At 31.3% G+C, this 144179-nt stretch overlaps 2 long non-coding RNA genes across 5 annotated transcripts; both read left to right on the top strand.

Moving 5' to 3' along the window:
- Nucleotides 1-45499: 45499 nt before the first annotated feature.
- LOC127705165 (uncharacterized) lies at nt 45500-47413 on the top strand. Its single transcript, XR_007983734.1, has 2 exons — nt 45500-46211; nt 47039-47413. It is a non-coding gene; the product is annotated as an uncharacterized LOC127705165 (long non-coding RNA).
- Nucleotides 47414-60237: 12824 nt separating this feature from the next.
- LOC127706938 (uncharacterized) lies at nt 60238-123699 on the top strand. Of its 4 annotated transcripts, none has more exons than XR_007984661.1 (9): nt 60238-60427; nt 76757-76931; nt 79248-79459; nt 81468-81577; nt 114088-115521; nt 116250-116351; nt 118672-118769; nt 120307-120926; nt 123270-123699. It is a non-coding gene; the product is annotated as an uncharacterized LOC127706938 (long non-coding RNA). The 4 variants fall into 4 exon arrangements; XR_007984659.1 differs by having other exon boundaries at nt 120307-121201; XR_007984662.1 differs by lacking the exon at nt 123270-123699 and adding an exon at nt 121477-121934.
- The last annotated feature ends 20480 nt before the right edge of the window (nt 123700-144179 follow it).

The raw sequence follows: 144179 nt of genomic DNA, 5'->3' as shown, positions 1-144179 counted from the left end.
TTGGCACTTAACATGCTTAAGTACTTAAGTACTTAAGTCTTAAAGAAATTTTTACAATTTTGACTAGTTTGTGTTCGAGTTTCATCTGTGAATAACAAAGCTAAATCATTTCAACTAAAATCTGTGTTCTGGTTTCTGAACATATTAGACCTCAATCTAAATTTACTATTTTAAAAAAGATTAAAAGTAAACCGGAAAAAATCAAGTATTTGATGATTTCAAACTGCTATGTTTATACCTGTACATGTCCTAAATACTTGTTCATTTTAAATTTATAAATATTTCATAAACTATGGTTCCAACTATTATTTTTGGACCCTTTTATTAATCCTCCATATGTTTTGGTTTTTATAGATTATTTTTTTCCACGCGGTTTCGATCTTTCCTCGTGAAAGTAAATCCGGAAAAAGAGTTTCGAACACAAAAGATTTACTTAGTTGCCATCATTGGTTCGTGGACTATAAGTCCCGTGGGGGGGGGGGGGGGGGGGGGGTGGGAGGATGGTGGGGGGTATGTTTAGCTTAGTAGTCAGTGTGTTGGTACTTACATCACTCATAACATATATTTCTTAAATTGCAAGTTTATAAATTATGAAATTATCAAGAACTTAGGCTAAAACTCCCACAGACAAAGTTGACCTCAGATGAATTTGGGTATGAATTTTGGTCCCTTTTGGTTATATTGTTTTTTACATGTTTCTGGTCTTATACATTCTTAGCTATCATGTTTTGGTTAAGAGTGTTTCAGATGGATGTCCACCATAGATCCTCTAAAGACAAAAAACAATTTGTGAAAATGTTATACACATTTTTTGCAGCAGCTAATAACAATTTCTCTAATCAAACTACTTCACAGTTTATGACAAAACTCAGTAAAGACCCATATAAATTCGATTTAATTGATAAATTCAACAACACTTACCGTTATCATGATAATATTTTTTCCGTTAAATAATCAAGAACTCTCTAAATATACTTCCGAAGTTTACCCAAAGGAACTAACTTTAAATAAACTAAATATTGCAACAATAACTATCCTTTTCTAGATTTAGATTTTAAATCTCGTTTGTAGACGGTGATGTTCCTTTTGCACAGTCTTATGGTGTTAATGCATCACAACTCGTTCGCTATGACCGTGTTTGTAGTAACGTTTTGGATTTCAACGAGTGAAATTTAGATACGATCCAGGTAAACTTATCAAACCTTTAAATAAACTTATTCTAAAAGGTTACCAAATTTACACTGTAATTATTTCTTTGAATATTGCTTTTTATTGATTTCGTTATCAGTAAATTAAAACCATACTAAATATTATTGTTATACGCATGTGATCATTCACGGTACTACATATATAATCTGTCGATACCTATATTTTGGCATTGCACAAGGTCATGTTTTTCTCTGACTGTTAATGACGTCTTTACACTAAATCCAATGGATGTACTGATTGATATTTTAGTCTCAGATACATGAATTTTTATTGGTTGTTATTGGCTTTGAACTAGCTATCAGTAACTGCCGAGTACTCTCAGATCTTTACTTAGTGTATGTTTGTTGTGGAATGTATAGATACGCTGCCACGTCCGGTTTGTGTTTTCTTTAGATGTTTTTGCTTTGCATCAATCTGACAAGTTAAGCTTTTTCAACTTATTTTGATAGTTTTTTCTTATGTTGTACTGTAATACTACTGTTCCATGTTATAATGAGGGTTTTGCACAAGCAAACTAATTTAACCCCGTCATATATAATATGTGCCTGTTCCAAGTCAGGAGACTGTAGTTCAGTGGTTGTCGTTGGTTCATGTCTGCCGTATTTATTTTTCGTAAATTGTTTTGTTATAAATTGTACCATTAGTTTTCTCAATTCAATAATTTAATATTTTCATGTTTGGGCCTTCTCAGTCGACTATACTGAAGGCCATACGGTTGCCTATATTTGCTTTCATCCACTTCCACTTCATTAGAACTTTGGTGGGTAGTTGTCTCATTGGCAATCATTCCACATCTCCTTATTTTTATATACATCGACCTTCGCCATTAATTCCTCCTGTTTACTGAAATACCTTTACGTTATAGTATTCAAATGTATTCTAGTATTGAGCAATGCTTTTGTAATTTTGTTTCTTATTTGTTATGTTGTTTTCAATTTTGTAATTTGAGGAGGAGGTTGGTAATTAAATATTGCCTATCTATCTCTTTTCCCGTCTATCATACATTTGCTATGTTTTTATTTGTGGACGTATGACATACTGAAGTTCAAAGTTTGTAACGTCTCCGTCGTATATAAGGCAAATTCCGTAACCGATTAACGGTCTACGGTGTGTCTATCTTGTTAGACAAGGCAAACTTAAGGTTTCATAAGCCCTTTTAATTTTCAGTATATTGCTATCCAAATATGAACATATACAAGATAAACATTACCAGTACACCAAAACCAATCAAAATCATTTTGTGGAAAGGAAAAAACCTTCGATAGCATCCCAATAAAATTCAACTCTGTAACAAAAACTGTAATAATCTGATAAAAAAAATATATTCATCAAAACAATTTCCAATGTTGTTACAATTACTGGATATATTTATGAGTCTTGTTTGTTTCCGAAAATGATAGATGGAAATATTTTGCTAATCGAAAATTCGTTTTTCGCATAAAAATGCGCCCTTAAAATTCAACCATAGGTCATGCCATTTATAACCATCCATCTTTTTCATACCAATGACTTCTGTCTGACCTGGGTTACCAGTTGATTCAGGTTGTGTTGGATGCCAATTGAAGTAATTAATGATTGATCCATCATTGTATCGCCAATGTACTTCTGATAGGTTATGTGATCCTTGAAAAATTATCCAATCGGTAACATCAAGATAATCTACAAAAAAATGGACAAAGAAGGTAAAATAGATACACGCACGTGCTCAATGTATTTAACATGTTAAATGAGAAATGTAAACGTCATACAATGAGACAGAGGGTACTTTGATACTGAAATATTAAAAGCGACAATAACAAAGCTGAAGTCATCAAGTTTGTTCATGGAATTTTTTTTCGAAGTCTTCAATCTTTGTCGAAATCAAGGAATACATCAAGATAGAAGCCTATCATCCACTTTCTGTAGCACCCCTGATCTCAAGTTCACCGGAATCCATGAGATACACGTAGGCAATGACATGTTAGTTACAGAGTTACAGCAGATCATACCTATATTTGAAATTCTAGAAGTACGTTCTTCAAACGCTTCGGGTAAAAAGTACGCCGTTGTAAAATTCGAAAATATTCATATTTTTAGCTGACAGTCAACGTCATGATTTGTTTAGGCTGTTCCAATCCTACTCCCTCGTCGTATGTTTTTTATAAATGATTTATCTCACGTCAGATGGTGTAAATGACGTCACTGAACGATGACGTTAAAATGTAAGGATTTTACGGGAAAATGCACAAATAGAAAACTGAGAGTCCTCAGAACGTGAAAACATAAACAAACGATGGTAAAAAATGGTATAGTATCCATAAATCCATAAACTCTTGAATAAAAGTAAGATAGTCAATTAGATTCACCCAAATGTGATTAAGAAGTTATTGTACAAATGTTGTATATCGTTTAAGAATGTCATTTAGTCTATTTTTTACATCGTTTACGTAAATATTGATAGTGTGCTCAATTTTGGGAACAGCAAACATTTCCCTTCACATAGAGCGCTTCGATCCAAAAGAATTGCTGTCTTTGTCCTATTAGAATAGACATAATTCATCAGGGCTTAAATTTATATTTCTTTTACCACGGGTTGCACGATTCATTTGATACACATTAATTGCTCTATGTGCCCTTAATGAAAGATATTTACCAAGATATGTAACAATAAAAAGCTGCTTCTCTTCAGAATCTATGATCATCAGTTCCGCTCCTTCGAGATCACATCTTGAATTATAGTCTGCATACTGCAATGAAGTATCTTTACCATGAATCTTATAACAACTTTTAATCATTTCGCTATAGACGTAACCACGTCTTTTTGGACATCGACCTGCAATACAATGCATGAATTTGTCATTAAATTGGTAGAAATTAGTTCTTCAGCCAACATTTAAAAGTTATTTATGAATATAAATCCAAGTTTAACATAAAGCTTGCATCAAAAGTTTGAAACAAAAAAACAAATATATTGCGATGTGTCACTCAGTCAATCAACTTATATTCCCGAGTAATTTGTTTTCCTAACTAATGCGAGTATAAAGAAAACATAACTATAAATACATGTACAATATAGTCGTAAATATGTCAAACTTATATCGTCTCTTATTTGAATACACAAAGTTAGAAAATCATATATATATATAAGTCGTATAAAAGGGCTAAATACGATTAAAATTATCCACAAAAATAAGTTGGTTTATACCACATGTACCACATCTCCATTCAGTAAGCCAGACATCTCATTGGTTAATTTTATAACATTCGGGATTCGAATAAGTTTAATCTGGACGTGATATAATTGTATAATATTTGCTTTTTACCACATGTTTATCATTAATATTGATTAATTTGATAACTCTTTTTTTCAGTCCGTGGAATAACAATACATAGAAAACTGCATTTACATCTGTTTATCCTATTACAGCTAGTTTCTAAATCATTGACCCCCACCCTCTCCACCCCCTGCAAAACTAACATTATTGAACTAAATTAAACCGTTTAAAAGACTTGTAGTTGCTAGCAGATACTGATAGTAACATGAAAAGTAAAACAAAAACAAAAATACCGAACTCCAAGGGAAATTCAAAATGGAAAGTCCTTTTCAAAGCGCTAATGCACTATTATTTGTACATTCAATGTTATCCTTTAAACGTTTGTCTGTCTGTATAATTGATATAATTTAATCATCTAGCTAAAATGAAAACAAAAATAATCATTCAGACATTCAGAGTATGATGTTTTTAACAACTAACCACTTAGAATAACAAAAAAGCGCCAAAGTAGTTAAAAAACAATATAGCTGCATACTAAACCGGATTCCACTTTATATTGATCTATCTAAAAAGAATCAATAATAAAAACTTAAAGGATGTGTGCTACTTTGTTTCTAAATAACAAACTTTAAAAACAAGTGTTATAAATTGACGGTAATAAATAAAAGAACTGAAAAACACAGAATAAAATAAAAGGTTTGTGTCCAGGGATTTTTAGATGTAATCCATTGCAAAATTTGCTGGAAAGGTAGGTCCGTAGACTTTTCATACGTATAACATTGGTACCTTATTTCTGTTAAAAACTATGAAAATAAAACGAGGATTGTATAAGATGTTGAAAAGTAGCGGTTAGCGGGCATAATTTTTAAGGCACTATATGCATAAAATTGGAGGATTCCGAATATCTAACAAAAATTCAAACACAAATTAAGCACAACATTTCCAGTTATAATACGGATTACATGTAATGCTGAAATATAATATGCCAAGAAAGCAGTAAACTGTAATATAACAAAAATACCGAACTCCAAGAAAATTTCAAAACGGAAAGTTCTTTTTCAAATGGCAAAATCAAAAGCTCAAACACATCAAACGAATGAAATGAGATACTTTCAGAGAACAAATCGACCTAATCGTTGTACCTGTAATCACAGAGCTCGTTTAAAGTAACACAATTGATAAATTTAAACTTCCGTATGTGGACGGAACGCGCGTCTGTCTGGTGTAATAGAGATTTCCAATAGAATAACATACGTACGTAACTCGACGCACGGACCTAATGGGACTGGTAATTAGCAACCATTGAATTTGGTTAAATACGTCGCTCAAGTTTAAACCAAGTACTCCAAGACTAGTTAAACCATACACTGGAATTTTTTTCCATATCAAATAACTTTAACGGGATATAAAATGGAAGAAATCATGTATTTTTTTTTATATATAACGTGGTTCTCTAGATTCCCGCCTGAATTTTCTCTGACATAAGATCACGTATATACACGTATCCATTACCTATTATACGATACAATCTTTGATTTGAACCAGCCGAGTATCGAACCTAGGACCCCCGCACCCGATGCGAGCAAGCAACTATAGAACCACAGAGGCGGCTATGAATATTGAAGATACGCATACATTTACTTGTGTGCCTCCTGACATTATCACATTTCCATGTGCAGAAAACCGTTTAATTCAGGTAAAACCATTATTTGGTATCTGTAATTCTAAAAGTTTTTAAATTGGAACGGGACTGATGAACGAACGGACAAACAGACAAGACAATATAATAACCCCTTGCTATCATAAAAGAGAGGCAAAGGATACAAAAGGGACATTCAAACTCATAAGTCGAAAATAAACTGACAAAGCAATGGCTAAAAAAATAAAAGACAAACAAACGCCATGGCTAAAAAAAAATAAAAGACAAACAGACAAACAACAGTGCACAAAACACAACATAGAACAGCAAAGGCTGAGCAACACGAAATCCACCAAAAACTGTGGTTGATATCAGATGCTCCGGAAGTGTAAGAAGATCCTGCTCCAAATAAGTTGGTAATAAAAATAAAAGAATCCTATTCAAAAAAACTACAATAAAAAAATTCCATACATGTGTATGTCCGTTTTTCAGACGTTTTTGTTTAAATTGCAATCCAAACATTTCACAAAAACAACTTGTGAGCAATGACGTTAAATTATACCTATGCATTTAAAAAAAAATAAGTGTAATCATGTTTTTCTTGAAGATCGATTTCAATAATTTTCATATTCCATTTTATTAAATTCTACGAGAGATGACAAAGTGCACTGTTATCTGTATGTTTCAGTCGGACAAAAGTAAAAGTGAACGACATATATGTGAAGAAATTTTTCCTTAGCATGAGAATCGATATGATGATTTTTTGCAATATTCCAAAGATGACACTAAACAAAAATGTATACTAGTTCAGCGAAAACGGACGTCACACTAAACTCCGTAACATATAAATGAACCAAGGTTTAAAACACATACAAGACTAACAAAAGCCAGATGCTCCTTACTTAGGACAGGCGCAAAAACGCAGCGGCGTTAAACATGTTTTGTGAGATCTCAACATTCCCCTATACCTCTAGTTGATGTAGAATAAACGAACACACAGCAATAGGCACAACCATTCATACTCAGTTTAAAAGAAGTCCGAGTGCGATGTTAGAATAGGTAACAGAATAAACTTAGCAAAATGACAATGATCAACATAATTTAACAAAGGACTACTAGCAGTTACTGACATGCCAGATCCAGACCTAAATTAAACTGATTGAAAGATTATGTCTTCATCATGTGAAAATCAAGCACAATCCTCCCCCTCCCCCGCTTTTAGGGGTTTAGTATCATACCATCATGAAATATACGAGAAGAACATACCCCGAATCATGCCAACAACTGGGTTCAGAATAAATGTGTTAATTCCTATGCAAAGACCCTATGAGTGAATCAATATTAATTTCAAAAAGTACAATCTTTAATGACCGGACAACAGTACCGTAACTATATCATGTATATTCATTTTGAATAAGTCTATTTAAAGGTTTGGTTAGCTTTAGAGGTGAATGACAACATTTTCACGCATGTCAGTTTTCTTGTTCTATAGGACATTTAATTCGAGAAGACAAAACAACACATCGGGAATTAACACCATTGATTTAAAAAATATACTTGATTTAAGGATGTTCGTTACTCTTGTTTTTGACTCTTTGTGTGATATTTGGAATCCTCTAATTCTATCCCATGTAGTGCTAGTAAAAACTGTGTCCGCTAACCCCTACTTTTCTTTTCATAATTTCATAACATGTAGTTTAAAACTCCGTTTTTGAAAATCTTATGTAATCCTTGTTATTTTTTCATTGTTTTTGAAAGAAAAAAGGTGTTTATGTTAAATGTATGAAAAATCTAGAGAGAATCATTTCCCGTCAAATTTTCGAATGATTATATAGCAGAAACAAAGACACGGACCTATCATTTCTTTCTAATTTTTGAATTCCTTTATTTATATTCTATCAAATTATAATAGTCTTTTAAAAGGCTTGTTATTTTTAAACAGAGAAGCAAACATCCATAAGCATACTTTGTGGAAGGAAAAACATGTTATTATTACATTGTGTGCCAGAGAAGATGGAATACAAAATTAAAAAAAAAAATACTAGATCGATTTAAGACGATAATCTTAAAGAATAACACTGAATCTAGGACATTTCGAAGGTTTTTCTTACAACGATATAAACACATACGATACTTGCATAGCTATAGTAAGAATATTGTAATTTTACTTATGATTTATTTCTTGTTTTTGAACAAAAGTATAGAAAAGTTTAAAAACAAATCTGAAAACATATATATTATCATTATTGATATTGCTCTTATTATTACAAGTAACTTTTTATGCTTTGGATTTTATTGTTTAGGTACACAAATGTGCCAAAATGTCAAACTCCAATAAATCGAAACAATATAACTATCAAAAGGTCCAAAAATCATTATTATCATTTCAAAGTTTGCTCTTAGCATTACTAGTCGGTTTTTATGCTTGGGAAATTATTGTTCAGGAGCAAACATTTGCAAAAACATCAAACATGAATAAATCTAAACAATATAACATCAGTTACAAAAAAACAAAAAACGCACAAAGTATTATCATATTTGTAACATAGCCTCTTACTGTCTAAAATTAAGTGATATTTCCATCCATCACTGTGGTATCCTTTGACATCCTTCATACCATTTATATATCCTGCACTTAAACCGATACACTCACTGGATGCAATTGAATGTGAAACTGACATGCATTCTGTCATTTGATTACATTGCAAAACACATTCTAAAATGCTCCCTTTAATTTGGAATATCACCGACTCATTGAAGTAAATGTTATTTAGTTCGGATGAATTCTCGATAAATCCAACTTTTGTTTTACACACAACTAATTGATAGGATATAAAAATATATACGATTTCATGTAAAAACGCCATATTATATTGAAATATGATATGTTTAGTCACAATTATTGAATAAGTACAGCTCAATGAACTGCCAATGCATAAGCGATTGCTATTTATCCTAAGTGAGTTATACATACACATATAATATCGACATTGTTTCACAACATCCAATTATATCTGTGCTATACTTTACATTTTGAATAATTCATTAGCAAAACGGTTAGCAGAAACATATATTATAACATGTATAATAACAATATATATCTTTTTATTTATATGCTTAAATTGCAGTTTTAGTTGTCTAAGAGTAATATAATAAATAACTATTGTTCAATCCATTTTATTGAGTGTCTGTTTCTGAGTATCAATTAAATAAATTACTTTTAATTAGTAAGAAAATATTGTGAGGCCTTTTTTTCGAAAATTTAATCCTTTAAAAAGGATGCTAAACACGCTTTCTTGCTAAAAAAGGTGATATATTCTTCTTGTCTGGAACTTAAAATATTTACCATGACATTTGACTGTTAAAATCAACTTTACTTCAAAATCTGTTCTTTTAAATGTTTATCAGTGCATGCACAGCTAGAAACACACAAAAAGAATAGGTTCACCGTTTAAATTGCTGTTCTTTATCTCAAAGTCACAGTGAGGCCTTCAAAACGGAGCAAAAAAAAAAAAAAAAAAAAACCTCAACCAACTTCAAGTTTAAGACGGTCCCTAGCACCGGCTTGAGCGATAGTATTTTGTAAGTATGCTTCGTCTAACAGGATAACAATAGCTTGACTAATATATAAATGATTGAACATATAACACATAATGGAAAGCCTAAAGAAATATGTTATTGTACGTTAAAATTTTACTAATTCTTTCAAATTAAAAAAAAGATCTCATGATGATTTTTCTAATGTATACATATTCAATTAAAAACTAATTTGATAAACCTTTCGGACTTTTTGGTCCTGAATGTTCTTTTAAAAGTTCGTTCCTTATTTGGCCTTTTTAACTTTTCTGTGTCGAGCTTCACTGGCTATTTTTTCAAAGACAAAATGCATCATGCTCAGAAAAAGACACCCTAACTACTTTAAACGTTAAAACTTTATCATCCAGAACTATCGTTTTTTTAATACAATTTGTCAATGTATTGATAATCTGCTATTAATCTGTGAGTTAGTATGCAGTACAAAATGGAGTTCATATTAAAGGCGGCATTTAAGGATGATTGCTCCTCTATTTCAAAATAAAAAGCTTTGTAAAAGATTGTTATAATTGATAAAAAACGGAACTTAAAAAGTAGAAAAAAATGACGTGTCCGTGCGCTTGAGTGTGAGATATAATCAATTGAAAATTTGGCGGGAAAGGAATGTCACTAGTTTCTTCAAACATTTTGTCATTGTCATCTTTTTTCTTTTAAAAACTATGAAAAAGTAACTAGGATTTTATAAGATTTTAAAAATACATGTAATACAATTATGGAAAGAAAAACCGGGGTTGGTGGGCAAAATATTTTTTGGTAATACATAGATGAAACTAGAGGATTCTGAATATCTGAACAAAAGTCATAAACAAATTAAGAGTAGCAAACATCCTTGATCAATATAAATCCATTTTGTAACATAACATAAAATTGTTTGCGCTTTCACAGACAAATATTGTACAATGGTCATGTGCCTATGTATCACATTATAGCATTGAAATATAATGTATTTAAATTGCCGATGTATAATCAGAGGTTAAAGGAAATTAATTTTGGGTTGAAAGATTGCAACACTTTAACATGTTAAATGACTTGAATTACAGATTTAAAGCTATTCACATGATGACATGTTTACATTTGCAAAATTAAACCATTTGTAGTCTATTATTGATAAAAGTATATAATGACAAATTTCAAATAGAGTTATATCATTGCCGGATTATGGTGACATTGCGATTTGTTGATGGCATGAATTCCATGTAATGCCATTAGTTTTGTTCAATAATTATTTTAGTCATGTTCGGTAAATTTTCAATAGAATATTGCTTGAAAAAATTTTAAGAGCATTTCTCGCAAGCTTTTAATGAGAAACAGTCCTTAAAAGCATGGAATTTAAATATCACTTAATCGTCCAACCAAAGAAGATTGAGTGTTTTGATTGAGAACCGAACAGTCCAGTGGCACATTATGTTGCCAGGTGGAACGTGATCAAAGTATTAAGATAATGTTGGACAAATGGGACCAATGAAAGTGTGAATATATCTATAGTTAATGTTGACACAAATAAACTGACGCTGTAGATACCAAAGCAATGAATATTACAGCTGATTTCGATTCGTTTGATGTGTTTGAGCTTTTTATTTTGCCATTTAATGGAGGACTTTCGATTTTGAATTACCCTTGGAGTTCGGAATTTTTGTTATTATAATTTTGATATTTATTGTCATTTGTACATGATGGTTGCTAAAAGTAGTGCATTAACTGTTTAATCTTCCGAACCAACTCAGTGTAATGATGATTTTGGTGAGGTTAGTGTTGCTAAGTGTTTAGTTTCTATACAATGTTGGTCTTTATTCTTCGACTTTTTTCAATTGAAATTGTTTTTGTCTGTATTTTCCTTTTCTGGGTGGTTTATATTACCAGATGGTGTGCAATTTATGATAAATGATTATTTCGTCAATTTACCTTTGCGACATGAATATACACAATATAACCAAAAGAAAAAAGAAAAAAAAAACCAGAATTTAAAATTAAAAAGGTGATAAAATTTAAGCTCTCTCTATGCTGTATTAGCAGTAACTACAACATAATTTAAAATGAAGCTTTAAGTTCAGAAAATATAATTTATGTAGTATAAATGCAGTCAAACATGTGTTAAGCAGTTACTCTTCGGAAGTACCAAAAGTGACCGCTCAAGAGAGGTGTATTGAGGTTCAACAAAAAATTGTGATTCCGAGATTCCTATGGTCGGGATCGAGGCATATAGATTCCACCACTACAACAAGTGTGTTACGATATTTCTCCACTCGAGACAGTTAAATTTTAATATTTAAAGCGCAAGGCTTGCCCAGCTTTTTAAATAATTAAAATTTAACTGCTGAGAGTGGAGAAATATCGTTTTACACGAGTTACAGTTGTGGAATCTGTTTCTCTAATGATGTTTATCCTTCCTTTTCAAAGATTGCAGAAAGTTGTATTCTTTATATGTGACGTCATCAGGCATGGTCGCCTTTTTTCATGACGTCACAATAGGAAATGCAGTAGAAACCAAGAAAATTTGACGTCATAATTAAATTTTGACCAATCATTTGCCGAGAACAGATATTTCACTAGTGAGGAGAAATATTTTTCTCCTACCGATCAAGAAATGTGAAAATAGCACAAAAATTAGAGAAAAATTGTTTTTGTCTTTTTAATCGATAGAGTTATGGTTCTTGCGTCATTGAAATATAAAATGGCGGATTCCAGCGCTGTGAACGTGAAGAAAACATTCAAAATATATCAATATTCGTGGAGAAATAAGTCGGTGATACAGTTGTCAATGGAAACGGAAAGGAGTGAAACACCAGGAATTCACAAATTCACATGCTGAATCTCGGTTGCAAACGGGTTCCGATTTTCATTATGACTACGATATTGAGCACATTTTATTTTCGTCATGATTATTTTGGTAGAGAAAAACAATAAAATGACCGTTGTTAAAACTAAAATGAAGATTTAAGTTCAGAAAATATAATTTATGTAGTATAAGTGCAGTCAAACATGTGTTAAGCAGTTACTCTTCGGAAGTACCAAAAGTGACCGCTCAAGAGAGGTGTCTTGAGGTTCAACAAAACATTGTGATTCTGAGATTCCTATGGTCGGGATCGAGGCATATAGATTCCACCACTACAACAAGTGTGTTACGATATTTCTCCACTCGAGACAGTTAAATTTTAATATTTAAAGCGCAAGGCTTGCCCAGCTTTTTAAATAATTAAAATTTAACTGCTGAGAGTGGAGAAATATCGTTTTACACGAGTTATAGTGGTGGAATCTGTTTCTCTAATGATGTTTATCCTTCCTTTTCAAAGATTGCAGAAAGTTGTATTCTTTATATGTGACGTCATCAGGCATGGTCGCCTTTTTTCATGACGTCACAATAGGAAATGCAGTAGAAACCAAGAAAATTTGACGTCATAATTAAATTTTGACCAATCATTTGCCGAGAACAGATATTTCACTAGTGAGGAGAAATATTTTTCTCCTACCGATCAAGAAATGTGAAAATAGCACAAAAATTAGAGAAAAATTGTTTTTGTCTTTTTAATCGATAGAGTTATGGTTCTTGCGTCATTGAAATATAAAATGGCGGATTCCAGCGCTGTGAACGTGAAGAAAACATTCAAAATATATCAATATTCGTGGAGAAATAAGTCGGTGATACAGTTGTCAATGGAAACGAAAAGGAGTGAAACACCAGGAATTCACAAATTCACCTGCTGAATATCGGTTGCAAACGGGTTCCGATTTTCATTATGACTACGATATTGAGCACATTTTATTTTCGTCATGATTATTTTGGTAGAGAAAAACAATAAAATGACCGTTGTTAAAACTAAAATGAAGATTTCGTACAAAAAATAGGTGACCGCTGACCGCGTTAGACAGGTGATCGCTGATTTGAGTTAAATTTAATTGAGAAAACGTTTGTGAGGGTCTGAAAGTGACCATTAAAGGCAGGTTTGAGTGTATTATATGTATAATTGCAAAATACCATTAAATCAATAGATTAAAGACGTCAGCACAAAATGGAAAACAAAGTACAATCTTCTTAAAGATTGCATAGAGGAAGACAATTTTCCCACAAAAATATAATAAGTACATGTGTTCTCAAACCAATGTTGGATTACACTTACATTTAGTTGCAAATGTCGAGCAAAATAACTGAGAACAATTATTATAGAAATGTTTTTTTTACAACCGGTTCTTGATTGTGAAACTCAATACTTGAACAAGTTAAGAATGTAAAGATGAGTGTATTAATTTCACAATTGACTGTTTCACTCTCTACTGAAACACCAGTCACTGTGCAAGTTACATATAACGTATGCATACAGTATATGTGTATTGGACATATAATCAATGTAAGCAATGTACTTCGAATCAGATTTATCATAATTTTTTAATTAACATTCTGCTTTTAAAAAAGCAATAAAATGGACTTCATCTTTGTTTTAATTTACCTTGGAGTAAGGTATTTTTATTAATAATTTTTCATTACTTAAAACCTATGTTGAAAAGTTACGTGCCATGTTATATCTCCTTGTATATCTCCTCATAGTGCATGTACAGCTAGATACAAGGTCAATGTATGTAATGCAGCAACCGAAATAAGAATATAGAACGGAATGTATGCATATCTGCGGAATCATTGGGTTTTGGCTACTTTCAGTAACTGCGAAAAACCTTTAATGAAGTAATGTTAATAAATGGTTTACTGGTATTTGAGGATTTGACCGTTGGTGAATCAACTCGCTACATGTAACTACATAGTTTCGCTGCATTAGCTCTTTAGATGCCAGTATAGCTGTTATTTTTTTATTTAATCGATTATGTCCTATTCCTGATTTTGATTTTTTTTACGAAGTAAAAATTCGCATGGCGAGTGATGTATGCAGAGCAGGTAATGATTTCTCTGTCGTCTTTCCCGGTCTCTTTCCTTTACAAGTTCATGCGATTTCCTCAGTTTGCGTTTATTATCTTGATTTGTCTCATCTTAAAGGATCTACGGGATATGAACACTGGTAAACCACTGTCGCCTGAATTTACTATAATATAACATTATGGTTTGTTCTAACCGCAGGCATATATAGCCTAAACGGTTTTTTGAATGACTGTTTTTGTTTTTATTGCTTTTCAACTTCGTATATGTTTTGCCTTCTCACTTTTTTATTCGACAACCACTGAAGAATGTCATGTGATCGAAAATTGTATTTGCCGAATCCAATTATATGACTGATATTTTTCATGAGTTTTTACACTTATTACATTATTTTACAATCCTGTAATGGACATGAGAGGATGCAATGCAATATGAATACACGGAGCTGGGAATACGCTAATGATATATGAACCTAGCAATAAAAATTACAAAACGACATATAGAAAACAGCATACAAGGTTCAATAAAACTATAGAGGTGTTTATACAGTATGTCAAGAAAAAATCAAAGTCTACAGATATTTAGAATAAATCAATATGACAATCTGCTCTGACATAACCTCCAAATTTCAAAATAAATAACGAAAACTATTTTGATATGACATACCAAAATTACTGACGAGGTTCCTGAGAGGCAACTGAAATCATGGCGAGATGGAACAAAATTGTTTAGATTTCCTTTTTATTTTCAATCATTAAATATATTCATTCACGAAAAAGGTCAAGTGATTGGGAAACATTAGTTGAAATCTAAACTTTCTTTCAAGTTGCAATACAATAATATGGTTATCTAAAGTCAGTATCAAAGTCAGTGGTTGTTTTAGGTGTCTTTTTTTAAAGATTTGAATAAGTTTGTGTTAATGCCAGGTGTTGCTTTGTGTAAAAAAGGATATGTGATATAATCGTCGATGAGACAACTATATATCCATAAAAACAACATGACGTCAGTGTAATCAACTAAAAGTCAGCGTATAAACTTTAAATTAAGCAAAACTTATACCATATAGATAGTCATAAAAGGCCACAACATGACATAATGCAAAACAGTTCAAACGAGTGAAAGTTGCGCGTTCAAAAACATGTCGTACCACGTTAAATTCTACACGTGCCGGCACCAAGTGAAAAGCTTGTAATTCTTTTTTGGCTGTTGATTGATATCCATCATATTTGTTTTTCGTCTATTGTTTTGAACATACATTTGGCCGTTTGATTTTTGTTTGAAGTGTTTAAAATTTGTTTTTCCGGGGTCTCTCATAGCTTACTATACTGAATACGGTATAAATTAAGTTTATTGTAAAAGGCCAAACTGTGATAGGTATTTGCTTACATCTGCTTAATTAAGTCTCTGGTGGATAGTTGTCGCATTGAAAATCACAATTTCTATTCATATAAACAGAATAGCATAAAACATAACTATAAAAATCAGTTGGTAATTGATTAACTCAACCTATTGGTAAGAAGCACATGCTAAGATAGAAATACAAGAACACCAAATAACGATCAAAAAGGACTCGCAGTAACTATATAGATATAAGAAGATGTGGTATGAGTGCCAATGAGACAACTCTCAATCCAAGTCACAATTTATAAAAGTAAAACCATTAGAAGTCAAAGTACGGTCTTCAACACGGAGCCTTGGCTCACAAAGCACAGCAAGCTATAAAGGGCCCCAAAAATTAATAGTGTAAAACCATTCAAACGGGAAAAACCAACGATCTAATCTATATAAAAAACGAGAAACGAGAAACACATAAGAACCACATCAACAAACGACAACTACTGAACATATACACTATTTCATAGCCAAATCACAAAAACAAATATGCATTGTCTTCCAGACTCGATTGTGTCTGTTTGATCTATTTATGACTTTCATTGACATAGAGGTGATTTCGATTGCGCCATTCCGTGGCAGTCTGTTTTTCATTGGTGGATGTAAATATAGTGCTCGGAGAAAACCACCGATCTTCGGCGGAAAAACTGACAATTCTAGTCAATTAGGTAGCAATACACAGTTAAGAAATAAACTTAAAATTGACAATCATAATTTTTAACCACCCTCTTTCCCTTGCTTTCTAACAAATAAGGCTTAATACTTGTGTTATTTATGTTCATATGTATGGGAACAGCATCTTCCATAGGGAGTTCTACACGTTAAAATGGTGAAATATAATCTCTTTTTGGTGTAACCATGGCAAAAATCTGCATTTATGTGATGCAAAATATTGCAAAAACGGGGTTAAAATGTCAGAAAAGTCCCCAAAATTTTGTCCATAGAAGAAACTCGATGTGTTAGCCTTAAAGTGATACCTTTCTGAAACCATTGGCATTTATCTATCAAGAGGTCCAAATATATATACATTTCACCTAAAAATAAAACACTACAATAATTTCTGGACGGGCAGTACGGATGTGAAAATACAGACTGTCAAACAGAAAAAATGGCCAAAAAAACATGCGAAAAACAATCTTGATATTCATATAAACCAACTTTGAATGCTATATTATTCTTCAGCTATTTAAAAATCAGTGTTATTGCACAAAACTTTCATATTTTAAAAAAATTCACTATGGCCAAAATGCGAAAATAAATTCCTAACTGTGTATTGCTACCTTACGATTGGCTGACAGGTGCTGGATTCAAACTCAAACAACATCAGTGTTGACAGGCTAGTGATACAAGAGTTCGAATATGCTCTCAAAAATTTTGATAACTGGAACATTGTTAAAGATTTTTGTATTCTAGAAATAAAACCAGATCTACTTATTTCATAATGAAGCATTTTCTTTGTGTTTGTCTTTTGTCTAATTTCTCATGTACAAGTACTCATGTTGCAGTGAAGTATTAAGGGCCTGATGGTTTATTTCCGTTCTTCGTGATCGGCGCTTTTTCGCTATCGTAATCCGTTTTTCCACAGATTTTTTTTTTATATTTTCGTGATCCGTGATCATGGAAATTTATTTTCTGTGAATCGTGATCAACAAAAAAGTCAACTCCTGAATCGTGATGAGACCCCCCCCCCCCCCCCCCCCCCATCAGGCCCCTCAAGTATATACGTGTACTCAATGTACTTTTTTTCTCATTTTATTCATGTTAAAATCCTACACGCATTCGACTAAATAAAATACACTTTCGTTTCTTTTTTTCTTATCGAAGTTACTATGAGGCCCTTAACATATGTTAAATGTATATGCTTTTATCATTTAAGGGATATTGCTGGCATGTTAACAACGTTACAAACATCCTCGTGTATAACATAGTTATTTAACGCAAAATAAATAGTTAAGATACCGGGAGCAATCTCTTGAATAAAGGATCTCTTTTGTTTACTTTGTTTACTTATTGTACACTACCAATAATTTTATCACACTTTTATTGTACTTTTCTATCCTCTTGTAAATTAGTACTGAACGGCTACATGATAAAATTGTAACGTTTTATCTTTGGTAAATTCAGTACTTCGTCATCATCTTTTGAATTTCGCAAAATCGCAAAATTAGATGAATGAAGTCACGTCTATTATTTTTTTCATACATTAATTTAATTTATTGTATATTGAATGTTTATGTGTTGATGGTAGGTAAAGTAAGCTTTAATAGTCAAATCACAAGAGTACTCGAGGAGGAAATGAAAATTCCAAAAATGTCAGAGGTATGATAAATGCAGATTGTGTGTGTGAATTTTTTTGCCTAGAAAAAGAACAGAATTCGAGGTGACAATATCGTACCATAACAGTTGTATTTGTGTAGTATAATTATAATATTGGACACACTGACATTTTACGGCAAAAAGTTTAAAAATTGTTTGTTTTTCGTTTATTTATTTTTTATTATAAATTGGACGTTGGTTTCCCTTTTTTAATTATTACAAATTCTGGTATATCGGATTATTTTATGGTTTGCCATACGATATTGGTTTTGCTTATTGTTTAAGGTCAAGCAATTAAATAAAGTTACTTACATCCTCATCGTATGGTGTCTGGTATTTGGTTTCCGCATTAGCAACCATATCCAATCTCTTTATTTTTATATTAAAAGAAGTGATATACAGAATTTCGTTACCAGAATATACGATTCCGTTGTCATTTGTGATATTTGATTTGATTAGTAATTTTTTTTAAATTTCGTCTCTCCTTTACTATAATGTAGCATCTTTAAAACATTATAAGTACGAATGTCAGGAGACATTGACATATTTTCCATTTCGTTCTGATTGATCAACTAGCATCGAGATATTTCAAGATTAAGCAACACAGATTATACATTGTATGTCTTTCTGGTCTTTTTAAAAAAAAAACTACAAAAACCACACTGAACGCACAGGAAATCACGTATGTAAGGTTTAATTTATGAACACATTTCATTGCATTTGTATCAGAAAAAGAAAAAAGATGTTATATCTACCATAAATTTATTATTTTGATATTTTGTTTTTGTTCAATTTGAAATTTCTCTTTCCCTGAAATTAGGATACGATACCTTTTCAACCCACTGTAACACATTTGATCTACGACATACTTTGCTATCTAAGGTCACTTTTTGGTCATATAGGTCCTCCAGTTTTTTATACCATCTTGGCTGGAGATGTGTTGGCATGAACATTGCTGCTGGAATTAATCCTTAAGAATGAACTTATACATTCAAGTACATTCAAGGCCATACGCTTCACAGAAAGTCATATAGTAAATAATCATGTCACTGTCACAGTTGATCTAAAGGTATCCTCTGAACATTTGAAGGTCCCCATTATGTATTGGTTACCTAAACTACACAAAAAACCCGTAAAGTATCGTTTCATCTCGGACTTTACTAAGTGTTCTACTACTAATCTTTCTGTGCTTTTAACGAGTTCCTTAACTTCTATCAAATAACTCATCATTAATGTTTGTAATAAAACATATGAAAATAGTGGAATTAACCATTTTTGATGTGTACAAAATTCTTTGGATGTTTATACATATATTATGTGCTTTTGATGGTCCTTTTGATTCGGTTGTCAATTTTGACTTTTCCACTTTTTATACTACACGTCTACACTACATGGAGCTTCAATGCAACGATTTCGCAATATAGACTTTAAAGTCATACAAGAACAACAATGCCAAGTTGTAAAATTACTCTTGAACAATGACGCCAGAGTTAACGCAACCGACAAATACAATCGATCGCCATTATTCCTTGCATGCCAGAAAGGTTACTATGAACTCGTACAAGTTATCTTGCAGCATGTTGCTGACCCTAACACTGTCGATTCATTTCAAAGATCTCCTCACTTTGTTGCATCGCAGAATGAGCACATACATATTGTTGATTTGTTATTGAATAATGGTTTTAATAGATACCTTATGCCCACATGGAAATACCAACTCCAGAGAAATCTCATTGCATTCAGTTAATGTATTTGTATTATTGTTATAGTCGTATTGTGCCTTGCATATGCCATTTTTAGTTAACTTAAAATATATATTTATACTATGTTGATATTTCAATAGATCGTTGTCAAATCCTATCCCAGCACCCCAACTCCCTAGATCACAAGTTGTTTCGGACATCTATTTAGACCAATTAGAATAATATTTATTGACCATGGCCATGTACATTGTCAGGAGCCCAAACCATTGCATGGTAACACTTAATCTTAAAAATACTTTAATTTTTATAAGGGGCTCTAATATTTCAATAAATCGTTGTCAAATCCTATCTCAGCAACCTAATTCCATAGATCACAAGGTGTTTCGGACAACTATTTAGACCAATAAGAATATGGATCACATGCAAGTTCTAACTAAACGAGATACCACAATGTTCGCTGTTACCTACAGGTGTCATACCACCAATTCACCCGGCACTCCAATTTAGAACGTATGTAAAAGTAACCCTACTACAAATATAGTGCTTTTGATGTAATTGTTTATTTAAACTAACCATCAAATTTGCAGAAATAAAACTTTTGGTGAAAGAAAAATATGTTTACAACATTTTGAGTGTATATAATGAATTTGTGTAGTTCTGCTCGATTAATTTGACGTTTGTTAAAAAGTTGGAAAGGACGTGTTGTTAGCATATTCAAGAAGTTGTTTTGCGTTAGATTTCCCTCCCACTCCCCTTTTCAGTAGTAGCTATGTACGCTTGATACTTATGGAATTATATTACATGTTGACATTGATACATATAATATGATCTTTATTGTTCTGTTGAATTGTTTAATTATATAGAATTTATGCGAGCTTTGTAACGAAAGCGCAAGCCATTTTCTTGTTTGTTGCTTATTTTAGTTAGATATAAAATATTTATTTTAGTTCGAATGAAATGAGGTAGAAAATAATCAAAGTGTAACAATACGATTTCATTTGATAGTAACAATATCGCTAATGTCTACCTTTTGTTATATATGAGAAAATAAAACCTTTTTTAACACACATGTACATATTGATTTTTTTCCAGTTTTTATTACATATAAAATGTTCCTTAACTTGATGAAATATCATGCTAAACTTTATGTTTTTTTCAAGCAACAGTCCTTCAATTATGTATTCCTTAATTGTTTTAAACTATTTGTCTCTATCATTTTCAAATTTTGTGCATTCTTTACATCTAAGCACCCCATTATTCTCTATTCTTTATTTGTGTGGCCTAACTTCTCTTTTGCTTGCTAACTCATGTTCGCGCTTTCGGAGACTTTGTGTATTGGAATTGTCATGACGCCTGCATCATTTGTCCTGTTCACATTTTATTTCCTGCCAAGTCCACTTACAAATATTTTCATGAACCCCCGTATTGTGTCTCTATTTCACAGTAAAATGTAGATTGACGGGCAATGTATGACAGCGTTTTGGCCGGATATAATCTATATTCTGTTGTTATAAACTAGTAGCGTTATTCTACAACGCATCGACCTTGATCGATACCTAGCAAAACATTACAATTTAAATGGTGTTATGGGCTTTCTGGCATTGCAGTGAAGTGAGAGTTTTTGTTCCGTGTGAAAGGTCTCACTGCAATATTGAGATGAAGAAGAGCTATAAAAGCGATACTCCTTTGTTTTTGTATAATGAGTGCGAAGCGTTTTCATAAAATGAAATGAAACACCATATCTTTTATATTATAACTACAGGAATATATGATTGTGTGAGATCCAAAAGGGTCACATTACAGAACATACAAGAGATTCGAAAGATAAAAAAGGGGAATTCAAACTCAAGTAAGTAAAAAAAAAAATAAAAAAACTGACAACGCCATGGAAAAAAAGAAAAAGACCACAACACTACATCAGTACACGAAACACAACATAGAAAACTAAAGACTGAGCAAAATATTTGCTTTTTCTACACTTGTATCTGTAACTGTTTCTGCACACCAGTAATATCGAATGAAAAAATATGATATCTATAAGAAATGAAATTGGCTACCGTTTTTTAAATAATTTTGAAAATTTGATTCATTTTCGAACAGAAACATCAAGGACTTAGCCGATTCGTCTAGCATTTCAACAAACATCATGGTTTTCGAAAGTTATCACTCCAAATCTAGCAAGTGGACTTCAAATACAAGAATCGTTTGTGAAATCGTTTTAAAATATTTTGCTATTTCATCATATACTTTGTCTTCATTCCGTATGGATCTGCAGGATCTAAAATAATACAAAACACTATAGAAAGTACAGTTCTGGATTGAACTTTTTTTTGATTCATCACTTTTCGAGATTGTACTATATATATAGGCAAAGGAAAACTATTTACTATTTTCATATTAACAGTTTTTGACTCTGGAGTTTATAATTTTTAGACAGGATACCTACGCACACTTTGATAGGACACCCTGGTACTCGGTCAAGTAAGAACAACTTGAAGAATCACTCTTTTAATATATAAAATTGAGATGGACTTAGACTTGTGCTGATATAGACCCCTCTACCAAGAAATTTGTTTTGCATGCACGCGTATAAAAACAGCGGTTTTTATCCAACGTAATCATAGGTTTGAACGTTGTTTTCAATTTAGACATATTGTTTATATGTTTTCGTTTGGGCTTGTATTATATTTGCCTTCGGGTTTATATGATCTGTTCATCCTATTTCGACTCTTCAAAATTCAAGAGTCTATTCTAAATTGAGGTAAATTATATGGCCTGCCAAATACCGATTCGATTCCTAATATTACCGAAGAGACATTAATTGTCGAAATCCGGATATGATGTACCTATTTTTGCACCTTTTGTTTGCGGTATACCATCTTTTCCGCTAGTTTATTGTTTTCTGTTTGGTATTAAATTATAAGTTAAGATCCATTTTGCTACATCTGGTGATCTGTTTATTTAGCAATCGCCAATGGCAGTCAGCTGGATTTGAGAACATCCGTTTTTCGACCTGATAGTCAAATGCGTTTTGTCAAAATATACTTTTTAACATTTTTGGTCTTTTGGAAAATGTTGTTTGTGCTGTATTTAGACCCCTCTACCAAGAAATTTGTTTTGTATGCACGCGTATAACAAAATGCGGTTTTTATCCAACGCAATCATAGGTTTGAGCGTTGTTTTCAAAATATAATAGACAAAAAGGAGCCGTGGTATGATTCCCAATATGACAACTATCCACTACAGACTAAATGAAGAGAATATAGTCAACTATAAATTATCATACGGCTGTCAACAATGAGCAAAACCTATACCGTAAAGTAAGCTATAAAAGGCTCCGGCAAGTCAAAATGCGAAACAATTCAAACGTGAAAACAACGACCTGTCTTACACTGAACCGCTGAAACATTAAATGATATTCAAATATGGCAAACGCAACACACGTTTTTGGTAAGACATCTGGTGAAGGATATGTTCTTCGGTGAGGTGGTTTAGTCATTTATAAATGTTGTTTGATAAATCACAAGATACGACAGATTTACTAGCCCTTCAGTAGCACATGAATTCATCCTCGTTTTTTAGTGTGTGTTGCCCAATTCTAAGTTTGATCGTAATGTCATGTTAATATTGTTGTTTGTCTTTTCTTCATATTTGTTTTTAGCCATAGTGTTGTGTTTTTACTTATGATTTTCGATTGCCCTCTTGGTTTCTGATTTTCGATTGCTCTATTGGTTTCTGATTTTCGATTGCTCTCTTGGTTTCTGCTCTCTTTTTTGCACAGTTATGCGATTTTGCTTTTGTGCAAAACCATCGCTGGCCTCGGCGCAATAGTAGAATTTTCTATTACCAGTATCTGACAAGCCAATAAATGTTGAACATTCACTGATTGACAATAATGTATAAGGTGGTCCAATGTCTAGATACAAAAATTTTGTTCAGTATTTTGCCAGGAAATTCTAAACTTCAAGCAATTTTATTTGCATATCATGATGTTATGATTAACTGCAAACGTTAAACCTTACTTGAATTCATACATCGTTAATGAAATGACAAAAGCAATACTTCTATTTAAACAAATTCTGTGTATGCAAAGGGAGATAACTTGTTTATCGAATATAAGACACATTATAAAAATGTAATAAAAATATCCAGGCTCTTTTACAAAGCGGCACAACCCAAAACGATCACAATGACATTTATGAATTTAAATGAAAAAAAAAATATGTTGTATAAAAATAATGAAAGGAACATTTCGGAGGTTCTGTTTGGAGGTCCTTTTTTCTTTATCAGTAATATTTTAGACAATTTTTTCCTATTATTTATTTCCCCAATTATTCTCTTTTTTTGCTTTTTAACAGCCAATTATTCTGTAATCTTTTTTTTTTACCTACTTTTCTTTATTCTTTGCCCTTTTTGTTCTTTATTTTTGCCTTTTACCCCTTTCATACCCTCATTTCTATCATAAATTTAATTACATAAATTTTAATGTAAAATCTGTTTCAGCCACTTGATTAAATGTACAAAACTACCGCCAATTAAATCGCCACAAGTTACTGAAATTATTATTATCGGTTTTTCGTAATCATAATTTGAACAAAAATAGTATGCTAGCATTTTTAGAAAGGATATATTAAGGTTTATACTTAATAAATTTTTTTTTAAAACTATGTATTGCATCTAAATGTCCAGTTCATAAACTTATTTAAATGTTCAGACAAAGTTGCAATTTCCTTAGCCAACCTGAACTTAGATGGCTTTGACATTTCTGTGAAAGTCTTTTTGGTTTTCATTTTCTTAAACGTTTTGTTTTGCGGCTTCCATTTTTTTTTGTCTCGAGCGTTGCTATTGAAGTTCATTATAGACACGGGTTGTGTTCACAAAAATAACATCACATTTTTTTTATATTAATAAAATACATGAAATAATAATAATACTTGGAAGATAATTTCTACTCAAATCATTTTAAAAACATCAAATTAATCCTTCGTGTACGCATACGTTACTCATAAATCAAATTCAAGATGATCTAGAACTGGGACTGAATTTACCTTCTATATAATAATAAGGAGATGTGGTATGATTGTCAATGAGACAACTATCCACCCAAGTTTAAATGAAGTGGATGTAAGGAAAAATATGCCAGATATAAAGGACTGAATAGGAAAATGATTGCAGTCTTGAATGGTATTTGAAATTATGTTTCTTTTCGATTAATATAATCAATTCTTAATCACAAATGTTTTTATTTGTAAAAAATAATGCTTAAGTCTTTACGCAATACACCTTTGTCGTGTGATTATGCAAAATGCAAATTTTACATTTAACGAGTTACCATGGCAACAAAACATGACGAATATGTATATTTTGTAATATTACTTGATTCTCCTAGCTATACATCAACGTTTAAGTATCTAGAAGATGGGAAAAGTATTTTCGAACCAAAGAAACAACATTTTTTTGTAGGTGAGATTATGTCGATAGCTATGATAAAGGTTCTCTAAAATTTGTTTGTTCTTTCTTTGATGCGCCCGATATTTTCACAATAAAAATAACGATGGAAAACTGCATAAATTTTGCTTAATTTGTTACGCCCTAACATCCGATGTAATTCCTTTATAATGCATGATGTTATACATTTCAAAACATTATGTGTAAATCAGAAATATTCCTCAAACAAGTCTGTTTCTTTTGCCAAAACGAGGCCATAATGCCCTGAATCCCTTTAATTTCATAACTGGTGGTATTTGTGACGCAATTGGAATCTACTATTAGATGAGTTTACTGCCAATGGGTATATTATAAAAGTCATGAGAGTTGACAATGGCTGCAACATATACGACATGTAAGAGTATACTTTAATTACAAATTAAAATTAATTTTCTCTGGTAGGAAACAAACTGGAATCTTGCAATACCTGTATTAAAAAAACAGAAACAAAAATCAGTTGTTTGTGGTTTCCATTCGTGTTATTCCGTGTTACTCTCATGATACAGGGCTACAATAAATAAAAACTCATATTATTAATACAATACATTTACCTTAATGTTTTAATTGAAAAAAAAAATGTCCATTACGTATCTGATATTTCTATTTCAAAAATCAGATCTTTATCAGATAAAGAACCAGCAGATCGTTAAAAACGTAACTATTCATTTTCGTTTTCTGTGTATGGAATTGAAAAAAAAATTGACATTTTCTAAGCTGTGGGACATTTTTTTTGTTATATTTTTATGAATATTTGAATATTTTTGTCTGGTTCTTTTTTGGAGGAATGCATTTTGGCCAACCGAGAATTCTTAACCTAAATATTCAATTGAAAATACTATGAGAGTAAATCAAAACCAGAGTTAAAAAAAATGCAATACTATTATCAAAAGATACACGACGAAACGATAAACAACAATCCTCATATAAGAATATGAGAATAAAGAGTTGCTTTTCTATTAACTAATTCGATACCTACATATTTCTCTCTTGGTAAAATATTAAAGATCTCAGAACCTTATATTCCGTTTTCCAAAATTAAGAAAAATATGAGTAATTTCAGTTCAAAATTCAAAACACGACGTTTGCTAGGGTCCTGTTTAACTGAAGTATTTATTCGTGTCAGAAACATCGTAATTCCAAGTGATTTGTTATCAATATTTTGACATAATTTCCTTGTTTTATTTGCACATGAAATTTTAATAATCGTAATTTAAATCATACGTCGTACAAGTTTTCGGACTATACTCATAATTTAACAGGACGTTTTAATGCTTTGTCGTGATAAGGATCGTTTCACTTTGAAAATAAAACAAATAACATGACATAAAATAACAAATATTTCATTTACTGATAATATCCTTTTTGTAAAAACGCACAGTATCATAAAGTGTTTCATACTAAACACTTAAAACAAACATTTTCAAACGGTGTAGATCTAAAAATACCAGCAAGGAAACGTGTGTGTTATTTATTGTCACACTCTATGATAAATTTCGAATTCCGTGTTTAAAAAACCCCCAAAAAAACCTGATACATCAAAGGTTAAATCAGGAAACGAAAAGTGATTTCAGCCGGTTTTATAGTCAGTGTCAAATAAATAAAACGATAGGGGTAAACGTTATTGCAACAAACGACAAAAAAATAAAACCTAGGAGCCATAATTTTCGGGTATATTTTTCAAGCAGTGTGAGAGCAGTTACTAGACGTGTAAAATAACTGTTCACGATTAACCACATCGTACACTTTTCAAACTTTTTCGTTGCGGTTGATTACTATATCAAACGGAATAAAACGTTAATAGATACACTTTTAATAAATCTAAACTATTAACATGATATGTTCAATCTGGAGAAATTATGCGCATTATTTTTTTTTTTAGTTTTCATTGGATATTATTATTAACTTTTCGTATCTTGGCACTAGAATCCTTCATTTATAATCATTGGTCTTTTTAAATTCTATTTGCTGAATTTTTAATTACCATAAATTTATAAATGAATATTTAATGAATTTAAACTATTAAGTAAACATGATATGTCCAAACTAAAGAAAAAGTGTTAACCATTTTATTGGGCGTCTTACTTTTCGTATCTTGCCATTAGAAGCCTTCATTTGTTGTCATTGGTCTTTTTGATCTTGAATTTCCACAAAACTGTTATCAGTGTTAATTTTCATCTTTTTTGCATGCTTGCATTTGTTCAAGCACATTGCAATTTAACAAGATATGGGTATAAAGACTCCAAGGGGTCAATCAAAAGCCATCATTTATACAAACAACAAGAACATACCATTCGATTTAATGATATAGTTTTCATATAATTAAAAGTAATAAATTATTATTTATAATCTTTTACCGATGAGCAGTGAAAATGAAATAAACAAATTAAAATAAATGTAAAAGCAACTGTCAAGAATTGCATATTTGTATTTAATAATGGTACTAGATTGTTGATGTATTTCACAAACACTAATCAACAGCCAGAAGTAGTGTTCATTAAAATATAGTTTCGAGTACCTATGTTTTTTTTGAAAATCATTTTTTCCCCTTATGCCAATAAATCAGTATAATAAATTTTTCAAGAAGGAATGCGAGAAAGATTGCTTTGAATATTTCTATAATCAAGATTTTGTGCATAAATCATTCCGAAGACTTCATGATTGCACATAATACGATTGCACCTTATCCATGTATGTAAGGTTGTTTTTACATCTTGTTTAAATGAAAAAAATAGAGAAAAACTAAATAAATATATGTACATTTGACAAATAGTGTCATTTAGTGGGTGAGTGCACTGTATAAATGAAAATTGAAAAATGCTGTCTAAAAATCTTTGCATTGTAAAGCACCACTTTTTGAAAACGTATACACTTTGGATAGCTAAACAATGTCACTGATGATTATCAGTATGGTGGAATTAATTTAAGACAAAGATTTTTACTGTTGTTTAGTGCTATGTTCTGTCCTAGGTTGACAATGCTGTCCGGTTCTATAAGTTCTTTGAAGGCTGTTTGAAGGTTTTGATTTCTTATATTTATTTAGACATTATTTGGCAAAATACGCATCTGTGCAGTAACATTGATATATTTTAATGATTCTGGTGCTTTTATGATTCAACTATATTTATTTTAATGTATATATTGGGATTCAATGAATATTTGATATTTTAACATCGAATTTGATTTAAAATGGTCCTTCTTCCCTTTCTTTCTTTTTGCACGTACTTAAAAGTGTCGTCAATAATAACAGGACATTGTCATGTCAAAACAATAAAGCTACACATATTTATTGTATCACAAAACTTCATTTAAATTCATGCTACATGTATAAACGTTAACACTGTAATGATATTTGAATATTTGTTATCTTTAAGCGGTTGAGTTTTCTTGGAAAAAACATTTCATATCCCTCATTGAACTATCGCATATAGAGAACCATGGACGTACGAGTGTGGTTCAGCATATGTTTAATACCTTATCATATGCTAGATGCGGCATGTAAGTTATTTACTATATATGTATATAAAGAAAACATAATGAATATTGTGTATTGTAATACAAATTTTACATCCTAACATTTCGTCGTGTGAAATTTATAATGTGTTAACATTTCGTATTATATTTGTATAGGGAGATAGACCATAACACTTGGATCTCAAATATATAGCTATTTCAATTTTTATCAGAAGTGGACATATACCACTATAAGATTCACACGACGAACATTTGTTGCCAATATCAATTGGTGTATCACACTAGTGCCTACGTTTCTCAACTGGCTTATTTTAACTGTCAAGAATTGATATGTATTGACGGATCTGATATTTTTTTCATTTTGAGTTCACTCGATCCCAATGTTCGTCTAACTGTTCCTGGAAATTGAATGTTTCAAATGATATTGTATATCTTTAAATGATAAAAAGGCAGGATACGGTGTATAAATTATTTACACAAAATCACTGCGTGCACATGAAAACACCATAGGCAAAGAAACTGATCTTTACTGTTCTTCAGTTCAAAGTCGCAGTAATGCTTTCAAACATCAAATCTCTCAACTCACTGCAAGTTAAAGACGGCCCATAGCGCCTGCTGGGTGTGACCATGGCACAAATGAGCATTGAAGAACACAATGTTTACATTGATCATGTGGTTCTGTTCTTCATTCGTTCTTCTTTTAAAATTTCTTTTTTGACAAAACTAATAATTGATATTTTTAAATATTTACCAATGTAAACTGATACCTTCTCTCCTTATATATGATTTATTGTTTGTCAGGAAGAAAGCGAAACAAATGATTCAACAGACTTTTTACATTATTTGTATGTTATTTTCTTCTAATATGTTTTCTTTTTTGTTACCTGAACGATAGTATTTATAGCACCCGCAGATAAATGCATACATGCGGTTACTTGAACAGAGAAAAATACATATTGTCATGATAGTTTTAGCCAATTATAACGCTTAATTGTGTGAATGAAAATTCATGTTTTGAAGTATTCAATGTTTGCTATGTCTACTCTAAATGAAATGAAACAGATATGTATATTGACGGACTTGTGTCATTCATCGTTGAATTGACTTGTTCTTATTTCAATAAACCAAAATGGACATTTGATATGTGTTCAGATAAATTTTCTCGTTTGCTTCGGAAGTAAGCACATGTAAATCACATAAAAAATAATTCTATATTTAGCATTTCAACTGATTTCTGTAAACTGTTGAATTGTTTTGCATTTTGTCTTTTCGGGGTATTTTATAGGTTACTTGTTCGATGCTTACATCCACGCCATTTGTTATCTGGTAGATAGTAGTTTTATTGACTGTTCTACCTTACCTCCCTATGTGTATTGTATATTTCTTGAATACAATTCACTATAAAAGAATACAGTGATGCAAAGTGTCAAGATTGGTAATGTAAGGGTCCAAAGTGATACCAATGCATAATTTGTGCACTTAAAAAGATTCATTATTTGCTGATTTAGTATTATTTACGTCCATTGAGGATACAAACAGCAACATTATACAGCCATTTAAATTAACCCCAGCGAGGTTATAAGCCAAGTGAAAACTCATCAAAGATACCAGGCTTATAATTTGGTACGTCAGACGCTCGTTTTATCCATATTAGACTCATCAGTAGTGAAACTCAAATCGAAATATAGTTTGATGGCCAAATCATATATCAAGTTGCAGAACACTAATAACCCAAAATTGCTAAATATTTTGCCAACTACGGCTTTACAGGTAATCTATTCTGCGGTGGAAAATGCGTATTATTTCGAACAATTAAGTGTTTGTTAACAGTAGTTACAATTGATTAAACAACTATGACTATACGAATGATATTTCATGTCAAAACAGAAGTGCTGACTATTTGGCTGGTAAAACGCTCTCTCAACCAGCAGTTGCATCGACCCAGTAGTTTAAAAAAACTAATCAAAAATACCAGGTTTATAATTAAACATAAGAGTGTCGTAAGACTCATAAAACAAGTTTTCATAAAATAAAAATATGTATTTGTTAATGTCGAACTTAACAAAGACCAGTACCTCGCACATGCTGCATTACGCAAAACCAAATATCAAGGCAGGTGGAGAAATCTTTCCCTTCGATTAGGTCAAGGAGATTCCGTTTCCAACCGCACTACTAAAATAACTTCAGTCTTAATCGCCCATTTTAATCTTGCCAATTCATTGTACATGTTGTAGTCTTTTAGTATAAACTTTTTTCATTTTTTGTTTGATGGCGTTGGTATAAATTTCAAGCCTTTCGGCTACAGGATATATTCCTGATTTAATGATTGGCGTTTTGATAGATTACCTAAATTTTTTTTTGCATGTGTAGCTCTTTGCTGTATATAATATTCTTTCCGTTCTTTTCAATCGTAGAATTTTAATGTTGGCTTTTAAGCATTACTATTAAAACGACGTGCCATTTTTTAGTTCACATTTGATGATTCTCTTTGCTACTTCCTATTGTTGAGCACACCTTTGGTAATAGTACTGAATTTACTGCAGTGAATATGTTACCAAACCGACTGAAGAACTGAACTTGTTTTACACATATATTGCTCAGGCTTTTAAGAGCTGCTCACATCAAAATTGTAGTTTAAGTTCAAAATCGATTTACCGTTGCCAAATTCTCAGACCTATTGAGAATCAATGCTGTATAGTTATCTCAAAATAATTTTGGAGCGCTTGCAAAAAAGTGACTGCATACTAATGATTGATTAGATAACTAAACGCCTGCTGTCAGGCAGTACGAATTGAGAAATACATATATATATTGTGTTAAATAAATACCAAAATTTAGACCTACAGAATAAAACATTAACATACACTAATTGATTGTGAAGCGTTTGATTTGGAACATATAAGTTAACATAATGCTAATTCCGGTCAAAGGAATGAGTCAGACACAGCTGTGAAACAAATTGATCCACAGTCCGCCTTTAAAAATATCAACCTACACATTTCAATTCAATAAAAACAATCACTCAATTGAAGTTAAGAACAAATGGCTTAAAATTATACCAGTGTGTTTAGTGATCAACACGAACAAGGTGAGAAGTAACCTAAAAGTTACGCTCCAAAAATATGCAAGGAATTCTAATAAATTTATACACCACAACGACAAACCTTTAAAACTTACAGATATGAGAGGATGCTATTTTTAACTTAGGACCTTATTAGGAGCAAAGGTGCACACGTTCCTTTATAAATGAATCTAATTCAAGTTTTTATACAGACCGCTATACTTTAAAAAAGTTATTAAAAAAGCCTTGTCTAAATAACTATAATGTAGTAAGCTAAAAGATATCTTGTCAAACTTGCTTGTACTAAACGCATGTATTTCAGTTGAGCATACACGTGTTTCTATTTATGTTAACAAATACATTTGAGTGTGTGTCTTTATTGTGGGCATCTATTGGTGTTTATACTAAATAAACAGGTTTGTGTCTTAAATATAAGATATTTCGGATTGGTCAATATTTGTTGCAATGCGTAAATATATTGAGTATGACATTTGATATGTAAATAGCACAGGATTTTGTAAAGGGTGAACAGTTTTCTTGTTAAAGTAAGTGATGGAATATTGTCATTCGAAGCTTGAATATAGTGCAGTTAAGTTTAGATGAAGGGATTCATGCACATGCTGGCGAGTTATTTCTATGATTGTTGTTTTCATTTTTTTAATCAAATAAGTAAACAAACCAGATGGCCATCCAACATGGCGGCCAGATGATATAATTCCACCTCAAATTATTTCCTGTTGAAAACTATCTATACCATGAAACAAAACGGTTGATAGTAAATCTGACAAAGGCGCCTGCAAAAAAGTTATGATACAGAAAATAAAAACATAATGCTGTACCTGTATACACTTTCCCGATAAAGTACAAATTGAGTAAAATATACATACAAGGGTGAAATAATGCAAACAACGCTGTAAAAACCTCTTCCGTCCGAATCTTATTGTTTTATAGTCAATATAAAAAGCAACAGACATATGATAAATGTTTGCACTGTTAAACCGTACTGTGCAATGTACACATGATCATTTCAGTCTAAAATTCAAAACCTGAACTATCTTTTAAGTTTAAAAAGCAAATAATTTATCATTGTGTCTGTGGTAAATGCAAATCATTATGCTATAGTGCTCACAAACACGGTAGAATTTCTGATCCGTAAAAATAACAAAAATATATATGTGTTTTACTAGGGTGAATCTAGATATTTTTTTTCGTTCAACACAATCCATACAAATTTAGTTTTAATACAATTAAAATGGTTTCCTAAACATTCATCACAATTCAGTTTTAAAGGGGATATCCACCACTTTGAAAATACATTTGGCCCGTTTAATTTTCATATAATTTTGACAAAATATTTACTTTGACCTGTTGACAAAAATGTAAAAAAATCAAGAAATGTGAACCATATAATTTACAGGAATAATTTCATTGGATATAGAGCAGTTTGAAAAACACTAATTTTGATCATTGAGAAGCCTGAATACCTTTACTAATAGTATGTGATTAAAACGTTCAGCTGATTTTTAAAGAGTTAAATCCCTTAGGTGTTCTGTTACCCCCTCCTCTTAAGTTCAATAAAAGAGCACAACAACAACAAATTCATTGGAAAAAATATACATGATATATTTGTGGTATCATATTCTCCCTATATGTATTTACAAAAGAGGGACGAAAGATACCAGAGGGACAGTCAAACTCATAGATCGAAAACAAACTGACAACGTCATGGCCAAAAATAAAAAGACAAACAGACAAATAATAGTACAGATGACACAACATAGAAAACTAAAGCAACACGAACCCCACCAAAAACTGAGGGTGATCTCAGGTGCTCCGGAAGGGTAAGCAGATCCTGTTCCACATGTGGCACCCGTCGAGTTGCTTATGTTATTACAAATCCGGTAAATAGTCTAATTCGGTAAGTCACATTCGTGAAAAAGGAAGGGTATTGTAGTTACGACATAAGGAACATATCCGATATCATCTGTGAAACGGTTATTCCATAACGGTCAACCAACTCGTGATGGCGTCCGTAAAATTTACGAAGGAATGACTTCAACTTCACCATTTGGAACTCTTGGTTTAATAGCTTCCTTGTGAGCAGCAATTCTCTATCAAGGAAATCATGATAGGAAACACAAGCCCGGGAATATCGTATCAATTGGGAGATATATACTCCGTATGCAGGCGCTGCTGGAATGATGCTACATAGAAATGGAAAGTTCACAATTGGGAAGCTGAAATCATCTCTTTTGTCGTAAAATTTTGTTTTCAACCGACCCTCATTGTCAATTTCTAGATGTAAGTCAAGATATGAGGCAGACTTAACTGTATCTGTAGTATCCTTTATCTCTAGTTCGATGGGATAGATTCGTTCAACATAATCACCAAATTTTGTATTATTTAGTGAGAGAACATCATCTATATAGCGGAACGTAGAGTTAAAGGATATTGCTAACTTCTTATCTCTCTTCCTAAGAAGCTCCTGTATGAAGTCAGCCTCATAATAATAAAGAAACAAGTCGGCAAGAAGAGGGGCACAATTGGTTCCCATTGGAATTCCGACAGTCTGTTGAAAAACACGTCCTCCAAACGTAACAAATATGTTGTCAATCAAGAAATCAAGCATCTTGATAATGTCAGTTTCAGAGAATTTTTTGTTTGAATCAGAGTGATTCTTTACAAAGTAGGATTTATCCCTCCCCAAGACAAGATACTTGTATCTACGTTCGGAATTCTTTTTAATGAAACAAAGTAATACCAACTCTTTCAATTTGTCTTTTAGTTTGGAATGGGGAATACTTGTGTAAAGTGTAGAAAAGTCAAATTTTTTAATACTATTGCAAGATGAGAGAGTCTTAGATTGTATGTACTCTAAAAGATCTTTGGAATTTTTTAGTATCCACAGTTGATTCACGCCACCTCTAGAATAGGCAGTTTCACAATAACTTTGGAGCCCGGCTTTGATTGCTGATAAAATAGATGTTAATAATTTAGAAAGAGGTTTCGTGGAGCACTTGGAAGACCCAGCAATATACCGTTGTTTGTAAGGACACTTATGTAGTTTAGGTATCAAATACAGTGATGGAAGATCCAGTTCTTCGTCTTTGGTTGAAATTCCAAAGGAACATAGAACAGACCTATGATTATCTAGGATTTCCTCTTTGGTAAGTGTCGTTAGGGTATATGTTGAGTTTCCAAGTGAATTGTCAATACCAAATTCATTTATCAAGCAGTTTATGTAATGATATTTACACACAAAAACGATGTTGTTTGGGGCTTTATCTGCGGGGACAGCAACATATTTGTCATGGAGGTAGGACAAGTTTTTTGCAACATTTGGGTCTTTAAAAATTGATGTAGCGTGAGTATTGATATGCCCATTTAGTTTCTTAATTCGGATTTGTATCAACGACCTCACAGCCTTAATCCATTCGGAAAGAGTATCTACGTCTTCTTTCTCGCGTTTAGCCCATTGCCTGGCATAATCCTCGACTGAATCCATCAGTATTTTGAAGTTGTATTTCCAATTGTAGATTTAGGCTCACGATATTTCGGACCTTTGGATAACAAATTTCGCAGGGAAGTGTTATCGACAATGTTGAGGTCTCCGGTAATAACGTGGCCAGCCGGATTATATGTGAATTTGGAACTAGCACAGGTGCAATCAGGAGGTTTAGACTTGAAGTCGTCAATGTTGAGATCCTGCAAAACGTGTTTGTAATTGAAAATTTTAGTTGCAATTGGTTTGGTATAGGTATAAGAAATTATTGGTAAAGACTGATCTTTAAAATAAGGAGGTATTTTCGACTGAACTAATTTATGATGAAGGATATTGCCTAAGTTGACGCCATCAAGACCTTTGTTGGCAAAGGAAAGTTTAAGAAAAGATCTTTTCTCTTTTTCATCTTTTCCAATGCGAACTGGTTTGAAAAGTCTGTGACTTGCTCTATCAGAAATAATAGCTGTAAGTTTGTATTGGTTTGAATGAGGGTTTGTAACAGTGGTTTCCAAACATAAATTGAACAGAGAATGAAGTTTTGAAAGGGGTAATGAATACAGTTTCGTGCGAATGTGATGAATACCAAACGGCTTTTGTATAAATGGCAGCAAGTCATTAATAGAGACATCATGCAAAGTAGGTGATGTATAATGACGATGACCATGACTGCGTCTACGTCGAGGAGTAGAGTTGAAAATATTCATCACATTCACCGAGCTACAGGAAGGACTAGATAGAAGAAGTTATTGGCATGCGAGCATGTAATGCATCATAAACGATTTACCAAGTGACTTTGAATTGAGCAATCAAATAAAGGTGCAAAACAATTTATTTTGCCAATACTGACTTGTTGTTAAGAATCTAACTAAAAGTACATACATTAATGAAATAAAGGAGATTTTCCGAATTGGTGAATTTATATATGTGTAATTTGTGTTAGATTCTAAACAGTTTTGTGAATACTCGTAAATAACAAGAAATTAGATAGAATACTGTTTTCGTGAACATTTGCACAGTTATCTTGATAACTGGTATTAAAAGATAAAGAAATACGACAAGCTAATGATATTAATATATTTTCATTGAATTGCCAAGTCTTTAGAGCTAATAAAAAGAATAAACTTTTAAAATCTATTTTGAATCACAAACACTGTAATAGTTTTACATACAAGAAACACATTTTATCAAATATATATAAAACTCTTCATTGGAGGAATTTGGGGGATCCTTTTCATCACATTATGGATACATCAAAAGCAAAAGAAGCCTTAAAATGAAATGGGTTTTAAAATGATTGAAATTATACTCTTTATATGTCTAATGTTTCAATGTTTATTTGCGGTACTACTCCATTTACTTTTTGTTTTATCCAATACAGTTTTCAAAAGAATTATATATTGTACCATTTTTCCGTCAAATTTTCATTTTTTATTTACATGTAAGTAAACAATATTGAATGTTTGTGTATTGCTTTGTTTATTCTATGCCTCCGTGTTATTTCCAAAAAAATATATACCAAAGATAAAGATAACTTTAGATGACACTTTTAAATAATATGACGTACTTCAGGTTACTTTGTTGTGTCCATGATCAATTAATATTATTTTTGAACAACACGTAAACCGCCAAGCTCTAATAAATTTTAAACTATGTTCATCCATTCAGGAAATTGTTTTTTAAATTGCTAATGCATATACATCTGCCATCAGGATTAAACTTCTGGCATTTAAACTATTGCACTGATTGCATGGATATGAATTTCACTTTGAAAGACTATTGGGATATTTGACAACCAAAGTTATTTTGTTTTTTTTTTATTTGAATAGCAGTTAGGATAATCGTTTGATTAATGTTTTTCAGCTGTCAGTGGAAAAGTTCTGTTTGCAAATACCCATTCAATTGTGGAAGTGGATGTTAATACACAAAATGTGGCTGTACTTGTTGGGCATGGAGAAAGCAATGGAGTGTATTCTTTGGACTACGATTACCAAAACAGATACGTTCATTTTTTAAGACATGATTTAAGGGACATTGTGCGGTACGTCTATATTTGTACGTTGATAGGATCCATAACAGAGTTATCAAGAATTCAATAAGATAAAATTGCAGGTTCCTCGTGACACCATGAACATGATAAATAAAAAAAATGTCCAAACACGAAAATTGTAAAAACAACGAAATTTGGTTCTTTTTGAATACTTCAAGATTGCAACCATGCTTTAGTCAACTTAAACTCGATATGAAAAATTAGAAATATATTCGAAATCCGACGGTTATGAGTGGTCGATTCGATCGTGTATTTTTGTACTGTAGCAAATTCACTTCTGTTAAAATACAGTGTAATTGAAATACAGAACATGTGTACACGCATCGCTTACAAGGATCTGACAACGTACCAACATATTTTCTGTTCTGGTTTTAATTACTGAAGACACTGAAACTTCAGTCTTCAATTTTTTTGTATCATTTCGACAAAACAAAATGATCTCTAAAGTTCTTCAAAACAGAAAGTCGAATGTAGGGTTGTCAGATCGAAAGCGTAGACACCGAATCTGTATTTAAACAAATTGTATTAGATATCATGGTAAATAAACTTTTTCAATGTTTTTAATTTACAGTTACTTTAAAACTATAGCGTAGCTGTGAATAATTAAGTCCATTGATTAAAGCGCAAAATGTATTAATGGAAATTGACTTGAAAGTATTTCATATACGGAGCGAAAATATTGCAATTCACGTTTAAAAGAAAACAATAAAAAAATAATATTTGCATATCTGCAAATTAAATTTCGTTTGACATCATTGTTTTCTAAATTGATTATCATATCTGTATGTTTATGATGTTTTCACCACACTTGTTATCCATGTCATTAAAAATTGTAAGTAAGAATATTGTAACCTTTTCGCGATTTTATTTTTGGTTAAAATCAGAAATGCTGATAACTGCATTATTTAAAATTTTCTATTTTCTGTGAAGCAATTGCTGTTAGTGTATTATCCAATTTTCACTTTCTAGAAAATGAAATGAAAATTGTTCCACTAGAAAGGATGTTTTTTGTTATACTTCAATTTTCAAAAAATTAAATCTCAAAATTTTCCACTGTGGAGCATATTCTATATCTAGACGACGAACGCCAAGATATGTCAATACCCCACATGGTCATACGAAACCGATGGTCTGTTTTGACATTTTCACGTACTCTTCATTGGGTAATAAAACCACAAATTCATGGCTTCATAGCTTTTTATGTTTAATCTGGTAATTTAAAGCGTTCATGGCCATTTGGTCCTAAATTTAGAAAAAGTGACAATCATTGTATTATTTATATTAGAAAATGTTTTTTTTGCATATGGCAACCATAGCTCTTTGTTTCAATTACCTTCAGTTATGTTCTGATTCTGGCGTACAATGACAGGTACTTCTGATTTAGAAACAGACAAATATGTCCTTCTTTATCAATCTCATACATCTTTGTTGTTAGCTACAAAACATGTATCAGTGGTACATATTTTAGCTTTCAATCATTACCTACATATGCTACATATTTTGAAGTTACAGGTATGGGTAGGAATTAATTTGTTTGAAATATGTATATCTTTCATCTATTCAAGGCCGTGCCCTAATAAATGATTATTTCCATTGATATTTAGTCGAATTCATCCTTTGAAAATGACAAATTCATGCAAATGGAAGGCACATTCTGTTCATATCAATATGATGACTCAACTGACGGGGCTGACAAATTCGCATAAAACAATTCAACTGATTATAAATAATGATGATCATTTGATTATATGTACTTCTGTAACAGTTATGCATGTTATTTGAAGAACTTTAATATTCATTAAATAAAACCAATAGAACATATTTAAGAAGTTATTTATGTGAGACTTACGTCACTGATCAATAAAATATAATAATTAAACAAAGGAAAATGATAGTAAAGTCGCATACAAAACGCCATTACTCGAAGAAAAACAGATAATACCATGGTCAGAAAGTACTAAAATACTACACAGAAACTACCATTTTGTTACAGGTATCCCAACAAATCCTGAGAGGAACCCGGGTCCTCTGGAATGGTAAACTATTCCGTGTGACTCATGGCAAGCACCAAGCTAATTGGAAAATATCGTAATTATCTCTTACAGAGATATTCAATAACAGTGAACAATATCTTAACGCCTTCCCTTAAACATTTGAATGGATGACTTCAAAGATATTAGTTGACAGTTGCAAAGAAAATGAACTAAACAGTCTTTACTGTAAAATCCAACATATGGCAAGCAAACATCCTACAAAGGTCTACACAGATAAATATACCCATATAAGTCATCAACACATATTAAAAATGTTCTTTCTACAATTGTTTACAGCATTTACCACGTGCAAAGTGGAGCATTTTCTTTTTTTTTCTATTCGAAAAAATGACAATTTCAAAATCATTCCCAGCGAAACATTTTTTATCTTCTGTATAACTAGAATATTGCAGAATGCTCCAATATTGATTATTTTCAATTTTCAATTTTACTTCCAATTTAAAACAAAACCGGTTTAGAACATGTTTTTATTTTCAATGTTCATGGTCAACATGAAAAATGTTATCAGGGTACCATATTTTTAATAACCCCATTTTAGTGGGATAGATTTTTTTTATGAACACAAAAAAGTCATTTAAATATGTTTTCATCAATTTATTTTAATTTGATTAATTAATATCGTAAAAAAAAAAATCCCAAAAAGCATTACTGTATTTTCTTTTTAATACTTACTATATCAAGGTTCTACATTTCATTGAGATGTGATTCTCTGTATTTTCAAAGCATTTTACAATTTCCATTTATAAAAACCACTGGACAAATATTTGGCGTACTGTCATTTTTTTGCTGAAAATTAAAAGGTTTATTTTCTTTCAAAACTGGGGGTCATATTTAACTTTTTTACTCTATTAAGAGTAAATTTTAAATTCATCATTTTGTAAAGGGTTAGATGTGTCTTGATTTTGTGATATTAATAATAATCTGGTGGGGTATGATGTCATAAACTCCAAAAAAATAATAAAAAAAAAACATAGTCAGTGTAATACAGTTACTTTTCATTTCTTTTCTAGATTTCCATATCCCTCACATAGCAGAACATTAGAACAGGTTGTGAATACATCTTCCTCTCCATTAGGTGTCGCTGTTGATTTCGCCAATGATCATGTCTACAGGCTTGAGATAATAGTGGTAACATGCTTTCAAGATGCAAATCAGACGGAACAAACGTAGTTTTATTTAATAGTTCAAGTGACAATTTTATGATACGACTTGATGTTTCAAACAGGTATTATATATTAATATATTTGTAATTTTGTATTATGTAAATTTCCATTAGAGGTTTATCGTCACTGAAAGGGACTTGTCATTTGCAAACATGACTAGAGCATACGATTTAATAATAATTGCTTTCTCTTCTAGATCACTTGAGTTCAACCCGTTTTTAACTGGATGCATTTTCTAAATGTATAGCTTTTGTGGAGTGCATAATGGTCCGTTGTCTGTTTTTTTGTGCAATGTACTTTTGGACTTGGTGTTTGCCTGTTTTCTTTTGGGTTTTTGACTGATTCATTGGTTTTTTGTTTGTACCGAACAATTTGAGTATAGGATTATGATACAGCAATGTTAATTGTATTGACACAACTAGAGATTGCGTTCATTTTAATTGACAGTTTTTGTAATCATCAGAAATTTGACTTTAAAATCTTACTGTGAGTGGCATGCAATATTTAACTTGTTTTTACAAATACATTTATTTCGTATTGGATTCAAAGCTCACAGCCATATATTATATTATTCATTCAGCGAAAAGACCAATACCATACAACATTCGATATGATACATAATACTGTAATTGACACTTTTCATCATGTCCGTTTTATGGATGGAATTTACTGGGTTTAACTTTGTTTAACAGTTATCCAATACTATATTCGCTATGGGAAAATCAGAGGATTTATACAAAAAAAGTCGGTCGCACCGAACGTTTGAAAGAAAAAAACAAAAGAAAATTTCAATATTTTTACACATTTGTCCCCACCATTTCAGCTATGTCAAGGCAAGACTCCGTTGATGTACGGAATCGGAAGTTTTTCATTTTTCATGTAAATGCATGCTAATTTAAAAGACGATTTTTAACGGCAAAACATTATTCTAAGATACATACTTAAACATCATCAATTGACTTTGAATAATACTCTTTTTATTTTTATAACTATTTGTCACATCACTTTATCCGTAGACAAAATAGTGATTAACCAATTAGTGCTGAGAAGGTATTAATATTCGGAATTTGCCCGTCAACGGCAACAAATACATTTTGAAATATAATTATTTTCCGGCACGCAATAGCTGCAAAGGCTAGATGTTACTTTGTTTTTTTTTTTAATTCTTAGAAATTGTTTGTTTTATTTTAAGGCTGTGTTGATTGCGTTTTGTTCATTTAAGTTCAAATAATTGTTTATCAGTTGTAAGTTATTTTAAAAGATTTACATCCGACAAAATGCAAAGATGACTTTACGCAGATGTCCAATTTGAAACTTAGTACCTTTATTTTAAAGACGCGGCAACCCAGTTTAATCATAGAAAGTGGGTTTTGGTCAGAGATAAACAGAAGTGAAACCGCTGTTTCATTTAGTGTTTGGTTTTGGTATGCACTTGATAGATGTAAAGATGAAATTTACTAAACATCGATTAGTGAAGTTTGTTTATTCAATGACGGTATGTTGTACCGACATAATCGATGCTCTTCACATTTATACTTTATTTTGCCTTTTTAAGTTTTTAATTCGATCGTCACTGATGTGTCCTTTGTAGACGAAACGCGCGTCTGGCGAACAAAATGTAAAATGTTAAATGCAGATTTGTTCTGAATAAAAAGTACACATATCACTGTTTTAATATGAAGTGGAAATGGTTCAATAGAATTGTATCTAGAAGTTTCCGTAGTCTCTACTGGAAAATTTTAAACATTTTTCTTCCAATAATTATATGGAGAGAGGCAAAAGATACCAAAAGGATATTCAAATTAAAAAGTCGAAAACAAACTGTCAATGCCATGACAGAAAAAACGAAGCACGACGAAAAAACAACAGTACACAAAACACAATATAGAAATCAAAAGAACGAGCAAAACAAACCTTACTTTAAACCTGGGGTGGTGTCAGGTGCTCCATAAGGATAAACAGATAATGTTCCATAAGGGTAAACAGATCCTGCTCCACATCTGTCATCCGTTGTGTTCCTCCTGTAAATACAAACCCGGTGATATACCTTATTCGGATGGTCACATTCGAGGAAAAGAGGACGGGTTTGCGCTTACGACAATTGGAACATATCCGTCATCATCTGTGAAACATATATTCAATAACGGTCAACCAACTCGTGATGGCGTCCGTAAAATTTTGGAAGTGATTTCAACTTTACCACTTATAACTCTTAGTTCAATACCTTCCTTGTAAGCAGCAACCCTCTATCAAGAAAATAATTATAGCATGGATAGGAAATGAAAACTCTGGAATATCGTATGCACTGGGATTATATATACTCTATTTGCCTGCGCTGCCGGAATGTTGCTACATTGAAATGGAAAGTTCACAGTTGGGAAGCTAAAATCATCTCGTTGTCATACATTTTTGTTCTCAACAGATGCTCACTGTTAATTTCTAGATGTAAATCAAGATATGAGGAAATGCAGAAAAAGACTTCAGTCTCTTTTTTCTCGCTTTTTTACCAAGATATTGTCAATAATATATCAAGGCAAATGTTGGATCCAGCCGTTTAAGTTTTAAATATACCGATACAAACACGTTCAGTTATTATGGTTTAATAGTAAAGAAGGACAGGCCTATTTGCACATTTTTGGAAATTTATTCGGTCCAAAAATTAAGACAAAATTCATAGGAACCTAGATTAAGAACATATAGTAACCTTTTTCAATATATAGATAATATTTAAAATTGCATTATGCTGCCTGTATAAGTTTCGTTAAACACGTTAAGCAATATTTGGTTGTGAAATTTGAAAAATATAAACCACATGTTAGTATTTCCATAAAGGTAACAGTAGTATACCGCTTCAATTGATTGTGATATTTGTTCTAGCTGCTCCGTGCTTAAATCTACGTTTGAATGATTTTTGGATTGGTGTTTAACGTTTCACGCTGATGTGACATTAAGCCGCAATAAATAAATAAATAAACAAATTAACAAATAATCAAACAAACAAATGAATAAATAAATAAATAGATAAATAAATAAATAAATAAATAGATGAATAAATAAATAAATATATAAATACATACATACATACATACATGAATCCAAATAGGTACAGAATGTAACAAGAGTGAATATAACAATATATTATTAAACTGAACACTATACACCCATATATTGTTCATTTATGAATACATTATAAATATTTAAGCAACTGGTTTAATATATTTTAGACCTGACTGAACAAAGACTGTATTGGATGAATTACGATAGTGACATAAAATCTGTTAATGTGGATGGTTCTGATGTTAAAACAATCATTTCAACCAATTCGGCTTCTTATTCCTACTTGGCTATAGGTGTATTGGGTAGTTACATTTACTATGCTGATAATAACAATCAGTTAGTTATGATCAATAAAACACAAGGATCCACACCGACTGGTATATATAACGGTACCAGCCGCATTGATAGCATTTATGCATTTGATTCATTAGGTAGGTAAATAACCTTGAAATAAGCCTTACAATATTAAAAGTTGACACACGCTTGCCTTTTGAGTCAACACTTATTGATGATGTCATACTTGAAAAAAAAACAAACATATAAAAGTGGCAATCGATTTCAACAACGCAAACTAAAACATGAAGTCCAAAGACATGCTAAAAAGAAAATAAAAAAATTAAACAACAGTAAAAGAAAAAAAAAACATTAAGCAAAACAAATAGAAATTTGTTTTAACATTGTGTTCTTACAAAAGTAGATGCATGTGTACATGAATAGGACAACGATGTTAAATTTAAGGTACCTTATGTTTTAGTCGGTAGGAAACATGATTGATATATTAGTTCCGAAAAGATTAGTATTTGGGATTAAAGGCTATTGCAGCCACAAAAAAATGCACGACAGACCTAATTGAACGAATTACCAATCGCAAGATCGTTGTGAGGTTTCATATGTGCATTGAATTTATTAGACTGTGGAATAGAAAATTAGAATGATGTAAAATTATCTAACTTTTGTATTTATATGTTGTTATATGTTGTTTTTATAGTTTAAGCTTTGCTATGTTTATTTTTAACTTGTGTATTGTGAATTGCTTGTTGCTTTGTTATTGTATTCAATATTATCAAGAGGTGTTCATTTATATTACTGCATTTGCTTATGAACTATCGACTTTACCTTCTCTAGCTATTGATAAAATAGCGGCTTCATATTTTTTTTACACGAAAACGGCACTGAAAACTTAGTTCTACATGCTGTAAGTAATATCACATGTCTTTTAATTCTGGTCATTTTACTTTTATCTAGTCCTTTTTGCCACTTCTTTTTAAATATAATATAATTATGATTCAAAATCAAATTCAAATTTTTTTTTCCATATTTGCTGAACATATATTGAATTATTGCTTTAGAAGTATGTTCTGCTCAAAGTTGGTACTAACGAGAGTCCAAGCCAAAACAAATGAAAAAAAATAAAGAAAAAATAATTAGGTTAGATCAGTAATGGTTTTCATTTTATTTTAACGTATCTCACCGATGTATGAATGGATAGACCTCAATACAGGAAGGACTTGAGAAGAAGATGCATAGATTTGGAAGTAAACAACAGAAATAAAAATGGGCAAATTGCGACCAATGATTGTACGCCGATCAATAATGCTGAAGTAATATTGAATTACTTTAACCGCATCCTACCTGCTTTAGCAAACAATACTATATTAATTGTATACATGTACTTTTATCCATACAGCAAGTAGAATAAATATTCAGGAAAGAAATAACTTATGTAATAACCAATGAAATGAATTGTAAAATATAAATACATAATGGCGCATATAGAAGTTGACAGACGAAGATACTTGCACAAATAAACAGAGGCATGTACACGCATATATATACTTGAAGAAATAACGCTTTGTGAAAGACATCACATAGTCATCATCTAGATTGAAGTCAAGATAGCCGGAAGTAGTTATAATGGCATATAAAGCGCTGCCTACACCGTAGACCTTTTAGCAAAATGCGGCAATCGACATTAGTGACGGAAAAATACGTTATTTAAAAAAGCATCGATATTAGTACGTTTAATCAATTTTCAAAGCAAGCATGTCAAAGACCTACAATATAAATACAGGAAATGTGGTATACTTGCCAATGAGAAGACCAAATGCAAGGTCTTTTAGAATTTCTAATCTTTATTGCTATATTTAAAGTAATTGATTCATGCACTATACCGTTATTCAACCATTGCGTTTGATATCCATTAAATAATTAGCAATCCATCAAATCACATTAAAACAAAACTAAATTTTCTATTTATGTTTCTGCATTGACGTTCTGTGCAAGTATTTTCAGGATAATACATCACAATGGTGTCACTATATCCATTGTTGTTTATAATCTAGACTTTGCATCATAGCTTCCGACATGGGATTGTGGGACTTTGGGATTCAATATACCCGGGGTAAGTTCGTATACTAGTAGTTTGCCTTTAATGACGATCGATTTGTATAGTCTTTCATTTTGATTTATGGCATAGAGTAGCATAGACTGATGTTTATTGTAAAGTTTATAAGTCAACTGATTAAAATTAGATTTGATGCATTTCATATATTTATGTAAACAATTAAAAAATGCATCGAAATGGGCATATTGATTAAAATGACACAACAAAGACTTATTTAACAAATAGTTTTAACCTAATAACACTCTAATTGACATTCAAAGTGATATCGCAGTATTATTTTTTTGACATAAAGTTATTCATTTTGATCTTTGATGAACACCATTTTAACACGAATTATTGATTGGTTTTTGGGTGTCTTTAACTTTTTACTTTAATGAGTTTGAGCATGGATGAACAGACATTTATTGTTGAAATGCGCATTTGGTATTTGGTGAGGACAAACAGGTATCGTTAATGTTACTAGAATTGTCTCGCTTTGATTAAAGCATGTATTGAATTCCATTTGATTTTTTTTTCTTTTAAAAGTAGATAACTGAAAAACAGGACACCTAAGATATGGTTTATGTCGGATCGTTAATTTATTCAAAGCTTGGAAAATCTTCAAACACCTAAAAAACGTCTATTAGATTTTTTAACATCTATAGAACAATACATTTTCAGAAATTTGTAAAATTCTGACGAAATTACTAAAATTAAAGTATGAAAAGCAACGCTCTAAAACTTTAAGATAGCTAAAGAGAGGATTAGAGGCTCTCCTCTTGAACATAATATACCTGTGTCAATGCTTTTCTGTATACATGTTATAGGTTTGTTTATATTTTCAGATGTACAAACTGTCACATTAGATGGCATAATGCTGATAGTCACACAATATAAAGTAGAGGATAAAAAGACAAACGCAAGGGAATAAAACGTTGCAGTCTGAATCTAGTAGCCTAGACTTGGAAGTGAACAACCTTACTAGAGGACAGTTTCAAGTGTAAATTCAAACAATGATGCGTCGTTTATAAAAGTAAAGAAGAATAGTTGATGTTTAAAAAAAGATGACTAAAATGTTTCAAACTATGTGTATTGATGCTTCATTCAATTTGTGGTTAGTGTATATATAATGATTTAATATCCCTGTTATTTATACTGACAGACGCAAACTTTCAATAATGAGCAAGGCAGAGATATAAAATAAAAGAAATATTAATGCAGTCTCAGATGCTTTATGTAACAAAAAAGTTATTTCGAAGATGTGCGTTAGTTCGTTTAAATTACTCCTAATTTTTCCACGCAGATGTATAGCAATCTGTAGTACCAAAAACATCAGTTCCAACAAATGTTATTCTCAATAAGGGCCAACTTCCTATATTATACAATATAATGCAATTTTTTTAAAAATCCATCAGTGTTCCACAACAACCTCAAATACATTTACCTCTTTGATTCATATGCAGTATATATGCCGTCTCTATTAAATTCAGCTGATTGTATCGCTTCGTTGTCAGGTTATTCTTCAATCAACGAAAATCAAATACAACATTAGTTATACCTGTCCGCCTTTTTATTTCAATACACACAAGCAGACGACGTATATCATAGCAAAACAGACGAAAACTTATATAAGGACAAGTCGAAGCCAACCACGACATCGTCATTAATTTCATAAACTAATATTTTGATAAATACAACAACCTATTGATATTAGATAAAACTTACTATTGATAATGCATAAAACTTTTTTTTTTTAAATTGAAAAAACTATGTATTGGTATAATAAAACTTGCATACCAACTTTACAATGTATTTTGTTTCTGTATTTGCTGACCAGCTAAAAAGAACATGTTAGCCGATTATTTATGTTTGCAAATTTTTATTTGGATTTGTCACATACAACTATGATATATCCTTGCCAGTATATCCGTTGTCTTCGTCATCTCCATGATCTTGGGCAGTTGAAGTCATGTACCTCTATCATAGGTTGCACTTCTGTAAATATAGACAATGCAATCCCCTATAGGAACTCCCTTTGCGTCTAAAGCTGTGCCACTTTTACTATGAAATTTTGTAAACAAATTATATCCTAGAACGGAAAGTTGATATGCACTACTTTTTTTATTCAAAGGTCAAAACAAAGGGCTGTGCGGCATATTTTCAACATTTATATGCCCCGAACTTGTAAGAGTTTGGAGATATATAATATTCATAGATATTTTATTTTGTTTACGTACTTGTTCCCAGATATGATCTCTATGTTTCATCCCATAGAAAAATAACTTGGAAATGTTACCAGTATAAAAACAGATGGTAGCGGCGACAATTGAATTCTGAGGGACACCCAAAGTGGAGGTAGGGATAGTACAGAATTTTAGTATAAGTTTAAACTCCAAAAGAGGCGTGGCTTGTGAAACAGCTTTATTTACAAAGTGAAACCTAAAATTATTCTGTATTAAGCTGAGCATTCATTTTGAAAACATTTCAGTTACACTTTTTCATGTTTGTTGTTAATGGTGGTGCAACTTTTTTAGTTCACTTACATTTTGATGGAATACAAACTGTTGATGATGATTCATAAACCTTTAAGGGGCGATCTTTCCTTTGTTGTTGTCTTAGCGGTAGTATTCAAGTAAAAGCCGTTCCAATTTTACCTATCTTCTCTCACTAAATAATTCGAATCTGGTGACTATGTTGAACGCATCTATCCCATCGAACTTCAGATAAATGATACAGTTAAGTCAGCCCCATATTTTGACTTATCTCTATACATTGCCTATGATGGTCGGTTGAAAACTATATAGTAACGATAAAATAAATGACAATAATGGATGGCTTCTTAACGTCCAGTGGCAAATTACATGCATATTCAGGATGGGAGCATATCAAATTGTATGAATATTCACATTGATATGTACTATACCGACGCCTTGAACAGGATTTGTAATGTATAAGGTCACAAGGTAACAGTTTGCAAGAAGACAGGTCACCCTTTCCGGACACCATTTCTGTCTTCGGGCCGACAAGTATTTGCTCTCAGTCTTAAATGTTGCGCGTTTAGCAAATACCAAAGTTAACGTCTTTGTTAGAACCAGTCGGAATTCGAATCAACGACCTTCCGATGAAATGGCTTGACTCGATCAAAAGACATATTAACACAAACAAGTAAAAACACACTGAACGAACAAATTTGATCCATGACAATATAAAAAAACATAAATGAAATTAGAGGGTGTAAAACAATGTCAAACCAAAACAAAAAAAAAAATTGTACAAAATGGAGTACAGAACTGAAAATTTATTGTCATACTAAAAACTTATTGCATGATTTCCAATACCCGAATCAACACAATTGTTTACTTTTTTTTTTTTTTTTAAATAATCCGGCAAATTAATATGATACAATTTGGCTTATTTTAATCTTGGTATTTCAGTCTTATAAGTGGAGGAAAGGAGTATTTCTGTCTAAAACCTTTCTAAGACTACACTATAGATGGACATTTTACAATTACTTTAAATACATAGAATGATTTAAAAAGCTATTTACCTATATAGATATGTTTTTCTTTCAGAACGATAGATAATTCTTGTGTAGGATCAAACTACTACAGTTTGTTAAAACAAAATTTGTTAGTAATCGCGTGTTATGTCAATCTGGAATTTTTTTATACTATTTTCTATCTTAAATAGTCAAAGGAGTTATGCGGAAACAATCCATCACTCCATTTTTTAAAAAGAAATACTGGTACCAGAATACGGATTTGAGAACAATTATATGAGATAAATTATATGATATTATATATAATATATTATTCTTATTAAAACAACTGTATTGCCAGGCTAAAAGGATTACACAATTATTCCGAATACTTTACTTTAACATTATTGAAAAAAATTATTTGTTTTTCGCCGGAAAGATATCACCAAACCAGACAAATAGTTATCAAAGGTACCAGGCTTATAACTTGATAGACAAAAATTTAACACGTCATGTTATAAAGCTAATACTAGCATTGACAGGATGACGTGTAATTGACAATTACGAAGTACAACACATTTTATTGTTTTGGCAAACTTGAAATACAATCAACGGTTGTTTAAATGACTTGCTTATCCAATATCTAAATTATTTGTCTGCATCTGCATATGTTGAGGTACAATTGGTATAGTTTAATGTACCCGATGATAGTCGTCCTTCCTTCTATTTCATTTTGCACATACTTAAACAAACTGTCATAAATGATATATCAGAACAATAAAGCGTTACACATATTGATTGAATCATTAAATTTGATTTAAATGTGTGATTTAAAGTTTAATATTAAAAAATACAGTGATTGATCACTACGCAAAGGGTATCTAAATAATATTGTTCCCACGATCTGTTGCACATTTCTTTGTCAGCAGTTAGACAGGTCAAGATCGCTACATGTCCTGACGTCAGTATAAATTTGCATAGTGATTCCACAAGTAGAATGTAAACATGGCCTTGAAAAACTGACTAATCGACTCAATGGAATCTAATGAAAGTCTAATGAAAAATAATAGGCATTTGTGGTCTTTTTTCAGATATGAAATTTTCTTTAAACGTGAAAAGATGTTTTTCAAGTGTATGAAAAAAAGTATATAGAAGTTTCAAAGGAAAATATTAAAAAAAAAATAAACACGATCTTTTTTTCTTTGTGTCTAGTTAAAATTTCACAAAACGCCGTTGTTTATATTAAATTTATAAGTATGATAAGTCATATGAAATAGTTCTGGAGGGAAAACAAATTGAAATTATTGCACCAAAAATACTATATGACATACATTTCTACATTTCAACCCATTTTCGTCTATGTGTCTATATGTCTAGTCATAATGTCACATGATGCTTTTTTTGCTCGTTTCGACGTTACGTTATGTATAAATTGACATGTGATGCCTATCGTCTTAAATATTTCCCTACATATTTGATGCAAAACCAGGACATTTGAGATTTTTTTCTTGGAAATAACTTCTGAACAGATTTTTATCGAACATAATAAAAATCAATAACTGTATCTGTTTACTTGATCACAGTTGAGATTAAATTTACTTTAATTGTCAGTTTGCAAATTCGATTGAATTTTATTCGTTGTTGTAAATTTTGAATTTGCTTTCAACAGTTGATACTTAACCTTAAATACAGGTGACGGAATTAACTAATAAAAGTGTTATCCAGAAACTATTAAAAGCAGATCAAAGAAAAACAGCAGAAACAGTAGTTTGAAAAAAAAATAACTGCTGTAATCAAAGAGAGAAAGAGAAATGATATTTGCTCGAAAGTGATACTATATTAATGAATATTATTTCTCCGCTTCAATTTAACTGCACTATAAGACATATGTGCCGCTTGTGCATTTCGGTTCTTTACGTAGCAATTCAAGCAAACCGTTCATATACATTATGCTGTTTTGATTGAGCCTTTTAAAACCAAAAACGTTTTGCTCATTATTAACACTTTCCAATACATGAAAAAGTAGACATAAAAAGATGTGGTATGTAAGTTAGTAAGTAGATCATTTACTATAGTGACATGTGTACATTAGCATAAATAATATAACATATTAATAATACAATGATTATTTTAAATTACACCCTGCCCGTTGGACCTATAAGTGACTTTAAACTTAATGTTCATATTTTCAATAAGCAAAATTAATGTGAAATTGTTACTTGTAAAGAAGTTCTTTCCTTTTACAGAAAAATAAATTCAAATATTTGGCTGTTTGTCTTTGATGAAATGTCATCAAATTAGCAAATGTACTATCATTAATGGAATTACTGTCAATATTCACTGATTCAAATAGCATTATCTCAAATTATTGTAAGCTTCACAATATAGTAAGAAATGTTTCTCATCTTCGACAGTTCTGTCGTCGTACAAGATGCAGAAGCGTTCATCAGGAGCTTCGTGTTTAAACCGTCCGGTTTCAATATGCAAAGGTAGTATACCACAGCGAAATTGTGCCATAACTGATCGTTCTTGTTTCTTGATGTTCATTTCGACATAAAGTTCAATTTCGTACTTATTTTTAATCATAGTATAAGTTCTTATTTTTGGGAGAGTGGTGATTTTACCAGTCCAATCGTTTTCACAGTATTTCATAATTTTCGTTTTAAAAAGTTCAATGTTGCATACATTTACATTTTCATAGCAACTGTCCATGTCCACTTTGTGAAAAATGTCCTTCATCTGAGAGCTCCACTTACCAGATTTCGTATAGTTCCAAAGAAATACCTTTTTCGTAAGCCTATCATAGTCCATTTTGACAAGGCGATTCCATCTTCTTACCATAGAAATCCACCGTCTTAAAGTAGGTTGTAACCATCCTACTTCACTGTTCAGAGAGACAACTGGTGCAAATCTGTGTAATCCCAAAAAGTATCTAACAGCAAGGTCTTGTACAGCTTCAATAGGAATTTATGTATTAAATCCCAAAACACCTTCACAATAATCAATGACTGGTACGACACACGACTCGAAAAGGATTTCAAATGTTTTAAATCAAACGTCCTTTAAATGGTGAAATTTTGATATCATCCCTCCTTATGCCCGTCTTCCAGATTTAGCTAATGTTTCGTTGGCAACACTTAAATCCATTTTATCACGGAAAATAACGCCAAGTTCTTTATACTGACTTACATATTGTAAACTGTTAGGTCCGATCTTAAACTCAAAGTTGCTTTGTGGGACACGCTGTTTTCTAAATGCATGACATTTGGTTTTTAACAATTAACGCTAAGTCTCCAGCGTTGGCACCAACTGCACAACACATCTAAGCAACGCTGCTTATCAGCTTCGGCCTCTGTTAGAATAACAATGTCGTCTGCGTATAAAAGAAGGTTGATTTTTGTCATTGTCACAAGGTATTCCAGTATCTAGATTTTTAATTTCAGAAACCAGATCGTTGACAAATAAAGCAAACAAAGTAGGCGGACACCATTTGAACTCTGGAACCAATTTTTACGATGATCATTTACACAGACGCATGATTCTGTGTAAATATATAAGCTAGAAATAGCATAATACATGTTTCCGTCAATTCCGTTTAACTGTAGTTTGTATTGTAATAAATTTCTATCTACATAATCGAAGGCTTTTTTGCAGATCCACAAAGGTAGCAAATATTGATTTCCAGTTTTGAATAATGCAATTTACAGAAAACACATGATCCTCACAGGACCTATTTTTTTCTAAAACCGTTTTGTTCATCACAAATTAATCTGCTATCTTCTAAATACTATTACTGTTACGTAGAACTGTAACATTTTGCAATTACCGAGAGAAAACTGATCCCTCTATAATTCAATTGAATTAGCGGGTATGAGTGCCACTATGACAACTCTCCATCCAATTCACAATGTATCAAAAGTAAACAACTAGGTCAAAGTACCAGAAGTGCATACATAAACATGTATGTTGCACCGATAAAAGAATGAAAAAAAAACCAAAATCAAAGAACCGTAAAAAAGGCACGTATTCATTTAGGCAAAGAGCAACTTACTGAGAAACAAAAAAAAAAATCATTTTGTAATCAAATCCACTTTCAGAGGCGTAAGAGTGAACTGAAAAGTACGAAGGAGGAGGGGCAAGCTATAAATATTGTTCTGGAAATCGAAACGGTTGACGAAAATCAGAATAATGACGCTGATATCGAAATTTCAATTTATGAACTAGTGTCTAAATGCATCATATTTGCTGTCCTTTGTGACAATGATGAGTGTACAGATGGGTGCAGTCCTAACCTGTACAGCAAGTGAACTTGATAACCAGTCATTTGGACTGGTCAAAGTTAACCTGTGACAGGATTTAGGACTGCTCTGACCAGTCCTAGGACCACAATCTAGTTAACTTGAAAAGCGGACTTGGTCCTAGGACTGTTTTTATGTCTGCCGAAAATGTTAACTAGGAAACAGGTCCGCTATTGATATAAGTTAACTTCGAAACCAGTTCTGTCATAAGTTAACACAAGTTAACTTTGATTTTGACAACTCCGATCGAACCAGACCTGATCTCAAGTTAACTTTTGGCCTGGTCTGCTCAACACTAAGTTTACTTGTAACCAGGACCGCTCTACATCGATTTTTTTTAATATCTTTTATTGTCTTTGTTTCTTGGTATAAACATAAAAAAATAAAGTCAATTTAATACTTCCGTGATATAAACATGATTAAATACATGTAGCTCCGTGTTGAAGTGATCTATTTGTAAATAAAGTACGCATAAAACTTTGCTTGTTTATATACAAATTTATCCGTGATCTGCCTTTCTATATATTAAAAAAACGATAATGGTTACAATGCTAACGAGCTGAATATATATTCCAATACATATCAAATTCTTTAAATCGTATTAACCATATTTGCACTTTATACTGTAAATCTATATAGCCGTAAAGTAAATCAGAAATATTTTTATGTCGGGATAGAATATATAATACAAATGACAGCAATATTGGAACACAATCACTACAAAATTTTACCCGCATTTCTGTCCGCATAATTTAGAGTGCAAGCATGTCCTCTTTTTAATCAAAATATTGTCTCGCAACAAAATTTCAGTAGTTTTGATACCTCAGGCTGACTCCTATACCAAATTATTTGACCGTAACAACCAAAACTGACCATATTTGCACTTTATTTTGTAAATCTATATAGCCATATAGTAAATCAGCAACTATTTTTATGTCAGGATTTAATGTATAATACAAATGACAGCAATATTGGAACATAATGTGAATACAAAATTTTGTCCGTATAAATCTAGATTGCCAGCATGTCCTCTTTTTAATCAAAATATTGTCTCGCAACAAAATTTCAGTACTTTTGATTCCTCAGGCTGACTCCTATACCAAATAAGTTGACCGTAACAAACAAAACTGACCATATTTGCACTTTTGTTTGTAAATCTATAGCCGCATAGTAAATCAGCAACTATTTTTATGTCAGGATTTAATGTATAATACAAATGACAGCAATATTGGAACACAACAGCTACAAATTTTTGTCCGCATAAATTTAGAGTGCCAGCATGTCCTCCTTTTGTTCAATATATTGATACATAACAAAATTTCAGTAGTATTGATACCCCAGGCTGACTCCTCTAACTAAATTATTTGACCGTATCAACCAAAACTGACCATACTTGCACTTTATTTTGTAAATCTATATAGCCACATAGTAAATCAGCAACTATTTTTATGTCAGGATTTAATGTATAATACAAATGACAGCAATATTGGAACACACCAACAACAAAATTTTGTCCGCATAAATTTAGAGTGCCAACATGTCCTCCTTTTTGTTCAATATACATAATATATTGATACATAACTAAATTTTAGTAGTTTTGATACCCCAGGCTGACTCCTCTAACAACATTATTTGACCGTATCAACCAAAACTGACCATATTTGCACTTTATTCTGTAAATCTATATAGCCACATAGTAAATCAGCAACTATTTTTATGTCAGGATTTAATGTATAATACAAATGACAGCAATATTGGAACATAATGTGAATACAAAATTTTGTCCGTATGAATCTAGATTGCAAGCATGTCCTCTTTTAATCAAAATATTGTCTCGCAACAAAATTTCAGTAGCTTTGATACCTCAGGCTGACTCCTATACCAAATTATTTGACCGTAACAACCAAAACTGACCATATTTGCACTTTATTTTGTAAATCTATATAGCCGCATAGTAAATCAGCAACTATTTTTATGTCAGGATTTAATGTATAATACAAATGACAGCAATATTGGAACACAACAACTACAAATGTTTGTCCTCATACATTTAGAGTGCCAGCATGTCCTCCTTTTGTTCAATATATTGATACGTAACAAAATTTCAGTAGTATTGATACCCCAGGCTGACTCCTCTAACAAAATTATTTGACCGTATCAACCAAAACTGACCATATTTGCACTTTATTTTGTAAATCTATATAGCCACATAGTAAATCAGCAACTATTTTTATGTCAGGATTTAATGTATAATACAAATGACAGCAATATTGGAACACAACAACTACAAAATTTTGTCCGCATAAATTTAGAGTGCCAACATGTCCTCCTTTTGTTCAATATACATGATATATTGATACATAACTAAATTTCAGTAGTTTTGATACCCCAGGCTGACTTGTATAGCAAAATTATTTGACCGCTTTAATCAAAACTGGCCATATTTGCACTTTATTTTGTAAATCTATATAGCCGCATAGTAAATCAGCAACTATTTTTATGTCAGGATTTAATGTATAATACAAATGACAGCAATATTGGAACATAATGTGAATACAAAATTTTGTCCGTATCAATCTAGATTGCAAGCATGTCCTCTTTTTAATCAAAATATTGTCTCGCAACAAAATTTCAGTAGTTTTGATACCTCAGGCTGACTCCTATACCAAATTATTTGACCGTAACAACCAAAACTGACCATATTTGCACTTTATTTTGTAAATCTATATAGCCGCATAGTAAATCAGCAACTATTTTTATGTCAGGATTTAATGTATAATACAAATGACAGCAATATTGGAACACAACAACTACAAATTTTTGTCCGCATACATTTAGAGTGCCAGCATGTCCTCCTTTTGTTCAATATATTGATACGTAACAAAATTTCAGTAGTATTGATACCCCAGGCTGACTCCTCTAACAAAATTATTTGACCGTATCAACCAAAACTGACCATATTCGCACTTTATTTTGTAAATCTATATAGCCACATAGTAAATCAGCAACTATTTTTATGTCAGGATTTAATGTATAATAAAATTACAGCAATATTGGAACATAATGTGAATACAAAATTTTGACCGTATAAATTTAGAGTGCCAGCATGTCCTCCTTTTGTTCAATATATTGATACGTAACAAAATTTCAGTAGTTTTGATACCCCAGGCTGACTCCTATAACAAAAATATTTGACCGTATCAACCAAAATGACCATATTTGCACTTTATTTTGTAAATCTATATAGCCACATAGTAAATCAGCAACTATTTTTATGTCAGGATTTAATGTATAATACAAATGACAGCAATATTGGAACATAATGTGAATACAAAATTTTGTCCGTATAAATTTAGAGTGCCAGCATGTCCTCCTTTTGTTCAAAATATTGATATGTAACAAAATTTCAGTAGTTTTGATACCCCAGGCTGACTCCTATAACAAAATTATTTGACTGTATCAACCAAAACTGACCATATTTGCACTTTATTTTGTAAATCTATATAGCCACATAGTAAATCAGCAACTATTTTTATGTCAGGATTTAATGTATAATACAAATGACAGCAATATTGGAACACAACAACTACAAATTTTTGTCCGCATAAATTTAGAGTGCCAGCATGTCCTCCTTTACTTCAATATATTGATAGGTAACAAAATTTCAGTAGTTTTGATACCCCAGGCTGACTCCTCGTACAAAATTATTTGACCGTATCAACCAAATCTGACCATGTTTGCACTTTATTTTTTAAATCTATATAGCCGCATAGTTAATCAGCAACTAGTTTTATGTCAGGATTTAATGTACAATACAAATGACAGCAATATTGGAACACAACAACTACAAATTTTTGTCCGCATAAAGTTAGAGTGTCAGCATGTCCTCCTTTTGCTCAATATATTGATATGTAACAAAATTTCAGTACTTTTGATACCTCAGGCTGACTGGTATAGCAAAATGTTATGACCGTATCAACTAAAACTGACCATATTTTCACTTTAGTATGTAAATCTATATGGCTGCATTATATTTAATCAGAAGGTTTTTTTATGTCAGGATGTATTGTATTATAATACAAATGACAGCAATATTTGAAAACAATGGATGCAATATCTTTTCCGCATCAATTTAGATTGTCAGCATTTCATCTCTGTATTAATGATATTAGACCATCACTAAAGTTAGTAGTTCAGGATGGTGTGTATAACAGAACTATCTGACTGCATCATCCAACACTGACATGTCTGATTTCATTTTTACTTTATAATGAAAAGTATAAAAAGTTCTCTTCTGGGAATAGTATACTGTTGGTACATTATGTCGGTTGATTGATTTTGTTTGTAGCTAAACCTCAAGTGGCAACTATTTCATTCATGTGCACAACGAGTATTTTTTGTTTGGAAGTCCCATATCATCATTTTTAATCCGTAAAGACAAATCTGACGAAATTGACGAGATTGTTCATAATTATTCAACACCTTATGTATCCGGACACTGTACAATTTTCGTTAGAATATTTTGTCGAAAACAGAATCGTAAATCCAAGGCAAACAAGGTGAATTACGATGAAATATCCATGTAATGCATAAAGTTTAGTTTAGGAAGAGACTGTAAAAATTGGTGAACGAAGCAACGTCGACAATGATGTTGTTATCCCATGACATAAAAATATTGTTCCGATGAGTTGGATAACCTTTCTATCCGCCTTCTGATTAAATAAAAACTTTCCTTTCTTTAATGATAGCTGTATGTGATCACAAGTGTGTAATTTTATAGCCATTGTTTAATGTATATAAGAATACATGAAATGAAAAAAAAGATTTTTTTTTAATGTGTATAATAATCGATAGTGTCTAACAAGTAAAGAAATTTGCTATACAGGGAAAAAAGAACGATGCGATTATTGTTTACATATTAAGAGCTCAGGTCTGATATCAAAAGTCATAAACACGGTAATCTGTCATAAGCAGACCTGTTCCCAGGTCTGGTCAATAGCAGACTTGTCCACAGGTCTGGTCAGGAGCAGACCTGTCCACAGGTCTGGTCTGGAGCAGACCTGTCCACAGGTCTGGTCTGGGGCAGACCTGTCCTCAGGACTGGTCAAAAGCAGACTTGTCCACAGGTCTGGTCTGGAGCAGACCTGTCAATAGGTCTGCAGCAGTCCTAAAAAGCAGACCGTAGGTCTGGTCTACCAACGACAAAGTTAACTTGCTTGTCTGCTTAAAATTTCCCAAGTTAACTTGAAAAGCAGTCAAGAAGTCTGCTCAAAGTTAACTTTTGTACAGGTTAGGACCGCACCCATCTGTAGTTACTACTTATTAAGAGCTCAAACTGAATGTTATTAGTTAAAGCTTTGTGAAACAAAAAGTTGGGGAGTGTTATATCAACCTTGAACTAAAGTTATCGAGGGAAAGTATGTAATGCAAGGTTAAAATCCACTATATTTTAAATTGATGGAAAGAAAGTATGTCCTCGTTCCTTTAAATGCATGCTTATATTTTTGTACGTAATGGTGAAGTTAAACTTTCTGAAGATATTCACTTAAATATACTTTAATATGTTGAAATGAGTACGTATATGTTTTATAGATCACTTGAATAAAAATTCAAAATGTTCGAATTATGTAAAATTTCAAACATGGATTAAATAATACATGTGTCTCTTCGAGATATTATATATCTGACAAAAATAACACATATATGTCTTTCTAGGCCTAATAAATAGTTAAAAATAGTTGCTTAGCAATTAAAACAACCACAATGGCACAGCACTTTAAACATTATCTTATGTGCACGAAATACAAGAAGTACGAAGTAATGTATACAATGCATGGAAAAAAGTCAGTTCAGTATACCTCTTTTTAACTAATCTTTGACTGTCCGAATGAGAGTGCTTCATACGGGTAATTGTTCTTCTTGTATAGAAGAATATCTGAAATCTTCGATTAATCATCAATAATATTAATGGATATATTTTGGATTAATCAAACACTCGTTTCTTCGCATACAAACACCTATTCGTTTACCTGAGCATGGAATAAATACTTGATATCACGGACTATATAAATGATACCAAAGATGAAAAACTAAGCGACATTGTTTATTCCGCAATGCATGCAAAGATGTGTTTTTCAGCAAATAACACGTATTTTCGATTATATACACAAAGTGGTCCTTCATGCATTAACACTGATTAAGTGGATTGTTTAAAAACTCAGGTAAAAAAAATAACGTCGTACATAAATACACAATTATATAAGCGATGACATAAGTAGACTTATTTAAACATATCCATATAAGGTAGTGTTCCCGACCTATCTAAAAATTGGTTTTCCACAAAAGGTGTCATATTTTTCTACTTTCTACTTTAACTTACAACTTAAAGAAGATAATCATGGACGTTCTACTGAGGTTCAGCATATGTTTAATGTTTTATCATTTACCAGCTGTGGAATGTAAGTATTTATAAACATATATTAACACAATTGCGATGGTAAACTGCTGAAATTTGTATCTTAATATATGTTATATAAACAATAATATAACAGATAGCGTGTATACATTTTTGCATGTTTATTTTTCTTATGATATGTTTTTTTTTCTCCTCGAAAAATTGATTTAGTTTCATGCGCTTTACTTTTAACAAATGAGTCGTTTCAGAAATGAGAGAAAAAAACATTCCATACATCTTCTTTAGCGTTCCTGATAATGAGAGAGAGAGTAACTCTTTGATTAACTATTTATTGAACTAATGGCACGCTAAACGTGAACATGTGCATGTATCTTATTAGCAGCAATTTTTTTGTTAAAAGAACAACAGTTTGAATATTTCTGATCCAGATTGTACAGGAGAGTGGAAGGTCCAACCTCAGTGTATACTTCTTTACAATACTTTAAATAGTCAAACCCATATTTTCTATTATCCAATCACCACCGTCAATGCACATGCATATGATCATTATGCAGGACGGACTGAACCTTAAACTATATTGGTTAATTGCGGCTCTATCAAATTTGAAAACAAATGGCACCCTCTATGCTTCCCAATGAAACCACTATTGGCTATCAAAAACTAAAGAGTGTATGTCGGTTTGTCATCATAATACAACTATTATTTTGCTTTACATAAATATAGAAATAAGGATTATTAATAACGGCCTAATTTATAACAAAACAATTTACGAAAGACATGAACCAACGACAACCTCTGAACTACAGGCCTCAGACTTTGGACAGGCACATAACGATTGTGGCGAGGTTCGACAGGTTTGTGAACGCACAACCCTCCCCTTACCTGGGACAGTGGTGTAACAGTACAACATAAGAACAAACTATAAACATCGGTTGAAAAAGGCTGAACTCATCAGAGTGGACGTGGACGGGTACTTATACATCCCAAAAAACAAAATGAAACAAAGTGCAGATCTGAGAGTACTAGCAGTATTTGACAGCTAGTTCAAAGCCAATAATGACTAATGAAAAAAATCATGTATCTAAGACTAAAATATTAATCAGTACACATCCAATGAATTTAGTGTCATTAACAGTCAGAGATAAAACATGACCTTGCGCAATGCCAAACTGTAAGTATCGACAGATTGTAGTACCGTTAATGTACATATGTGTAATGTTTAGTATGGTTTCAATTTACTCATAACAAAATCATTTTATATACCAACAAAAGCAATATTAAAAAATTCAATTACAATATTTAATAGGTAACCTTTTAGAATAAGTTTATTAAAGGATTTATAAGTTGACCTAGATCGTATCTTAATTTTCGGGCTCGGTTTACAACATCACCATAAACTTTAGGTTGTGCTATTCAATTTGAAATACTTTAGCTAAACTTGTACACCAAGTCTTTGTATCTATAAAATAATTTAGTAAAGGTTTCAAGTAATTTGTGGTAACGAAATCCCTGACTTAAAAATTGACTAGTAATACATAGATTACACATATTTAAAATCCAAAACGTCTCTACAGACACGAGCACTACATATAAGACGAGTAGTATATTTTTGCTACCAAGCAGACAATTATTGAGACAGATAAAGTATTTTTATATCATGCTCTGGCATATCTATATATCTGATGATCAGATGCATATATCACAATCCAATCACAAAAAAGGGAACTACGATGCATAAACTATGACAGCATAGCTGTTTTGTAGTTGTAACACATTATTCATTTTTTGATACTGTTATTTTTTGCATTTATATGCTTTGATTAATTTACAGTTAGACTGTTAGTGTCTAGTACGTAGAACCTGAAAAACACATTTAATTGGAAGTTCAATGATTCATACAAATTGGCTGCTGAAAATGTTGGTTTTGTTGAAATGACAGTTGCTAAAGATGCTCAAGCTAAGCCTTTACTTGGTCTTTTTACTCAATATGTTCTTTTCCGAACGTTGCTGTGTCAAGGTTCCTTTACCCAAATATGTTTCTGTAGACAAGAAAATAATGTCAACAGGATAATCTCATTAAATGTCAATTTGAATACTTAAACGATTTAAAAACACTGGTGATTGCATTTTAAAGCCTTGCAATATAGAAGTTTAATTGTTACTGTTCAGTAGCCATCATAATCATTATCCATTTTATAGATTCTTTGTGATGGCAGAATGTTAATTCTGTTAACTTATTCAACGATGAAATCGGGGGAACTAGAGCGCATACGCACCCTTTTGATTGGGAAATTCTACCTTTTAAGCATACAACTTTTTTTAAACCCCAGCAGAATAATTTGAATAGATATTAATCTACATGGTATACCTTTGCTAGCTTCATGATGATTGACCTCTGTATGCAGGCATGATTTGAGTTCATTGCTGTAGATTGTTACTTGTCCTTCAAACAACGATAGACACCAGTGGAAAGCAAATTATGATTTTTTTTAATCACTGATGTAGGTTGTTAGCAAGGACGATTCTAATTGATCGATATACATTCTCTGAAAGGTTACAAAAATGAAATTATCATACTGTAGGGGTCAGACGAGTAAGCGAGTAATGATAGTTTTGAATTTTAATCAGATTGCATGTTTCACAGTTTTAATTATTGTTGTTCTGCTTTTTCTTTAATGATGAGTAAAGAGATATATTTTTGGATTCACTGGAAATATGATATCATAACATCGAATTCCATGTGAAAGGGTCATCTTTCCTTTCCGTTTGAAATAAAATAAAATGTAGTAAATGATAACAGGACATTATTTCAAAACAATATTACGCAAATAATACACATTTGTATTGTATCATTCAATTTCATTTAAATTGATGATATTAAGTTTCATATAAAAAAGGTATTCAAATGGTATTGTTTACACGGTATGTTGAAATTTCCTCCGTCAGCAGTTACAATCCATTTAAAAACTGGTACAAAAGGTGTCCTATTCAACTATTTTTTACGTTAAATTAAAACTGAAGAAAAGAATCAAGGACGTTACGATGTGGTTCTGCGTACGTTTAAAACGCTATCACTTTTCAGTGGCGGAATGCAAGTTTATTTTAAAATATAAGATACTGTGCACTTTTTATCGTAATTCCAACTTGATAACTAAGCTCTTTTTTGGCATTATTGATGTTAAAGCTTAAAGTTAAATTAACTGTTCGCACTAGTGTCGCTACTTTTCAGGTGCCTAAATATGTTTGTAATGTCACAAATTCAATATGGTCAACAGTTAACATTTTCATAGTATTCATCCTTCGTTCTGTTGTTTTTTTTTTGTAGGTTTTTTTTTTGCGAAAGACACTTGCTGTCAGATACTTAATGAGATTTTTTTGTTATCGAATTGTCATATCGTCGGCGAGGTTTTCAAGCATGCATGAGATGTATACATATCCACAAAGCTCTGTTTGACTCGATAAAATTGAAAATGGAAATGTGGAATGTGTCAAAGAGACAACAACCCGACCATAAAGCAGACAACAGCCGAAGGCCACCAATGGGTCTTCAATGCAGCGAGAAACTCCCGCACCCGGAGGCACCCTTCAGCTGGCCCCTAAACAAATATGTGTACCAGTTAAGTGATAATGGACGTCATACTTAACTCCAAATTATACACAAGAAACTAAAATTAAAAATGATACAAGACCAACAAAGGCCAGAGGCTCCTGACTTAGGACAGGCGCAAAAATGCGGCGGGGTTAAACATGTTTTGTGAGATCTCAACCCTCCCCCTATACCTCTAGCCAATGTAGAAAAAAACAAACGCACAACAGTACGCAGAGTAAAACTCAGTTTAAAAGACGTCTGAGTCCGATGTTAGAATAGGAAACAAAAGAAAATAAACAAAATGACAATAATACATAAATAACAACAGACTACTAGCAGTTACTGACATGCCAGTTCCAGACCTCAATAAAACTGATTGAAAGAATATGTCTTCATCATATGAATATCAGACACAATCTCTCCTGTTAGGGGTTTAGTATTATACCATCATAACATATATGAGAAGAACATAACCCGTGTCATGCCAACAACTGGTTTTAGAATAAATATGTTTAATTCCGATGCAAAGACCCTATAAGTGAATCAATATTAAAGCCAAAATATGCAATCTTTAATGACCTGACAACAGTATCGTAACTATTTCCCGTCTTAATAAGTCTGTTTAAAGGTTTTGTTAGCTTTTGAGGTGAATACCGACATTTTTGTGCTTTGTAAAGAATATTACCATAAAAGAGTGGATGTGAAATACCCGAACGTATAAGATGTCTGCATGTTGCGTTATATTTACGAATGATGTCCTTATACCGATGATAAAATTTAGTAAATGTTTTGACTAGTTTATGATATCGAAAACCCTGGTGTAATAATTTTTCAGTAATATATAAATTTCTCTCGCTAAAATCGAATACGTTGTTACATACACGAGGGAATCGTACAAGTTGAGATATATAAACACCATAAGATGGTGACAAGGGAACGTCACCATCTAAAAATGGATAATTAACGATAGGAAATGAAAAATAATATCTTTTATCATAAATTTGTGTATTAAGCTTCCCGTTAATGTTATAGATATCAAGATCGAGGAAAGGACAGTGGTCATTGTTAGTATTAGCTTTATTTAAAGTAAGTTCAACAGGATAAATTTCTTTAGTATACATACTGAAGTCGTCATTATTGAGAGCCAATATATTATCCAAATATCTAAAAGGATTGTAAAATTTTTGTATCAGATGTTCTTTCGATGGGTCTTTGCTGATTTTAGTCATAAATTGTAACTCATATCAATACAAAAACAGGTCCGCAATAAGTGGTGCACAGTTAGTCCCAATTGAAATTCCGAAAACTTGACGATATACGGAATCTCAAAAGCGAACACAAATGTTATCAAGTAAAAATTCAAGGGCAGATATTGTATCAAAGCATGTCCAATTGACATAGTTTTTTTTGTTTGTTGCTACTAAAAAATGACCTAAAAGAGTTCAAACATATGTATTGGCATTCCGACTTTTTAAATGCCCATTTAATTAGGTGTGTGATTTTTTTCTTAATACGAATATGAGGCAAAGTGGTATATAGGGTAGAAAAATCAAAACTTTGAACAGATTCAAAATCACCAATATATGCATGCAATTTATCAAGAACTTCCAACGAGTTTTTGACACTCCAAAAGTAGTTAATTCCACTATTTTCAAAGGCCTTATTTGAACAATTTATTATCAGGTTTTTGATTGTACCAAGTGTACTAGTAAGTAGAATAGACAATTTAGTAGTGGAACAATGACTTGAAGACGACATAAATCTATATTTGTAAGGTGATTTGTGTAGCTTCGGAAGCCAGTACATAGTTGGGACTTTCATTGTATTTGGTTCTGCTTGTAAAGAAGTAGCTAATAGTTTATGTTTGTTACAGATATCGCTTTCTGAAAATGAAGTCAGTTGGAATGTTGGTGAATTCGTGATTTCCTTTTGCAGAACATCAATGTAAAATTTACGTCAAACTATAATGATATTATTAGCAGCTTTATCAGCCGGGACAAAAACAAATTCCTTTGCTAGTTCTTTTAGTTTATGTATGATACGAGAAATAGGATTTGTATGGTTGTTGTTAAGAGTAAAATGTTCTTTAAAATGTTATATACGTATATCAATTATCTTCATTACTGAATTAAAAAAAGAGTCCATAGATTTTTTGTCAGCTTTTTCCCGTTTTATCCATTTCAAACAGTAAGCACAAAGTGAGTCGTGGATGATATTGCGACACTCATTCCAATTAATAATTGACGGGGGATGATATTTAGGTCCTTTACTGAGGAATGATTTTAACTCTCGGTCGCGAACGATGTTAAGGTCTCCTGTTATAACATGGGAAATTGGGCCATAAGTGTACTCGGAATTACTACAATTACATGACGTAGGTATATTTTCACTGATATTTACATCTTTACAGACTTGGCTACAATTAAACACAAATTTTCGGGTAGATTTTTTGTAAATATAACAAATAAGAGGGAGTTCAGTATTATCAAAATATCCAGGAATTTGTTCTTTAACAGATGGTCGTTAAAAATACCGGCAATATTTACAAAATCTAAACCTTTATTGACATATTTTATTTTAATAAAATGTTTTTTATGATCTTCAGGGCGATCAATTTTTGGAAACAGTTTAGAATAACAATATGCAATTATAATTTGAACGATTTCATACTTAAGACTGCAATATGAAATTATGTTGCAATCCTCTAAAATTTAATTTAATTTATTTATAGATAAAAAACAGAGCTTGGTTAATAGATTATGTCTGCCGTTATTTTTTGAAATAGAAATTAGGTCCGAAATATTTGTATGGTTGGTCCGAAATTTTCTTTGATTTCGATTTTTTCTACGCCCATGAGAACGGTTTTTATGAACAGTTTTAGAAACTTTATCCAAAATGTTAACAGAATCGGTTCTTGATATATTACCAATTCCCATGATATTATCATTATGACTGAGAGGGTAGACTGTCCGTAATTTTTTAATCCAATTTATTTCAATTATTTTCCGTGATCGTACAAACATTGAATGATATTCACCAGGCTGCTTTTTTACTTATTCTAAAGGTTGAACTGTTAAATATTTAATAGGATGATTGTGCTTTTTAAAATGTCGATAAATGATACTTTTGAATTTATTGGGTCTTTTAAAACGATGCAGGTTTTCTTGCGTGCCTTTAGATAAATATCGTCCAGTTTCACCTATGTACTGAATACCGCATCCCGGTTTGTTTCATGTGAGTAAATAAATAATACTGTTTGTTTTTCAAGTTATATCAGTTTCAAAATTTAAAGAAAATGTGCGACCATTAAACGTAGACCTTGCCGTATTGTTGGTGGAAAGGAGAGACGGGGACATGTAAGTCATTTGTTGGCATGACACTTATCGATAGAAGGGTAACCACGAGTGTTATTGTTAAAAATGTTAGCGATGGTAGAGTTTTAGATAAGCGATTTTGAAGATTGAGACGTGTAGATACCCTTTGAACAAGTTAAGTATTTATTCTTTCATTTCTAAGCTTCATATTTTTTTTGTTATGTGGATTATATTAGAAAGGAGCAAAGAATATGAACCAGCACACAATCAATTGAATTATGTGATTATGATAAAACTGTTCGGCTGAAGACGTCAAACACTATCCATCATAAACTACCCGAAAAATAAAATAAAAGATAGGGTATATCAGGGTAGCGACTGACGTCTGACTAAATAGAAGAATGGGGCTTAATGTGAAATACTACTTTTTGATAAATATTCATAAAGTAATGAACATAGAGAAGTTCTCGCTCGGACACACACTCCATAATCTAGTATATTATAAGAGCATAAACCTGAAGCACGGGGAGGCACTCTACTGTCTCCACACGGCACTAAAGACAACTCTGTAAAAAATAAAATTGAGAATGGAAATGGGGAATGTGTCAAAGAGACAACAACCCGACCATAGAGCAGACAACAGCCGAAGGCCACCAATGGGTCTTCAATGCAGCGAGAAAATCCCACACCCGGAGGCGTCCTTCAGCTGGCCCCTAAACAAATATGTATACTAGTTCAGTGATAGTGGACATCATACTAAACTCCAAATTATACACAAGAAACTAAAATTAAAAATGATACAAGAATAACAAAGGCCAGAGGCTCCTGACTTGGGACAGGCGCAAAAATGCGGCGGGGTTAAACATGTTTTTTGAGATCTCAACCCTCCCCCTATACCTCTAGCCAACGTAGAAAAAACAAACGCACAACAGTACGCACAATAAAACTCAGTTTCAGAGAAGTCCGAGTCCGATGTCAGAATAGGAAACAAAAGAAAATAAACAAATTGACAATAATACATAAATAACAACAGACTACTAGCAGTTACTGACATGCCAGCTCCAGACCTCAATTAAACTGATTGATAGATTATGTCTTCATCATATGAATATAAAAAATATATGCCAATAATTGTCTTTTTATATTATTTTACTGCGAAGATAACCTGGCCAAATTTATATTGGTGTTTAAAAAGGAGAGGGAATCAATGATTAAAGAGATAGTGTGCATACATTTTTATATATTTTATTTTTCTTATATAATGTTTACTTTTGTTACTCGGAAAATGACGCTGATACATTTAGCACTTCTTAATACTTGTGTACAAGTACATGCAGCTACTTGATATCGAAAAAAAACATTGTCATCTTAATAAAAAAACATTTGAACTGCACTCGCTGTTTTTAAAAGAGGATTGCATTAATTATAGTTAGGCGGCAAAATGGTCCTGTCTTAAGAATCTATGTTGCTTATATTTGTTTAATAATTTATCTGTTTCTTTAAGCGGCGAAATGATGACATTGAGGTTATTTAGTTTGAGAACTAGCAGCTATCACTCGTCATGACAACGGGACTCTTACAACATAATCAAATCTGATATTTACATTTGTATTATGGGTCCTGTTTATCTAAGCGCTCTTAGGACCATATGCATGACATATCCTAAGATCATCATAGGACGTAAATTTGTCCTTAGTGCGTTTATCAAACATGTCGTAACCTCGAAAAAGTCGTAAGAATCGTCCTATTTTAGGACACCTAAATATGAAATCTTGTCATTTTAATGTTATTTTTAACAATGCCATAAAAGCGGGAGGTTTGGCTAGCCACAAAACAAGGTCCAACCCACCATTTTTTTCTTAAAATGTACTGTACCAAGTCAGGAAAATGGCCATTGTTATATTATAGTTCGTTTCTCTGTGTGTTGCATTTTAGTGTTGATGTGTCGTTGTTCTCCTCTTATATTTGATGTGTTTCCCTCAGTTTTTAGTTAGTAACCCGGATTTGTTTTTTTCTCAACCGATTTATGAATTTCGAATAGCAGTATACTACTGTTGCCTTTTTTTAAGGTGGTCTTAGGATGGTCCTAACTTTAGGCTTTCTATTATGATGATTAATTTGTAAATAAATACGATTACCAACTATTTATGGTACCCCCTTTTTCTAAATATTTTTCTATTTTCACTTATTTAATGTGTTCTTGCTCTTATCCAAAATATATTAAAAAAAAAATCAGTAGCATATATATATGACAACCCTCTATTCATATTTTCCACGTGGAAAAATAGGAATAGAAGGGCATCGTATATATATATAAAACACATAAAATAAATGTACATAAGTTAAAATATCAAAGAAAATTTACTTTGAAAAAAAAAATCAGAAAAAAGGGTCCATTACCTAAGCGCGTGTGATCAGTAATTAAATGATTTATGTATTCCTTATTTTTATGAAAGATGCACGGGATTTGCCTTGAACCCTATAAGGTATAAAACCGTGACACTTCGAATTAAACTCACTCAAAAATATATAATGATTGTTTCCGAATGTCTTTTATTAGTTTTCTGTGTAATCATGGCAATGGCTGTTTAGAAACAATTTTTTACAATTATTATATAAAACGTTGATACATTTTGTTGCGTTTTTGTTTTTGTTTCATTAAGTTTAAATGCACCATTATTTAGATAAATATTAATATTTTTCTTTATGATAATACTTATAATATTTTAAATTTTAAATCTTGTAATTATATACTACTGGTGAAATTCAATGCATCATTAAACATTCAAAGTTTTTAAATTCCTATTTTTTTTACGCTACAACTTAGGACAGCGGTTAATACATCCTAGCTAATATAGTCCTAAGATAGCTTCGGTATGAGATATGTCATAAGTTAGTCCTAACATTATCCTAATTTATTCCTAAGAGAGGCTTTAGGACAAATCCTAGACCAGCTTCAATAAACAGGCCCCTGGTTCACACTCTAAACTCATTTACAACAGTCAAATTTCAAATTACATAATTTCTCTCAGTTGTTTACCTAATATTCTGCTATATTCATTGAACAATAAAGCAATACCTGACAACAATGTAAGCACCATATATGATCAGGCATGTGTATGTTATTTTTGCTTAATTCGTTTACATTTCACCATGAATTAAGTATTAAAAATAGAATTACATTCGAAAACGTATGTACACGGAGATGTTAAATACTTATAATAAATGAAGGACTTTTTTTGTTTAAAATCATTTACTGTTATATTATAGCAACTCTGCTCGTAATTTATTTATTTCCTGATTTATCCGTAAATATGAATCTAAAATTAATTTATTGGAAAACACTTTCCAAATGACAATATTTTTTTCGGAGCCAAATACTTAACTCTTACATCAACATTGTCCTGCTATTTACATTGTATTAAATGTTTTTATTTCTTGATAGAAACAATACAGATCAAATGCAGTTATAACTAATAATGTAAGCATACGACTTTGCTTGTTATACAAATATCTCCGTGATCTGCCTTTTTATCAATCAAAAACGATATAGCTTACACTAATAACGTGAATTGAATATTCATTTAAAAACAAATGTCAAGTTCTTCAAGTCGTTTATACTGTATATTTAATGTTTAACTAAATGTAGCAATAATCTTGAAAAACTTGGTTATCAGATAAAATTAATTAACAATAGCAATAGCGCAAAGTACATATATGGCATAAAAATGATCATGGCTAATGAAAGCAATATTAGTGTACAGTTAATAATATTTATCAGGTTAATGGTCGGCAAAAATTCAGAGTGCCTACTTTAATAATGTTTCTTTTTTTTCCTCAATTAAGAGTGCCAGCATGTCCTTTTGAATTTTTTATATATCAGTCATTTTTTTTTTAAATCAGTACGGATTGTAATATATAAATGACAGTAACATTGGAACACAATTACTACAAAAATGTAACCGCATCAATTTAGAGTGCCAGGATGTCCTCTTTTTATTCAAAGTATGAACTTGTCACAAACAAATAGCAGTTTTGATATCTCAGGCTGGCTCGTATTACAAAAATATTTGACAGCATCAACCAGAACTGACCTTATTTGCACTTCATTATGTAAATTTATATAACCGCATAATACATCAGTAAATGTGTTTTATTAGACTGTTGGTTTTCCCGTTTGAATGGTCTCACACTAGTAATTTTTGGGGCCCTTTACAGCTTGCTGTTCGGTGTAAGCCAAGGCTCCGTGTTGAAGACCGTACTTTGAACTATAATTGTTTACTTTTATAAATTTTGACTTGGATGGAGAGTTGTCTCATTGGCACTCATACCACATCTTCTTATATCTATTTATGTCAGGATAGATTATATAATACAATTGACAGCAATATTGGAACACAATGACTACAACATTGTACTTGCATTAATTTAGAATGCAAGCATGTCCTATTGTTTTCAAAATATTGACTCGTTAAAAAAAACAGTAGTTTTGATATCTCAGGCTGGCTCGTATAACAAAAATATTTGACCGCGTCAACCAAAACCTACCATATTTGAACTTTGTTATGTAAATTTATATGGCCGCATTATAAATCAGTACGGATCGTATAATATAAATGACAGCAATATTAAAACACAATTACTGCAAAAACTTAATCGCATCATTTTAGAGTGCCAGTATATCCTTTTTTTTATTCAAAATAAGAACTCGTCACAAAAATTAGCAGTTTTGATATCTGAGGCTGGCTCGTTTAACAACAATATTTGACAGCATCAACCAAACTGACCTTATTTGCACTCATTATGTAAATTTATATAGCCGCATTACACACCAGTAAATGAATTTTATGTCAGGATGGATTGTATAATACAATTGACTGCAATATTGGAACACAATGACTACAAAATTTTGTCTGCATCAATTTAGAAGGCAATCATGTCCTATTGTTTTCAAAATATTGACTCTTTGAAAACATAGTAGTAGTTTTGATATATCAGGCTAGCTTGTATAACAAAATGATTTGATCGCGTCATCCAAAACTTACAATATTTGAACTTTACTATGCAAATGTATATAACTGCATTATAAATAAGTATTTTTTGTTTAAATCAGTACGGATAGTATTATATAAATGACAGCAATACACAACGACTACACAATGTTGTCTGTATCAATTTAGAATGTCAGCATGTTCTATTGTTTACAAAATATTGACTCGTTTAAAAAAATCAGTAGTTTTGAAATCTCAGGCTGGCTCGTATAACAAAAATATTAGACTGCGTCAACCAAAACTTATATTTGAACATTATCATGTAAATGTTTATTGCCGCATAATAGATCAGCATTTATTTTTTATGTCAGGATAGATTGTATGATACAAATCACAGCAATATTGGAACACAATGACTTCAAAATGTTTTCCCTTTCAATTTAAAATAAAAGCATGTCCTCTTTTTATTTGAAATATTAACTCGTCACAAAAATTAGTACTTTTAAAATGTCAGACTGGCTCGTATGGTATAAAAATTTGACCGCATCAAACAACCAACACTAACCATAGTTGTTCTTTATAATAAAAAGTAAGACACGAATAAGGTGGTATCATTTATAATCATGGTACTCATGATCATTTGCACTTCATTATGAAAATGTCGCATCATAAATCGTAAATTTGTTAACTCAGGATGGATTGTATTAAATAAATGACAGCATTATTTGTACACAATGACAACAAAATAGTGTCCGCATCAATTAAGAGTGCCAGCATTTCCTTTGTGCATTCATAATATTGAACCTTCACTTCAGTAGTTAGTTTTCATTTTTCACCGCATTTGACCGCATCATACAACACTGACATGTATTTGTACTAAATAATGAAAAGTATGAGAAGTATCATCTATGAAAAGTATACTGACTGACTGTTAGTATATAATGTCGGTTAATTGATTTGCTGTGTGTAGCTACACTTCCAGGGACAATTATTTTACTCATGTTCAGAACGAGTTATTTTTTCGGACGTTCCAGATATCATTTATAATCGGTATAGATTAATTTGCACATTATTATTATGACAATCCAGCCAAATGGAGAACAAAAAGTAAAAGGGCACAGGACTCAGGGTTACCACATTCCATTGTGAAAAAAAAAAGACAACGCATAAAATACACTTCACACTCCTATAGATTTTTTTATGTTATCAAGTATTCGTCCGAACAATATAAAAACAATTATCTACTTAGTTACTTTGAAAAAGAAATTGATGTTGTAAAATATTTGTATGTATTTAAAAAAATTGTTGACTGGGTAACGTGTACGCGTCCAAAAATTCATATGAATAGAAATGAGAGTGGAAACGGAGAAAAAGTAAAGGAGACAACAACCCGATCAAAGAGAAGAAAAGAGGCCAAGGCAACCAATGGTTCTTCAACACAGCGCGAAAATCCCGCACCCGGAGGGGAACTTTAGCTTATCCCTAAACAATAATGTATACTAGTCCAGCGCAAATGAACGGCACATATAAGTGAACCAAGATAACAAAAATACAAGACTAGCAATGGCCAGAGGTTCCTGGTTTGGGACAGACGCAAACATATGGCGAGGTAAAACATGTTTATGAGATTTCAACCCACCTTATACATCTAGACAATATTGAGTAAAAAATACACAGCAATAGGCACAGTGAAACTTATTTTAGATTCAAAATCGACAATATGAGCATGAAACTTATCAAGTACTTTCAAGGAATGTTTATCACTCCAAGAGTAATCAATTTAACTATTTTTAAATGCCTTATTTGAACAAAGCCTTACATTTTTTTGTATTGTACCTAGAGTAGTAGTAAGTAGAATAGACAGTTTAGTAATTGACTAATGGCTTGAAGACGAAACCCTATATTTGTAAGATGTTTTGTGCAGATTCGGAAGCCGGTACATAGTTTAAACTTTCATATTATTCGGTGTTGCTTTTAAAGATGAAGCTAACAGTTTATGTTTGTTACACATGTCATTTTCCGGAAATTAAGTCAGTCGTTATGTTGGGGAATGCATGATTTCCTTTTGCAGAACCTCAATATAAAAAATATCAGCCGGGACAAAAACAAATGTATTTGCTAGTCATACATGATACTATACAGAAGATAGCATGACAAATCTAAATCAATCACCTTTTAAGTTATATTGAATAGCTTTAAAATGCATTTGCAAGAATACAAATTATTCACCGAAAAAAATAATTTGTTGGGAAAAGTGTCTCAGTGTTTGATTTCTTCACAATGGGTTAATAAAGTATTCTCTTGACACGTTCTTTTGATGCTTATTTAGCATGAATCTGTCAGCATTTTGCACTCGATGTTTTCAATAGAAGACTTAATATATAACAACTGCATTTTTGGGGGAAGTAACCAAATATTTTTATGTTCCCTTTAAATGGTGTAGATTTAAACATGTAAATTTGACGGACTTGTGTTGAATTGGCTTATCCATTGTTTGTTTAGCCAAAAAATACAATTGATACGTGATCACTTCAGTTTTTCCAATCGCGTCGAAATTAGCAAATGTAAAATCACAAACTTAAAACATTAATTCCACATTGAACAGTTCAGAAACCATTCGATTGTATTAAATTTGTTCTGTCGCTTTTATAGCTTTTTTTACGATATAGGTTTTGCTAATTATTCAAAGCCTCTATTTTGCCACTTCGTCCGATTTTTAAAAAAAATGTAACCCTGCAAAAACTAGACTTTGTTAAGAGAAAACTGCATTCAAATTGTCACAATATTAGTAACGTAAGCGTGCAAGTGATACCAATGCATGATTCGTCCTCTTAAGAATATCAAAATGTTATTTATTTAGAATCAGTTGTTCATTTGAGGATACACACTGTAACATTGTCCGACACGAGGTTATTGACCTAGTGAAACATGTGTTAATCAAAGAAACATATTAATTCGATGATACAGAACTAAAAGGTTTTGAACAGTTTAAACATAACCTTAACAGATGTATATTTACTGAAAGTGTATTGTATGAACAGATCTGAATTTACCGCACTGGATATGCTGAATATTTTCGACAAATGAACATGTTACAAATTTATTGATAAGTTTTTTTTAAAGACAATCCATAACAGTACAAAGTACAAATTTTATAGCCATCTACACCTCGAAGACAAAACTCCTTAGCTTACAGTGCTATTTAATGTTGATGTTGACTACAGAAGTGAAATGCAACGTCGCCAGCAAATGCATATATAGTGATCTGTCAACGTTATTGGGAAGCCAAAATTAATAAATTGATCATGAATGTGTCAAGTTCAGGTAGTTATTCTGACATCTTGACTTTCAAAAATTAATGGGGTATTTTTAACAATTTCATCTAAACCTTATTTAAATTATCATTATGATTAAGTAAGGATATCTCAACAAAATTGCATTGTTTCAATTTGGATCTTGATATACGAAAATTTACCAGTTCTGTCTTTGACATGGACTTTACGTAAAATCTGTTAATTGTATTTGTACTGCTGAAAACAAACAAAAGGAAACTCTTTTAAATTGACCTTTTAAAAAGCCATTGAAATCCAAGACTAATATTGCTACACATGGCTTACCTACGTGTTTATCAATTGTTGTTACGTCAAATCGCATAACTGCTATTGCTGAGTTGATAGGAGTATTGCAAAAACATATTGAAGGACAGTTGGTTTGATTTTGAAAACGATATCATATTTGCTTCACATATGTGCAGTGTTTGTCCAATGCATGACCACACAATGTCATGTTGGTGTAAAACTATCCGGTTACACGCAATGTGTCTTCCTAAACCATTCGTCATTGTTTAATTAAACGCAATGTATTCTCTGTCAGGTTCTACCTAGACGGTTTTAGACCTATTGTTTGATCAATGTCAAAAGCTGTAACACGCGTTTGACAACCCGAACATTTCATCTCAAGCTTACTTGGTGGGGTTAACCCTTTAATGTCGAGTGCTCTAAATCTGTGTTAAACTTTTTATCTTTTAATGTTTCAAAATGTATGTTTGGTGACTTACCCCACTTATCACACTGGCTTGGCTGCTGGATTCTAATTATTGTCACATTTACCCATCTGTTGGTTTGAGTTGCACACACAGTTTTCTTGATATAATGGAACTATAAACACTGTCCTACAAATTTAAGGTTTGGATTGTGATATAATCAGGTTTAAAACACTATTTTGTTAGGAAAATTTCTGCCTGTACCAAGTCGCTTTTTTTCCATTTGTTCAGTATGTTAGTAACGTTTGATTTTGAATTTAGCTTGTAGTTTGGTATTTTTCTGATACTTTTTTACTTCACCACAGTTTGAAGTTTAAAGAACTGCATAGAACGAAAGTTCATTACGAAAATACATAGGGTGTGTGTACAACTGATGGTATCTTGTTAATTTATTTAAATAGTAGTTTGGTTAACATTTTAGTAATGGTATTTTCAGCTGTACATAGAAAACTTCTGTTTCCAAGTAACCAGTCAATTTTGGAATTTGATGTTGATACGGCCATTGTGACTGTGCTTGTTGGACATGGAGGAAGTGTTGTGTATTCTTTGGACTACGACTACGAAAACAGAAATGTTTATTTTCCAAGACATTCATTTTCGGATATTGTGCGGTAACGTTACTTTTGTATATTGATTGAATACCTAACAAAGTGTTTAAGTATTCAAATTAGATAAATTAGGTTTTCATTACGCTATGAACAAAATATCTAAACAAAAAACCTCTGTGAATATTTTGCAATTACAACCATGTTTTACTTTTACTCGATTTAAAAGATTAAGAAAATATATTCGAAATCAAAGGTAACGATTGGTCGAATAGATTGTGGATATTGATCAAATTTATTTCTGTATTTAATATGCTAAATGAATATTTCAAAGTAGGTTTTTTTTTTATGTACAGTTACTTTAAGACTATTGCGTATCGGTGAATAATCTAGTCTCTTGATAAAGTGCAAAATAAACGTAAATTGATTTGTGAATATTTTACAGGGAGCGCACAGATAGTTATAAAATTCTATATATTCATGATGTAAACGTTTTATCCATTTATATGTTAAAATGTTAATACGAATATGGTAACTTTTATGCTTTTCGGATATCTTGGATAACATTTAAATTAGACATGCTCACATGAACAGTTTTTTTAAATTTTCAATTCACGATTACACAGTATCAATTAGCATTGTTCGGTGCATCTACTCTATTTGAACCGGACCATTATATGACTACAATAACTGATGCAATACAAGTTGTGCTAATATTATCTACAGTCTATCTGAATTTAATGGTCGAAGGAGGGTGAATTGCTCATACTTTAATCGTCCAATAAGACGTAGCACCTGGAAAAGAATACATGCTTCGATTGGCGTAGTTATATCAAATGAAACGTTATAAATGTTTTGACGGACGAACAGATGACGTACGCAGAGTTCAATATCATACATTGTTGTATAAAACAAGTGAGTTATATATGTATCCATTTTTCACAATTTCATTTTCTCGACATTTAGACAATCTAGAACTTCACTGTTGATTAGATTTCAATTTTCAATTATCATGATTATATTTCGAAAATTTATAAAACAATAAAGATCATGTATATTTTCCTTTGTTTTCTTGGTCAAAATAAAAAATGTTATGTATTAGGTCATCATATGTTTTTTACTATTTTAAATGTGGATAGATTTCTTTGTGAAAACATACACAAATGTTTTATATCGCCAAAAAAAAAAAAAAGGGAAAAAAAAAAAATGATTTTGTTATAATATTCTTGCAATAATAGGTTTTCTAAATTTTATTCAAGTGTTATTACTCAAATAATTAAAAACAGCACAAAACCAGCTCGTACATGAATTTCCGTATTTTCTGGGGGTGTTATACGACAAGAAAAACATTAAAATATGCATTATCTATAACATAAACTGTTTATAATGGCTGTAATTTAAGATACATTTTCCTTGAAAACTGATATTCATGTTGAAATTCTAATTTTGTTACAAGTAAATTTCAAAATGCACCAATTCGTGTTAGATTGAATTTGAAATGATTTTGTGATATACATCTTGAGGATGAGTTCTTTTGACGTTACAGTCTCGTTGAACTCTCGTTCTGGAATTATTTCCAAAACATGTGATACAAGTGGAAAATATCAATGAATTTAAAAAAATGTTATAATCAAACTCAACTCTGTGAAAAAATTGCGTATTTACAATGAGTAGTTTTTGAGTAATCAATTTTTCAAATCTTATTACCAATCAAGTCAGTCTTTTTAGCCAAAATTTTGAGAAAATGGGTGAGGGGTACAAGAAATGATTTTACCAGAAACATGTACATTCCATATCACTTTTTCTTTTCAAATTTCTTAGATAGGTATTTTTTTCAATCATGTATAACAAAGAAGTTGAAATAATATGCATTTTGTTCTTAAAACAGAGAAAAATCACAAATTTACAAAATTGACAGCATGGTTAATTTTACACAAAAAAGCATCAAAATATGATAAAACTTTCTTATATTAACACCTACCTATATTTTTTTTAAGTTAAATTTATTTAGATTGGTCCACTTCATCTTTATTGAAAGTATGAAAAAGAGTTTATTTGTGGAATTGTGATTTTTTTTCACGATAATAGCCCAAAAATAGGTAAAAATTGATGAAAAATGGGAAAATCATCAAAATTGGGTACTTTCAAAGGGCCGTAGCAAAAAAAGAAGTGCACCACCATATGATTTTTTCTTCACCAATTATTTTTTTACAGTCATATAAACCCAAAAATTAGGTTAAGAAAAAAAGTTTAATTCTAAAAGTTTTTGGCTCCTCAGAGGTGTACATCCTTAATTCAGCGAGGTCAGATATTTTTAACTACCAGAAATGATAAAAAAGAAACATCGTCAATGCATAACATAACTTTCAATTTCTTTTCTAGATTTCCATATCCCTCCAAGAACATAACATTACAACATGTTGTGAATTCATCGACTCCAGCAGGTGTGGCTGTTGATTCCGCAAATGACCATGTCTACTGGGTTAATGGTTAGATGACAAACTTTTTAGATGCAAAACAGACGGAACAAACATAGTTGTTGTATCTACAGATTTAAGCAACGCTTTTATGATACGACTAGATCTTACAAACAGGTATTACATATGAAAATAGTTGTAGCATTGTCTTACGTGAATCTGTATGAAAGGGGTACATGTAATGTCGAAGATAACTGAATGCAACCTGTCATTTGCAAACATGACAGTTACAACCAATAAAGAATTAATATCTTTACCTTCTAGATCATCTGAGTTCAATCCCTTTTGTTTTTGCAGGGATGCTAAATTCATAGCTTCTTTTGTTGTGTCATGTGTGTTATATGTATAAAAAGAAGATGTGGTATGATTGCCAATGAGACAACTCTCCACAAGAGACCAAATGACACACAAATTAACAGCTATAGGTCACCGTACGGCCTTCAATAATGACCAAGCCCATACCGCAAAGTCAGCTATAAAAGGCCCCGAAATCACAAATGTAAAACAATTCAAACGAGAAAACTAACGCCCTAGTTAATGTACAAAAAAAAAAATGAACGAAAAACAAATATGTAAAACAGCAACAAACGACAATCACTGAATTACAGGCTCCTAACAATTTTGCCCATTGTCTCATTTTCTGCAGTTTACTTTTATACTAATCTTGATATGTTTTTTTCCGAATTTTGACTTATCCATTAGTAGGTTTGTTTTTTTTTAAATAAATAATATTAATATAAAATTAGTATTAATATAAAATGTTCATTGCATAGATAAAAGTAGATATTTCGTTCATTTTAATTTATAATTTTTGTAAAAATCAGAAATTTAAATATAACTGTCACAAAAACGCATTGTTTACCCTTTGTTTACAAACACATACATATGTTACATGATTCATTCAGCGGGGGAAAAAGCCAGACCATACATTGTACACATATCGATTAAACATTTATCAAGATATTGGTCTCGCTATATAGGAGTTATTGCGATTCATTTTTGATTGTATGGTTTTTTATCTTTTGTTTCGATTTTTGACCCAGCATATATCTCGTATATATATTTTTTTTTATCAAATACAGCTCATTGATTCTTAACATCAACTTCAAAATGTTCAATCACAATCATTACAGTTTGGAAAAAGTATCAAAACACTCTACATAAACATCCTCAATGATCGATTAAATATCGACAACATGTTTGTATTGAACTCTTTTTTTAAAAAAGAATAACACAAACCAAGGGATTAGGAGACATAACTCAAAGATTTATGGAAGAAAAAAAGATATTCCAACAACAAATGCTACGAATGCGATATTATGAAAATGAAAGACTCGTTGCTCAACAACATGTATTTTGAGTTTGATTAAAAGGTGTTTCAACAAACTGCCGTTAATCAAATACGAATAATAGTGCGCTCCAATTAGTGGATTCGGGAGAAATATGTGTTCTTGTTCATTGATCTTAAAAGAATAGAAAAATGAGAAAAGTCGTTATATAAATTGTTTCCTAGTCCATATCTTAAATAGTTAATAGAGTTTGAATTTGAATGATGCATGTTTAACAGGATATGCTAACCTTGTCAACATATTTGGTTTCGTTGTTTAGGAGTTATTGTGATTCTTTTTTTATTTGATTTTTTTGTTGTTTGTCAACATATTTGGTTTTGCTGTTTAGGAGTTATTGCGATTCTTTTTTTATTTGATTTTTTTGCTGTTAATTAAAATAAAATTTTCGAGTTATTGACCGAGCGAGTATCTTGTTTGTATTTTTCTATATTAAATACTGTTCGAACGTTTATCATATTTGTTTATGCAATTGCCCTTGGTGTTTCAATAGGATATCAGTTATCATATGTTTTTGTAATACTATCGTAAAATAGTGAAAAAAATGACACATAAGTGATAAGTAATAATTATTTTGCTCCGACTATTTGGGGACAAAATACACAAAGTGACAGAGTACCTTCCTTCTTTTTTGTTTAAATCTGCATGTTTATATATCCTTTCATAAGTACTAAATTATATAAGGTAGTAACATGCACATAGACACACAGACACACACACACACACACAGACACACACACAAATGAATGACCCGTTATACGAAATCTATTATATTTCAGATGGATGTATATAGGATACCCCAATGCAGGAATATTCAAGTTCAGATTCAATTTAACTGATACTCGTAAGATTGCAAACTTTACCGTTTGGACTCACTGTATGGATATAGGTATGTGTCATGAATAATTGTCTTTTGTTCAAATTAATGTAAATTTACAAGTTTGGATCTGTTTGTCTCGCTCTTTCTTCCTTCCATCCATCCATTATTTCTATATATCTCTATATATTTTTTTATTTATGTAAAAACATATAAAAACCACTATTAAAACATTAAAGATCTGAGACTACAGGCCTTCTTGCGTGCCTCTTTTATGCATATATGTCTATATATGGAAAAACCTATAAATATAAACCTAAAACATACAAACATATATTGTAATTAAATTAAACAATGAAACTAAAAAGCTGACATCATGGACATAATACTAAAGATTGCCCAACAATATATATTAAATGTAGGTAAATATTACGTAAACCATTCACAATGTGATGGTCAATTAAACGCATTATTTAGGGAAACAAAATCATACACAAAGAATGAAAACTATGCATTTCTTGTTTTTAATTATTTCGGGGTGTTTAACGTCCTACAAAACCACTTTACTAGTATTCCATATACCAATGACCGAATTTATGATCAATGTGATTTACTCGAACAATCATCAATGGTACTTACTTATAGGCAATTGGTGTTTTCAAAAAGACGGTTGGTGTACGACTTTAACACACACCCAACATACAATCGGCCATATTATATATCGTTCAAAAGATAATATATTATATGGACTTTTTGTCTTGCCTGGTTTCAATAATTCGTACGGTGTCGATTGTGTTGAATCAAGGTCAAATGGTCTATAATGGCGCAATTAAGATTTTAACTATAATTCTATTTGGAATTATAGTATTCTTTACTACTATGTTCTGACATAATTTTTAGAAAGAAACTACTATTAAAGAATATGGGTATTCTGTTTAATTCTTGCGAAATTTAGAATGCAAGATTTACAGGACTTTGTAAGTCTTTAAAAGTTCCTTCGAAAATGATTAAAGTGCGCTAAAAGCAAAATATTTTTATATGTTTGAATAGTTATATGGTGAAAATACAACAAAATATCGTTTATAGGTGAACGGATTTGTTTTTTTGTCATTTTAAACTGCAATCAATATATTATTGGTCAGGAGTCAGCCTTCTAATGAAGCGTTTGCAGTTGCTCTAGATACCAACATCTGCAAATAGGTATAATTTTTCTTTCAGTGCTTAGATAACACATTGCTTGCTGTCAATGTCAGGAAAAATACCATATTCAATACAAGGGGTTATAAAAGTGCGTAAGGAATATGCATGGTATATGCGATACAGTTGTATGTCCGATTAAAAAAATGTTAAAAAGGCCAAATAAAGTTTAAGAGCATTAAGGCCCACTATTCCGAAAGGTTTTGCCAAATACAAATGCAACTGCATGTAACTGCATTATTTTTTTTTACAAGGACATTACGTAGTTTGATAGAGTTTCCTATCATGGACAAGCACAAAGAACATTGTCAGTGTCTGTATGGATTTTTATGATTGGCGGCTGTGTAATTAACGAGAAGCGTACGTGATTGTAATTTAATGATGACAACAAATTCCTCTGCACAAAGTGAACTATGTTTTTTTTTTTTAACAACATAATAATTTGTATTTATCAAATCTTGATTGTAAGACATTTCATCAAGAGTCCAAGCTTCTCTTGATTTACCCTATTACACTTAACTGATTATCCAGGGAAATAAACAGCTGATCCAAATTATTAACTTATAAAAATAATATAAACATGCACAATTGTCCTATACAGAGACTGATTATTGCTAAAATTCTTTTAATTGACAATAACATTGGACATGTTGATTTATATCTATCAGTGTCTACTCTCTTATTAAATTAATTTTCAAAAATACTAAAGACATCAACAACATATGTTCTCTGCTCGGATACATAATATGACTTATAAATAGAAAAACTAAATACCGTTATTAGATAATTCAAAAAGTAATATTTACGATCTGTGATTTTATATCCAAATATAAGATGTTGTAATTTAATAACAAAATCGATTTTACTTCTTTTAAAGAGGTCATAGATTTTTTGCCAATATCTAGTCAAATATGTACAATGCAGAAAATATTGTGCATAATCTTCTTATATAAAAATACACTTATCTGTCTTAGTTACTTTCCACTGCAATACAGTTTTTTCGTTGGAACAATATGTTGTAATAATTTCCAACTAAATATTTTTAATTTATTTTCAGTCATATATTAAAAAATAAATCGGTACAATGAATTCATATTTTGAGTTTCTTGTATTTCTAGGATTGTAAGCCATCTGTTTATCCCTATTGATGGCTTTAGTTTTGTACTTAATAAAGAGTTATATAACATTTTATTTGTTAATAATGTAGTCTCAGTATAATGATATACCATATAATCTTATTTCTCTGAATATTAACTGTAGTGTTAACAGAATTTTCTTTTTGAACAACTTGGATCCATTCTTCTTGGATATATTTTTTTAATTTATGAAATTCAGCGGTCCAGTTCAATTAGAACTTTAATTTGTTTAGAATGTAGATTTTTATCATCTAAAATATCATTTATGTAAATCAGATCACTGTTTATCAAGTTCTCATATATAATTAGTTTATTTCCAAATTTTATAAAATGTATTTCCCCGTATTAGTTGTTTTCTTATATCTAGTTTATCACTTACCTATCTATTTACCCATGATGATTTTAAAGCCACAAAATAACTTTTAACGTCAACAATTTTTAACCCCCCTTTTCATATGGACTTATCATCAGGTTTCTTTTAACTTTGTCTGGTTTCCCATCCCAAATATATTTTTATAGTTACTGATTTCTATCCCTTTTAGATAACTTTCTGAAGTTATACAGACGCTTTCCAAGAAGGTAAACAAAGGCAATATTAAAGTCTTTATAATAAGGATGTTTCCTAAAATTGCAAGATTTCGTTTTTTCCATATCACAAACAATTTATTCATGTTTTCTTTTTTACAATTCCAATTTAATTTTGGCATTCCTCTTCACCATGTCTGAAAAACACCCCTAAAGCTTTAATAGTTTTATCTTCCCTTTTAATTCCAACAATTTTATCTTTACACGATTTCAATTCCCCAATCCTCACTCCCTTTGTTTTATTTCTATTTAATAATAAACCTGAAAAAGAACTTTTCTATTTCGTTCATTGAGTAACCACATCGTTTTTATCCTTCCAAAAAAGTGTTGTGTCGTCTGCTAATTGCTAAATCTTAATACTATGACTTTTCCCATCTAGTTTTACATTTATTTCTTTTACATTTTTATTATTTCTTGATCTCTGGGGCATAATTTAAACAGCTAAATGTTCCCCGTGAATTTTTTTAAGTTTCTGATACCCACCCATTGTTTATAACACATGTTTGTTTATCTCTGTGTATTGTTTAAACTTAGTAAATAAATAATTCGTTAAAACCAAAATGCTTCAAAGTCCCAAATATAAAATTCCATTCCAATGAATCATATGCTTTTGCCCCCTGAATTTTGTATGTGTCTGCATAGTCTATTACATCTTGAATTTCTCTCAGATTAAACTCAATAAATCTATTTTTAACATGATCGGCCTGATCTTCATTGAAAATTTTTGGAAGTAAAATTGAGAATGGAAATGGGGAATGTGTCAAAGAGACAACAACCCGACCATAGAGCAGACAACAGCCGAAGGCCACAATGGGTCTTCAATGCAGCGAGAAACTCCCGCACCCGGAGGCGTCCTTCAGCTGGCCCCTAAACAAATATGTATACTAGTTCAGTGATAATGGACGTCATACTAAACTCCAAATTATACACAAGAAACTAAAATTAAAAATGATACAAGACTACCAAAGGCCAGGGGCTCCTGACTTATGACAGGCGCAAAAATGCGGCGGGGTTTAACATGTTTTTTTTTAGATCTCCCCCCTCCCCCCATACCTCTATCAAATGTAGAAAAAACAAACGTACAACAGTACGCACAGTAAAACTCAGTTAAAGAGAAGTCCGAGTCCGATGTCAGAATAGGAAACAAAAGAAAATAAACAAAATGACGATAATACATAAATAACAACAGACTACTAGCAGTTACTGACATGCCAGCTCCAGACCTCAATTAAACTGATTGAAAGATTATGTCTTCATCATATGAATATCAGGCACAATCCCTCCTGTTAGGGGTTTAGTATTATACCGTCATAACATATATGAGAAGAACATAACCCGTGTTATGCCAACAACTGGTTTTAGAATAAATATGTGTAATTCCGATGCAAAGACCCTATAAGTGAATCATTATTAAAGTACCTGTTTTAATCTTTGAGCTAGCACATATGACAAAAGTTTAAAATCTGTATTTAGAAGTGAAATGTGACGATAGTTTTCCAAAAGTAAACGATCTCCTTTTTTGAATATCAAAGTTGATATACTGGTACGTTATGAATATGATAAACTTTATCTATTTTAGCCGGTATTGAGAACATATACAATTAATAATTTAAGTTTATCCCACAATTGTCTATACAATTCTACCGTAATCCCATAAAGCCCTGGAGATTTATTTAATTTCATTTTATAAATACCTTATGTGCATTTCTCTACTGTATCTTTTCCATCACGTATCAGTTGATATATTTTTCAGTTAAATTTTACATTATACAAGTATTCATAGATTTTTTGTAATTTTATTTAGTACATTTTCTTGATTAGAATTAATTTCCCATCATCTCCTTTAAGCTTACTTATAGATTTTGTTCACTTGCCTCTCACTAGTAGCAATATTTGAGTCTGAAACGGTCATTTTGGTCTGATCAAGTCTTAATCGACTGGATTTACTGCTAGAGAAAAACGTCAAGACTTTTTCAGACTTTCAGACGCTGTCACGATATACCGTGTTAAGTCCGTTCAGTCATGTCAAGATAAACAAGACAGATTGTTCTTGCATCCGATTAAGACTTGATCAGACCATGTTCAGATCAAATCAGACTAAAGGTAAAAATGCTGTTTAGACTTTGTAAGATCGTGTTCAGTCGTGTTAAGATTTTAAATATTCGGATGCAAAACGGGCGACACTTTCTCTGTGTTTATTAGGGGTTGTTTCCCTTTTATGATTAAAATCGGAAAAGAATGGAGGGTATTCTTTTGTGGTCTTTTAATGTTATGTTGTATGTCTATTAATTAAATAACGTTTGCAAAGTTGCAATTCTTTTTTTTCCGATGTTATTTCACGTAAACATTTAATTGGTTATATAAGAAAAGAATAATTGGTGTAACCGGAAAAGTGTGCAAGTCATAAAAACTTTGCAGTCGTGCTTTCTTGCATTAAGTAATTTAGTATTTATTCGTTCCGTCTGTAAAGATATAATGATTAGTAATAAATATCAAAAATGTTCTTAAACACATTTTCGTCTGTGATTTAAAATAATTGTTCTTACCCATATAAAATTAGTCAAGGAAAATATATTCTGAGTATCTTATTTACTTTATATTTTCTAATTTTTGACAGATGACAGATGTTTGGTGAAAGTTATTTACATTTTAATATACGGATTATCTGAGCATTCAACCGAAACGGACTGTCAAACACTATCTTAATAATTATAAATACCCGTGCAACGCTGTGACTGTTTTATCCATGGAAGTTATGTGAAATATGTTGCCATGTTTTATCATATATAAGGATACACCGGATAAAATTATTACATTTACAAATTATACAACATTATTTCAAAATAAATGCAACAAGAATGCAAGCATATTTCAAAAATCTAGGTAACAGTTTATATTTAGTATAGGTACCTATAAAACCCGATTTTGATACTTCTCTGACCTTTTTAAGCATCAAGTCTTTTTTAACAAGAACTTAAAAAAAAGAATAAACTATATTATAGAAAAATATAACATAGAATAAGTTATGAAACAATTATTAAAAAGAAAATGTACATAATTATACATCTAGTTTACGGTTTATATTTCTGTTTCGTAGCAGATTTGTTTTATATAGCACCCGTGTAACTTCTCATTTCAAAAACAAAATGTCAAAGTGGCTTGGTGCCTAAATGGCTTCATGGTGCTTCAAAAAACATATCCTTCTAATGATTAAAATCTAATAAATCTTCATTTATCAAGGCTAATGAACAATTTCCCAAACTGTAAAAAGAAAATATGTAATAAAAAGTAATTATTTCAAGATTTGTCTCTTATATAATCAATCAATTGTCAACAAATTATATGTGACTTTTTGTCCTATCAAATTTGTAACTTTCTGTCCTGTGACTTTCTTTCCGCTGTCCGTTAAAAAGGACCTCCCGCACTCAGGGGGAGAAAACTGCCGAGACTACCAATGCTAATTGTTAGATAGAATAATAAGTACATCAGTCATTCTCAATTTTATATTTACATAATCAAAATATGCATGCTGGTGCTTAAAAAAATCTGTTTCAAATGTTTAATTTAAGGAATGCTCTGATTTCAAAACTTAAATCTTCCTCTGTTGCTTTCGATTGATATCATTTGCATATCATGTAATATTGTTCGTTGAACATTCAACTATCTTAGCCAAGCATGTGCACTTCGGAATGCAATCTATAGAATATTTTAATTTTCTTTCAACAAAATTTCCTACTTCAATTTGCTACTCGTCTACAAAAAAATACACATTTATTATTTCATTTTTGCCATCGAACTTCCTGATAGATATGGTTTTTTTTTTATCTATCTATCAGGTAAATATCAAAAATGAATCCAGAGTTTTTCAAGTACATTGACGGTTGTGAATTAAAGATTAGTTACTTTATGGAAAACTCATTTACCTGAATGGTAATATTATCGTTAGTCTTTCTTTTAATAATTTGATAATTTTTCCTCTTTTGCAAATTATAGATAAAGAATAAAATGAAAATTTGTTTTCGATTGCATTCAGGCAGAGAGAAACATATTTTTTTTTTTATTTCAAATAATTACGGAAGATTTTTAGTATGGATATAAAACAATTCTTAATCTTTTCCAATTTGCAAATATAATTCGGTGTTTTTTTGTGTTTTTTTTTGCACATGGTTGATGAAAATTGTATGATCTAACTTCTTTCAGAGGTCTGTTAAACCTTGAAAATATGACAATTCCGTGAATCACACGTTGCTACATAGAATTCTTGCAAAATTCAGAAACTTGCAGTACGGTTATATTTTATATTTTCTCCGTTGAAAAAGAAAGTGTTAAAATAAGAAGGTGTAAACATGAAAGGGGGAGGGTTGTTACACGACACGTTCTTCGCAATTTAATGTTGAACGAATAGAAGCTTTCTTACTTTTTCAAATATCGAATACACAATCAAATCACTAACTTATCAATTTTTGCAATAATTGTTTTATTGACAGGTTTCTGGAGGCATTTGTTTGGACATCAGATTAATGTAGGCGTGGGAATGTATCACTTTTATCCAATCAGCTGTCTTATAAAACAAACCTGTATGCGACGATGCTTGAACATTGTCGGCATAGTTTTTTTATAAAGAATTCTACATTAAAAGGATATTGTTGCCACTGTGGTCTTGTCATATAAAAATAGACAACGCTTATACCTATATATATATATATATATATATATATATATCTTCCACTGAGTATATTCATGGCTTAAGGGAAAGAAAGCAATAAATTAACTCGATAACCCTTTCAGTTTGTCATAAACTGATTGAAAAGTTGAGTTAAAAAGTAATCAAACGGAACTCAAACTGTTTGAGAAGTGGGTTACACGTCAATATGACAGCAATCGAACGACAAAAACAACATAAGAACATCAAGAGGGCAACATATACATGTATAGTCTTCTACAAGAAACAGGTGTTTACACAATATATCAAGTTCTAAATTGTCACGAGTTTCTAAAAAATTGTGAATACATAAAACCAAAACAATTAAAGATCTGAATATAAAAATAAAAATAATAATTTGAAAGGTAACAATATTTTACTACTTCAAGGCATAAATTTCCTTTTCTTTAACCCACAAGAGAATTAGCCATGGATTATTTCGTCCGCATATTTTCCAAACGGTCGTGTAGATTGATGTCGTCATGTTTTAAAACAGAAGTAGGGTCACCCGAACCATACAGATTAAATGATTTTTTTTAATTCAACATCTATAGTTGCAATCTAACTTGAGTATACATCTGCTAATTTAATGATAAAACATAGAAAATTGTTTAGGTTTTTTTTAAGTAAAGAAAATGTTTGTCTCGAAAAAAATACCCTCCCCCCCTTTCCAAAAAATATTGGTCATTGACCTAAGTGGGGGCTAAAATTTGGAGACAGAGGGCCGACTGCCATTAACAACAGACGACCAACAGCAAACAATTTGAAATGTATGACAGTCGACGACGGACTCTAAATGATTGCACTGAATAATTTCAACTACCACAAGATACCCTATGGATTTATTTATATATATACACATGTATACTTGAACTCATTTAAGAGATATATTTCTGGAAAAAAACTAATTCAGTATGTTTACAATACAAACAGACGACATACACCAAGTGATGGATTAAATTGTAGCTTTTACTGTTCAATTAATTTTTCCAGTTATTTAACTGCTAAATCCGGTGGACTTATTTCGTACGACATGTACATAAATCAAATACTCGTTTTTTTTTATTCATTAAATTGAGTTTCAGTTTTTATTCGGGACAACATTTTATTTGATACGAAATTATCAATTTTGGAGTTGTTTCATTTATCAGTACAAAAAAAAAACACAAAAAAAAACGTTTTATCGGCTTACTATGCAGCAACGAGAATGATTTAATGAGACCTGTTATGGTCAAGGTTGTATGAACAATATATTCTTTAACTAGTATAAATTGCAATGATTTTTACATGTAAACTAAAGAAATATTAGCAAAAATAAGTGCCTTGTATTTTTACAGAGATCGAACACAAATTCCCGCCACTATAAAAAATTCTTCATTTTCGTATTTGTAATTTTTAAAGGACCAAATTCCCTTTTCTACAATTTAGCGCACAAGGTATATTTCGACAGCACGCTAGGCTATAATCTATTTTCCTACTTTATTTCTTCATTCTCCATTCAGGCTAAGCGGAAAAAAAACCAATATGAAATTTAATAAAATATTCTTGCATCGGAAAACTCGTGGAATAAAACATGTATATATACAGACCTTCTAAAATTCAAACTGACCTATTTTCCGTGCATTCATCGTGCATCGTCCGTTCTGCGTGCGTGCATTGTTCATTCATCGTGCATTCAACGTGCGTGCGCTCATCGTTCATCATTCTGTGTGTTTTCCATTCAACGTGCGCTCAACGTTCATTCATTCTTAATCGTGTTAAGTGCGTTCAACGTTCATTCATTCTCAATTGTGTTTAGTGCGCTCAACGTTCATTCATTCTTAATCGTGTAATGTGCACTCAACGTGTGTTAATTCTAAATCGGATGATATTCATTCAGTCTTTAGTGCATTTTGTAAGATGACTTTACAGTCTTGTATAACCATAACTGATTGGAAAACTTTTTTTTTAATTGCGAGAAACTAATTTTTTCATCTACTTGTACATGTGTATCATGATGTTATAGAAATGGGTTTACTATTATGTAACTTTATCTTTATTCAATTGCAATATATTTGAAACAGCAAATATCAAATCTCTTGTTCTCGATTTTGGGTTAAAAACTTTACTTACGTCTATAATTGAGTCTGAAAATTAAACCCATTAGTGTAAGAATTAGATCTTTAAGCTGACAAATGTTTGTCTCTCAACGGGATTTGAACTCACACCTTTGATACACTGCAGCACCAATCGCAATATGCATGTATATATATATTTTGGACATCTTATTAATAACGTTCAACTTGAGTCATTTCTCCAATGTTGAACTATGCTAGATTAAAGTTCTGAACGCTTATTTGGCAAATTCATATTCTACTTAGATATTTTCAATCATTTAGGTTTTGATAAATACCATGAAAGATATCAGATTTGTCCCAGTTCCTGGTGGTCACATGCATGTACATGAGGGTATTTCATCAAGAATATACAATATACAAGGTTGTCGGGTGAATGTGGATTGCGGATTAAGAAGTTGGATGTCAAACTTGAATAAACAAACTGAGGCAAAATTAACACGGATATGTATTTTCTCTTTAGCAACTTTTTTATTCTCTGTTCTTTATTTTAATTTAAACTAAGCTATAGATACGTTTTGTGGCATATAAAATAAAATGTAGTACGTCAGGTCTTGTGTGTATCCTAACCTAAGGATCGCTGTGGCTTTATAGCTCAAAACGGTATTATTTGTTTTGCCTGAGCATTTCTTTCTTCTTGATTTCATAATGAGAATAAATTCAGAAATCTGGAGTGAATTCGGAACACTTTACATTGATTAAATAATGAAATGTATGTTTCCGAAATTTACACAAGTCTAAATTCGGTTTTGACGCCCGGGGACACTGTCGTTTACAGTTAAGACGAAAATCTACACATGCATGTATGTTCTTATGAAAAAGAAGATGTGGTATGATTGCCAATGTTCATAATTATATCATGATTAATGTTCTCCCCTAATAATCCATCTAACAGTTGCCAATGGACGTTAAACAACCAACTATTAATTCATTCATCTTATCCATTTAGGTTTGTGATAATTTGTATATCAACTACATGATACAACTGCAGATTTACACTATAATTAGGAGGCCGAAATTGTTGCACTCATAAACCACTCATTCACATCCCTACGTCTTGATCCCCTCACAAAACAACACTTTAAGCACGATTGCCTTTATATACATGTAACTGCTTATACATCCTCTTGATTGAACTTACTTGAATAGTTGTCTCATTGGCAATTATACCACATCTCCTTATTTTTACATAAGAGCTAAATTCATCAAAGGCCAACTTAGTCTGAGGGAGCTGAAACCTTCATTTCTTAATATTTTTTTCTAAATTTATATACTGACAATTTACGAAATGTTTGTTATATATTTTTGTTTGTAACATAAGCATCAAAATATATCAGCTATGAAGATTTGTATACCCTTAAATAAACTCATATTTTCCTCAGGCAATATCCGCGGTAATAACAGTTAATACTTTAGTACAATAAAAACCATTATCAGGAAATCGGTATGAAAAGTGTTGCAATTATTGAAATCAAGTAAAAAGAAGTGTATATATATATGTATCAGTCGGAGGTGCAATGGGGACCCTGAAGTCTGATTGTCACGCTGAAGTTAGATGGTCTGCGCCGAAGTGCAGTGGGCCGTCCGATGGTGTGCGATGGTCTGTATGACCTGAGACTACTATAACACATATAGCAGTCTCAGATATGACGCGTGAAAGCTACAGATGTGCAGTATATTTGTTTCAAATTCAGTACATACATTTGCATTCATTAGTGTTATTGTCCATGTATCTATTAGTTACAGTTGCGTACTAAATGAGAGATCGTCCTCTTTGATTTTCTGGATGGTGAAATAATTCTGCGTTAACATTTTTCTTTAACTTGTTCCTCTCATTGAGATCCTCGTTTACCGTTATATTATCATGAATAAGAAGAGTCTGTGGACCCGTATGTGTTTAGGGAATGCATTTATTTCACGGTTCAAAGTCCTACATGCGTACATAGAATTTTACTCAGAACTCTGAAAGTTGATACGAGCACAGGTTATGCTTAAACCTCTTAATTCTAGATGTCAGATAACTTACTTGTGTTTGTGTTGGATTGCTGTCTGATTGACGCATACCCGCCATTTTAGTTTTTCATTTTTTGTTTAGGGGTGCATCCAGTTGCACCTTTTCATTCAAAATATATTAACGTGACGTAACCTTTAAAGATTCGTTACTTCAATATTTTAATTTTTTTTAGGGAAAACGAAACATCTTTTCGCATGTCGCACTTTGGGTAATTGTTAACCTTGTTCTCTTTGGCAAATATGGCCTTGAATTTCAATTTTGATATAAATATAAAAAAGCCACAAATTGATCACTAAATGGATATTTTTTAAAACCTCAAAAGCTAGGTAATACCAATCTTTTGATATAGGTTCCAAAATCAGCACGTTTTAGAGATTTTTTGAAAATACGATGGTTTTGTGCATTGTTCTAACCTAAAACATGAACAAATATAACTAAATAAACTAAAAATAAAATAAACAAATGTATTCTTGTCAGATCAAAATACCTTTAACATGCCAGTGCATTGATACAGATTATATTCTACTGAATTTTCTATATCGATAATATAACATTCGTTAGTATTACGTAATAAATATATAAATCCTGTGTCAGGTGAGAAGTGACAACGGGTGGTATGTATACTAAAATGTTTATCGTCTTCCCTTATACACGAGGGTGTGGATGGGGGTTTACAGAATAGAGAATAGTTGACAAAAATATAAAGAATAGAGAAAATGACCAAACAAATAAAAAATGGAGAATGAAGAGGTACTGAAATATAAAAAAAAAAGAATAATGGGCAAAAGTATACAGAAAAGAGAAAAATGGCATAAAAATAATAGAAAACAGAAAAAATGAATCCCTCTCCAGACCCTCATAGTCTGACATTAAGCTTTAGGGCAATTTTGGGCATACGATACAGTTTTGATCTCACGATGATTTTTTTTTACGAAAGTTTGCATTCAAGCTATTTCTAACCAAATCAATTTGAATATGAAATAAAAAGTATATCTTCATGTAAATAATAGAATACAGAAATAATGAACCCCTCTCCAGACCCTCTTAATCTGCCGATGACATTAAGCTTTAGGGCAATTATGGGCATACGATACAGTTTTGATCCCACGGTGATTTTTTTTACGAAATGTATACTTATGTAGTTTAAATAAGAAAAACGTCGGTGTTTTCTTTATAAAAGTTGGAACGAATCATCTTCATACAGTATAAGTGTCTACAAAAAGAACGAATTCTACAATATATAAAATTCTGTCAAAAATCAAACATTATTAAGGTTATCCTTAAAAGTGATGAGAATAATAACATACTTATTGAATTTCATCCAATTAAATTTTAATGCAAAAAGTTCTGAGAGAGAGTTTAATGTCTGACTATTAAGATTAATTCAGCAAATTGTTTTTGTCTGCAAAAACATCATAGAGAGAGAGCAAAAGAGAATGACAACCAATTGAATGTTTATTATTTAAAAAAAGACTCCATGTAATAGAAATAAAACGATTAATTATTTTACACTTTAAATTTCGATTCTCGAAAATTCGTCCGAAGAGATATTTTTATATTGAATTTGTCATTGTTTAAAATAGTTCCAATTTAGTTATATGCAATTATCTAGGGACCGTCGGGTTGGATTTTATCTTTCCAATTGAAAACGCATGTTTTAAACTCCCGGTTACGCTTGACCACAGAGATAACGCGTATTCGTTGATAAACATACTTACCGTGTCGACAACATCGGCGCGTGCCAACTAATTAAATACTTATTTGATTATTTATATCAAGTACGGAAATGACATTATGTAGCATGATATCATATTTAATAAGTAATAATTAACAATGCCATGACATGATACAATTTAGATTGAACAAATTCTTGTTCAGATCCAGGGACACAGATGTTCAAATTCTGAAATAATATAAAATGAAATGGCCATTCAAGACGTTTTGTTTATCTAAGAGGGTTTTCTTTTGTCTTTTAGTATTTTCTATATAAAAATACAAAAAAAGCACTAAGTTTAATAATATGAATTTTTAAAAAGTATTATCTGCAATTTTGCATCCACAATGCACGCTTATATTTATATATATTTCTTTTCTTCTAAGTTCTTCTTTTATGTTTACTGCTACTTATATATATTTCCAAACATTTTGATAAATCAACGAATGGTTTAAATGTATAAATGTTATAAAGTTATTATTTTTTTTTTGGCAACACAATATATTTTGTAATTAATTGATTATTCAATCTTTAAACACGTAAATGCATGCATAGAAGGCTTCCCTTAGATATGTGTTAGGTGATTCATGATTGATTTTTGCGTAATGTCCAGTAGCAAATATTTCATACATTTTTGGACGAAAACAAATGATCAAAAAATAGGTAAGGTTACAAATAAAGGGGGGAGGGGGGAACTCCCTTTTTTACCGTCACGATATGGCACAATAGTGCTGGAAGTAGCGTTAAACACCAACAATCAATCAATCAGTATTATCTTACCAATGTATCAAGATTGTTTTGTAACAAACGAAAATTTTTCTGTTTTTATTAACACCACTGGGCTTCCACTTGAAATTCCCACGGAAATTTATGGTCTTTACTTTAGTCTTGTGTTGTCATCCGTATCAATACAGAGTTAATCCAAATTGCAAATTGGAAGTGAGATTCAAAAACGTCTCGGATAAGTGAATGATGTATCTATGCCAGAACAGTAGTATTAAATATACAATATTAATATTGCACACAATTTTGTATACGTATTTCTAAAATAACGAAAAGGCTTCATAAGCATATGCGTGCCTAAGTTGTATGATATTGTTGGAATATATTTCTATTTTGAAAATCGTATGAATGTAATCTGTGTTAAATCTGGTGATGAATCAGTGGTCAGGGATTGTGACAGTGATCTTCCGTGTGAATTGGATTTGCAAATTTAAAAATAGTGTATTTGTTAATTCCTGTTCTCTAAGATGCCGTATTTTGTAAGGAATTAGCATCTGTCAGATGACATGTTACATTTGTACCATTACGCTGTTTTAAAGTGTCCGAATCACTTGCAAAGGATGAAAAGATGAATTGAGGACTATATTTGATTTAAAAATCTTCTTTTTGAGACCTTTATGTTTAATGCGATTTCATGTATGGACTAATAGCCAAAATGATTGCATGCATCCGTCCGTTTGGAACAAATCTTAACTTAAGTAGCTTGATGCATACAGGTCAAGTATTACAAGCCTTGACGATATTTAGATAAATTCTGAAATTGAATCTATCTCCGTTTCCCTCTCAGTTTCTGTCATTCATCATATTTGGGTATTTTTCTAATAATCGAAATTAAGTTTTGCGTAAAACATTTTCGTATCACACTCCATGCGTGCAGTGTGATACCAGAAATATCTCTACATGCAAGATATATATAACAGGCAAAGATTATAAGAGAAACTTTATTAAAATGCAGTGAAAGTGAGATTTTTTATTTTTTCTTCATAATCGTAAAAAATGCACAACGCATAAAGTAAATTTAACAACATGAAACAATTCCTAAACAACTTCAAAATATCGTATAACGTGTATAATCTAATTTTATTCAAAACACTGTTTTAATAACATGATTTTCATAAGCAATAAGGATAATCCAAACAATTTTGTTAATTGGATAATTCACGGCTGAGTAATTGTGTAATCAGTGACACGTGCCCTCATTGTTTTAAAAATGATAAATATCTCTCGAAGTTCGTTTTTAAAATCTACCAAAATTTACCACTGAAATAAACAGCTTGCAACGAATACAAACATACTTTACAAGTCATGATATAATGATATTCGTCACCGATATCACTTGAGCCGCTGTGATGATCAAGTCTGTCTTAAACAGGTTTTATTGTTATAATTTTATGAAATTATAATGAATATAGAAGAGAATTACGGTACTGGTTTTGCTCATTGTTGAAGGCCGTACGGTGACCTATAGTTCTTCATTTCTGTGTCATTTTGTCTCTTTTGGAGAGTTTTCTCATTGGCAATCATACCACATCTCGATCTTTTTTATATTTACAGTTAGACTTCAATCGCCCCCCCCCCCCCATTTTCTTGAAACTCCTGATAGAGTTGAAGATTATAAATAGATAGCTTACATATGCAACTTTTCTTTCAAAAAAAATACAAAAAATACATTCTTGTCCAGATGTATATGTCGGCAGCTAGGAGCTTATTCTCAATGTTTTGAATCTGAGCTATTCAGAAAGCTATTATAGTTCTTATTTTAGTTTTAAATACTTTATGAATGTTCCGCAAAGATAAAGAGCAAAATTTGCATTAAATACGTAATTTGATTAAGCGTGTTGCATTCGAAGTGATCAGACTACCGCTAGGCCATTTCAACTCAATATATAAAATATCCTTGCATCGGTAAAACTATGAATCAGCTTTGACCAAACTATAAGAATTTAAGGCTGCTCTGCTTTTACAATAATTGTTTACACTCTGTATCATGTTATCATTTCACTGAATATCAAGTAATATTTGTTGATGGACGGTTGATGAGTCACAGAAAAGACATGTGACAAGTAAACTATTAACATCAAAATGGTTTTTTTTTTTTTATCAGTTTCACTATATACCTACGGGATATCATACATTCTATATAAGGGTTTCTACGTGGTAACTTTCCCCCGGGTTAATGCACGGTATTGTGAAATTTTTTTTCACAATTGAATTTATAGAATTAACTCTTTTAAGATTCATTTTCCTATGTATCAAGATCAGCGGCGGATCCAGGATTTAGGAAAGTGGGGGCGAAGTATGGAATCTTTTGCCGAGCGTAGCGAGGCGAAAAAAATTTTGACATTTTTTTGGCTAAAAAACATAAAATAAGTGTAAAATGCACTAATTCAACGGCTCCTGATGTGGGGCATGTATATTCTTACAGTTAAAGTGTAAGGGTTAGACATTTTTGATGCCGTATTCTCCCCCATTAAATGTCTATCATAAAATGATTGGATGGATCCAAAGCTATGTATACCAATATATTTGATGTGGGATTTGTCAGTAAAAAATGGACATGGAAAAATTATCGTTTGTTGTATGGTTAGTTAGAATACCCTCACAGATTTCTTGTTGTAAACAAGATATACGGACATTCAATGAAATTTACAATACAAACGAAACGAAGAAAGACAAAAAAGCAATGTTTATCCCAAACGCCCTCTACGCCCCCCTCTGGATCCGCCACTAACAGATAGCTTTCTATTACCAGTTTTATGGCAACACCACTGCATGGGCATCCAATTAAAATTTAAATATTTATTTTATTACATAAGTGTTGTCATCCGTATCAATAAATTGTTAATCCAAATTTGAAGTGAGTATTAATAACGTCTAGGATAAGTGTTGGATTTGTCTGTTGATGTGAATACACAAAATTTAGCTAAATTTGTATTATCTAAATTAATGAAAAAGCCAGCTGGTGTGTTTTTAAAATGATATAGTTGGAATGGATTTATAGCATGAAAATTGTTTGTGACAGAGATTTTCCGTTGACTTGGACTGCGAATTTGAAAATAATATATTTGTCAATTCACATTCTACAAGATGACATATTTTGTAAGTACTTTAACCTTTTATTCTAATTATGGTATCTTTGAGATGACCTGTTACTTACAACTGTCACGTGTACATTTTCAAGGCGCGTGCCGCTGAAATAGGTCACCTTTCAAGTTTGAAAATATGTGAATAGGTCGGGAAAACTATCAGAAATATATATGATAAAATCAGTAAAGTTCCCAAAACTTCTTTGGTAAACTTTCTTGCTGTTCCCGGGTGTGTTTTAATCGAAAAATATTCTCTCTTTTGACACTATGGTATTCCACCCTTACATTGCACACCACATAAAACCTAAACATTCCAAGTGCAGTGACTTGTAAATGAAATGATGAAAAATTGAATTGCGTATAAGAATAAGAATAAGAATAAGAATAAGAATATTTCATTTCCAATTAAAGGGCCCTATAAAGAGCTTTCATCACATTACATACAAGTACATAAGATTAGACATACATTAGAGACATATAAGAAAACAACACCGTTTAATACTATTAAAAATGCTATAAAAGGCCAGGACAGAACCAGATAATACAATTCACATCTTTGAAATATACCATTCAAAATCATATACCACTCAAAATATGTGTATTTGTGGCTAATTTGCATTTATTATCTTTGAACTTCTCCTTCTCTCAAGATTTTTAGATAAATACTTTCCCAAACATTTATACATATTGAAATTTTCTTGTGTATATAGCCATGAAGACTTTGAAAAATTGTCTAAAGATTGAAAATTATTACAAGTTAGAGAAATTTCAGTAAAAAACTCATTTCTGTTATCAACATATAGTGGACATTCAGTCACAAAGTGTATCTCATCTTCAACTTTATTTAATGTACAGTATAAACATTTTCTAGACTTGTTAACATTTTCTAAGTATATATAGTATAGATTTGATTTGGCAATCTTCGTTTAGAGACCTTTGTGATTTATGCAATTTCATTTGTGGATTACTAGCATAAAGAATTACATGCACTTTATATATAAATGACATATTTTCTACATTAAAATAAAATTGAGAATGGAAATTAAAAGCCTATTTCAAAAACATAAAAAGGATTTTTATTTGTAACTTTAAAAATCCTCGAAAAAAACTTTGTAATTGAAAGTTTCTTTAATATATTCTACACGTATACAGAAGAGTGTTCATACCAATTGTGTTCGCTTAATACCGAACCCGCGTAACCTTAAAAATTAAGACATTACACGATCAAAACATTAAAATTTTGTTTATTACAGATATTTTATAATATCCACGGTTGAATGCACAATGTCCCTATCCAAGAGAACCGTCTACTATTAGAGGAGGGACAACAGCCTAGATGTCGTGTGCAAAAATAATAATCACTTGGTACGATTTCAGCTTGCGTTTTGCAATTTTAAATAGTATAGATCGATTTGTACGTGTTTTAAAATCAAATAAACACTACTGCATTCCTGGAAAAAATAGCAAGTTTCACATAGAAAACCTTCATTGATGATCGAAAATAACTTTGATATATATATGTAAAAATAATGTATTTGTTACTTCTTTTTGGTAAATTGTATCTTTGAAGATCATATTCCGTAATGACCAGAATTCCATTCGATGTCTATAAAAATACCAGGCAAAAGTTTTTGTTAATATTTCGTTAGATCGCCAGTAGAGATCATTGAAATTTATAACAATTAAAGAATATTGTTCATACACACAAAAGGCATTATTATGTCTGCATCCGTTGCTGCATACTTACGACGCTAAAAACGACGATTTTCAAGTAAAATGTCCAAATATATTTGTCAAATACGTGAGAAAATACGTAACATTAGGACATAAAAACTTTTTTTTTGTGTATTTTGATTAAATTCAAGATAAAATAAACACCTGAACAAGCATGTATAATAAAAAAAGCTTCTTTAAAAATGAGTGTTATTTGTGTATTGGTCGACTTCGTTCTCTAGTTCTCGTTTGTGTTTTTTTTTGTGTACAGATAAATGAAGAATGAGTACAATATATCTGATTTTGTAACAAATACAGTTTGGTACGAAATAAAAGCTTAAAACCAATCAAACTATTCTAGTAAACTCTCCTTGCTGTATGAAATAAGCCCTTGGGGAAAGCAGTTAAATATGGGGATAAGTATGACAAGTACGTGTATTCCCGACAAATAATGACAATTACCAAATTCGTTTATTACGTGTACATGAATGTATATTGTATAACCATTACATCTGTTTATAAATGTATAATTTCCTTTCGTATTTATTGACACGTGCATTGTGAAGTTAATTTAATTTGAATAAAAGTTTGACGAATACGAGTGCTTTATTTCTCATAAAACTACAATTACATAGTTATAGAGAACATACATAAATATAACTATAAGGTACAATTATTACATGCATGTGCGAACAATACAAATGAAATTAACTTGGAGGACTGACTTTCACATTTATAACTTTGATAAATTTACATAGTTTTTCTAATATCACAATATTTGATGAATTAAACAGTTGATCAAATTTATAGATATTAGGGTTTGACAAACAGTATTTGGGTAAAAATTTCTTTCTTTCCAACTTAAATGTTCCACAATTCATAATGTAATGGTACTCGTCACCAATGTCGTTTGAGTCACAAAGACGGCAGATTCTGTCTTCTCTCGGTAAACCATGCCACCTTCCAGACTCAATCGGCAAGTGGTGACTTCCACATCTATATTTGCAAAATGTATGAATAAATTTGTAAGGCAAAGAAGAAATATATTTTTCAAATACATGACAAATAATTGTACATAAAGTATTTTTTGGAAATATTAATATTTAGGCTCTTTCTGTCAGTAAACGAGTCCGGCTAAACAAAAGGCAGATAATACAAAACTGCCTGTATGACATTATTAGTAATAACACGGGCTCCGCTTGTAAAAACTGTGTGATAGTGATTTTAGTTCGTAACATAAGTCCACGTTGGTAGTCAGGGACTGTTTTACAACGGGAACGGTAAAATCGATGACATCCAAAACCTGTGATTTTAAAAACTTGGAACAAATATAGGAATCTAAGCCCTGTAATCAGCCAATTATTGTACAACTAAATAAAGTCTATGACTTATTTTTACCTATAATGGTTTACTTTTACAAATTGTGACTTTGATGGAGAGTTTTCTCATAGGCACTCATACCACATCTTCTTATATCTAGCTATACTGTAACTTCGCTTCCATATTGAGCAAACGGCAGTGTGGATATTTTGTGTGTGTGTGACACATACTTATCAGCCTTTGGTAGTTGTTGGTGTATACAATACAGGTTATAATCTTCCAAATTTGTTTCTTTATATTTTAAGCATCAAATAAAAAGTAGTACATGTTTGAAAATTTAGGTGATGAAATTTAAGGTAAAGTATTGATTTAGTCCAAATTAAAAGGATAAAACACTTGTATGATTGAAGCTTTCAAACTAAATTGTAGACCCCAACCTGCAACATAGAATAGTTCACATTTTGAGTTAGAGCTGTTAGACTGCTCTATAATTTCGGTACGTCTAAACACTGCTAAGGAGTCCTTAATGCACTATAAGGACGTATACTATGCCACTAAGGACTAGAAGGGGTGCTATTACATGTATTATGTTTACATATTAAGTTAGAGATTAATATTTTGATAATTTGATATAATTTGTCTCAAAAGTAGTACACTGCACTGTGAGCATCTTTTTTGAGATAGAGCACGCGCGATTTTATTATTTAAAAAAAGATGCTATACGAAATAACTAGGATCAGTTCATTTGTACTCGCTACACAAAAGGAGAAAAGATTGGTGCGCCTCTCTTTTTGTCCTGTTACCAAAGTTCGTAAAATAAAATTATATTTTCCGACAATGCACATATATATTGTATATGTTATTCCAACACTTACATTTTTCTTATTCTTTTAATTGTGTGGCTATTTAATGACCATTTTTATTTAAAGCCTGGATTTTCATCCTTCATTCTTAAGTACGTTTGAATTTCTACATAGATCACACTTAATTAATAAAAGTTTTGTGTTAAACGTCAATGACAAAGCAACCAGTCCACACCAAAAAAGACATCTAGAGGACACATAGAGATCTTTCGTCTGGCAGCACGTATAAACCACAGTTATCGTAAATTATATAAAAGTACAAAATCGAAATATAAAAAAAAAACATTATTTTTTTTAAGACAAAACAGAGAAAAGAACTGATAGGTCCGGGTGATCCATGCGTCTATATATAGCTAGCTCCCGTTATGTTTCGATTTATTCAAAATTCATGTTAATTAAATTTAAGTTACTTTTAAATATTATACCACATGAAACCTACACTGGTGGGTTCCATGTCATAAACCCACAGTTCGTCCTGAACATGCATGAAATATTTGCCACTGGACTTTAAGCAACCAACAATCAATCACAATTCACAACTTATAGTATATATAGTTGTGAAATACAAAATGTATGTATAGTGATACAATTTTGCCAAATAAATAGAATACAAATACACACCACTTTATATAACTGACACAAATTAAAGGAATACTCTCTAAACTATATAAGTAGAGAAGCGAAAAGTTTCTTTTGAATACTAAACAAACTTCCGAACTGTACATGTTTTTTTAGGGTTTGCCATGCAGCGCTCAAATATTTTGCATTATCTTTTGGTATAGTGTTTAGAAATATATAATATTGTAAGAACCTTAAACTACGCTATAATAGATTTAGATTCATTATTTTATTGAATATAAAACATAGCATATATTAAAACTGACGGTCAAACATCAACAGCTTAAATACTGATACGTATATATAAATTCATTAATTCTTTATTAACTTTTAGCCCTACGGCACCTTTTTATTAAGAATCATGAGTGTAATTGTAAAATAGTCATGTACTTTCTTACGTTATGGATCATTGATTTTGTTACCTGTTGACCCGGTTGATTACTAGCACGTGCCATTGAACTCAATCATTTGAACTAAAACGGAAAATTTTAAATTTACGCCATACACTAAGTACTACAATGTTAATATATATATATATATTATATGGGTTAGAAAATAAATATCAACAAATGGAAGTTTTTAACGACCTTGACTGGCTATACAGCCCTTGCACGGTCGGAAAATAAATATAAGGATACATTGTTTGAATGAAAATCTTTATACGGTGGTACTTTATTTATAGTTTAACACTGTCTCGACACAGACTGAATGCAGTATCATGATCAGCTTCATGTACTATGGCGACCTTGGTGGTGTTTAGACGCACCACTATGTAAAATAAATTATTGTTTAATAATATAAAATTATATTGTACAGTACAAAGCTATGGCAATAAAAGCTTTTCCAAGTTTAATAGAGTAACTCGCATGAAAATAAAAAAAAACAGCTCCAACGGTAATAGTAAACTAGGACATATCAACAGAAAACGAATTAAACCAACTGACATAAAACAAAAATACGCATGTGTTAATTTGCCTCCGCTTCATTTCTGTTGTCTCATTGGCAATTATACCACATCTTCTTATTTTTTTAGGTTACGTTTAAGATTTTCCGTTACTAATTTTCAAATACGAAAAACATTTTCACACAGGGTTCACAACATTTTTAGGTTAAATGTATGGCAATCGTTTTTGTAAGTATACAATTAACATACGTCCTTGCATTTAATAAGTATATAAATAAATAAACTAACATTTATTAAAAAATAAGCAACATATATAGACGAATAATTTATTAGTTCCTCGACAAAACAACAACAGAAATAAAGAATCTACAGAGGATTTAATCTTTAATTACTTTTAATTTATTCGAGAGATATACTTTAAATTCTAATAAATATATATATTAATCTAAAATGCATTATCAAGCAGAAGGGGCGTAACTCGTAGTATCATACCGGCATACTTAACGGATCTAAACATGGTCTGACAATTTTGAACGTTAATTTTGAGATTTGGTCTGTTTTGGTCTGACACCGTCGTAACGGATCTTAACAGCTTGCTAGAAGATTCAGTCTTGTTTATCTTAACATGCCTTAACGGACTGAATTACCTAATGAGACTATCGATCGGAACGGCGTCTTAAAGTTCTTAAAAGTCTTGACGTTTTTCTCTAGCGGTAAATCCAGTCGATTAAGATATGATCAGACCAAAATGACCGTTTCAGACTGAAATCGTGCTACTAGTGTCTTCTTTTCTAGATCAAGGAAGTATGAATCGTTCTTTTCCCCAAACTCAACTCATTTTTCTCTATATCTAATGTGTGCCCCTTTTGCCTTTTCATCATAAATCTTACTTAATTCTTTTTCTATATCATTAATTTCTATTTCCAAAATTATAATTTTTATCAGTATGTCTCTCATCTATTAGGTCCATTTTTTTGTTCCAGATCTTTTTTCTAAACTACGCATTCGCTCTCTTGTTAACTTGGCTTTATTTCTACAGTAAGTTATAGCTACTTCCCTTACCTCGATTTTAAAACATCCCATACAAGTCTACAATCTATTGTATCCTTTTTAAATATATATTTATCATTCAAATATTTAATACGTTCTTGGTAATCTTTATTTTGTAATACTGACTTATTTATTTTCCAATACTCATTTCCCCTTTCTGATAACCCTGGCTTAAATTTTAGAAATACACTTTGATGATCAATAGACTGTATAACAGCAGGTTTAATTCTACAAAATTCTATAAGAGGTAAAAATTCTGACCCTATTAAGATCATGTCTAGTCTACTAGCTTGTGATTTATCCTTTTTTTTCATGTAAATTGCTGTTTATTTGTGTTTAAGCTTCTCCAAACATCCAATAATTTGTTAGATTTTATTAACTACTTTTAACCGTTAACATGGTTAACAGGTTGAATAAATTTACCAGGACACAAAGACTTTCTATCTATTGGTGTAAGTGCCTCTTTAAAATCTCCCTCTAGTATATGTATACCAAGACTGTGTCCTTTCAAATTATCGCTTACTTTTAAATAATAAATTTCTAGAAGTTTTACAGTTCGGTGCATATATGCTAGAAAATGTAGAGATAGAACTTTTTAATTGCACTTTAATGAGTACAAATCTTCCATCACTATCAATAAATTTATTTATTAATTTAAAGCTTAGTGACTTTTTAGTTAAAATAGCTACACCCTTACTAGCTGTTGTACCGTTACTACAAAATGTTTCATATTCCGTTTTATTATTAATTTCTCTTTCAATAATTTCATCAAAATGTGTTTCTTGTAAAAATGTAATTTGACTTTTTTGTGCTTTTATCCATTCTATAACTCTATTTCTTTTCCCCCTAGAACCGATTCCATTTACATTGAGACTACATAGATTTATTGTATGCGCTAAAACCATTGTAATAGTGACAAAATAATATTCTAATTAAATATCAATATATGCGTCCATGATATAGTAACTATACACCTCATATTTGCTAAAAGTATACATCATTTTACTCAAATCATATTATAACACAATGTTCTATAACATAAAAACATACAATATTTACCAGAATGTATCCCCTGGTGAGACTTCCAACTATATATATTTTTTTTGTGACGCTCGACTCAAACAAGTTAAAAAAAAAGGCCTAATAAAGTACGAGCTTTCAAAAGATTGATGATCCCAAATTTCCGAATGGTTTCGTCAGAAACAACATAAAATTGCATGTAACTCTTGTTACTGCAATATGTCATTATACACTAGAAAATTAAGTAGTTTGATAGGGTTTCCAACTTTGGACAGACACAAAGAACATTGCCAGTGTCTAGAATATAACAGTTTTTACATTTTTCGTCAACAAACAATGCATTTGAAGCAACCATGAAACAAATTTTTTAATTTATATGAGAGAAATATTTAAAATTCGACTTTTCATAAATCAACTTATTAACTATTGTATTACCTATTTAGTATGTAGTTTCTTTGGGCTAGCTTTACATTCATATGTACAGTCCTGTATGTCTTTTAATGATATTCATGAAATAACAAATAAAATAGGAAGACAGAATAGTTTCTACAGGCTGATGTGAATTAGTTCCTGCAAACATATTTTTAAATGTGTATCTTCAACTTTATATTTTAACGTAGAAAAGCTAAACAGTTTTTTTTTGCAGATGATGGTATTTTGGGCAACTCTTTGGGTTGTAGTGATTTGCCCTGTAATTAGAAAAAAAGAAGTGTGATAGAAGTAATTTGATGATGTCAAAAACTTCCTGAGCACTAAATGAAATATGTTATTTGGTTTTATGGTTATTAACAATTGAATCACAGACATTATTTCGTTTTTATTAATTTTTATACTTTTTTGCAGAAATTTCTGGAAAAATGTGCTGTTTATTGAAAATGTGTCATAAATATTTAAAGTTACCATACATAGTTATATTATTTAGAAGACAGAATATGCAAAAATGCTGAGGTCATTAAAATTAAGAAAGTGTCCGTCCTTGGCTTTTTATAGTGAGTTGACAGAACTTGCACCGTACGAATATTTGACAACCTGGCAAAAAGACAGTACAGATGATAAGCTAATGAATAGTATATCATATAGCCGTACGTTAGGTGGGTGCATTAAAAATGAAATGGTATGGTTAATGTCACTCGACTTTTTTTAGTATACACCATGCAATTTTTTATTTGTCTGCTCAAACGTTTTGCTCGTAAGAAAATTTTACTTATGGTTATGGAATATTCTTACACTTAGACTTTTTAAATGCATTTGTATAATTCTAAATATCTCATGATCATGGGTATAGTAGAAAGCATGAATAATTTTGAATAAAACTTTATTCCAAACAAGATATATAAACCAAATATCTGTGTTCTAACCTTTATTTAACTTTTGGCTGACTCTTAGAAGGATTGGAACTACATTAAAAAAAAAAGTTTATTCATTAACATTTATTAAAGTGATTATATTTGAGCAATAAATTATGAATATTTTTTATCTTTTATGATTATGATTAGTTGGTTTGACAGGCAGTACATACGAATTTCAGTTGCACCAATTGTTCTAAACTTAGTAAACAAGGAAAAATAAAACTTTGAAAATTGTATGAGTCCGAAGAGCTTTCCTGGATTTTCCTTCATCACGAATGTTCAAAGTAAAATATTTGAAAGTCACTGATGCATTAGTACCGGAATAAGTAAAGGGCGATGAGACCAAAAGGGACGGTAAAATAATAACTAAATCTTTCTAAGTTCAACATTGTCTAAAGGAATTGATACCTAAGTTTCATAATACATTTTTAATTCAAAAACGGACAATGTAAAGTGTTAAACGTACAATTCAAAGAATAAATGTGAATTTAAATAGGAAAGATGAAAGAGGACAAAATGTAATGATTTATTACCTTTGATTGTTAAAAAGAGAACTAAAACGTGTTTACTATATAAAGGTGTTATATTACTCATTGTAATACAAATGTAGTAAATATCTTGTTTGTGGTTTGTGGTTTGTCATCTTCGCTAGCCAAGGGTTACGATCCACTTCCCTCCTCTCCACCCTTGCGGGTTGAGATAGAATTTCAATGACACAAGGTAATGATTTTAATTGGTTGCAGTCGAAACTCGCTGCATCCAATCAAAAAGCGCCTATAACATGAACACGTGTAAATGTAGAAAGTGTATGTTAACAATTGCCACGTGCTTATTGTGCAACAAGTCTTTACACCCCTAAACATACGACTATATTTAGTGACAATTTGAATGTTTTTTATCAAATAATAAAAGTTCTTGTGTACTTTTTTTGCACAAATGCATGAATGTCAACGTATATTTTCGTTTCCTGCTTTACCAAGTGTGTAGAATCTAGACGATACCTTGTTTTTACCTCCAAATTGAAGAGTTGAAGTGCTACCATTGGTCAAGAATAATGTATTTGGAATGGGCGTGACTTTAATCTACCGATAGATGGCCCAACATTGTTATCACAAATGTTGGCTTAATCTGCCAAGGGTGGAGAGGAGGGAAGTAGATCGTAACTCTTGGCTATCAAAGATGGTGGTTTGTGGTTATAAGAATATACGAGTAAGACAAAATATGGTATGTGTAGTATGCTGTATACATGATATAATGATTGGTTAACAGTGTCTACTCATCATTGACTTAGAAACACCACCGTTGTCTAAATATTTTTTATAAGTATGCACCTTTTAAGTTTCACACGTTAATCTTTACCTAACACTAAGCAAAAAAGTGGACCTAACTAAATCAACATTTCCCTTAATCTTTTTTTTTGCATAGCTTACCTATAACTTTTAATTTTCAAGATTTATTCCAAAACAAAACGTGTATGGATTATGGATTATTTTCTGTTTGCTCAGTTTTTATAGACATCAAGTGATGACAATTATTTTTAATCTATATGTGGTTGTTAACGTTCCCGTCCTTTGGTACCTTATACATAGTCGTCTCATTGGCATGCCTTTTACCACATAGTCTTATTTTATATTAATATATATATGTTATGCATTTGTTGATTGAACGTCACCACTTATAACTCGTGATTCAATAGATTCCTTGTAAGAAGCAACCCTATAACAAGGAATTCATAATATGAAATGAAAACTTTTGAATATCGCATCAAATTGAAATTGATACTCAATATGCAGGTTCTGCAGGATTGTTGCTGCTTAAAAATGGAAAGTGCACAGTTAGGCAGATAAAATGATGTTTTTGTCATAAACATGTTAAAGTTATCTTATCAAATGTGCCTCATTGTCAATTTCTAGATGCTAATCAAGATATGTGTAAATGAGAAAAAAAAAGACTTCACACACGTCTTTTCTCACATTTATGAATATATTGTCAAAAAAAAATTCAAGACAAATATACCGAAACAAACACGCTTAGTTATCATGAACCTGGCCTATATTATTAATTTTAGAACTCACCATTTAGTCAATTATCCTACTCAAAAAAATAATGATCATGTTAAGGTTTTGTGATTCTTCCATGGAAAAGCCTTTTGATTTTGTTCTGATTGTTAACTTTTTTTATTGTGCAACATTGTTGTATCACAAGACGTCGCTTAGATATTTGGTATATGATATCTAACAGTTTATACGTCTTGGTAATTGACACCGCTTAACCGAGCAATTTTCTTTACAATAGTTATCTACCCAAACACTGTTTTCTTGTGTCAACTACTCAATCGCAACCATTAAAAGAAACCGATTAATTTTTGTTACTAAATTACTCCTTATTTCGTCAGAATATATAGTTTTTTTTTCAGGTCCTTGGTCCACAATTTTTTTTAAATAGTTCAAGGTCAAAGATCAAGGTCATTTTGATTTTGGCTTTTAGTAATTTTTTCAATAACTGTATAAGATATTACAACAACATTTTTACTAAATTGTAAGTTCCAACCTGTCGTAACCCATAAATTTTGGTTGAAAGGGTACCCTGACATTACATGGGAGTTTTTCCCTTTTAAACTTTAAAATAACGTGTATGGTGTAATAACTCATTAACCATGAATTATAAAGACCTAGGGTCTTTTGATTTGAGGTCCTTGTTTTATGACCTTGTAACTAAAGTTAAGAACAAAATTTAATCTAACGGTCTAGATTATGACCTTTGTTTTAGCTTCATAATGGTATAGGATAAAGACATAGGGTCTTTTACATTGGGTTGCAGACATATGACATTGAAGGAAGTCAACCGGAAGTGACATTTTTGTAACTGGAAGTAGTAATTTTTGCACTGTTATTTCATATAAATAGTAATAAAACTGTACTGTTTTTGGAATCAGTGTGAAATAAGGTTCAAATAAAACCGGAAATGAAATTTTGTTAAGCGGAAGTACATACTCATGTAAATTATTTTGAGCAAAAGTATATAGAAATCATTTTTTTTTATATCAGTGTAATTGATTCTGTTATCTGACACTAGAATTGAGATTGTAAACTGAAGGTAAATATTTTTCTATCAAAACATTCGCTTTTGGCTTGGAAAGATCTTCGATTGTTCTCTGAGCAATTAGTTTTTAATTAAATTTATCTCCCACCTATTTTTTGTCCTTGTGCAGTATAATTGTTTAACAAAATGTGGCTAAGTTTTTGGTATATTATATCGAACAGTTTATACGCTTTTGAAACCGACCCTATATAAACAAACACTTTTTTTTTCTGTAAGCGTTATCTCTCCAAAAACTGTTTTTCTTGTGTCCCCTTCTCCTTCGCAACCGTAAAAAGAAACCGACAAATATGTTTAACAAAATATCTTTCAGAATATATAGGATAATTTTGACCGAACACTCCATATTAAAGTTGTTTCTCCTGATGCATTTGATATAAGTGATATGCATTTGTAACTGAAAAGTGATAATGACCTATGGTCTTTTGGTTTGAGGTCTAATGTCTACCAACAAGAAAATTATGTCAAGGTCATGTATTAAATTTCGATGTTGGCCTTTCATAACTTCTTTTTATACACCTTATAAGATATCATCAAAATATTTGTTTCTCTAAAATATTAGTTGTAACATGTCGTAACACATAAATGTTCGTTCAAAGGTTAAGTTGACATTACACGAGACATGTAAGAGTAATCTCTCCAAACACCGTTCTTCTTGTGTCTACTACTCCTTTACAACCGTAAAAGAAACCAACAAAGTTATTTTACCAAATTGATCTGTATTTCTTCAAAATTAGGATGATCATTTGGGAAGAAGTCATCCGTAGACTCCATATGAGAGTTATTTCATTTTAAGTATTTGATATACGTGATATGCATGTGTAATTGGTAAACCATAAGTGATAGGGTCTTTTGATATCAGATCTATGGCCTCAAGAAAAGAAAACGAGGGCAGGGTCATGTACTAAATTTTGATATTGGCTTATTATCACTTCTTTTCAAAAACCATATAAAATATCGACAGCACGGTTTTACTAAATGGTTAGTTGCGACATGTCGTTACTTATACAATTCGGTTGACAGGGTATGTTGACATTTGACAGGAGTTTTCTCCCCTTTTATATCAAAAAGTGTGTGTATGGTGAAATAACTCTTCAACATATATAATAAAGACATAGGGTCCTTAGTTAATGACCTTGAAATAAAAGTCAAGATCAAAATTTAGTTGGAATTTCTAGATTTTGACCTTTGCTCTAACTTCTTATTGTTACATGATAAAGTCATGGTATCTTTAACATTGGGTTACAGACATGTGACCTTCAACCATTTTAACCGGGTATGACCTTTTGTTAACCGGAAGAAACAAGTTTTGAATTATTCTTTATGTTAAAATCAGTTTGCAGTTTGCAGTTAGGAATCAGTGTGCAGTCAGGTTCTAATGATATCGGAAGTGAAATTCTGTATACCGAAAGTACCTGTATATGAACAATAATCTAAGCAAAAGTTAATAGAAATCATATATTTTTGGAATCAGCATAAATTATTCTATTACTTGACATCAAAATTGACATTTCAAACCAAAAGTGAAAAATTTCCTATCAATTCATGTTTAATTTGGGGTGCAAATGACCTTCAAATTTTCTCTGAACATTTTTTTTTAAATCAAAATTTAACTCATTATACCCAGAATCTATTTGAGGTCCTAGCTTGATAACATTGAATGTGAAGTCAAGGTCAAAGTTTAATTTAACGTTCTAGATTTTTATCTTTGCTCTAACTTCTTATTGGTATATGATGCAGTCATTGGGTCTTTAATATACGGTTGCACTTATATGACCATGAAGAAGCCATGTTTGCATTTTTTTCATGTACAAAGTAGTTGAACTTTTATTGGTTTGTAATCAGTGTCATGTCAGGTTCACCTTAAACCGGATGTGAACTTTTGTAAACAAGAAATACCTACTATATAAAAATCATGTTTTTTGTATCAGCGGTCATTATTCTATAAGCTGACACCAGAGTTGTCATTTTAAGCCGAAAGTGGATATTTTCTTACAAATATATGCATTTGGCGGTGGAAAGACCTTCAATTGTTCTCTGAACAATGTGTTTTTTTTATTTGTTTCTTAATAATGCTAAATAAAAAAAAAAAAAAACACACACGGACAATTAGAGGGTTAAGTTGAATTCAAAAAGTAAAGTTGAAGAAGGAGAAAATGAAATGATTTCTTACCTTTGATAGGACGACTTACATATATAAACTGTATAGAGGTTTTAGCAAGCCATGTTGTTATATTACGTATTGAAATTGTAAAATTCTGTATAAGTGTATGAAAAATGTATTTCGGTATGTGGTTGAAGTGATAACCTAGTAAGTAATTTTCAGAAATTTGTTGTACGATATAATACGATTAGTTAACATTTTCTGCTCATCATCGACTCATAAACAACACCTGTGTTTATATATTGTTTTAAAGTATGTTCTTAATAAGTTTTACACGTGTGTTTTAATCAACACCATGCAAAAAGTCAACCTACAACTATCGAGTTTTGCCTAAATCGTATTTTGGGTAGCTCACCAATAACTTTTGATTTTCAAGATTTATTTCAATACAAAACGTGCATGGATTATGGATTATTTTCTGTTCGCTCAGTTTTAGGATTACGCATATTTAACTTGTCGTCAAATATGATAATTCACTGTGATGTTTATACTTGCTGCTCTCTGCTTAAATTTACGTTTAATTGATACATGTATATGGATTGATGTTTAAAATAACGTTTTACATGATTAATAACATACCTTTCTAAATTTGCCCGTTTATCAATTTTGAAATTATAAAGAAACCAAGGTTTCAACTCCTTCAGGCAAATTGGCCTTCGAAGGATTTGATTATAATTTTAGGTCATTTTTAATTATATAGCTCTCAACTGTTTCGGTTTTATTTGTCCTTGTCTTTCAAATATTCGGCTATTAGCGTGGCTGGTGAAGGAAAATCCAGAAAAGCGCTTCGGAAACATTATATATATATAACGTGTTTTTTTTTCTCATTTTTTTTATAAACAAATCAATGAATAATGAATAAATCGATGAATTAAAAAATTTATAAACTTATAAAATAATATAGATAAAAAAATAATAGATTAATAAATAAATAAATAAATAAATAAATACATAATTGAATAAACAAATACATAGATACATAAAAAAGATAAATAGATGAATATATAAATAATCAAATGAATACAAATGCGTGCAGAGTGCAACAAGAGGGAATCAATTAATATATTATCGAACTGAACACGACACATCCATCTATTGTTAATTGATGAATACATTATACGTTTTTTAGCAATTGTTTCAATATATTGTAGACCTGACTGAACAAAGACTGTATTGGATTGACTTCTCTAATGAAATAAAATCAGTTAATGTGGATGGTTCTGATGTTAAAACAATCTATTCAATGTATTATTTAAAATACAACTGTGCTATAGGTGTTTTGGGTAGTTATATATACTATGTTGAGGATGCCACTAGGTTAGTTATGATGGATAGATCACAAGGACCCACACCGACTGTCCTTTATACCGATACCAGCACCATTCATAGCCTATATGTGTTTAATTCAACAGGTATGTTCACAACCTTAAAATAAAATTCTTGAAATGACTAGAGAAGAACTTGTTTTCGTTATGATTTCTTTGATAATGTACTAAACTTAACTTGAAAATAAGCAAAAGGAGGTTGATACATTATCATAGAAAAGGAAAACTTACTGACGTAAAGTATTTGTTACTCAAAGATGCAACACTCGTCCCTTAGTTGTATCCATTATTAATTGTATGGAATAAACGACAAGTACAAACAAAATGCACGACAAAGCTAATTGAAAAAATGTTCCAATCGCAAGTTAAGGTTTCATATGTAATTTGATTTTATTAGACTGTAAAATAATTAAATTAGTCTGATATAAAATTATGTAGTTTTTCTATTCATATTTTGAGACATGTTGATAAGTGTTGTATCTATAGCTTTGGCTTACCTGTATTCATTTTAACTTTTTTGTTGTGAATTGTTTGTTGCTTAGTTATTGTATGCAATATTATCAACAGTTTTTCAATCATATAATTGTATATGCTTTTGTATTATCGACAACTCCTATACATTAATTGATAAATTGTGTTTTCATATTCTTTTAACATATGCCGCCAATGACAACTACTATATTTATTTAAAATCATTAACTGTATATCTGCATTTAACATTCTCTAGCTATTGATATAAAGACGGCTTCAATTTTTGTTAACATAAAACGCCAATGAAAACTACTAGTACTGTACCTTTTTAAAAAGTATATGTCTGCATTTCATTACGTTTATTTTAAGTAATTTTGTTTACGAGTTTGACTTCATAACATTAGAAAATCTATTATATAGTTAAAAAAATGTATTGTTCTTGTATTTTTGATAACGATTAGGATTCATTAAAACGGGAAATAAAGAGTTTAAAATGCGTTTAAATGTTTTAAAATCAAATTCAAATCAAATGCAAACCATTAGTCTTTTTGAGTATTTTCTGAAAGGTTTTTTTTTTATTTATCGTTTCAGAAGTATTTTTTTTTTCAAAGTAAGAACTAAAGAGAGCCCTATATAAAACAAATAAAAAAATTCACATCAACATAATTATTTAGTGAGATAAATAATTGTATTTTTTACATATTAACGTATCTCATTGATGTATGAATGAGTTGGTTTGGTAGGACGCAACAGAATCAAGATGGACGAATTGAGACCTATGATTGTATTGTGAGTAATGATTTTGAAATACTATTAAATTACATTAACCGCCTCCTACCTGCGTAAGCAAACAGTGATATACTATATATGGTACATACCTTTATCAATAATGATAGTACTTTAAACCATTGAGAACAAAAATAATATCTGATAAAAAAATATTGAACTGTTTAATATAACTTTATGATGTAGTGTAATGACGCAGTTGGAAGTTGACACACGAAGATGCATCCATTAATAAACACATGTACACGCATCTATATACTTAGACAAATAAGGCGTCAATTTGTAAAAGAATACACAGTCATCGAGATTGAATTCAAGTCATTCGAAATAGTCATAAACATATACAAGTGCTGCATACACCGTAAACTTTTAAACAAAATGCAGCTACCAACACTATCGTGTTACAATTTAATTGTTTGTGTTAATAGAAAATTACAGTAGTTTAAAAACATACAGATTTGAACGGTAAATGAATTGTCAAAGCTATAAAAAAATTAAAACTAGACTAAAATGACACAGATATTAACAGCTATATGTTCCCGTACGTGTTATTGACCTACAAATCATTTATTATTTCTATTGTTTATTACCATGTATAAAAGTTTTGAGATTATGAACTATACAACGATTGAGTCTGGTATTCGTTTGATGATCAAGAGTTTCCCAATTCACAGTAAAGCATACCCAAATGTGTTGTTATCTGCATTGACGTTCTCTGCAAATATTTTCAGGATAATGACTGAAAATTGTGTCTTTACCACTGTTGATATTGCCACTTAAAATCTGGACTGTGTACATGAGTTGTTAGTACGGAAGTATTACATATACCAAGGGTAAATACGTATAATTGGTTTTCAATAACGATCGTTTTGTAGTTTCCTACTTTATTTTGTAATATAGCGTTGTCATAAAGTAAACTAAACATGACTAAGATTTTTTGTTTGTTAATCGTTCATTAGTCAACTAGTCGAAATAAACACAGTTGAAGTTCGAGAAAAAAGGAATAACCATGTTATATATTAATGTGACTATCCCATTTGGATATTGTTAATGTCCAATCTCCGATAGCGGTTTTTTAGATGTTTATTTGAATCGGATGTTTTTAAAGCTTGGCATATATAACACCTGTCTACTGCTTCAGAAAATAATTTCACATCTACATAAATTTGGGTTGTTATTTTGCTGTCTCATTTGGCATTGATCCCAAATATTCTATCACCCATATTATAACTAGTGTAGCATTGTTTGTAAACGTTAAATCTGTTGGCCTTTAGAAAACAGAACACAAATCAGAAAACACCTTGACATTAGAAACAATACGAGTATAATTTTGTGGAAATACCAAATAAGAATTAAGAAATCTGTAATATAAATGGCTATGACACATCTATACTTTGACCATAGAACGAATATGTGACGAATACTAGGTTATTGTGTATTGTGGTCCTGTCATGTGATGTTGTCGTTTTGGTGTTGTGTTTGACGATGCCATAAAAGCGGGAGGTTTGGCATGCCACAAAACAAGGTTCAACCCACCATTGTTTTCTTAAAATGTCCTGTACTAAGTCAGGAAAATGGCCATTGTTATATTATAGTTCGTTTCTGTGTGTGTTACATTTTAATGTTTTTGTTGTGTCGTTGTTCTCCCCTTATATTTGATGCGTTTCCCTCAGTTTTAGTTTGTAACCCGGATTTGTTTTTATCTCTATCGATTTATGAGTTTCGAACACGGTATACTACTGTTTATTTATCGTGGACCATCACAATCTCATATGTTTGATCAGGATTACAAATAAATTACATGATCTTGCAAAATCACGATAAGCGAAAGTAAATTAAACAAAGTCCGTTAAAATGTTGGAAATAATAATGTAGTCGAAATGAAGTTTTCGATAAACTACAGACTTGTTGCTCAAACCTGAATACTAGTAAATAAAGTCTTTTAATACAGGGCTGATCATATGATCACATGATCACTGAACTCATAGTGACAGGATACATTTGGTTTTAAACAGATTATCATTCGACTATAAGCAAGTAAGAAAAAGATTTTACAACTACGAAAATATTTCTAAAACAATCGCAAATATTGCAATGAAAGTGGTGTTTTAAAAGCAATGCATGCTTATTCGAATATTTTCATACTATACTATGGTGATGAACATAAAAAAATTGACTTACCGGTATATTTAGGAATATTCTGCATTATGCTAAGCATGTTCAAAGCAGAAATAATGAAACATTTCAAGAATTATCAATTTTCATTCTTCAAGTAAAGGAACGCTGAGTTTACTGCAGCGTGACAACATTAAATGCATAATTCAGACTGTGACGTTAGGTGTGATTTGTCGTGATTCGACACATAACAGTAGTTCATTTGTTGTTTCGTTTCCTCTATTTCTATAGTAATGTTCTTTTTTTTAAGTAACAACACAAAGGATAAAAGACTTTCGGTTAAGATTAATGTAAGATATGTAAATGATTTGAATTTTGTCTGCAGGGAATTTCAGAGAAGTGTGTTCTAAATCGTGTCAGACAAGAAGCATTATTAGTTAGCAACGGAAATCTATTTTGATCAAAATAAAATGCTTATCAACTGAAAATCAAATTACCTTTTTTGCAGTATCTAATGTTTGCTTGTCAACAGATATCACGTTTGGTACAATAATGAAATCAAGTGAACAAAATTACCATATGAGTTCAGAAACGCAAATAAGTGGGATCGTCACGGCATTAAGTCTAGTGACCGATAACCTCATTATCTCAAATTGATGCCATTTTTCTGAATCTTCAGTTGCAAGACTAAGATAGTGTGGATTCGCTACTAGTATTGCTTTCCGTTAAAATATCACAATTCTAAAGCCTTTCATCAACTGCACTAATTCAATTTCATTACAATGTAATCAGGTCAACTGAGATCACCATTCGGTTTGGGATGGGTTCGCGATGTTCACTCTGTAGTTTTTCTATTTATATTATGTTGACTTATTTTTCGTCTGTCGTTTATTACTACGGTCAGATTTTCTTTGAACAATGAGTTATGGTTGTCCCTTTGATATATCCGGATTCTTTCTTATACAAAACCTTATATACCTGTAGACTACCAGGAATATTTGTCTTTCGGTTTGCCTTAAATAAATATCTATTTTACAGTGGTTGACACGACAACAAGATGAAGTCGGAATGGTAAGCTAGTCGTTTATGTCAAAATGTCAGACAATATGAGTATAACGTCACTTTGCATAATAAATGTAAGTAAAATCCATCGAATGTTTTGTTTGGTTTTATATTACATGAAATCCCTTAATTTCAGGAGTTGCGTCCAAACGTTTAAAAATTCCATACAAAATTTTCAAATAATTACAAAAGCATCCAAATCAAGTCGTTTAGTTTGAAAACCATGTTTCTAAAAATTTTATTCAGTATATTCAGATTTTAAGTTATGAATGAAATTTCAAAAGGGATAATTACATTGATGGTCAAAATGTCATTGATGTTCAGTTTTGGAAACTAAATGCACTACAGTTGTTTCCGTTCGTTTTTTGTTATTTCACTTTTACATCCAATTAACAATAACCTTCACAAGTATCGACCTCACTTATTACGGTTTTGATTGTATTCTGAGCTATCTTCTATGGTACATGATTTCTAATATTTAAAAATTGGATGCTTCTTTTTTTGTAATTTTATTGGGATGTAAAGGGGTTGATCGAAGCAAATTTGCAAGTAGAAAATAAGCGCACGTTTAACGCTTTAAGAACCCCATAAAAAACAAACACACGCATGAAACTGTTATAGTTGCATTTGTATAACAGAACAATGAAATTACGAGCTAAAGAAAACCTGTTCTGTGTTTTTATACAATTTTTTAAAGCTATCAAAATAGCACGTGCAGTCATATATAAGGCATTTCAATGGGAAATACGATAACATTACGGAATCGTTTGCAACGAGTATGCAGTGTAATTTTTATGATTTGTTCTCAAAATTATTCTTTAAAAAACTATTTAGTAACTCTTCGAATACAAGATATTTTGTTGGATTAGTAATGAAAACTCGTCAATAAATTGGCAAGTCATTATTGTATAATCAGTTGCTTATTTCATAATGTTTATATAATGCTATTTGTGTAACTGGGGCTGGGTATAACATGGATAACAGTATTCACTATATATCCTGTTATTAATCAGCCATATCTGGTAATGTAGTAGCATACGATCGTTCTGTTTCGTTATTGTGCTATTTTGTAATAGATCTTCACCCGCACCCAAACAAAATAGAATACACAAAACACACAAGAAAAACACAATGAAACAACAGAAAATATTGACGCGATGTAAATCAAAAGTAAACAAATAATTGAAAATAAAGAAACCATTGACCTGCTTGTAACTATATCCCTTTTTAGTAGGTAACGTGATCCATACAAATGTCATTTCGAACAGCATGATATACATATGAATGTGATATCAAATAAAGAACTAACATGCAAATGACGACAAATTTATGAAAAATGAGCATCTAATCACAGAAAGAATGTCATCAAAGTACACGGTTTTAATATAAAGTACTGCAATTGGGCGTTTCGCTTATAAAGACTGATCAGTGGTGCTGAACAAGGAACAACACACTCTTTCAAAACTTGTCATATGTAAATAAGGAATTGCTTACTCTTCCAGGTCATAGTTCACTCAGCATTTTGTTTGGGTTCGTGTTGCCTAGTATAAGTTTACTATATTTGTTTATCTTTTTTCAGTTGTTTCTCTAAAGGTTCATTTTTATTTTAAGATGCACAAACTGTTACATAAGAGGGCATAAGCTGCTAACCACAAACGTCATGGTGTGTAGAAAAATGAGTGATGCTCAAAATTTTTCATTTGTGGATACAAAGACAAACACTCAAAGTTTCACAGAAAAGAAAACATAGGTCTCAAATTAGTAGCCTACAAAAAAAAAGTGGAGTCCCTTTCTAAAATACGAATTCCAGAGTGAAGTAAAAAAATAACGACGCGTTGTTTATAAAAGGAAACAAGGACCTAAAATAGATGCATTAAATCTTTCAAAATGTATGTATTGATGCTACATCTTATGTGTCTTTAGTGTATATATAATGGTAAAAATCACCTCGTTACTTATATTGACAAAAGCGAACTTTCAATAATAGAAAGGAAGGCAGAGAACTAAAATAAAAGAAACATTAATTCAGTCTCAGATGCTAAATACAACATTCGTTGTTCTGAAAATTTGTGTCGGTTCGTTCATATTACTCCTAGTCTTTCGACGCAGCTGTATAGCAAACTGCAGTACCAGAAGCAGCGGTTCGAACAAATATTTCTTCAAAAACAACCTATATTGTAAAATATAATGCAAAATTTTAAAAGTCCATCAGGGTTCTACAACAACCTCAGGTACTTAACTTCTGTGATTCATATATAGTAAATATGCAGTCTCCATTTAATTCAGTCAATCATATTGCTTCGTTGTCCGGTTATTCTTATATCAACGAAAATCAATTGATTTTGTGTTTGTTCGTTCAGATTACTCCTAGTCTTTCGACGCAGCTGTATAGCAAACTGCAGTACCAGAAGCAGCGGTTCGAACAAATATTTCTTCAAAAACAACCTATATTGTAAAATATGATGCAACATTTTAAAAGTCCATCAGGGTTCTACAACAACCTCAGGTACTTAACGTCTGTGATTCATATATAGTAAATATGCAGTCTCCATTTAATTCAGTCAATCATATTGCTTCGTTGTCCGGTTATTCTTATATCAACGAAAATCAATTGATTTTGTGTTGGTTCGTTCAGATTACTCCTAGTCTTTCGACGCAGCTGTAAAACAAACTGCAGTACCAGAAGCAGCGGTTCGAACAAATATTTCTTCAAAAACAACCTATATTGTAAAATATGATGCAACATTTTAAAAGTCCATCAGGGTTCTACAACAACCTCAGGTACTTAACGTCTGTGATTCATATATAGTAAATATGCAGTCTCCATTTAATTCAGTCAATCATATTGCTTCGTTGTCCGGTTATTCTTATATCAACGAAAATCAATTGCAACGTTAACTGTACCCCTTCTACCTAATTAAGTGTACACCACACCAACAGACGACGTATATCGATGCAGAACAGATGAAGACGGATATGAGAACAAGTCGAAGCCACCAACGACCTCGCCATTCATTTTATATACTAATATTTTGATAAATTCAAAAACCTATTGATATAAGATAAACATTCCTATTGATATTACATAATGCTTTTTTTTAATTGTGTAAAACTATCTATTGATATTATAAAATTTGCATAACAACTTCTTTATTTGCTGACAAGCTAAAAAGAACAGCAAGTTTATACCTTGCTTTGCATATTTTTATTTGAATTTGTCATATACAACTATGATATATCCTTGCCCGTCTATCTATTGTTTTCGTCGTCTCAATGATACTGTGCAGTTGAAGTAATGTACCTTTGTTGTAATTATCTAGTATTAAGTTGAGCATTCATTCTGACAAAATTTCAGTTACACTTGTTTCTTTCTCTTCTTAATGCTGGTGCAACTTTTTTGTCCACTAAAATCTTGATATAATGAATACTATTGATGATAATTCAAACAACTTCTAAAAGTGATCTTTTTGTTTAACTTTCCTTTATGGTAGTTTTCAAGTAAAAGCGATAGCAACTTTACCTATCTTCTCCCATTAAATAATTCATCTATTCCATCGAACATGAGATTAAGGATACAATAGATACAGTCAAGTTTGCCTTATATCTTGACTTACATCTAACAATTGGCAATGAGGGTCGGTTGAAAAGAACACTTTACGACAAAAGAGATTAGTTCAGCTTTCCAATTGTAAATTTACCATTTCTATGAAGCAACATTCCAGCAGCACCTGCATACTAAGTACATATATCCGAATTGATACGATATTCCATGGCTTGTATTTTCTATCATGATTTCGTTGATAGAAAGTTGCTGTTCACGAGATAGCTTTGAAACCAAAAGTTCCAAGTTATGAAGTTGAAATCGTCACTTCATAAATTTTACAGCCGCCATCACGAGTTTGCATATTTTAACGGAATATCCGTTTCACAAATGACAATGTATATGTTCCAATTTTTGCAATTAAAATGCCGTACCCTTTTCCACGAATGTGACGTACCAACTTAGATTTATCACCGGATTTGTACTAACATGAGCAATACGACTGGTGCTACATGTTGAGTAGGATTTTCTTTACTTTCGGAGCACCTGAGATCACCCCAAGTTTTTGGTTGGTTCGTGTTAGTCAGTCTTTAGCTTTCTATATTGTGTTGTGTGTACTATTGGTTGTCTGCTGATCTTTATCTATTTTTAGCAATGGCGTTTTTAATTTTTTTTTCAACTAATGAGTTTAAATGTCCCTTTCACATGTTATGCTTCTATTTTTCCTATAGCAGTGAAGAGGAAAGTTAAACTTTAATTATATCTGTCATTGTCTATCTATCAAGTCCCTACCGACAATACTACGAAATAAATCTTTCAAAAGATTACTTCCAAACTGGCAAATAGGTATTCTTTCAGATAATTTTACTATTATTAGAAAAGAAATCATCAGCAATAAAAGATAATATATATTCCTACAGTCTTTTTTGAAAATGTTTTTCCAATTTACTGCACCCCCTTCCAAATAAATGCGAAAATTAAAAAGTTATTAAAATAAGTTACTTGCTTCATAATATTTATTGTATTTGTATAGGAAAAACTCATCTAAAACAGTATTGATACACCAGAAGACAGCAAAGGCTTATGAATTGATACGAAAGAAGGACGTTTCGTCTACATGAGAGTCATTGGTGATGCTCAATCAAAACAACATAATGGCGAAATCACATACGAAACTGAGGAGCAATTTAATTCTTAAAATCCAAAAAATGTTGTGCTAAATATGGCTCCGGCCATCAATTCATGGGCGAAGGAGGTTTCGAGTAATATAACATTTCATTAGAATTATTTGAATAAGATCATAACAATTTCAATCCTGATATCCTGAAAAATGAATTAAATAGCTAAAGTTAAGTTCCTGTAACTAACGATTTTGAGAGTTTCAATGAAATAATCACTTTTAAATGAACATAATGATACCATTTATTGATGTTAATATTTAATAAAGTATACTTTGTATATAATTACTATATACAAGTGAGAAGAAAAAAACTATGCATCCTAGAAAGTTTATGTGTAGAATAGTATAAATCTTGTTCATATAATGCCTTTCAACATATCATTTAAGGGGGTACCCAACACTATACCCCTTAAAAAAAACTGTCGTTATATGGGTATAGGGGTATATATGTTAATATTTAAAAAAAAAATAATCCTAAATTGACAATAGCAAAGATTATAGTGATAACTGAGACCAAGTTAAGTTCATCTATACTTTTTACTCGTAAGTTTTTTTTTTATTCTGGATTGAATTTTTTGTCCGAACCAAAATAGAAGGTTTCAGATTCAGCCCCCAAAAGTGAATATGATGGTTCTAGTATTTGAAGAAGAATTTTTTTTTTTAATATGTGGCGTTTAATTTTTTCAATATTTTCTAACCATTTGTAGTGCTATATCAGTCTGTTATTCTTGCAAATATTTATAGAAATTTAACCAACAGATTGTTTTCTATTAAAGTTTAAAATATGTCCCCACCCTCAAATTTTCTCAGTTAATAAGAGCAAGATCCGTTCTTGCATGTAGATGTATCATCATGAGATGGTTTATCCCCGTACAATTATGACCTTCATGTGACCTTGAACTCTGACCTCGAGGACTATAACTGTATTTTTGGCAAGAAACACTTGAGCAAGCCATGACTTGCTGTCTTTTGACCTAGGCCTGAGATATTTGGCTTGTTAATTCAATTCAATCGAATTCAAAGTTTGGTTTAGAGTCAATATTTAGTAAACAAATACATATTACACAAGCTCTAATGAGCTATTCAAATCGACCATACAACAATATAGACACACATTATGACATATCAACAAATTCCATGCACACGACATACATTAAAGTATCTGTCATCAAGACAAAAAATACATGTAGTTACATCAATATTTCAACAAAGACCTAGTTTCTTTTAAAGTGTATTTAACTACTCCACATTATTTTTGTCTAGTTTCACCTACGGATTCCACTTATAAAAGTACACCAGATTATAAAATAAAAAAGAGAGTAACCGTTTTCGTTTTTGAGATACAAGCTCTTGAAATTGACAGCATGAGAAAAAAATACAAAGGAGGGAAAATCACAAGAATCGGCAGATATTTTTACATTATCGAGATTTTCTATTTTGTAAGTCCGCAGATTCGAAACAAAAATTGATATACGATTACAAAATGACGACGAATCCATCGGTGCAGTTACACGTGTCATACATAAATATCTCTTAATCTACAATTTTACGCTAGTGTATTTCATTCAAAACTACGGTTTTCAAAAAAAATATTGTGGCGTCAATTCTGGTTTGATTTTATTCAATTTGGTATGGATAGAAGCAGAATATTATTTCCTTGGTTTATTTGTTTATTTGCTTATAATTTCATTGTTAGGCGTTTTCACTTTCTGTTAATATTCATAAACACAAGTCATATTGTGTATCCTCTCTGCGTATTTAAAACAAACATGTGGTAATAGAGTCAGACTAACTATACCAATAGGTAACTCAAATTTCTGATTGGAGTCATTCTGATAATTTTGTAGAAGTTTTAAAACAGCACAGGCATACATTTTGGATTCGTTATAGACCGTGCGAAGTCATTTCTCTTTCGTGAACTCATCTTTCCTTTCTATGAGTAAGGGAGATCGTTTAAACGCCGCTAAGCCAAAATAACTTTCCCCCTACTGTATTGGATAGGTGAAGAGGGGACTTGCAAACACAACAGTACACGCCTAATGCAAGCAGATCTAGTTCAACTGTTCTTCTCCTCACACATTAGAACTGTGGTTTCCCATCAATGTGATAAATAACCTCAGTCTTTGCTGCTATGCCAATGTTGTTATGAATATAATTCAACGGTTGTAGTGGTCATTAAAGATGCCAATTACCTCTTGGTCCTTCTGTTTCGGTTCATTTGCCCTGAGACTACTATTATAGTAGTCTCAGATTTGCCCATTTGAAAAAATCTTACCTCCTGGTTTTCTTTTTTTAAATCTATTTTACTTTGAAATTTTCCTATTTTGTCTCTTTGAAAATTCATTTATGGAAAATGTGTTACTATAAACGAATTAAAAGATTAAATGAATAACAATAGGTGTACATCTGCTCATAGCAACAAAGTAAACATTCTGATCAGGATCTTTTAAGTTCTTGCATATTAAATGTGATTTTAAAACGCCGCAATAAAACAGACTATGAGTAAAAGTTATCTTTTTTTAGGTGTTCTGAACCCTCTTATTATTTAATCCCGTATCTTAATGTTTGATTGATTTTAAGCACATGTCAATATTAAGAATTTGTGTGCGCATGACATTGTTTTGTCTATGTGTTTTATGTTTAATAAGGTTTATCACATTTTTGTAATCTCAAATTAACGTAATTCAGACATCACAATCGTGGCAATTTTAGAGTTCTACCGAAAATATTACAACTCAAATGTAATAAATCTGTTTTCAAAAATCAAAAGAAACAAAAAAAAGTCAAATATATATGCGCTGGGTGGTCATCGATGGATAATTTTCTCATTTGAAATCATACCCAATAATCCTTTTTGTACATTGAACTGTGTTACCGGTAGTATAATGTGGCGATACATTATCAATTTGCAGGACACATTTTATATAATTAAGTGTGGTCATTAACCTTGATAAAGTTAGAAAGACTCGGATTGTTTCCAACATTCAGCGATAAATTTTCTTATTATCGAAGTTGCAACGGCATGAAGTTAGTGATCGAAATATTTCGGATTCACTCGACGGCTTGCGGTATGGGAAAATGGAATTTAGCGATAAAGAAGATCCCAAAACATTAATTTGTACTATCATTAAAAAGTAGGAAACATTAGAAAGTCTCGGTATCAATAAAAGTTTGTCTTGTTGTAAAACAAAAATATTACAAAAAAATCTTTAAAAGCCAGTTTCAACCTGACAAAAGCAAACGCTTGACTACGTCCACCAAATGAACAACTAGATAACAATTATCATTGTGCCGACTTGGTACGGGCATTTCCCGAAGAAAATGGTGTATAAAACCGGTTTTCGTAGCTACATGTACATGATATAGCTTAGCCTCCTGTTTGTAAGACAGTTTCGTTATATTGAATCAAGCATAAATTGAATCGAATAAACACGAATGGTTTTGTTATTGATAGTATAATAATGACATATAGACAATACCCAATCAAATAAAAATTTTGGAAAAAAATTAAAAAATGGTACACAAAATTAGAATAATAGCATAAAAATAGTCATGCGACATGAGGCGGTGCAAGGTCAATATTCATCTTACAAAAGATATCTAAGAAGAACAATAATACATTCCATTGTTTACAACCAAGACATCCTTCTGATTCACTTGTTTACCCAGGAAAAATAAATCTTTGATTTTTCGGTAAAACATGTTAATATCACTTTACATTTGATATGCGATTTAGCGCCTTTCTTACCAATCAGGTAAGACAAGAGACTTATTGGGAAATCAAAGATATATAAGTACCCAACACATAAAAAGACTTAAAGGGAAATAACAAATAGTAACCAAATCCATCTAAGGTCACAAACTACTGTCCACTGTCATGTTTTTCATATTTATGCTGCAATACAAAATGTTAATACTTACAGTACATTCTAAAATCAGCTTGGTTAATGTGACAAAGAAATGAATCTGTTCTGAGTATATGACCGCAAATATGTACACCAGTATAGTTTAATTCAAGAATATAGTAATCAAACGAACAAGAATATACCGTCAAAACACAAGGCACATTTTAATCAACGATTTACCAACGAACATATTAAACTATAAATGTGCATGCCCGGAATTTTTATTGAAGGGCAAAAAACACTTTCTATATGTTTTCGGAACAATATCTTTCAAGTTTGTCCAAACTAATACGATTATCCTAATTTGTTCAGAAAAAGTGCAGATAAGAATTTTAACTCTGGCAAAATTATACATGTTATAGGTTAAAGGTATAATCCCTTACATTTTTAATAAAACATCTTGTCAGGTAAATTCACAATTTTAAAGAACATAGTGCCGATTTGTTCACCTAATTTGCTTTGAATTTTAGTATGATTACTAGTATTTGAATAAGAGAATGTATCAGATTTGATGAACTAACAAAATTCAGGAAAGACAAATCAAACAGTTGCCGCAAACAATTTACTTTTTTTCAACCACGCCACATTCAATATCAAGTCAGCAGTCTCTAATTCAGTGGCTGTCGTTGGTTTTTTGTTTGTCATTTTTGTTTTTCGTAAATTGTACTGTATAGGTTAAATCGTTAGTTTTATTGTTTGAATGTTTTCATATTTTTCATAAAGTGGCTTTTTATAGCTGACTTTACGCTATGAGTTTTTTTTCTATTTTTGAAAGGTAGTAGGGTCACCGATAATAGCTTTTATATTCGTCATTTGATCCCTGGTTAATATTTGTCTCATTGGCAATCATATCACTTCTAATTGTAATATTAAATGATATTTCAAAATCCAGTTTTTAAGCGACAGAGCGTCGTAAAAGTACATGTAAATCTTTCTTTTTTTTTTTTAAATATGATGAAAAAAAGGTACATTTTTCATTTCTTACATAGTTTATTCCTTTGTAAGATTTTTGAATAATACATGTAAAAAGGTCACTGAATATGTTTGTGTTTAATAACCGATTGCTACTCGCTTGAGTAATCATTTCTAGTAGGGTTTTCTGAGGTTTATAATCTTTTTACATATTATCCTGCTTTCAGTTTGTTGGTTTTTTAAATTTGAATTTTTAAATTTGAAGAGGGCCAATAATCTTGCACTGACACTGATACACATTTAGAATTTGAACTGTAGATTTCTAAATTCCAAATTATTGATCGACACCACATTTGATGAGTCTTGTAGATTGATATTTCAGCAGCCAGAGTGAATTCAAATGGGCACTAATTGTAATAAAGCGGAATTTATAGAGAGATTTTATATAGGATATTGATAATTCCATATTGAAATTTCTCAGATCTAGCTTGGAGATGGGAATTGTTAACATTGAACTAAGAAATTTTATTTAGAAATGATCGATATTTACTTTAAAGTTTAAATTTTGCAGTTCCAAGTTTACAATTCCCACTTCCAAATTTCAACATGAAACCGGAAACTCTCTACTTAAAACTAAGAAAAAGTGAACTTGGAGCTGTGAAATGTTCACATAAAACTTAGAAATGTCAACAAAGAAATGAAAACAGTCAACTTAGAAATATAGGAAAACAATTTCATTATACACGATATGATATGATAAAATGAAGGATGAATCAATAAAAAAAAATAGCAAGCTAAACATTCACAGTAGATACATTGTCGATCTTATACCAGTGACGATGTAATTTGACGAGCAACATGAACAACACGTAGAGCTAGCAAGATTTTATTATCCTCCCGGTTCACTTTTAGTCGTCCTAGGTTTTTTTTAAGTGTTCGTGTTACTCTATTTTTATTGTTTGTGCACTGTTTTGTAGACACCTGATTCTCTTTTTGTCGTTTTTTTTTTGCAATAGCCATGATGGCATTGTCGGTTTCTATTCGACTAAGGAGAAAAAAGTAAAATAAAAAAATACGGAACTCCGAGGAATATTCAAAACGGAATGTCCGTAGTCAAATGGCAAAATCAAAAGCTCAAACACATTAAACGAATGGATAACAACTGTCATATTCCTGACTTGGTACAGGCATTTTCTTAAGTAGAAAATGGTGGATTAAACCTGGTTTTATATATAGCTAGCTTAACCTTTCACTTGTATGACAGTCGTATACAATTCCATTATATTGACAACGATGTATGAACAAAACAAACAGACATAATAGGTAAACATGTCAACAATAGGGGTGCAGCAGTCAACCTTGTGTTACAATCTTAACCACTTTAAAAACAAACAAATATATAACAAAGAAACACAAAAAGGCATAGAGACAAAGCACGTTAGCAAAATGGAAAGACAAGAATACAAAACTTTACCATAGCACAATAACACAATGACGGGATGCATAAGTACAGAGCCACGTCATATGTAACAAAGAAACACACAGTTGCATATAGACAAAGCACATTAACAAAAATTAAAGACAAGACTACATTATTTTTACAATAACACAATAACACAATGACGGGATGTATAAGTACAGAGCCACGTCAAATGAATATAACCAAAAACAGACTAAACAGTAAAAGTTATATTCATAAAGACAAATAAAAGAATACTATAACACGTTATTAAGATGATAAACAACGTCAGTACCCAGAATCTATACTTCGAGACCATCGTATATTATTTGTGAAGTAGATACGGAATATTTATCAACAAGGTCTTGGTATCTTCCGACGAACTTTTTTAGAAAAAGGACGAAACGTTCTTTGACAAACCCCTGGTTCATCAACTTTCTACTCAGACACTGGTAACGTTTTGCAAAGTCTGAGTAGCAGTTGCAAGCTCTTGAATACCAAATAAGTTGGGCAATATATATCCCATATGCAGGTGAAGTTGGTATATTGAGTTTGGAGTAGCATTTCTGGATTTCCCGTCTTTTCTTTTGTAAAGTACAGACACTACTCTACTGGAAACCATAATTTAAGATCATTGGGAATACTATTACATGGTTGGCATACGAAAAAATTTCTTCAAACGTCAACTAAAAGAAATAATAAAGACTGCTGAATTTAAAAATAAATATATGTTAATCCTCTTTGTAGCTCTTATTGAGCAAGATTATTTTTGAAAATTTTCAAAGCCGTCAAAACTCTTGTCATTGAAAGTCGATGACCTGTACATACAGATATTTATTTTTCATTTATAGACATTCAGGGCTTCAAAACTCTTCGATTGTAACAGCCTTTGAATAGTTTATGACTGGTTTAGTACGTATAAAGAGTACTGTCAAATATTGACTTTCCGTGTTCCAACCCGCCAAACATTATAACTGAAACCTAAAGCACATTATTCACATACAGGTTTCTATTTTCATTTCATAAAATGACATTTAGACATAATCAACGATATTCTGTTTTTTACAATGTGGTATGTCCATAGTTTCTTACATATTGAGTTTTTTACATCCTATAGAGTGTTTAAGTTGTTGGATTATGAATAGTTATGACTGTGTAACGTTTAGTGGCAAATTATATTCATATTCAGGATGATAAAATGTTAATATGAATATAAACGTTATTTTGTACTAGACCTACACGCTGAATAGGATTTTAAGTGAGCTAGGTAAAAAAGCAATGAAAGACATGTCACTGTAACCGGACAAATTATTCAGATCCCTTGCCGATCAGTTTTTGTCCTTTATCCTAACTGCCGCTTGGTAAACAGAGACGAAGCAAATACATATTTTCAAGTTTTTGAGTGACCAGACTGGGGTTTGAACCCACGACATCCCGCACTCAATGCAAGTATGCTACCATGACACAACCATGGGTTTGATATTTCTGAATATTATGGAGTTTATACAGTAAAACGTTTCGGACGCACCCAATTTATAGAGTGTTATATTTATCAAATATACGAATATATGAGATGAATGATAATTGTTTAACTTTTGGTGTTCTGTTTCTAGATCAATAGAATGTAAATTGAAACATTTATTGCTTTCTTTATTAAATAAGTTTTAAAAAAATAACATAACAATTTCAGTCCAGGCTGTGGCGTACTCAGACTGCGACTATTTTTTTTAAAATGAGCTTGTAAGTGGTTAAGCTAGTTTTTTAAAAAAGAAACACGAAGCTGCAAAAACCTCAATCACTCCTGCTACAGCTTAGAGCAAGATATTTTCAAATGTGTTCTTATCAACAACTCAATTGGTCTTCGAATTTTGTAACATGAAAACATGGTTTAGAAACAATTTTGCAGTAGCACACAAAGGGTAAATACTATATACAAAATTGTCCCTGTCTAAAAAGGTTGACATGTTAAAATGCATCGAATTGATAAGTTGTATGATAAATCTACATGTATGTCATCAATTTGAGTGTTGTCACGTGGACAAAGATATGTTTATTACGTGTATTTGTATTTATTTTTTTAAGATCGGACAATAATTTGTTAATTTTAAACTTCTCAATAACTAATGAACAGGTGAACATTTGCCAAAAAATGGATAATTATTCTATTATTTGTATTGACGTGTTAGCAAACGTCTAAAGTGGTAAACGATACCGGATTTTAGGAATATGGGGTTAAAACTATCTTAGCGACGCACTCGGGTAAATTTATATTGTTGATGTTTACTTATGTGGACAAAGATATGCAATAACGGGTACATGAATTGATATTTCTTTTCGGACAGATAATTAGTTTTACGAGTTCATAAAGGTTCATTATTTGTTTTACGTATAAGTAAATATATCCATGAATTCATGATTATGTTGTTAAAACAATCTAAGGGCTAATACTTTCTGCACATACTAGTGTTTGTCTGAACTACTACAATACAACAAATTAATATACGTCCTCGGATATGTATATCTTTAATCTTGTTGTAATGATGTGAACATTGTTATGTCAATACGGGTATTTATTGATATATTTTAATATCGGACAATTATGATGTCTGAATTTTTTCAATAAGTAATTAAATGTTTATATATATATATATATATGTTATTTTTTTTAGCGTGCCATAAAATGAATACAGGATTATATGAAAAGTGTGTTTAAGATAATTCTGAATTTATATATCTTAATTTTATATCTACAGGTTATAACGACTGGAGGTAAGATCATTTTCACACTCTGTATATTTTATCATTTTCGTGGTTTTCAATGTTCGTGGATTGCAGAACCTTTAATTTTTTTATTTTGCGGATATTTCATTTTCTGGTTTTACCAAAATCTGCATTAAAGAGAATGTATTATTCGTTTAATAATTTTATTCGTGGTTCGACTATACCCATAAAATAATAATACAAGTAGTATTTCACGAATAATAATGAATTTACAGTAGCTTTTATCAACGAACATCTAGTTCAACACACATGTTTTGTTAAGGATGTATTCTTCTGAGGTTTCAGTCTCGTTGAAATCTCGTTTGAGAATTATTTCCAAAACATGTGATACAAGTGGAAAATATGAATGAATATAAAACATATTATAATCAAACTAAACTCTGTGAACAAATTGTGTACTTACAATAAGTAGTTTTTGAGTAATACATTTTTAAACTGTAATCAGCCAAAATGTTGAGAAAATAGGTGAGGATACAATGAAATGATTTTACCAAAGATATGTACTTCCCATATCATATTTTTTTCCATTTCAAAATTCTTAGATATGTGTTTTTTAAATCGTTTATAGCAAAGAAGTTGAAATAATATGCTTTTTGTTCTAAAAAAGACAAAATCCCAAATTTACAAAATTGACAGCATGGTCAATTTTACACAAAAAAGCAACAAAAATTTAAGAAACTTTTTAAAATTTACACCAACCTATGAATTTTTTTTTGTTCAAATTTATTCAGATTGGTCCACTTCATCTTTAGTGAAAGTATAAAAAAAAGTTTAATTGTGAAATTATGATATTTTTCATGACAATAACCCAAAAATTGGTAAAAATGATGAAAAATGGGAAAATCATAAGAAGTGGGTACTATCAAATGGTCGTAGCAAAAAAAAAGTGCACCACCATATGATTTTTCTTCGTCAGTTACTTTTTTACAGTCATATAAACCAAAACTAAGGTTAAGAAAAAAGTTTAATTCTAAAAATGTTTGGCTGCTCAGAGGTTTACATCATTAAATCGTACTACAAATTGAACACCTTGGCATTGTTTCAAACCATTTTAAAAACGCAATCAAAGGTTTAGTATTAATATACTATTTTCATATTACCGTCTTCTGACTCCGGAATTAAATTTTGTTGACAGGTGACCTTTTCTGTGGTAGGACATCCTGTACTAGTAAGAGCAACGAAAATAAGTAAAATCAAACATATATTCGGTGTAATTTTTAAAAGTTTACTGTTTTCAGATGGTTTTGTCATGTAAAAAAAATATTAAGCAGTTAAATTTCCCCAAAAATAATACCGATTGAAAGCTTGATTTACCTTTTTACCTTTCTCTCACTTGACCAGGTACCAGGATGTTCTACCACAGAAAAGTTGACCTGTCGATAAAATATATAATACATAGTATATTTAATAGACTGTTCATGTCTACACCCTTACTAAAAATCAATTAGCTATCACATAAATATGTTTATATATTTCTAGTTTGATTATAACCATGTGAACACATATATACAACTACAGACATCTGTATAATTATTTGATTGAACTTGGACTAAACATCACTCTTGAATATACTGTACAAGGTACACATCAATGTATCAGTGGATACATTAGTGCATCAACGATTTCGCTCGCTCTACAGATAATTATTGATGTTTTATACAAACTATCGTCTAAGGATATTTTTGTGCATTTGGTGCATCTATTTGGTTTTCGAATTTATCGAGTGGTTTAATCAAGTTTGATTAAATAAAAAATGATAAGTTGATAAAGTTTGTATAAATTATATTCCATCAAATAGTCAACAAGGATGAAAACAAACCTCATATTTTTATTTATTTTTTAAATTATCTCTCATGCGATGTTTTATTTCCCAAAACTAATCGTCATTTAATGATTTATTTGAAAATGTATGAAGCACCATCTTAAATTGTATGTTGTGTTGATATCTGAAATAAAAAAAATAAAGCTTTTGTTATATTTTTAGGTTTTTCATTGATATTGTAATTTTTGTTGTTGATACTTATAGGATCCATAACGAGTGGGAAGTGGATATCGCTTGATATCAACTGTCGTTATTTAATTTCAATATATATTATTACTTTTTAAATTAAATACCGAGAGTTGATATCAAGCAATATCCAATTTTCACAAGTACTTAAACCTATTTCTCTTATGGTCAACACTTTTAATTTGATAAATTAAAAATTTCGCGATATATTGATCTAGTCTTTTGCACATTCCAGTATGACGTCATATGTCTTTTTCCGGTGTCAAATTTTAATATCAGACTTTTTTTAGACTTTTTGTTAGCTTTATAATGTAATACAATTTTACAAAAAGAAGATTGTCAGGTGAAATGTGTGTGTGTTTTGTATATTATTGAAGAAATCACTGATGGCCGTTGCCATGAACGAAATGTACATTGTCTTAACCTTTGAAAGTCATCAATGACATAACGAGGAGACAATGGAAATGCCGTGATCTTGTGATGCAGATAAGCCAATCAAATTTAAGCAGATTTTCGTATTACTTTTTCGTATCACACTCCATGCAGAATATAAACCGACAATGTTTTATATCAGAATTGAAGTACAGTCATTGATATTAGGGCATAGAGCGGGATAATTTTAATATCAGAAGGTAAACACATTTTGGCTAACTTTAAAAGTTTTAAACTTTCTAACGTTAAATGATTGATAATAACTGCGATCCTTCGTTGCAATGGCATAAGATGTCTTAATTTCAATTTATTTTTGTATTTGTTATATAGAACACGTTGTCTTCGCATGTTTTCATTACGTAGGTGAAGTTTTTAAAAATATAAAACTTTTGACTTTTTTTTATTCTATTTTGGTGGATTGTAGTATCTTTTAAAATATTTGTTTTTTAAGAAGAAAAAAACTCATTTCAGATACCAGATATGTAATTTGGTACGTCAGATGCACGGGAAGGGCAGTACATTTAAACTCAAATTTGAAAAAAAAAATATTTTAGATGGACGAAGAAAATTTTACTAAGCGACAGACAAAGTACGAACCAACCAAAGAGTTGAAGAAATGGTTGGTTCACATGAAGTTGGTGTAGTTCTCCCCTTCAATTCATCATGGATGACCTAGCATATTACATTAATTCGTTTTAGTTATACCTTTGAAGAGAAAAGGTTTCACTATTCTCCCGTCAGAATCAAAACTTTATTCATTTTATTTTCCGGTTACCCGCATTCAATCAAATGATTTCTTTATCTTAAAGTCTCAGTGAAGTCAGAGTGAGGACTTTATAATGTCTTTTTATAAATAAAAGACGGCAACCTTTCATATTAGAAGGTATATTACTCTCATCTTGCTAGAATTAAGCTTAATGTTTGATATAATATAGGGAATTCTAAATTCGCTGTACCAAAAAGGAAAGTTTTTTTTTCTAAACTGAAAAAAATAATTGTGTTCTATTCATGGTAATGGTCCAGTTAAATCAGCTGGTTACCGTATATCTTATTAGAAGTAGGATAACCTAATTATTAAATAGAATAAAATAGACCCCAGATCACTTATTAATAACCTACAAGTTAATTGCAGAGTTACAATTACATGCTCATTACCAATTAAAATGTCGTTTGTTGAATAATTGTGGCTGCTCACAACTGGTATGAAATATTTAACGCATACTAAGGCTACTAAGTCGTTGCATTATTGTAATAAAACATGATGCAAAATTCTTAATTCATTGTACTGAATATATGGGTGTTAAAGTGCAACATACTACATTCCAATCACTTCACAGGGGTCTTGAATGAAAAGTTTACATATAATCAATGTAAATTGACGCCATAACTAGATTTAACCACCCAAGCAATGGCACACTGTGTAAAAGCCAGAGTATATCTTTTCTCGCGGCATATACTTCACTGAGTTCTGTCACATTGCAAACTAAGAATAGAAACACATAGGTTGCAACCCACAGTTGACACGAACCACATGAAATATATTCAAAAATACATGACATGATTCATGTGATACTGTATATTTTTATATTCTCTCGCTTATTTTTTTAAATTTTCGCTTTGTTTGGGGCAGCTAAAGAAATGCACAAATTTGACTCCCTGTAAATTCTCTGCACATTCCAAGATTTGTTGTTTAATAAGCGTTTCATACATATATTCATTATATTCAGTATACAGATAACTATCGAGTATTCACCAAACACAAAAAACGGAGAGCCAAATACTTGATCTTGACTTGAACATATAATCAGCTATAAGACAAAATGGACCTACACATAAGAGCCAAGTTAATCCAATTGCGAGAAAAGGTTTGCACTAATCAACGTAAGTGTTTCTTGGGGTTTGTTTTGCTGAGTCTTTAGTTTTCTATGTTAAGTTTTGAAAACTTCTGGTTTATTGTTTTTTTTTTTTTTTTTTTTTCAGTCATGGTATTGTCAGTTTATTTTCGAACATTGACTTTGAATGTCCCTTTAGTATTTGTCGTGCTCTCTTTTGCAATAGTTATTGTCAGTACTACAGTAGTGCCTACTGATGTGATGATTGTCTCATGCTATCGACCCAGTGGTAAAATAAATGAAATAACACTTCATTAAACACTTAACATCATAAATCAATGCAAGATAATCTAATAAATAATCTGGTAAAATATTTTAGTTATGGCTTTTATTTGGTCTTATGCATAGATGTTATGGTAACAAACACAAAACTCGACGTGCACTTGATGACATCAACATATCAGTGAACCAACGATTCGTGTAGCATAATTCATTTTCATCTCAAAAAACCATTAAATCAATTTTATCAGGGAAGCATACTTATGCATACTACTTACAAATGTTTTTGAGAATGTCAAAGCAAGGTAATCTATCGTATTCTTTTTATTAATTTATCACTGATCACATGAATTTACTATGGTCCATTTAACATTATAAACGAGTATTTCAATCCGCGGATTTGACACTTACTATTAAATATTTTAAAATTATATGAAGATTGATATATGTATTTTATATTATATATAAATAAGAAGATGTGGTATAAGTGCAAATAAGATAACTATCCATCTAAGTCAGACTGTTTAAAAAGTAAACAATTATAGGTCAAAGTACGGCCTTCAACACGGAGCTTTGGCTCACACCAAACAGCAAGCTATAAAGAGACCCAAAAAGACTAGTGTAAATTAATTCAAACAGGAAAACCAATGGTCTAATCTATATAAAAACCGAGAAACGAGAAACACTTATGAACCACACCAACACACGACAACCACTGAACAACAGGCTCCTGACTTAGGACAGGTGCATAAAAATGCAGCGGGTTTAAACGTTTTAACAGGCTATAATATTGACGAGTCTGGTCTTACTTCGTTGCAGTTCAATGAATACTGATTGTTTTCAGACTCGTGTTGATATAAGGAATAATAACGTGATGACTGAGCACTATAAAACACTTTCTTGTGTTAAATATTTAAATAATTCAAGTTAAATTTTAACCGTGGCAGTGAACAAGGACAAACAAATAATAAGCCGGACCAGAACTTTGAATAAATGAAAAATATATTAACTCAACCCGAAAGTAAAAATGATAAACATTTCTCTATTTAAGAGACACCAAGAAGATAAAAGAAAACAATGAAAGCCGTTTACGTTTGAAGTTAACTCCATGCGTTTAAAAACAAAAGTTTCCACAAATACATTATTGAGTCAACTACTGTGGATTCGTTATTATTCGTTGGATACCAATTTTCGTGGGTTTCGTAGTAACAGGAGAACCACAAAATATACTGTGCAACGAATAACAAATTTTCATTAGGTTTGTATGCTGTCTTCGGCAAAACTACGAAATTAAATATCCATGAACATATAAGTCTGTCTTAATTCACGAAAATTGGTACCCACGGAAATAAACGAATCTGCAGTAGTACAAAAAATAGCTTTTTATCATACCGATACAGAGTCATTTGCTATGTTTGGATAGTACCCACGGATATATTGGTCTAACAGGAAAATATTATGTAAATTAATTTGTTGGAATTTTAACTAATATTCTGTCCGCTTCAAACACGTTTTGTTTTGTGATTAGGAATCACTTACTATGCAACAATCAAGTCATATACAATTTTTCATTGTGTTTAGTTTTGAAAATATTTTGTTTTTCTAATTTTTTTTTACTGGATTACCAATATATATTCTATGATTGAGCCAGAGTATATCTTTTCTCGCGGCATATATTTCACTGAGTTCTGTCCCATTGAAAGCTTCGAATAGAAACACATAGGTTGCAACCCGCAGTTGACACGAACCACATGAAATATATTCAACAATACATGACATGATTCATGTGATACTGTATATTTTTATATTCTCTCGCTTATTTTTTTAATTTTCGCTTTGTTTGGGGCAGCTAAAGAAATGCACAAATTTGACTCCCTGTAAATTATCTGCACATTCCAAGATTTGTTGTTGCATAAGCGTTTCATACATGTATTCATTATATTCAGTATACAGATAACTATCGAGTATGCACCAAACACAAAAAACGGAAAGCCAAATACTTGAACTTGACTTGAACATATAATCAGCTATGAGACAAAATGGACCTACACATAAGAGCCAAAAAAATCCATTTGCGAGAAAAGGTTTGCACTAATCAACCTAAGTGTTTCTTGGGGTTTGTTTTGCTGAGTCTTTAGTTTCCTATGTTTAGTTTTGTAAACTTCTGGTTTTTTGTTTTTTTGTTGTTTTTTTTTAGTCATGGTGTTGTCAGTTTATTTTCGAACATTGAGTTTAAATGTCCCTTCAGTATCTTTCGTGCTCTCTTTTGCAATAGATATTGTCAGTACCACAGTAGTGCCTACTGATGTGATGATTGCTTCATGATATTGACCAATTTTTATCAGTGAAGCATACATACGGAACCGTATAGGGACTTTATGTTAGTTTGTTAGCAATGCTTAAGAAAACTTAATTAATACAATATCACGCACTATATTGCATTTAATTGTTTTCATTTAGATAATTTACTAACTTATCAAAGATTTAACTCATTTATATATGCCAATATAATTTCTCATTAATTTTATGGATGTAAAGTTAAATATCTTTATTTCTAAAATTTATTAAGTTGCATTAAATAAAACACTATAATGTTAAGGAAACTTAATTAAGGATATTTCATCAATTATACTGTTTTAAGTTGTTTTAATTAAGTTTATGTATTAACTTATGATAGATAAATCCAACTTAATTATGTCATTTTATTTTTGTGTTGATCTAAAAAGTATAAATTTAAAACCTTTATTTCTAACATGGCATGACTAAAGCAAGTTAACTAAAATGGTGTATATATATACAGCGAAACTTTCCAACGCATCCATTCTTGGGGTAGCAACAGCATTTCAATTCGACGAAGACGCCATACTATGTGACTTGATAATGGCTATTCACATGATTCAAATGGTAAGTCGATTAAAAGTAAACCACATCTAACTTGACATTCAAAAATCAAAAATTAAGAAATCACAAAAATGCACTGCAAAACTGAAGAAAACGCACGAAGTGAAAGTGAACAGATTACTATCTGGTTTCATATGAAAAACTGACAAGCTTTTCATTCATGTTGAACATATTATGCCCCAAATATAGTGGGTGGTATGATCTGCTGTATTGGAATAACCTGGTCCATCCGACCAAATTCCGTTGCAATGATGTCTGCAACAAGTGATCTAGTCAATATATAGCTTTATATTGGCGGGAAATATTTGCAAAGAGATTTAGGTTACTGTCCGACATCGACTTCTCATGTTTTTTTTCTCATTTGTATTGTATAGAAAACTGAACAAAAATTTTTTTATCGAGCCATCGTGCGAGTTAAATTGCGTCTCGAGGCTAGTATATTTGCACAAATACCCTGACCAAACGTACGCTATCTGTTTAATTACAACTTATATAAGTATGGAGCCTTTTCATTGGTCAATAGACGGTGTATTTTTTGCACATGTTCATGAATTTATTCCGCTGCAAGGGTAGTACTTCATTTGCCACAGCGGTATAACCCGGGTTAGCCCGGTTGGTGCTTCAGGTATAGGCACAATCGCTTCATTTTCTTAGAAATCGGCCGCCGACGCATATAGGCGAACGCCGCCCTCGCCGGTCTTAACTAACCGGCAAGTAATCAGCCGGTTAAAAAAGTATGGCTGAAAGCGTAATGTAAGGTAAAATGTTGGAATTGAAAGATTGTAACATTTTTCATATAATGTTATGCAATGGACCACTATGACGATAGTAAATTACTACGCCATAATTTTTTTTTCAAATTTATAAATTTATCTCGGAGAAATGTTTTTAGGATGAATACGGCCTCGGAAAAAAAGTTGTATATAAAACAAAACATATATTTATTATTAACAGGTTCATTTTTTTCATATTTCCCAGCTTAGAAAGCAAAAAGTATAAATTTGAACTTCGGTCGCCATCTTAGCCGGTTCAACTCGTTTTACTTTTCAGCCACATTTAACACGGTAACGTGATAGGGCCTACCGCGCATAGACAAAACAAGAATGAATGAAGCAGCCCCAAATGTAAATTTGCATCGATTTTGACGTCACCGAAGTATTTGCCAAAAATAATGGCACATGTTTACCCTTCACTGAAACGCTTGTAACGAATTTCTCAAGGGCTTTTTCTTTTGGTCATTTGTGCTTTTTGATGATTTTTTGTGTAATCATGGACAGTCTATACTAAGTAGTATTCGCGGAACAATGTTATGGGATTCCTGACGTCATGCATTTTCAGCCTATCATTTACGGAAAATTGGCCTAATCGTTTGCACTGCCCTGTGATGACACTGTATTGGATGATAATGCAGATCAATACACTGAACAAACGCTTCACCAAGGAGTTTAGGCAATTGATATCCTTGGTTACAGGACTAAGCATTGAAGACTTTGGTGTAGTACAAATGCCTGATGAGGCTAAAACCTTATATCGTCATCTCATATCTTTGATGTTGCACTTCATTTTTTCTTAGCTTCTATTAAAATATACTTTGAAAAACGAACTCGCCTTTGACTTTTAGCCTATTTATTAACAATCATCCTCGAAAGCCAGGAGTGCCTCCGTCAAACACTCCTTCATAACCCTGGATCAAATCTCTATCCAGAGCTGGGAACAGTATATCTAACATTATATATGTTCCTAATCCAGAGTTATCGGTCCATACTCTCCCTTTCCGAATAGTATGGACCGGCAACTCTAGTTAGAGATTGCTCTGGGTCAATTGAAACAATTTTCTTCATTTTAGGAACATTTGTATCGTTGACGCTGATTGGTCGCATTACACTTTATTATGCGTTATCTATAATCAATCTTAAGAAGAGAATATTATTTTGTTGTTATTCACTTAAGGCTTAGTTAGCCCTTACAATAAAAATGAAAAATATTACTCAAATATAATTTATCATTTTCTTAACTATTACTCAATCGGTAGTTCTTGTTTTATTATGTTGCTATGGATATTTAAAATTCCCTACAGGATACCGCAAATTCCGGCAAAAATTATAAATTTCGGAACGGTAACGTTCTCCAGCAGAAACGGCAAAAGCTCCAATTCACCTAGGAGTAGGAGTGAGCTACGAAAGCACCCATGAGTTTCCAGGGATGATCTATGGAATAACCTAATAGAATTGTGAAGTAACATTTACTATGACACTTGTAAAAAACCCAGGAAATCTGTCCACACAACACATTTCAGAAACCACAACTCTGTTACCTGTCAGTCCAACCCAATGATTGCTTTCCAACTTGTTAAGCAGTGCATTTCTGCAAATGAAAGAATAAACTTAGTTGTCATAGCTTTTTAGATATACAATTGCATGGTATAAACATAATAGGTTGTCAGATTTTAACTGTTTATTAAATGTTTTGGGGAGAGTAGATATTGGCATGTTAGTCATTAAACAAGATATTTGCTAAGGTTTTTAACTACTTAAAATAAAATGCAGCTTGATCTTTAGTAACTGTTCAAGTTTCAAGTTTATTGGATACTCTCAGACATTGTTAACAATGTAAAAAGAGGATAATAAATGCAAGTATTGCATGTACAATGAAAATAAAGAAAGACAGTTTTATTATTTATATATGAATTAAGGATTTCAACAAATGCAGTCACATAATATAAATGATGGACGATATTTTGACAGTTTAGTCAGAATTTAGTTTTTGCTGGTTAATGGATGGGTGTAAGCTGCAGATGATATGACGTTGCCTCCTAACTATGTACCAACCTTAGGGTAGGAATATTTTAGAGCGCAACTACTAAGTGTATATATGGATATATCAATTTGAAAAGGATCTAGATCTGTAATAGCTAGGAGATCTAACTAATAAATAATGCACCTCTCTTTATAAGTGGGGGATTAAGGCCATACATCTTATAAGCGTTCGGTTTAGTGGTGAAATATGCTAGGATATACTTGTTTCAAAATATTACAACATGCTTGTTCACGTCGTCTTCCATGGTATCACTTAAATCATCAATTCAGGGGCAATAACCCATAAATAGGTTACCCGATTCAGCTGAAAATTTTAGGGCAGTTAGGTCTTGACGTAATTAACACATTCACATCTTGTCAGATTTGCTCTGAATGCTTTAATTTTTTAGATATAAGCCAAAAAAATGTACTTTATCCTATGTTCTATTCCTAGCCATGGCGGCCATGTTTTCTGACGTAACTTGGTTCAGTCGTTCAGAGGAGAAGATTTTTTTAAAGTAAGCAATCATGATGAAAACATTGTGAAAAAATGTCTTTAAAGGGCAATAACTCCTTAAGGGGTCAATAGACAATTTTTGTCATTCAACTTATTTGTTAATCGTACTTTGCTGAACAGTTTTGCTGTTTACAGTTTATCTCTATCTATTAAAATATTCAAGATAATAACCAAATACTACAACATGTCCTTAAAAGGGCTAATTTAGTGGCATCAACCCAACAATGGGTTGTTTGATTTGTCTGAAAATGTCAAAGCTGATATATCTTGACCTAATGAACATTTTCACCATATAAAATTTGCTCTAAATGTTTAAGTTTTTAAGATATAAGCCAAAAACTGCATGTAACCCCTATGTTCTATTTTGAGCCATGGCAGCCATGTTTTTTGACGAAACAGAAAATAAAACACTAGGTAAACTTTATTCTAGATACCCTTAGGATCATTCAGCTTAAATTTTATTGGAATTGGTTCAGTAGTTTCAGAGGAGAAGATTTTGAAATAGTTTACACCGGACGACGACGACGACGGACGATGACGACGGACGACGACGACGGACGCCAAGTGAAGGCAAAAGCTCACATTTCTTTTTAGGAAAGGTGAGCTAAATATCTTCCTTACCCTCCCATCTCACCGTTTAAATAGAAAATATAATGACAGCGATGTTTTTAGACACATCTTTACTGTGGACACTGTACTAACTGAAATCTGAGATAAGTTTTAATTAGTAAAATGTCCCTTTAAATGATCGAATAAACGTCACCTGCTTTTCGAGAAACAACAGCCGTGTTACTCATAATATCATAAATGGTAAAGCAACGGAAAGTAAACCTCAATGTATACAAGAAAAAAATATTCCGTCATTTTTATGTTGTTGTATTTTTAGCATTTTAGCTAAGCATACTCCAAGAGCAAGTGAGCTATCGTCATCACTAGGCGCCC

The sequence above is a fragment of the Mytilus californianus genome, unplaced genomic scaffold, assembly GCF_021869535.1.
Source record: "Mytilus californianus isolate M0D057914Y unplaced genomic scaffold, xbMytCali1.0.p SCAF_6, whole genome shotgun sequence".
NCBI lineage: Eukaryota > Metazoa > Mollusca > Bivalvia > Mytilida > Mytilidae > Mytilus > Mytilus californianus.
Note: the sequence above shows the minus strand (reverse complement) of the source record. Positions and strands in the feature narration are given on the sequence as shown.